We start from the raw sequence: 144052 nt of genomic DNA on the forward strand, positions 1-144052 counted from the left end.
CCCCCTGGAGGACGGCCTCCCCCTTTGGGTCTGGTTAGGGTTAGGGTTCCCTCTGCTGCCCCCTGGAGGACGGGCTCCCCCTTTGGGTCTGGTTAGGTTTAGGGCTTCCTCTGCTGCCCCCTGGAGGACGGCCTCCCCCTTTGGGTCTGGTTAGGGTTAGGGCTTCCTCTGCTGCCCCCTGGAGGATGGGCTCCCCCTTTGGGTCTGGTTAGGGTTAGGGCTTCCTCTGCTGCCCCCTGGAGGACGGCCTCCCCCTTTGGGTCTGGTTAGGGTTAGGGCTTCCTCTGCTGCCCCCTGGAGGATGGGCTCCTTCTTTGGGTCTGGTTCCTCCCAAGGTTTCTTCCTTCTAGGGAGTTTTTCCTTGCCACTGTTGCCTCTGGCTTGCTTACTGGGGGCTTATGTGGGGATGCTGTAAAGCGCTTTGAGACAATGTAACGTTGTGATAACAAACTATATAAATAAAATTGAACTGAATTGAATTGTATGTTCCCCTTGTGTTGTCATGGGGTTTCCTCTGGGTACTCCAGTTTCCCCCTACAGTCCAAAAACATGTCAAAGTTAACTGAAGTTGCCAAATTTCCCACAGGTGGAAATGCTTAGTTTGGGGGATTGTGTGCCCTCTGATGGCTTGGTGGTCCGTCCTGGGTAATTCCCTCGATGGTTTATACATTTTATGGCTCTGTTTCCAGTTGCAATTTCTTTTAAACGTGAGGTTTGAAAACAGGATTGTGATTTGCAGCATGTCAATTAAACCTAATATCCAGGATGAAGCCATATGAGACGTTTCCCGTCACCACATTAAGGGGATACCTCCAAGGATCTCCAAGGACCTCCAAGGATCTCACTAATCCAGCTGAGCAAGTCAGAGATGACCTTTAACCTTATTAACCTCAGGGGATTATATCAGTTGATCCTCAAAACTCATTCAGTATTTTTTTTTACCAGGATTAACAGTAAGGGATGTGTAAGAGGAACCTGAAAAAGGATCTTAATATTAAAATGTATTGAAATATTCCTTAGAAGCATATTAACGTTAACCCATGCAGGTGGAATTGGACTAAATTTATTGCTCACATGCATAGAATTAATCAGCATCTAGCTGGTGCTTAAACTGCATGCTGGGGGTCCGGCTGCCATGTCTATGTACCCAAAGGTACCTGATGTTCCCTACAACTCATCCATAGTAGAAAAAGACAGATTGCTGGGATTGGACATTGTTTGATGAAACATGTGACACACACACACCCTGCCAGGCGCTCAGAGTCAGACGCACAGATCATTGGCTGGTGAGGCAGCCGGCAGCAGATCATTGGCTGGTGAGGCAGCCAGCAGCAGATCATTGGCTGGTGAGGCAGCAGGGCGCCTCCCTGTTGGAGCACGAGGCACGGTGGGGCGGTGATGCGTTCCTGTGTCACCGAGGCTGCTGCTGACACATGTCACAATACAGGAACAATCTGAGGACCCTCTCTGCTATCATGGACGAGAACAGGGATGTTTGCCTCCATGTATCACGTATAAAGTTATTCCCGGTCCGGCCCACGTCTCTCAGAGCTCAGTCATGACGCTAATGCAATCATGCCAAAAATTAAATGGATTACGTGCAAACCACTGGGAAACATGCTTGTTTAATTGACAGCGATGATTTAAAACAGAGTCTGGCAGGGGCCCCGCGTTCAGGAAGCACGCACGTTATTTTGATGGAATACGGGGCCATTCCGTGTCCCCTGGAGGGGCCTGCTTTCGGAGCAGCCAGACGCCTCGCGGGGATGTTTGGAAGGCGGTGCTGGAATCACTGGTTCCCGGGCGTCATCCGAGCGGCCAGGTCCGTCTGAGGTCCCCCTGTCATTCCATATCAGAGCGTATTTCCTGACAGAGACTGTTGGCACCATTTGCCCATTTCGTGATAAACGATAAATGCCATATTTACCATCAGACAGCAGCCAATAACCGGTGTGAACATGTACAAAGGCCGGTCGCTTCGACTGATACACACGCCCCATGTCACCAACCTTGTGGGGTGCAGGTCTGATGTGAGCTGGGAGCTCCGTTAAAAGTCCCGCCAGTTAACAAACTTAATGAAAGACAACACAAGGTGGATGCTTGGATGTGAACACCAGACCCCTGGTGCAGACTGTCAGCCCCACCCCCGCATTGTCCCCCTCCCCCCGTCCCCCCCCCCGGCCTGAGACGGCCTGGTATTCAGACACTGACCTTAACAGTGCACTAATGATTTTGCCCGGCACCTCTTTGCTTCCTGATTAATGTGCTTTGATTAACGGTAGGCACACAAGGAACCTGCATCCCCAATTAACCGAGCCAGCTGACCTGCATCTAATAAATCAAAATGGAACTTCCACTTTGAGTGGAAGTGAACTTTCACCCTTGCTGGGTGAAAGAAATTCAGCCTCAGTATAAAAGATTACGTCTGTTTGATATAAAATATTTATATAGATATAAAATATTTATTCAACCAATCTATTCACTGAAGACTGCTTATCTATATGACACCTTTAATTCATATATTTACCAGTATCAATATAGTTCACGTTTTCATGTGAAAGCATATAATGCATGAATTTAATAACTACTACACTTGATCATTTATTTTTTGTGAATGTATTGAGTCCATGAAACTTTTATTAGACTTACAAAGGTGTACAAACCTACAGTGGCAGCATGGGTCCCCCGAGCCACCCCCCACACCCCTCCTAACCCCCCATCCCCCACCGTGGAGCTCAGCCCCTCTACACAGTGAGCGATACAGTATGACAAAACGAATGTGTCTGACAGGTATGTGTGTCTCCTTAGAACTTAGATCTGGAGGAAGAGTGCTGTTGAGAGGCAAATCTTTTTGTATCTCTCTGTTCATTTGGTCTTAGTAATGCCACGGGTCATTAAAAACTGCTAAAAAAAAATATGTAGCTGAGTCTGTGGTGTGATTTTGTCACTGGCCCATCTGATTTCTGCCAGCTCACCCGGGCTGTCATTTCTGGCTCTGCTATCACTACAAAATCCTAAATATTTAAAGCCTACATCTGGTGAATCCTTTTATTTTGTGTGTCTACAAAGTGTTTCAGTTCCTCCAGAAGAATGAAAAATCATGACGTCCTTCCCTTAAAGGTCTCACAAGGTGATAAGAGTGATTTCCTTCCTTGAGTAGTTCCGTACTACATCATTAAGCTAACTGCCAACATGCTAAGCTTATTTGTGTCTCTGGGTGACATTATCTGCAGTCATGCTATCAGCTTTCGGAGCCTCTGCAGAGTTTTATGAGGTTTGGATGCCATCCACCTAAACATGGCACACCATCAAAGTCATGCCCACAAACTACAGCACACACCTCATGCACCTGCCACTCAAAAAAGACCAATCAGATTATGGCTTTTCTTTCCCACCATCCAGTAATAAAATTGCATTTTATTTTTTCTTCAATGCTAACAATGTAAGGTCTTATATCTGAGATGTATTATCAAAGCCAAATGGATCTGCATCTGTCGGGAGAAAAAAGCAAAGTGGTGAGATAATTATTTGGTTAATTCTCTCTAGCAGAGAACAAATTGTCCAGAATATTCTCTGTGAGAGAAACTCAATGCAGAACTGTAGATTAATGGTACAACCAATGTGGGGAATTTTTTTTTTTAATTCCTAGTCCAATTTTTCTAAAGTGAAGAAATTCACATTTAAAGAGATTGTTTATAAATTAAATCAATCATTTCATAAAAAAATCTTAAACTGGTTGTATGAATATTCTGTGTTCCAAAAAAACAATGCAATATCCTCTATTTGACTACAACAAAAGTTTTTAAATGCCTGTTTGTAAAATTAGGCTGTCTTGAAATAAAACTTGCAATTTTGTTGTGTTAGTTATGTATTCCATTCTTTTTGGCAGAGGGACTTGACAAGAATTTTTTAATGTATTTCTTAGTCAGGATTCAGATAATTACAGAGATAATTAAGATGTACTGGAGATGTTTCCCCCCCCTCACCAGTCACCTCCTCCAGCTCCCCAGGGGAATACAGAGGTCCTCCCAGGCCACCCCCGGGTCTGCCCAGGGCCTCCTCCTGGTTGGACACGCCCAAAACACCTCCCCAGGAAGGCATCCAGGAGGCTTATAGACAGATGCCCAAACCACCTCAGCTGGCTCCTTTCCATGAGGAGGAGCAGCGGCTCCACTTTGAGCTCCTCCCGAATGTCCGAGCTCCTCACTCTATCTCTAAAATTGAGCCCAGACACCCTGCGGAGGAAACTCATTTCTGCTGCTTGTATCTGCCCATCTCATTCTTTCGGTCACTATCCAGCACTCATGTCTATACGTGAGGGTAGGAACGTCGGTTGCCTAGTGAGAGAGAAGTCTGGGCATCTCTGCTTAGACTGCTGTCCCCACAACCCTACCCTGTATAAGCGGCAGAAAATGGATGGATGGATGGATGGATGGTTGGTTGGTTGGATGGATGGATGGATGGTTGGAGATATTTTTTCAATAGCCTACATGTGAGAAGGTATTGGGACTACCTCCTTCTGGTGTCCACACACACTCAAAATAGGAAATATAAAATAAAAAACTCTGAAAGCCAGATGCAGTTATATGTAAGCTATGATTTGTTCCAGGGTAGGTTTTACTGACATGTAAACATAATGAGACCACCACAAACAGGTGCTTCTTTCACTGCATTTTCGCAATAGGCCTAATAATTTATTAATAAGCTTACTGAAAGTATAATTAACAAACTTTTTAACATATGAAGGCGTTCCTTGAACACGCCAGTTAACACGTCAAAGATAATCATATTTTTCACGTGTAAAATGGCAGTTTGTACCAAGCAATATTTGTCCTGCGTTTCAGGCCTAGCTTTGCTTCCCGTACTCATCGGTGGTCCGGCACATTTCAGTTTTGCTAATATCTTTGCAAACTTAGACTAAACCTGAAAGATGAGCAGGCAGAACTGAGTCATGATTCCACCTCAAAGAGAGGGGAACAAGCACTTCTTTATGTTTAAACAGATGCAAGTTTGCTAAGTGCAATTGGCTTCTGTTAAATTGAAAATGCAATCAAATACTGTTTTTGTGCAGACCAGCGCTGCCCTTTTCAAGGACTGTCGCTTAATGGAAACAAAAACGCAGATTTTCTAGTTTTCTTGCATTTAAAATGTTAATCGTCAGCACACAAAATCACTCACGGCTTTCACAGAAATGTAGGGCCCAGGATAACTGGATTCTAGAAGGTTATGTCAAGAGCTGATGAAGGGATGAGAGGGCGCCCTAATGACTGAATCTCACCCTAACGGATGCATCTTTAGACCCGTCCACTTTTCAGTTGCTCCGTCGTCGTGATCCGCACTAACTGTGCCCATATCGATCATTTTAACAAATCATAGCTTACATATAACTATGCGACTGTCAGTGGGTAACGTAACCGTTACGGACAAGCACTTGTTAAGTGCAAATTGAAAGGGCAGATCCTAAGAAGGGACTCGTTATTGCACCTTTAAAAATATTCTTTTTCCAGTCAAATTAAACGATTGGTTGGTTTTAATACAATAATTAGCAAATGAAACAATTATATACAGGCTACAGCAAAAGCAATATCAAAGTCAGCTTAATGTGGTTAAAATAATGATAATAAAATAATAATGTATTCTGGTTACAGGATTTTAAAATACAAATTTAAAGGCATTTTCCTTTAAAAAACTGGTCATTGCCGGCAGAGGCTGCTAAGGACACCGGCTCGTTGAATATCACCCGATTTGCTGTAATGACCCTGCGGCTTCAGCGCGGACATTTCCGCCGTGATGATGCGCAGCCATTCATTAGGGTGGAAGTGGATGCTAAATGTCGAGGGACGGATCACCGGCATGCGAAGCAGGGGGGTCAGTGTGTGACTGCTGCTGAATGCACGTGCACAGCATCAGCCTTTAGAGAGGGATATCCAACGCCCGGATGGGAGTCATCCAGCATCTGAACAATGGTGCGCACTTCATCACTGCCGCTGGAGGACAGTAGTGAATTAATTACATTCCTCTTCAGTTTTAGTCTTCTGTCCTCCAAAAAGTTTATATAACATCTCAAGGGTTAAATGTTCCTTATGCACACGTTTAACTGCAGGATTTGGGTACAGATATATACATGTATGTGTAAACGACGGAATCACGTCAAAGCCACGTCACATTGTAATGTCAAACCGGATGCTTTCACATAAATAATAGTAATAATAATACTTGTGAAAATTTTGCTGTACAGTGAAGTCAGTTTCTGGAGTTTGACTTAAACGCAGACTCAGAAAAGACTGTGCATATGAGTAAGGACTCATTCTCAGTCCAAATCCTAAAACCGAATCTTAACTGACACCCATCACGCAACCCTGAATAAGGGATCCAGGTTGGTACAAGAACAGTGAGCTCAGAGCTCTTCAAATCTGCCAGTGTGATAAACGAAAGTCACCGTCATTTAAAAATAAAGGAGGCTAACACTTATGTATTATTTAAAAACATAGGAAACCAAAATACAGTGGTAGTAGATGTTATTTTAGAAATAAACTGGGTAAATTCTGCAACAGATGCTATTGGGCGTCCCTGATTAGCTGAACTTTTTCCATCGCGCAACACGCAGATCCGCTGGTGATTGGTCAGAGGATGCAGAGGAGCATCACGGGAAGGCAATATGGCCGCGTCCTTTTGAAAAAAGTGCTGTTTACCATTCCTTTAAAAAAGAGTATCTCTATAGTTTCGCTGTTTTCCGTTAAGCTTTATGTTTAACAAGTGTCAGCCAAGAGAGAGACGTCTAATAAATAAGTATATTAATATACAAGGACTCCAAGAGCCAGCCGTCGACCATTTATTAACAGGTTCGTGACACATCACCCGTCTCCGGTCCTTCTGAGGAAGAATATTATATGCAGTAGTAACCAGCTAGTTACACATCACTGACTAGTCTCTACGTGTTCGCTAAATCATAACGCAATAATTAACGTTATTACCTGTGGTGTGACTTTGCTGGTTGTGTCGAGATATGCAGGTAATGTGTTTAACTAAGCAGCTTAGTCATGCTGGAAGTTTTTTTTTTCTCCAAAGGCTTAACTGTATTAAGCTTTAGCTAACTGTTCTGCCATACGGCAAAGTGTATAACAAGCTAGCTAAAAGAAAATTATACTGTCTCTGTTTTGGTTGAACAGGCAATGCATTTGTTACGTGTGGCATTTTTTTGTGGGAAATTTGACAGGCAAGCCCTGGATAAGATTAGAGCCTTTGATTGTCATTTGTGTCAGCTAAACTAGTACAGGTACAGAGGAATTCATTATACACAGGACACAAGGCGGCATAGGCACGGAAAAGCATAGAAATATGTGCAGGATTCCTGCGTGCTACCAAGATATCCAGAGAGAACTTTTTAAAGGTAAAAACAAAACGGCGCTAAGTGCGTCACGTGCACGGGTATACGGAGCGTATTCACAGGGTGAAGTCATTGCTGCGTTTAATGTAAATGATTTCCTTAGATATGGTCTCACATCAAAGATGACTTTTCTGTAATCGTCATGTATACGAATATAAAAATGTCAGATTTCGTGTGATTAGTTTGTTTGAATTCTCAATTACAAATGTCAAATTGAGAAATACTGTTTCAGACATAGATTTGTTTTTCGTTCACATTTGTTTATTGTGGGAGAAAAAAATGGTAGCAGCAGTTTCATATAAGTTTTGGTAACTTTTTGTGGTAACCATGGGCGTCGATATGGCCGATCACTATAGCCCCGAGTATTTTAGCCCCGATGCCAATCTTCCTTCAAAAAAGAAAAATGTCAAGCCCCAGGCAAACTTGACTTACTTCCTGATAACTTCTAGAAACTCTTAGTTTAGTTTGTCAAGGAGATCTTCGTTTGTTTGTTTGTTGTTTATTCTTTCTGTCTGTCATTTGTATATATCCCATTTAATTCTTTAGCTTGACATTTGCTCCATTTTATAATGCTGAGGTATTTTCTACTTCCACAACATGTACTGTATATACCAGTTGATCTAGGTTTACATTTTCCCTTTTTTCCCCACACAGAAATAATGCTGATATCTGGGACTCATGTCGAACGTCTATGAAGAGAGAGCCACAATGATAGCCGCAGGGGAATTGCAGTGGTTTGTTCCGTTTGGCCGTGAGCACTGCAAGAAGCACCCGAATGCCATCAACCTGCAGCTGCGACAGCTTCAGCCAGCCTCAGAGCTGTGGTCTTCGGATGGGGCCGCTGGGCTGGTGGGCTCCCTCCAGGAGGTCACGCTGCAGGAGAGAGAGAGGGTGCGTCACGGCCAGCAAGCTTCTGCCAGACACAGCCCTGTTACCTGGTCACTTCTTAACCTTAGCTGGCCAATACTTAATTTCTATTTAATTTTATTGAAATCCCACCTACTATCAGCTATATAGACCAGCTTGTGTGCTACCTGCAAACCCTAGCAGGTTATATGTACCTCACACCATTTTCAGATTATTTGGATGCTAATGCCACTGTCTGCTATGACTTGCCAAATTTGGTCAGGGGGGAAGTTCTGGTGACCCAGCTCATTGTCTCCTGCTGTTACAGGAATGGTGGCAGCTGAGCAAAGGGGTGGGCGGGGCCACCCATGAAGCCGAGTTTGAGGAGGAGCTGTATGTCGCGGGAAACGTGGTGATTTGGAGCCGTGGCAGCAAAAACCAGGCGTCCTACGTGTATAAGGCCTTTACTGTGGACAGCCCGGTGCAACAGGTTGGTGTAGACGGATGTAGGCAGAGAGAGGCTGCCTATTGGTCAGACCTGCCAGCCTATCGGATTAAATTTTCCGGAATGTAGCATGCACTCTGCTGATTGGTGACCAGTGGCATTCAGACTTTATATCCTTACATACAAGTGTACTATGCTTTATTCCTCTCTTCTTTTTTTTTCCTTCTAGGCTTTGTGGTGTAACTTTACTTTGCCTCAGAAAAAAAAGGATGGTAAGTATCTTATGAAGGGGCTAGAAGACCTGCTCTTCCTTCCTCAGTGTTTAACCAAACCGGCCCCCTGTCTTTCATTTCAGAGAAGGAGATTGTAGAGCAGACCGTCTGCATCGTGCAGAACACCTGCGTCAACGTGCACAGCGTGACTGGGAAAGACTTCATCTCCCCGCTGCCCTTCCAGGTCCGTCTTCTTGTGGATAATTTAACGCGCCTGTCGCCATTAATGCTGAGGGAGCCTCATGCTTCTGTGATTCGATAAACACGGTGTCAACCTCACTGTCCTGTATGACTGTGTGGCACTTGGGAAAGGCTTCCCCTAAGTGTGCGACGATGCTTAAATTTGACCACCCCAGACTGGGGAAATGAGCCTGGTTTGGCGCTGATATTGAAACATTCCCCAGAACCAGTCCATTTAACTTCTAATGGTCCATAATGGGGGAATTGGCACTCAGCCTTCTGAAGGGATGAGGCTGGAGAATTAAACTTACAAGTGACTACATTAAATTAACTAGGGTTAGTAGATGTAGATGATAAGTAATACAACATTTAGACAGATAATCTCTATGTATAAACTTGATCAGGGTTACTCTCCCCCCCCCCCCCCCCCCCAGGTCTCCACCCTGTGGCCCACCAAGTTTGGCCTCCTTTTTGAGCGCAAGAATCCGGCATCCGATGCCCCCATGAGTCCCCCGAGGTGCGTGCCCCCCCCCCCCCTGCGTCGCACTGCTGCCTCGCTGACCTGCTCCATATCAGCATTAGCAGGAAGGCGGTTCGCAGATTCAGGCTCAGCTGCTTTTGCTTTATACGCCGTTTTCCCAGGGAGCCACTGCCCACAGTGTTCAGCATGCTGCACCCCCTGGATGAGATTGCCCCCGTCGTCTGTAGGTCCTCAGGTAAGGCTGGCTCTCAGCATTACATCACCCCCCCCACCCCCACCCCTTCCATCTCCCGCCATGTGGTGTTTTGTGCCCCACCCCTACTGTATGCTTATTGGTGCCTAGGATAGCCGAGCTATGTCTCTGATTGGCTGCTGGTCATACATACAGCCAAGCCGTGACTCTGATTGGTCGCTGTCCCCTCCACCCCCAGCAGGCCTGTTTGAAGCGCCGCGCGTGCAGTACGTGTCGGACAGCACTCTGAGGATCATCTTCTCCAGCTGCGAGCCCTCCATCATCATGACCTACGACACTGTGCAGCACAGCCACACAGTGTGGGCACTGCGCAGGGTCACCACAGAGGTGACTTCTGATGCCCCGAGTTAGTCAGAACTTGTTTGTTCTGAATTTGTGTGCACCATCCTGCCCTCACCCGCCACATCCTGCCCTACCTTCAACAGGAGCGCTCTATGGTTTTGAAATACTCAGACCAGCCGGTCGTCCAGAACTTGATGGCGCCTGGATTCCTGAGCTCCCACCTCCGCACGGTCCCCAAATTGGAGTCTCTAGCCTCCCCTTACCACAGCTGTTCTCTGCACGGCCAGACTCGTGTGACCTCGTCCCCAGGGCTGCACTCTCGTGTCCACTCTCCGAGCATCTCCGGCATGGCAGCCCTCAGGTACCCTTAGTGTTAGCATTACTGTTAGCATTACCCTTAGTGTTAGCCTTACTGTTAGCATTACCCTTAGTGTTAGCCTTACTGTTAGCATTACCCTTAGTGTTAGCCTTACTGTTAGCATTACCCTTAGTGTTAGCCTTACTGTTAGCATTACCCTTAGTGTTAGCCTTACTGTTAGCATTACCCTTAGTGTTAGCCTTACTGTTAGCATTATCCTTAGTGTTAGCCTTACTGTTACTGTTAGCGTTGCCTTTACTTCCACACTTTTTTTTAATCATTCCCCTTAGCGATATCCTCCTTCTTACCCGTAGCATTAGCCTTACTGCTAGCCTTAGCCTTACTGTTACCATTCGCATTAGCCTTACTGTCACACTTAGCCTAATCATTACCCTTAAGGCTAGTTCATACTTCACTTTTCCACATGCACTTTCAGACTGTGGGCTATTGTGTGTTCTGACGCTGTTGTTCATACTGCATTTGTCTGTGGATGCAGATGGTCACGGTCAGTGCATGCACAGAGTAGTTGAACAGTTTTAAAGTTGTTAGTCTAGGCTTAGAGAGTGTTAAAGTAATATGGCGTACCATGGTATTTTTAAAATCCCAAATCCTTCCGACAAAAATAACTTGGAACCCCCGGCCCTTCACCCGCTCGGTGAATTTCAAAATGCCGCAATAGTACTGCTTTTTAAAATGCTGTGTACCTCAGTATAATAGTATAATGTCTGGACAGTGTGAAAAATGAGGTATGCGAGTATCTCCGATAATCCTCCTACACATGCTCACCATAACTACTTCAGCTGTTCTTTTTCTACTCTTTTTGTCGTTGACTGTGAAAGTCCACGCTGCCACCTACTGGAAATATCTAATCGGTTATTTCGCACATGGGCAGTTGGTGCCCATGGATGGGCAAGGTTTCCACTAAAAATCTGGGCTACATGGGCACTGACTGCAGCTCTCTGCTGCCAACCCCCATAAATTACGTCACGTGCCCTTGTCCGCGGCCGAAAGCATCGTAAGCCTTAGCATTAAGCGTAACAGTTTCAATTGGCCAGCTGTGCTCCTTCGTTCTGAGCGCCCAGATCCTCTGTCCGGCTGACTGACATTTCATCTTCTGTTTTAACCGTCCAACAGCCGGGCCCACTCCCCCAGTACGGCGGCGCCCTCGTTCTCCAGTGCCCAGCGCTTCAACATGTCGTGCCACTCCCCACGAACACACAGCCTGCTGTCATCGCCGACCAGCGTGCTGAATGACTCGGGTGTGGCTCCTGAAGCGGAGCCCCTGGTCCCCGAGCTGTGCATCGAGCAGCTGTGGATGGAGACGCCGCCGGGGTGCCGGAGCGACTCGTCGCCCAGGTCTGGCTGTGAAAGCGCCCCTTGCTTCAGATTCAGATGATGTCTTTTGTTACGGCTTCTCGAAAATTGCCAGAAAACGAAGCCAGTGAAGGTTGAGCTGCTCTGCCTGTCGCCCCCCCAGGGAGAAGAGCAGCCAGGCCTCAAAGGTCTTCATCACATCAGACCTGTGCGAGAACAAGTTCCTCTGCTTCCTTGTGGAGTCCAGCCAGCAGCTCAGGTGCGCCCCCCGCTGGCCGCTTCATTCTATCGCCTTTTTTTTTTGCTCTCTCCTTACCTGCTTCCTTCTCATCGTTTCCACCTGATCTCCTTCTTTTCTGCCAAACCCTGTCCCGTTGTTCCTTCACCTTTGCTCACCTGCTGCTTCCCTTCCTCTTCCCCATCCCCTATTCTTTTTCTCTCCGCATTACTCTCACCTCCTCCTCCACCCCCCTTCCCGCTGTCCGTTACCCCGCTTTTGCTCGATTCCGTCAGGCTGGAGGCGCTCATGGCGTCCTTTGCTTTTCTGGCAGGTGTGTGAAGTTCATCGAGAGCAACGACCCCTCCCAGCTGATATTCGTCGCCGCCGCCACAATCCCAGCCAGAGATGCAGCGCCCCTGGAGGTAGGAATGTGACATGTCTTATGATGCTGATGGATGGATGTATTTTCAGCTTGTGCTGTGTGTGGAGCTTAATTTTAGTGGTGATTTTCTCTCTGCTAGAGCATCGATGCCATGTTGGTTCTGGAACCCAGTGGATGCCTGGTCTTGTACACCGGCGTCTCCAGGGTACGTGCCTCGGGCCTCTGGCCTCAAACCTGTATCTGTTGGCATACCTTGCCTGCCCACCTGACACGAGCGCTCACTGACGATATTAATGCCAGCTTAATATCGGCCCCCTGTCCCCTCCTCTAGGTGAGCAAGGTGTTCGTCTCAGGGCTCCTGGCTCCCTCGCTGGGCATGACGGGCACAATGTCCCATCCTGGTACCCCCGTGGAGGGCATCAGCACCCCCGCTAAGGCCACCGGGCGCCACATGAGCTGCCTCGACGAGGTGAGGGTGTGCGTTTGTGCGCCGGGGGGCCGGCGTCAGTGGCACGGTGAACCTGTCAGACGTGCGTTGGAATTCGTGCAAGCTAGGGCTGCACTTCAGGTTTGTTAGGGGCAGGAGGGTGAAGGTTTGGACGTCCTCCTGTCGTCGTCGTTAATATTCTGTCCAATTTTACAGGAAAACATGGATTCCTGTGGTTTGCGTCACTTGCTGAACTCTGACTATTTTTAGGAAGGGCTGACGTCGATTTGGGCGCCTGCGCGGAAAATGATCAAATAATCATCCAATAATCATCCTCAGGTGGCCCTACCATCTCCAGTGTGTGAGCTGCGCGGCTCCACCAAACACCACGAGTCGTCCTGGCCCTGGCTCGATGACTGCACCTTCCAGCAGGTGGCGCCGTATGTCCACGCCCTTCGGGATCCCGTCCACAACAGGGTCACCCTGGTGAGTGACTGCCTGCACCTGCAGAGACACCATTGGAAAATGCTTTTTTCTCTCTTTTTTGTTTTTCTTTCTTACTCTTCCGATGTTTTGTTAAAGTATTTAAGTTTGCCGAGTGATTGCAGGATGCACAGTTGGGCTTCTGACAATGTCTCTGTCTGTTTAGGAGCTGAGTAACGGTATGATGCAGCGCATCGCTATCCCAGAGATCGCCACATCGGAACTGGGTGAGGGCACCGATTCTCTCTTCTGTCCTGATACTGAAATGTGACGTTTATTCCCATGGCAGAGGATGGGAATGGAATGGGGGGAATGACTGCCCCCCTCTCATTCTGAAAGCCCATCCTGGCCTTTTTCATTTTGCCAGTGGGACCCCCTCACGCATCCATTGCTCTCTGCAGCACATCTGTAGGGGCATAAATCGACTGACCCCTTAACCACTCCCTGTGCTGGTGCCTTAGACACCATAATAGCTATGGTCCCACCCCCACCGATGGGGGATGAGGAGGGGGGGGTTGATATGAGAAATGAACAAGCCACCACAGCAAACGCAGATCTGTGTCTGTGTTTGTGTGCGTTTGTTTGCCCAGTTTTTGTTTATTGCATTTAATTCCCACTACATCATAACTCTCGTTGGAGGGAGAGAAAGAGAAGGAGGCCCGTTAGCTGGATCCTGCAGGGGGGGGGACGGCCTGCTGGGCCTGTGGGGGGGGGGGGCATGATGATATTAGAGGCACAGGGCTCCCCCAGATGCGGTGTAATGGCTCGCCGTCTCACTCTGCGGGCCGCATGCCAGCCTCAGCGCGTCTGTTTTGAATCTCGGGATACTACAACATCTAATCAGGGATGGTGTATTCTGGGTTTGGGGCCAGATCTCGCTGTCACTGGCTGGGTAATGCTGGGTGATGCTGGGTGATGCTGGGTGATGCTGGGTGATGCTGGGTGATGCTGGGTAATGCTGGGTGATGCTGGGTAATGCTGGGTGATGCTGGGTAATGCTTTTACTGCACTAACTCTGTCGATGTCTGCCAGTGGGGTCCATGCTTCCATCACGCCTCTGCTATATTTTTCATAAATCAGTGATTTATTAAAGCGTTCGATCAATTCCCCTGGCATTTTTATTCCTGCTCTCTGTTTTTCATGACATTAACATTTTGCAGTGAGTGATGAGGTTGACAGTGTGTGATGTCATTCCCAAATCCCAGGAGCGGTCCTGCTCTTGTTCCTAAAACCTACAGCTATGCAGACGGATAACAAGGGACGTGCTTGACCCAGTGGGATGGTTAGAGATTTAGGAACGATAATTTGTAAAATGTGAAACGGCTGACATCTTTATTTCCTAGAAGCAGGTCCTTAGTTAATGGATCTTTAATTAACTTAAGGAGTTACGTAACCACAGGCGGCTTTCTGAGCCGGAGAAGCACTAGGGGGCGCTCAAGCGAGGCGTCAGATGGGAGAAGTCATTCCAGGAGTTCTCAGTTTCACAGCGAGGTTTCGGAGCTGCTGTCCGCAGTCGACGTGCAGTTTCAGGGTGGGCTTGGGGGGGGAGCGTGGGGGGGAGCCGTTCCATTTTTAACTGATATTCAGCCACCTGTGAGTAAGTTCATCTGGTTAATGGTAAACTGAGAAATACTTGTTAAGCGAGAGCTTCATTATAGTTGCTGCCGGATGTTAGGGATTGGGGGGCCCAAATTACGGTCACTTAATGGTTATATTGAGACTGAACTATGTGGTCAGTTGCATTTGGGGCGGAGTGTGACCCTGTTAGGACCCTGTGCCTGTGATTAGAAGGTTGCTGGTTCCAGTCCCAGGGTCAGCAGTGTGATGTCATGGTTTGGGTCCTTGAGCGAAGCCCTTAACCCCCAGTCCCTCTGGCTACTCACTTTTATGTTTTTTTGGACAAGCTAAATAAAATGTGAGTGTAATGTAAAGGCAGTTCAGAGTTACGGTAAAACACCAGCTTGGCCGTTCCCGCAGAGTAGCGCTGCCCTCGCGTTCTCAGTGCGTCCCCCGAAACCCGGGTCCGTGCCCATTTGGGGTCGGGTTCCTCCGCGTTGGCCGGCCTGAAATCGGTGACACGTGGAGCCGTAAGTTTAACGAGGTGGTATTTAAACATCCCGAGCCCGACCTTTGGCGGATTCACTGCCAGCCGCCATCCCTTCGTCGCCATGGCGACTGCCTGATCACGGCCGGATGCCGGTAATTGTGTCCTCCTGCCTCTGACTCTGTGCCCCCCCCCCCACAGTGAAGAAGTGCCTGCAGGCCGTCAGGTTCATCCTACCCAAGGAGACAGCCATGAAGGTCCTCACCAAGTGGTACAACATCTACAACGCCCCTGGTGGGCCCAGTTCCCACACCGAGTGGAACCTGTTTGTCACCTGCATCATGACGCTCATGGGCTACAGCACCGAGCGCCTATCCTGGACCCGCAACGTTAGTGCCTCCCGGGACCGGGGCTTCTGGGCTTCTGGGTGCTGCACCATGCTGCCCTGCTGTGGCCGAGCCTCACCTTTCCTCCTGTTAGGGGGAATCCTCACGTTATTTCAGTGTAGCACGTTGTAACAGGCAGGTTCATCACTAAGCGTTTGCAGTGAGTTATTGTGATTTTCTCCAGACAGAATCAAAAATAATCTAAAGAATATTTTTAAAATTGGAGGTGAATGGAGTCTGTAGAAGGTGGAGTAGCAGGTGCAGCCACTGTGACTCTGAGCCTGCAGTCTGGGTTCTCCGACACGCTGGGTTCTCCGACACGCTGGGTTCTCCGACACGCTGGGTTCTCCTACACGCTGGGTTCTCCTACACGCTGGGTTCTCCTACACGCTGGGTTCTCCGACACGCTGGGTTCCTCTTACACTCTGGGTTCTCCTACATGCTGGGTTCCTCTTACACTCTGGGTTCTACTACACGCTGGGTTCCTCTTACACTCTGGGTTCTCCTACACACCAGGGTTCACTACACGGCAGGTTTCCCACACGCCGGCGTTATGTGCTCCAGTGATGACTAGGTGCCGCGTGTTTGGTAAACACTGACTTGCCCGCTAGAAGAGATGTTCCTGACCTGAACGGATGCTTTTTCGCAGCTGGATTTTGAGGTTCCCCTCTCGCCTGTCATCGCACCCAAGAAGGCCCGGACCTCAGAGATGGGCTCAGACGAGGTAAGCTCCTCCCCCCCCCCACGCAGGAGGGTGTGGGCATGTCTCCGTTTTAATCACCCTGGGCTGGCTGACCTCTTGGCCCGTGGGAACTGTCTCGCCAGCTCGGTGCAGACGTGCTTGAGTGGGTGTTTCACGACTGCTGCTGTTTTTCTTGTTTCTTTACCCTTTTGCTAATGGGTTTGCCGTCTTTTTTTCCTCTAAACCGGTTTTACCGTCTCGGTTTCGCAGCCTGTAGCAGAGCTCAGTTCCCCGCCATCGCAGGAGGGGCCGGCCTCCTCCCACAGTCGCTGCTGCGTCCTGGGAGCCTTTTGATCCCCTAGCCTCCCCCCCCCCCCCCAAGCTAACACACTCCCAGCTCTGGGTGTCTGGCACTAAGCTGTGTTTGAGGGCCTTTAATCAGACCTCAGCCTGACTTGGGGTTGTGCAGCGTTTGTTTGATTTCCCCCCCCCCCTGAACTGGCCTCTTCTCCCCCAGGACTGGGAGTATCAGCTGGCCTCTGACTACCACTGGCAGGTGGAGTCGCGAAGGTTGGGCGGCGCACTGCACCTGGAGCCCCTGCTGGGGGCGCCGCCGCACACGGGCGAGTCCTCGGCCCCCCCCCGCCTGGATGCCGCCGCCCCGCTCTTTAATCACACCCCCGCTGTCTTCTTCGTGCTGCACCTGGTTTACGAGGACCTGAAGCTGGATGAGCTCATGAGGAAGGGGGCCCACCAGCTGGTGGTGCTGCTGCAGCAGCTTGCCCGGTAAGGGGGGGGGGGGGCGCTTCTGCCGCAACACGGCATGGGGTCAGGGCATGAGGAACCAGACTATATTCAAAATTTATTCTAGTTTCCAACTTTCAAACATGTGGGTCTGGCACCCCCCCCCCCCCCACCCCCGAGAAGCTCTCCTGGGGAAATGAAACAAACCAAAAAGAGGGCTGGGTACAGATGCACATGAATTCAGCCCAGAAACGAAACAATGGCGAAGGGGGCTGATGGGAGGGGAGGGGGTGGCCCTTTTAAACGGTGAAACCCCGAAGTGTCACACAGTCCTTGTGGCGGCCCTGACACCAAACAGGGTCATGCTGTGGATAGGTCCTGTTTTGGGCCTTGAGTCGCCGTTCTGGGGCAGCCGCAGGACCTCTGCCTCCTACCCGGCACTCTGTCGGGGGGGGGGGGGGGGGGGGGGCACACAGACCACGCTCCTCAAGCGGGCCGTCTGGCCCGGCGAGCGCCGATGCACGTATGCAGGCATATCGATCACGGCTGGCAAAGGAAATTGCTAGAGAGTGGGCCGTTAATCTGTCGCTAATTGCTGGAGTGGGGGCCGTTAATCTGTCGCTAATTGCTGGAGTGGGGGCCGTTAACCTGTCGCTAATTGTTTAACCATCTTTAACAGGGATCTACAGTTAGAGGAATACATCGATCTTTACTGGCGAGATTATCCCTCATTCATCAAGACCTTCAAGGAGACGTGCGCCATCGACCCCGGTGAGAGTTCATCAATACCGGCCCAGAGACCAAAGCGGGGTTTCCCTGACGACAGTCGGAATTCCGCTCAGCACCGCGACACCTTTCACTGGCTAGGACGGGGATGGGGGGGGGGTGATCTCTGATGGATGTCCTGGGGTTAGGGTCTCCAAAGTCACCTTTGGGGTCTTTTATTCTTCTTGCAGACTCCTCAGGGTGTGGGGCCTTGGTATTATGGGATGTAAAATCTGGGGCGGGGGGGGTTTGTGAACCACACAGTGCAGGGAATCGCCTTCCTGTAACTGAGAGGGGATTAAAGGACGGGCAAGGTGGCCGTATCACCTCGATGTCACATATCACTGGGTTCAAATGGACTGTATCTGAATGGTTGCTGGTAGTCATGGCGATGCAGTGAATGACAGCTGTCTGCCCCTCCTCCTCCAGCTCAGAAAGACCAGATGAACAAGCCATCTTTCGTCCTGGAGGAGCCGCCCAGCATCTTCGGGTGGCTCAGCAGATGCCTGCGTGGAGATGAAGTGTCACCCTTTCCATACCTGCCCGGCATCTGTGAGAGGACCAAACTACTGGTGCTGGTATGAGCCAAAATTAGCTTCAGAAAACCAGTACCGCCCAGGAAGTGTGTGGTATTTGACCTCGCAGGTCCAGCAGGGTCCACAGAGTGACTGATGTTTTTGGTGATTCTCTTATCAGAAAGAAGAGTTCTGCTTTCTAGTTGTAGATTTCAAGTTGCTAGGTAGATCTTTTGATGTCCGGAGTCTGTCCCCAGCTGAGTAATTAACCACGGCAAAGGTCACCTGCGATGGGGGGGCTCTCTCCCGTGCTGCGTACAGACCAGACACTCAGGGATTTGCATTAATCAGGGTCCCTGTGATTGAGGACCGGACCGGCACGGCCCTCGTTTCCGACAGCGATGGAGACATCCGCCACAGAGCCGTCGATCGGACGGCCGCCGGGTCTCCAATGGCTGCCCCGGTTGGAGGCTTGCGCGCTTCAGGAAATAAGTTTTACTTCCTGCGTTTGTTTGCCGAAGCGCTGGCGTCGTGTAATTAATTAATCTCTGGGGAGCATGGAATCGTGTTTGTGGCCAGGCTGACAAACACCGACCTCCTCATCCCCGCAATCCCGCCCCCTGCCGCCCGTCTGTCATGTGACCGCGCCGCGAACATAGTGTACTTACCGCCGTTGACATTTTCCATGTCCGGTGAAGTTAATTGGCTTCGGATTGAAGTCGGAACCTGCGTGAGATTCGGAAAGGTTTCCAAATTTACGGCGGACATCATTACCGCCCCCCGCCCGCCCCCCCCAGACCAAACGATCCTACCTGCTGATAACAATCAAACAGCCTGTCAGTTCATCCGAGGGCTGATGTTGCAACCCAGAGTTTGAGTGTCACATGTGTCGTGCCCGTGTGCCACGCGTGTCACATGTCACCCTCTCCTTCGCCCCCAGAGCTTTGCCCTCTATGTCATTGGCGATGAAAACTCTGTGACCACGGACGTCTCCAAATACCTGTCGAAGGTCTCCGCAGGTAGGGGGGGGATTGCACCGGCCGCCTTCCTCAACTGACAGCCCTGAATTAGCTTCCTGTAAATGCAGCCACCAGGGGGCATTAGCGTGGGACCCAAGCAGCATTTGCATCAGGGCTGTTGTCTGCCTTTGTAATTCTTGACCAGTATGTATTAAATATGCAGTTTTGTGCTTATTGAGGAGATGTTACCATTGACTGTCAGTCCTTCGCCCTGGATGCTTCAGAAGTTTCATTAATTCTTCATGTTGGCTTGTGATCGTTGTTTGTAAGTCGATGACACTTGTCATATTGTCCTTTTGACAGGCCAGAAGAAAAACCTGAATGAGCAAGCAGGGAAAAGGTAAGCTTTTATCACGTTGTTGTTTGCTGCCACCTGCCCCGGGCGTGTGACAGAAAGGCGTGTGACAGAAAGGCGTGTGATCCCCGCATTCGCCTTTACACATGCCTCTGTGTTTGATACTTACAGTAACTCGTTCCACGAGCACTATTCTGCTTATTCCGCCTGGATGCCTTCCTCAGTTTTCCGTATTGCTCAGTCACGTAGGATTGAAAAAACAAGCCTTCAGACCTCTCTATTATGTGAGAGACCTGAGGATTTAAAAACCCAGTGAGATAAAAGCATTGAATACAAATGTTTCTTGTTCCAGACAAAGTGAAATAAAACCCAGCACGCATTACTGCAGTTTGGCAGAGAAACTGGCTCTCTGGTTAACATCCTCAGGTAATAACATCGCTGGCTTGTGTTGTGTAACTCGCATCTGTCTTCTGGAATGTTCCGGCAGAGTGTGGCCCTCAACTGGGGCGGTAACTTTGCCATCTTGGTCTTGGTGCTGTTTAAACAGCACTGTTCCCTGAAATAAGTCTCAGATCACTGTGTGCCTTGTAATGAGGTTAGTGTGGCAGTCTTTTTCAGATTTAGAAAAATCTCTGAAGTAAATTTTGGGTTTTACTGCTGGTCACAGTTTAAAACTATTTTGATTCTTGTGTTGTTATATTTCAGTGGGTATAATGTGTATTTATTTTCTCCAGAAGTGACATTCCATGAATTTTAGAACGCCACAGTAGTGCTGCAGTCTCTGAGGTCTAAAGGTCGAGGGCTGGATTGAAATCCTCTGTGGTCTGTGTCTGTCCAGGCTTCACGCTGAAGGACCTGGAGTCGGTGCCCTTTGGGGTGGCCCTCCCGATACGTGACGCCATCTACCAATGCCGTGAGCAGCCCTGCTCTGATTGGCCGGAAGACGTCTGCCTGCTGATTGGCCGGCAGGACCTGACGAAGCAGGCACACAGAGTCACGCTGGCCAGGGGCAAACCTGTGAGTCGGCATTGGGTGCTTTGATGTTCTCCATCCTGGTGGCCATCGTTTCCAGGCAACAGGCACCATGGAAACAGTGTATAGCCCATCTGCAGGTTTTAATCGGACAAGAATCATATGACCCTTTGGCCCTTGAGCAGGGCCCATGGCCCCAGCTGTCTGCCCCCCCATCTGCTAAATAAATGTCAATCATCAAGTCAAGTCATGTGACTTCTGCTTTGAAAAAATTCTCACAAGAACCATGTTTTTGGCCCCAAGTTCAGTTTCCTTATATAGATGCTCTTAAACTTTTGATGGCGTTAAGTTCCAATGAACCCATTGTAAGTTGAAAATATCGTCAGTTGTGGAGATATATCTATATATGTATATGTATGTGTGAGATGTATGGCACACTTGGGCATTTAGTAGACATTAGGTTGGGAAAATTTGGCAGAAGAAAACACTACTGTACATCTCACCTGCCTGGAAACAGAACTGAATTCAAAGTTTGATGACCACTGAATGTGGATTGTAAAGTCAAGGTATCTTAAGCTGAACCATTGTAAGGTGAGGAGCAACAGTATTGTCTCTTCTAGTCTTGTTTTCGTCCCTTAAGATTTTGGAAGCAGGAGATTGGTTGTGTTTGTGGGTAGAGTTCCCAGACGCCCCGCCCACTCCTCCCTCTCTGACTGTGTGATTGGCTGGCTAGACGATGGGCTCGGGGCTGTCGCTGGAGGCCCCGGCAGCGGCCGAGGTGGACGAGGAGGAGGACGGCATGGGTGACATCGAGGGCGACGTGACGGCGCTGATCTGGAGCCAGGACCTGCGGGTGCAGGAGGTGCGCCGGCTGCTGCAGAGCTCGCGGCCCGTGCGCGTCAACGTGCCTCACCTGCCCGAGGTCAGCGACCACGAGTACATCGAGGAGAAGGAGAACAAGTGAGTCCAGCCAGACACACATACCTGCCTTGGTCCCCGCGCTTCCTGCAGCACTCAAACCACACTACAGTCACCACAGTAAATATTCAATAACCACAGTTAATAATATTATTCCTTATTCCGCATATGCTGTAGTAGCTTGTTCCCTAGCTCCCATCTTTAGGGCCCCCCCCCGTAACCTTAATCAGGAGGATAGGGGGGTGGATGGATGGATAAACTCCATCATTAGCTCATTATGCCCAGCGAGGAGCTACGGCTGCATGTCTGGCAGCGGCTGATTGGCCAGTGTCCTCCAGATGGAACTAGGAGGTGAGCAGAACAGGGCGGGGTCTCCTCTCGGGATTCTGACGTCAGGGTTTACCTGCCGTCGGGCATGCCGAGAATTTCCCCGCGTGATCTCTGGGAGAAGCACAGGCAGAAAATGTCTGCCGGCCGGCGCTCTGCCGCTGAGTCACTCCCCGGTCGGCACAGTCATTTGCACCCGTCTGAAGCTGATTGTACTTATTAAATCACTCACTCACTGTAGCGGTGTGACTCACCCACGTAGCAATAAGAGGCTCTGATTCCCTCACGCACGGGGGCTGTTGCGTTCCGGGCAGCAGGGAGGTCTGTTTCACGCAATAAACATCCACCTTTTCTTATTTGCCCTCTGTCGGCCCGCACTAACGGCTGATGTTACACTCCCTCCTGATGGGACGGCTTGTCATTTTTGGGGCCCCATTCTAAAACACACCCTACTAGTTACCTGGTTATCAGAATACGCTACGGCAGGCGGTCTCTCCCAAGCGTGCCGCTCCTTGTCTTTGCAGGCTGCTACAGCTGTGCCAGCGGACCATGGCCCTGCCGGTGGGCCGAGGCCTCTTCACACTCTTCTCCTACCTCCCGGTGCCCACAGAGCCGCTTCCGGTCCCCAAGTTAAACCTGACTGGTACGTGCTTCCTCCTCCCTGCTGCCACTGCCATGTGTGTTTTTGCAGTAACTCCCAGTGCCCCAGAAACACATTTCATCTCAATCCGACTTGCTGTCACCTGTGTGTGTGTCTGTGTGTCATGGAGGGTAAAGAGAGAACTTCCCCACGGGGATCAATGAAGTGTCATTGTTATTATGATCATTATTCAATGTGCGGGACTGGTCCCTGGCCTGTGCTGTTGGGGCGTTTCTCCTGTCCACTGGGCCCGTGGGGTCGTGCTGTCAGAGGCCCCGTGTCTGGATCCACTTAACGAGCGTGAGACACGTGTCCAAATGAGTCCAGCTTGTTTTGGGGTGTGTGTTTGGAAGGACACCACAAGAAAGTCGCTCTGTGCCTTTCATTCGCCGGCCGCCCGGCCCCCGGCTCCACGCTCAAGCCTCGTCTACAATTAGGGCTTATTTTTTGCTTCAGGCCTCTTATTTTCTGCTGTTCCCATCAAAAGGAAGAATGTTCTGGTGCCCTGGACTGGTGTTGGGCTGGGATCCAGAGGCTCAGGCCGCCTGCCCCTCTGCTCATGTGCTATAGCCCCCTGACATTAGTGTTAGCGGGGGACGGGACACTCTCTGCTAGCGGGGGACGGGACACTCTCTGCTAGCGGGGGACGGGACACTCTCTGCTAGCGGGGGACGGGACACTCTCTGCTAGCGGGGGACGGGACACTCTCTGCTAGCGGGGGTCGGGACAGTCTCTGCTGGCGGGGGTCGGGACAGTCTCTGCTGGCGGGGGACGGGACAGTCTCTGCTGGCGGGGGACGGGACACTCTCTGCTAGCGGGGGACGGGACACTCTCTGCTAGCGGGGGACGGGACACTCTCTGCTAGCGGGGGTCGGGACAGTCTCTGCTGGCGGGGGACGGGACACTCTCTGCTGGCGGGGGACGGGACAGTCTCTGCTAGCGGGGGTCGGGACACTCTCTGCTGGCGGGGGTCGGGACAGTCTCTGCTGGCGGGGGTCGGGACACTCTCTGCTGGCGGGGGACGGGACAGTCTCTGCTGGCGGGGGACGGGACAGTCTCTGCTGGCGGGGGACGGGACACTCTCTGCTAGCGGGGGTCGGGACACTCTCTGCTGGCGGGGGTCGGGACAGTCTCTGCTAGCGGGGGTCGGGACACTCTCTGCTGGCGGGGGACGGGACACTCTCTGCTGGCGGGGGACGGGACAGTCTCTGCTGGCGGGGGGCGGGACAGTCTCTGCTGGCGGGGGGCGGGACAGTCTCTGCTGGCGGGGGGCGGGACACTCTCTGCTGGCGGGGGGCGGGACACTCTCTGCTGGCGGGGGGCGGGACAGTCTCTGCTGGCGGGGGGCGGGACAGTCTCTGCTGGCGGGGGTCGGGACACTCTCTGCTGGCGGGGGACGGGACACTCTCTGCTGGCGGGGGACGGGACAGTCTCTGCTGGCGGGGGTGTGGCTGATCAACAGCCTGATCACTCGTGAAAATACAAAAAATACTGAATTTAATATTTATTCATGAAGGTTTTCTCATTGTCTCATATCTGCATCGCTCTGCTAGCTGGTATCCACCACTGGGCTTGTTGGTTCAGCTTATTTGGTTTCATGCTCCGCCCCTCAGTCTGACTGTGCATGCTCATTGGATGGCACCCATTCTGTTGTCCCGCCCCTCAGTCTGACTGTGCATGCTCATTGGATGGCACCCATTCTGTTGTCCCGCCCCTGGTCTCACTGTGCCGGCCCCCCTAAATAATATGACCCATAGCTCGTTTCTTGTTCTCGAACCTCAGGCCGGGCGCCGCCCCGAAACACGATGGTGGACCTTAATAGCGGCAACATCGACGTCCCGCCCAACATGACCAGCTGGCCCAGCTTCCACAACGGCGTGGCGGCCGGCTTGAAGATCGCGCCGGCCTCCCGCATCGACTCCGCCTGGATCGCCTACAACAAGCCCAAGAGTGCCGAGCTGGCCAATGAGTACGCTGGCTTCCTGATGGCCCTGGGGCTTAACGGGCACCTCACCAAGCTGGCCACGCTCAACATCCACGACTACCTCACTAAGGTGACGGCCCCATCCCCGAAGCCACTTAGGGAATGTCTTCAAAGTGCCATAATTATTACTCTATTCGGTGATTATCCAAACCTGCCTGTTAAGAGACTGATGTAATTGTAGTTTGGAAGGTGGCCTCTTACTGCGCACTGTTTGGAGAGCAAAGGGTCCACGACAGGAATAAAACTGAGCTGCTGACATCTGTTAAAAACGAGACTAAATATTTACGCTCACCCCCCATGTGCTCTTTGTTTGTCCTTTTTGTCTGACATGGTCTCTCTGCTGAACTGTTTATTGTGGTGAGTTTTAAGGTTTCTGTTTTGTCTGCTGTTCTGGTTAACACGGCTGGATGGTGGCCCATCCACACAGGACACGGCGTTTCCTATCAGCGTGTCTGACTGCTTCTGGATCAGCTCTCTGAGCGAGGCGGCGGCGGGGTGGAAATGGCAGGGCGCCGATGTGCCGCGTTCTGGTCCTGTCATCCTGTTATGTTTCTCACATGAAAGCGGAGGAGGAAACGTGCGGCACTGGGCGCCGTTTCGCTTTGACGTTTTCCATGAGCGTGACGCATGTTAACCCTTATATTTCCAGTTAGACCTGCCTTTGACACTGGGTTGTGGTCACTGGTGATAAGCATCGTGTCTGCGAGTTCGATATCTTCAAAGCGTTCCCCCTCCCCTCCTTCCCTCCCTCCCTCTCTCTCTGTTCTCTTTCTCTCTGTTTGCCGGCTTTTTGGCTCTTTTTTTTTTTTAAATACAGTGCAGGCATTGTTGTTGTTGCTGCTCCGAATGGCCTTTTGTGAGACCCGCCTTCCGCCTGTATTTAGCCGGCCTGCTGTGAACCAAATGTGGTAACGGGAATCGTTTGATCTCACCAGTTGTTTGTCGAACCTCCCAGCAGAGACAAACGGGCGACTCGTTTGAGGGGCAGGTTAACAGTCGGCCCCATGGCGGTGTCTTACGGTAGGGGGGGCGTTGTCGTGGGGGACCGATGCAGAGAAACAGTGGGCCTGCCTTCCACTCGGGGAATTTCAGTCTCAGGCAGCGATGTGGCCTCCTGTCCCCCGGGGGCACTAGTGCTCTTTGGAAGCTTTGGGGTAAAGAAATCTAGTGGGGAGTGGGGTCTTGTGAGCATGAGAGGGCGGGGGAGCAATCGACTCGGGTCCATCGCCCCTCCTGTCGTCTTAGCTGTTAGGTGAACCCCCCCATTTTGTGTCACCCCCCCATTTTGTGCCACCCCCCCAGGGTCATGAGATGACCAGCATCGGGCTCCTGCTGGGTGTGTCGGCCGCCAAGCTGAGCACCATGGACATGTCCATCACGCGTCTGCTCAGCATCCACATCCCTGCCCTGCTGCCGCCCACCTCCACCGAGCTGGACGTGCCCCACAACGTGCAGGTGGCCGCCGTCGTCGGAATCGGCCTCGTCTACCAGGGCACCGGGCACCGGCACAATGCCGAGGTCCTCCTCGCCGAGATCGGTGCGTGCAAGTTCCACCTTTCCCGTCCCGTCCCGAGCCCGCGCCGACCTTCACGCTGCCCCTGGCTGACTGTCCCTCTGCCGTCACAGGGCGCCCCCCAGGGCCAGAGATGGAGTACTGCACCGACCGGGAGTCCTACTCCTTGGCTGCCGGGCTGGCCCTGGGTATGGTCTGCTTGGGGGTGAGTAGGGAACGAGGGGAGAGGCTGAGGGCCCCCTGCTGGTCCTCCTGTGTACTGCTGTCCTACACTTCTACAGTCGTAGACTGAGAGGCTCCTCTAGTCCAGCCCTCAGGGAGCCCCAGACGGTCCACATTTTTGCTCCCTCCAAGCTCCCAGCCGATCAAGAACACCGAATTTCTGGCACAGATGTGTTGGGAGCTTGGAAGAAGCAAAAATGTGGACCGTCTGGGGCTCCCTGAGGGCCGGCTTGCGAAACACTGCTTTCCGCTTGTGAAACCATGACAAACTCCTGAAGTGCGTTTCTAACGACCTGACGCTGAGCATTTCCTTCTAGTGCCACCTACAGCCAAACAGAGATATTCATAAAATGGTCTCTCATCGAGCTGCATGCATGGTTTGACCTGTGTTAACCTTTTTGCCCCCTGCCCCCCCCCAGCATGGCAGTAACCTGATAGGTATGACCGACCTCAACGTCCCTGAGCAGCTATACCAGTACATGGTGGGGGGTCATCGGCGGGCCCATGCGGGGGCCAACCGGGAGAAGCACAAGTCCCCCAGCTACCAGATCAAGGTATGACACACCCTGGATAGCCCCTCCCGTTAGCCCCTCCCATTAGCCCCATTTAGCTTCATTTCCCACAATCCTTTTCTATCGGATCAGGCTGTTTCAGATACGCTGACCCTGTCCTCACCTTTATCTGGAAATCTCCTTCAATACAAATTGATCCTTAACCAGTATGCCCCCTGCTGGCGTGTCTGGCTGCCTCTGAAATCTCGATTTCCAGCTGAAATGTGGCCAGACTTCCTCCTCCTCCATTCGTGTCTGTGCTGAGCTCAGGTCTCTCGTCTCCATAATTTCCATAACTTTTGAATGGCCAGGTCTGAATGCTGGGACCTATTTGCTTTGCCTGTTTATACATTTGTTTTTGACAGGAAGGTGACACCATCAACGTCGATGTCACCTGTCCAGGAGCGACGCTTGCCTTGGCAATGATCTACCTAAAAACAAATAACAGGTAATCCGGGCAAACCAGTTCGGATCAGGCTGCTGTGTCCTGCACGGTTGTTCACCTGCCAGCCTGTTGATCCGTTGCTTAGCGACACGCATTCCTTGCAACCATTCTTTCCCATTGCCGATGCTGCCTGTCCTGCCCCCGCAGGTCCATTGCTGATTGGCTGCGAGCCCCCGACACCATGTTCCTGTTAGACTTCATCAAACCAGAGTTCCTGCTCTTGAGGGTGAGTCCGTGGGAACTTCCTCTTAGGAAACGGCGTGACATGTGACACGGGTCCCGGTCTCCTTACGGTGTTTACCCCCCCCCCCCCCCCCCCGGCAGACTTTGGCTCGCTGCCTCATCATGTGGGACGAGATCCTGCCAGACGTGGAGTGGATCAACAGTAATGTGCCCCAGGTGAGCAGAGCATGTCTCTCCTGGGAGGGGCGGGACCTCAGGAAGCCCCGCCCTCTGGGACTCTCACACAAAGGCTGCTTGGGAACCTTCAAAGTGACCAGCTAGTAGATTAGCATCAGAGACTATAGGAGTTCTTCCTTTTTAGGTGGTGTAGGGGAAGATGATATGGGGCTTTAACAGGACAGCTTTAGTGCCAAGAAAACTGCAACAATTCCTGACTTCACTCTGCATGTTGGTAGGCCCCACTTCCTGTCTTAGTGGCCCCACTTCCTGTCTTAGTGGCCCCCACTTCCTGTCTTAGTGGCCCCACTTCCTGTATCTGTAGCCCCCAACTCCTTTGACCTTGTCGGCGTTCCGGCCTGTCTCTTGCCAGCTACTGCTCCTGTTTGCCTGTTCCCGTTCGGAATGGTCAGCGTGACACAGATATTCTATAATATTCTGCTCTCTGGTAAATTTCTTCCCTTAGATTATCCAGGCACCTCCCTCTGAGGATATGAATATGGAGACTCTGGCGTGAGTATGGTCCATGGGGCCTTTTAATTCACTGCACATATATTTAATTTATTTGCATTTGTATGTTTTGCAGATGCACGTGTTAAGATTGTTTCACTGTGTGGGAGAGATGAGCATTTGAAACCTAGGGGGTGGGGTTATTGTACACTGTCAATTGCACCATTTTTAACTTTCATTGGTTGAATCAAATTGTAGCCCCGCCCCGGTGTTTTTTTGAATGCCCCTCTCTCCCTTTTACGGTGCAGATTTCACTCTGCGGTGTAGCTGAGCCCCTGGTGCTCGATTAAAGCCGTGGTTTCACCTCGTTCTCCCCTCCCTGGTCTGACCATCTTTGTTCATTTCTGGAGAGACTGTCGCAAACTGAGAGCGGTGTGAGTTTCGCCACGGTCCCTAAGCTCACTCTCTGTCCCGTTCCTCTTTTCAATCAGCCAAGCCCACGTCTACATCATAGCTGGAGCCTGCATGGCGGTCGGCTTCCGCTTCGCCGGCTCGGCCAATTCAGACGCCTTCGACTGCCTGGTAAATAAAAATCACGGCGAGACTGCAGACCGAATGTACCAAAGACGCCCTTTAAGCATCCAGTCAGTTCACTTTGTGGAATAAGCACTCAGTGTGCTGCTGTGTTTGGTTGTTTTTTTCCATGTGTGGGATCCTCTGTTATAATTAACATGCTGCCCTAGTCATGTGACTTTGACCTGGAATGCCCAGCTTGCTCTTAAAATAAGATCAAAATTAGGAACAAGCCAAAAGCAGATCTGATACCTGCAATCTGGTTAAATTTAACCTCTTCTCTACCTACCCTCCTTCCCCCCCCCCAGTACAAATTTGCAAGGAACTTCATGCAGTGCCTGACACCCTCATCTGCGACTGTCGTAAGTCCCTCCCCCGTCAAGTAAGCAAATGCTTAACAGCAGCACTTCACAAGTGCTCAGCGCAATCGGCTGAAATGAGTAATTATGGAACCACTTTTTTGGTCAGATATTTCGACGAACCGCTTGATATTTCTGAATTTGCATTTGGTTTATTGTGTTTTGACATGACAAATGCATGCAGCCAGTGTGTTTTACGCCCCAATAGAGAATAGACGACGTCGACCGACTGAACGCACACATGTGGCAGATGGGCCACTACAATGTCCAGACATGCCTGAGCATGGTCCTGCTGTCCATCGCCATGGTGATGGCCGGATCGGGGGACCTGCGCGTGCTGCAGCTCTGCCGCTTCCTGCACCGCCGCACCAGCGGCGAGATGAATTACGGCTTCCACATGGCGCATCACATGGCACTGGGGCTGCTTTTCCTGGGAGGGGGAAGGTGGGTGCCCCTGACCGCACCCCGGCTCCTCGCTGTGACCCCCCCCCCCCCCAGCCACATAACCGCTAGACCCCTTAAACCCGGTGACCTGCACTCGTAGCCTCTAAGTGGGAGAGATGTGTGGCTCAGCGGAGTAGGACCCCATGGTCATGTTGATGTCACAGTGATGTCACTGTTAGGCCCCGCCCTAGGCCTTACGCCCCAGTTGATTCAGGGACTGTGAACGGCGGAGGTAGGGCAGCGCTGAGCTCCTGGCGGGTCGCCGTGTCTTTAAGCGCCGGAGCCCGGAGAGTGTCGGCCCAGCATGTTGGGTTCCTGTGTTTGTGCTGGGACCCGTGATCCTGCACAGAGGGAGGGGTCACTACACCCCCGCTCACCGTCCCTGTCCTCTCGGACATGCGGGCGCAGCTCTCAATGCGCAGCAGCTGTGGGTGGGCTCTCGGTTTGTCTGCGGCCTGGGGAATGCAAGGGGGGGGTGGCGGAATCGCTTTCAGATGTCTCTTGCTGGCGGCACTGCTGGTAGAAACCAGCTGCAGCTGGACGGAACCAGCCCACGCCAAGCGGGCTGAGCCCCCCCCCCCCCCCCAGACACACACCACCCAGGGTCTGGCTCTGGGTCTGGCTTCCTGCCGCGCCCCCCTCCCACCTCCCAGGAATTATGCTGCAGTTGTTTTCTATGACTGAATACGTCATGTCTCTGCACCCCACTCCCACTCTTCCGAGGGACCCCCCCACCTCAGATGGAGCTTGGCTTGCATCCCGTGGACTGCTTGGGGTGTGGTGTGGTGGGGCGGGGGGGGGGGGGTTGTTCCCACGCAAGGAAGGGAGTTGCCGGCTCCCTTGTGTGACTGCGAGAGCCTGGAATTTGGGTCAGGTTCCTCCTCCGCCGTTGGGGGGGTTTGTGGAGTCCGACGCGGCTCGGTCCTGCCCTGTGCTGCTGCTGGAGCTCTTAGTTTAACGTTACATTTTTCAGGGACTTGCAGCCCCAGAGCTCCGATACGAGTATTTGCCGTTCCTAACCCCCCAGGCAGTAGTGTGTCCTGCAGCCCCTCCAGTTGGCGTCCTGTAACATTAACGGAACACTTTCCTAATGTTTTATTTCAGCCTTATGTGTCAGAACAGGAAACTGGGTGTAATCAACCAGCTTTAGTTTGCTTTTAATTACAGAATAAATGAATGTCAGGGTGGGATGTCAGGGTGGGATGTGAGGGTGGGATGTGGTGGACATTCTCTGACCCCCGTATGCACACGCACTTGTGTTCCCCAGGTACACGCTGAGCACCTCCAACTCTGCCATTGCTGCCCTCCTCTGTGCCTTGTACCCCCACTTCCCAGCGCACAGCACAGACAACAGGTATGGTGCCCCCTCTATTCCGTAAAGATGGCTTTTATTACATGGAATTCAGATGTATAATTTTATGGGTAATATCTCTAGAATGTTGATATGTCTCTCAAGGGGCGGGGCATCATGGGGTGATGTGTCTCTCAAGGGGCGGGGCATCATGGGGTGATGTGCCTCAAGGGGCGGGGCATCATGGGGTGATGTGTTTCTCAAGGGGCGGGGCATCATGGGGTGATGTGTTTCTCAAGGGGCGGGGCATCATGGGGTGATGTGTTTCTCAAGGGGCGGGGCATCATGGGGTGATGTGTCTCTCAAGGGGCAGGGCATCATGGGGTGATGTGTCTCTCAAGGGGCAGGGCATCATGGGGTGATGTGTCTCTCAAGGGGCAGGGCATCATGGGGTGATGTGTCTCTCAAGGGGCAGGGCATCATGGGGTGATGTGTCTCTCAAGGGGCAGGGCATCATGGGGTGATGTGTCTCTCAAGGGGCGGGGCATCATGGGGTGATGTGTCTCAAGGGGCGGGGCATCATGGGGTGATGTGTCTCTCAAGGGGCGGGGCATCATGGGGTGATGTGTCTCTCAAGGGGCAGGGCATCATGGGGTGATGTGTCTCTCAAGGGGCGGGGCATCATGGGGTGATGTGTCTCTCAAGGGGCGGTGCTTGTTTGCACTTTAACAGACCGACACTAATTGCAGTTACGAGTGACACTGATGCCTTGGACACACCCCCACCCCCCCACAGGTATCACCTGCAGGCTCTGAGGCACCTGGCAGTCCTGGCGGCTGAGCCCCGCCTCCTCATCCCCGTGGACGTGGACACGTGCAAACCCTGCTACGCCCTGCTGGATGTAACTTATAAGGTGCCCCCCCCCCCCCCCCCCGACGCCTGCTGTGCTCCTGACACCACCGCGTCTTGTTTCAGGTATTAGATGAATACCATTGTTCATGTCATGTGACTCCCTCCCTCGGCGCCTCTGTTTGTCCACCAGGAGACTCCGTGGTACGAAGAGACCACAGTTGAGTTGATGGCCCCCACCATGCTGCCGGAGTTACACCTCCTCAAGCAGGTAGCTGGCGACCCCACCCCCCCATGGCACAGTTTGATGCTCTGCTTACATGCATGTTTATAATAAACCCCGAAGCCTCCACTCAGCATTGTTTTGAACCCTCGACCTGCCCCGGCTTACGGATTTGGTGGGGGGGTGTCTTGCAGGTGAAGGTCAAGGGGCCCCGGTACTGGGGGCTGACCATTGACACCAGCAGGGGGACTCAGCACCTGCAGTGAGTATTCGCTTTGCGAGGGGTGGGAAATTCACTCTCGTGATTCCTGCTCAGTTTGTGTGTCCTGGCTGCCCCCACTGAACCCCATGTCCCCCCCCCCCCCCCACAGGTCCATCCTGTCCTGCGACGGCGTGCTGTACGTGAAGCAGCGTGCTGGACAACTGCCATACAAGGACGACCCCCGCGGCTGGAAGAGCCTGCTGGCCCCCAGCGTCAACAACCACAACCCGGAAGTGCGCACATTCAAGGTAGGAGCCCTTGGAAAATGGACCCAACCCTGGCCGTATCCCCCAGCTAGTGAGGGGTCCAGTTGGGAGCTTCCCATCCCAGACTCGGGCCTTAATGATCCAGCCAGCGTCCTTAGCTTCTTTGTTCACTTCTCTCTTCTGTCCTTCCTCTCAGCCCGAGGCCATTTCCACCTTCACCTCGGACGCGGCGCTGGTCTCCTTCGCCGAATACTTCTGCAAACCCGCCGAGAACATGAAGGAGGTGAGCTTCCCCGCGCTCGGGCGCCGGCCCTCGCTGAGCCTCTGTCCGCTCCCACTGTTCACTTGCTCCTTCTGACCCCGATGTTATTCCTTAGAAACAGGACACGCTGGCTCTGTTCTCCGCCATCCTGTACGAGTGCGTCACCCAGGAGATCCCCGAAATCCTGCCCACCTACATCGCCGTCGATCAGGTGAGGGGCCGAAGTCTCCCGTCTGCGGCGAAAAGGTCGGGCGTCCTGCACGACACGGAATTCTTCAACCCATCTGCCCGCCTGCGCTTTACGTGTGTCTACTTGCAATGCTGCTGTCCTGCAGTGACATTTGATGGTCGCATTACACTGTCAGAAAAAGAGTACCAGTTTGTACCTTTGAGGGTACAATTACTTGTCACTGGGGCTGTACCCTCAAGGGTCTGCCAATTGTACCCTAGCTGTAGGTAAATGTACCTTTCATTCTAATTTAGGGTACAGAAATTGACCATTGGTGGTACATTAATGTTTGTATCTATACCCTTTTTTCTGACTGAGAAAAGGGTACAGATATGCCAGCGATGGCTTCAGGCTGCATCTGGTAATTAAGGGGGCCTTTTACCATGTGGCAGGTAAACCTTCTGTGTCCTGCGTGTGATAAAGACGGCAGCAGTGTTCATCACCATTCAAGTCGCTCAAACTACAGTGGGGGGGGCCAGGGGGAGGTGATTTTCTTTTAGGTGGGCCCCCAGAAATGACAAACCTACCCCTGGATGGAGAATGAGCTGCAAGTCACCCCGCAGCCCCTAGAGGCATGGGGAGGGCGGGCGGGGACTGCGCTGGCCGGTGTGTCTCTGATGTGATGCCCCCGTCCTCCCCCAGGCTGTACAGGGCCTCCGCGGGGGCGATGTGTGCGAGACCTTCACCCTGTGGCAGGTGAAGCTGGTGCTGGAGCTGTGTGACAGCCGAGTGCTGCAGGAGCGCCGCAGCGACCCCCACGACCGGGGGCTGCTCCTCAGCTCCGAGTTCCTGGCCATCATGAAGTGTTCTGCCGACCGGGCCTTGGACAGCTGGCTGTGTGGTGAGACCCCCCCCCCCGACACACACACACCCCGCAGGCCGGGAGGTGAGCATGGCCGCCTGGCAGAGCTCCAGCGTGAAGCTGCGCCCTCAAATGGGCGGCCAGTCCGCCTCCGCCGGCCTGGAGTAGCTGGGTCTTTAGGGTTAACAGCTTATCAATTAAACTGAGAGCGAATGGAAAGTCCCCAGTAAGGCAGATATGCAAAAACGTCTGCGTCTGCGTCTGCGTCTGCGCGGGAGGCGAACCACACAGGAAGTATGTGACACCTCTGCTCCGGCAGACAACAGCGCCATCCTGCAGAGCTACCTGAGGGGCCAGGGCTCTGCCGAGGGCCCCCACTCCGCCGAGGGCCCCCACTCCGCTGCGCTCGCCTGCTACCTGGTCTTCCACTCCATCCCCAGCTTCAGGAAGATGGCCGTCGACGACCTGGAAGGTAGGAGACCCACGAACTGGAGCCACGAACTGGTCTGTCCCCCATGAAGACACCAGACCCGCCATCTTTTTGGGGTTTAGTTTTAATTCCAGGGACACAGGTGGGGGGGAGGGGGTGATGAGTCATATGTAGTTTTATTTTTAAAAAGCGCCGGGTAATGAGGTGTATCTGTGCCCCCTCACCCGTGTCTCTCTCCTTTCCCAGGATGCACCTCTTTCCCGCAGCTGCTGTTGAGGTTCAGCCAGCTGGGGGTCCCTGTACGCGCCCTGCTCCGCCTGGCCCCCCTGCTGCTGGAGGCTGGAGACCCCGTGGGGGGGTGCCCTGTCTTCTAACGCTGCCCCCTGTCTGTCTGGGCTGCACAGACCCAGTAACGTCAAACCTCACTTAAGATCATTTCTTACCAAGTGCTGTACATAAAGTATTTCTTTTTACGTGAAACAATTTTTTGTCTGTGAATCTTAATGAAGGAAATTAAATGAAAAAAATAAATTCTAGGTCCTGTGACCTTTCTGGTCTGCGGGTCAGGAATCCAGTGGAAATCCAGTGGAAATCCAGTGGAAATATATATTGCCTCAGGAACATCTTCATACAGACTTCAGGATTTTACCATAATTTCTCGCTTTGAGAAGATTATTGGGCCAGATCTGGCCATTTTTCTGACTGGACGTTCTAGAATGTTCTCTTAGCTTTCGTCTGAGTGAGCAGAATCCTGTGTGGCAGGCACCTCCAAAAGGCCCAGTGCCGGATATAATTTCCACTTCTTGGGTTAAATTGGAATCCCCTGCATCCAGAATGTACGTTTTTGGCACATCAGAGATGCCAGTGGCCGTGTGGCTCCCAGCAATGGCTGCCGGACCACACAACGCAGCCCCGTGACCCGTAACGCTTCTGCGGAGAGTCTGTCTCCCGTTATGCCGCATGTGCGCCTGCAACAATGTGTGTGTTTACAGGTCTATCTGTTAGGAGATTCCGGTTTGGGTCACAGATGAAGTCACAGAGCTGAAACGGCCGGAGGTTCTGGTGAATTTCAGCTGTTGGTGATTCTTGTGACGCGTCGGGGGGCACAGCCGTCGGGGGGCACAGCCGTCAGTGCCCCTGCGGTTTCATGCCGTCATCCAGGGGAGTCCGTGTGGGGGGGGGGATGCGGAGTAGGAGGCATTGTGGACGACAATCACTACCCCTGACGCCACATGGGACGGGGGGTAAAGTCCCACACTGGGCCCCATTCGCTTTCTGACTGGTTCTCCCCTTTAATCTCCATGGCGACGCCGTTGGCAAACAGCCGTGGGAAGAAGGCCTTGTGGCACCAAGTTTCCTCTCTGATTCTGCAGGTTCTGCGTTACACTTTAAGACCCGACAGCAGATGTGGCGATACAACGTGGCCGCACTCCGGGACATACATCTGTGCCGATGTCGACGGCAGCCTGGATCAAACCAGATCTCTCTTCATTTATGGAGCATGTTACACACCTTAACTTACTGGTGACCCCTCCCCCCAACTCTGGGCAATGTGGGATCCTGAGGAGGGATTTAGGCACTTCTAATGTTTGAGTTTTTACTGTTGGGAATGTAAAACCCTGATTCCCACTCGTGGCGTTTTCGGCTCTGCCGCTGTCTCTGGCACAAGCGATAATCTTCCTGATGCCCTTCATAGGGGGGGGCTCGATGTATCAGGATGTATGCAGATTGCCATTCCGGTCTCTCTGGGCGTCCGTCTTCCTGGGCGATGTCGCGTTAAGCACGTCTTGAGCAGAGCCGGTAACTGCAAACAGTCATTGGGCCCCTTTCGCATCGTCTCCCAGAAATGTCAGAGGAAATGGCCCCACCCCACTGATAATGAGTCCTGAACAACACTGGATGATTCTTAGATTAAATATCATAGGCGAAGTTTCACAGGAGGGGGGGCAGAGTCTCGTGGGAAGTTTCCATCACATCACGGTTTGGGCTCTCTTCCCTTTTCAGAAGTGAACGCATCTTGCGGCCCAGCACGGATTCAGGGCGGGTCTGCAAGCCTGTGGTGGGTGACGTCGGCCCACTGGAATGCCTCTCATCTGCCTCCACGTGGCCGTCTCACACCACGCACAACAAAAGGCCCTTATGCCCCTGCCGAGCGGAAGCACGGTCCAGTTGTGCATCATGAGAGGAATTCCAGCTGCATTTTTTTTTTTTTGTAGAAACTCCAGTGCAAAGCTGGGTTTAGGTCACTGCACTTTATTTCTCAGGGCGTAGAGCCGCAGTTGTTTTCTAGCGAGTTCTGAGAATCACCAGGTATCAAATAGCACTGGCATCTCTACTGGAATGGCGGAGAAATTCCTCCAGAGAGGCATGGTGGTGGTGGCTCTTCCTGTTTGCTTTGGCTCTGTGGCCTGTGGCTCGCAGTAACCCGTGATGTGCTGTGCAGGAAGGGCCAGTCAGTCACACCGAACAGGCTCCGGAAAAGTCTCTCTGACACATTACAGTCCTGACGTCGCATACTGCTTGTCAGTTTGGGGGGGGGGGGCTGTTAAAAATGACAGAACAGCAGGGAGCTTCCTGGGAACATAAATGTGTTCTGGTTCATGGCCGTAACCACTAAGCAAACTTACACAGGGCGTGTATGAGGAAAACAGTCCACACATAAAACAATGCACATTCTCCGTTTTATTTTTATTTGTTGTCCATGTTAATGTTGTCGCCCATTGCCACGGCAGTATAATCTGCGTATTAATAAACCGTGTCTCTGGAGAGGGGTTTTTGAATCTGAGAGACGCTCGACTGTACAGCTGTGTTGGGCCTGTTTGAGCAGCCAGAACACAGCAAATTCCTCTCTCTGAGTAAACACATTCCAGGGTAAGTGCTCTGTGGTGGATGCAGCGTTCAAGGCTGCAGGAATTATTTCATTATCTGAGCTTGTGATCACAGAGCAGAAGTGTGGCTAGTGGCCTGAAGTCATGTGGACGTGAGCTGTTTCAAAAAGTGGGGCTCGGTAAAGATCAGTGTGAATGTCTGGAGAGGGATCCACACATGGCTGCCGTCCTGGGTGCTCTGGGGCATGACGACGGCCACATCTGTCCCTTAGCAGCTATTCAGTGCACAAACACCAAGGCTAAGCCACACTGAGTCTTCCAATATACATTGGTCACATGGAGAATATCAAAATGCTATAATTTACAGCAAACACGTTTACTACATATAAGTCAGTTTAGCTATTGTGATTTATCTAAGAGCTAATGCAATACCACTGCAGTGACATTCTAGAACATTTCATGAGAAGAACTGTATATAGATTGTGTGGATTGTCTGGCCGTATGTTGCTTTGCGGCAGTATCATAGGGGATAGTTCCCTGTATTGCCCTGTGAAAACACTTCCCGCCTGTTATGCCTATCATAAACGCACGAGCTGTCAATTTACGTGACCAGGACATCCAGAACAGGCAGAAAATACATTTTAAAATGTGACCGGAGCTCCTAAATATGGCATGGCACGTAGGATGCCGCAGGCAGGAAAGACTGGGGGCTGAATACACGCTTTTTCCATGGTGGATGGGGAGAGCCGCGAGCGCATGCAACAGCGCGAGCTTCACAGTTTCCTGGCAGCACCGTGCAACTAAGTTTGCTGTGTCTATTAATAAGTTCCCATCTTCAGCCAGTACGCTGCATCAGTTTAATCCGTGTGTGTGTTCGTTTTTGGTATTATATTTATTGTATGGACAGTAAAATATTGTGCAAATTTTTCAATTAGCCCACATAATGACGAATTCTGGCACTTTTTTTTCATTGAAACCGCATTGGGTCTTAGACGATGTCTGCATGAGGCGCGAGCTTCTACACACGTTTCTGTTAATTTCAGTCTGAATGAACACACTTTGCAGGTCTTAAAAAGGGAAAGGGCGAACGTGCTGCGATTTTTTTTTTTTTTGAGTGAAACTTTTTTTGTTGCAGTACAAGAGCCGTTGCTGTTAGATGTCAGTGTACGGGGTGGGTGTGACCGAGCAGAAGGGGAAAGCCACGGTTCAACCGCTGACTTACTTTGAATGGCAGTAGCACTACGAAATCCAGCCTACTGGGTGAATAGCGAGAGGACAAGCCAGTCTGACAGCAAGGGTCATTATATGATTACTGCCATCGGTGGAAGTACATTTGCTAGACAGTCACGCAGATTTCTCATAGTTAAAAAGTGTCCTGCGTCTCCGGTCCCGGACGTTCAAGTTTCCAGCTCCGGAGGGGAGAAGCGACGGTGCGCGGTAAGTAACGGGAAGCTGAGCAGCCCGCGGCCGCGGCGATCTGGCGTGAAGCCGCAGCTCCGGGCGCCCGTTTCAGGACGTGTGCAGCGTCAAAATGCTTATAATAAGCAGGAGTGCTAAAAGTTACAGTTTGGACAACTCACACACACCGACTTTATCTCGTGGGTTTCTCGTTCATTAAATTGAAAGCTGGCAGTTTAAACGTGATGCTCGGTCTCGAAGGTTTTTCCAAAAGATTTTTTTTTAATTCTCGGCAGACCTGCGTGCACATTTGAAAAGGAAAAGGTGGCATGGCACATGCAGCGGTGCGCTGAACGTTATCGACCAGAGAGAGGAAGTCTGTCGGTAGAGACTAGAGATAGTAAGTTAGGCTTCCTGTACCCCCCCCCCGGTCTCTATTTCAAACTCGACGGCTCAAACCTATGGTTAGACTGCAGAGTCATGCAGTTTCATTTTGCTGCGTTGCGTAGCCGCCGGGAGGGGGGTGTGTTCCTGTTGCTAAATGCGGCACCTGCTAAGCTGTATCTGGGGAGAAACGTCCCGGCCCCATGTAGCCGCTCGGCCCCTCGGCGCTGGGCTGCGTCTCATGCACGAGGTCCGTCTCCCCCTCTTTTCGTTTCTCCAAACATATATATCCAGTGAAAAAAGTTTCCGCTTCTTCGCCTTTTTTAGGGAGGGACTGTCCGACGTATTTAATACAATGGAGCTGCCTACGGCCGGTAGGGCGTGTGCCTATGGATCTGGGGGCGGCGGCTCGTTTCCGTTTGCCTCGTTTTATGTATTAGGGTCACGTATCAGAAATGAGTTTGCCTTCATTTCTCACATTGCCACGTGGAAATCAAATAAGTTAACCCTTTAAAACTAGAATCTTCGTGCAATTATTTGTTTCTGTTAGGGTGAGGATGGCAGGAATATAGCACACACTTAGACTCACCTTTATAAATGAACATGTAAGCTTTCTAGTGCAGCTTGTGGCCGAAGTCATTGTTTGTCGGGCGAATGTAGACTGATAGGACATAATTACAATGTCTGAACGCGGGCCGTTGTTTCTTACTGACACAATCAACCTGTTTTCTCAGTATTTCGGTATTACAGTTCTGGGATTTCCCACTGCCGCGTTCATTCATGTGGTTTTCATCTAGCAGAAAGAGCGAGGGTGCGATTCATTTTTTGAATAGAAAGGTGTTTTCCGTTTGTGCAATTCTTAAGCCCAGGGCCTCCACTGCAAACCTTTCCAAGGCGTAGGCTAAATGTAGAAGAAATGCGTGTTTTAAAACAGGGAATCTGTCTAATTTTCAAACAGTGTGTGTATGTATACATAAAACAGGAAAGGACAATTATTCTGAACTACGACCTGCAGCTACAGTTATGCAGAACTAAAGAAAAGGTTTGAGGATGTAAAAGTATTTCAGTGGGGAAACGGGTTATTCACTCCAGTGCTGAGTTTTAAAGGAAGTGTTAGTGTGGGTGTATGTAAATACGGAGAATGGCCTTATCTCTGGGCGGTCACACCGACCTTTTTGCCTGGAGCTTCATGCATGCGCAGACATTCTGTGATAAACCCAATAAGTGTTCGTTTTATTACTTAATTCTACTTCTTACCCCATCAAGAAATCATTAGGTTCACGAGTTTATTTTTTTAAATGATGGATGGATTAATGCATTTGTATTTTCTAGCCTAGGCCTAATATATACATATAATATAAGGTTCATCTATAAAATGCAGTCAGAAGCGTAACTCCCAGTGGATTAAATCAGGCGCCACTGTAAACTGAACCACATGTCAAAGACCCCTAGGTTACGTGGGAACGACGACCGTTCAGTAAAATTGGACTCAAACTTCTATGTAATTAATTGTCAGAGGAAAACTGACAAAGTGTGTATGTGTGTGTGATGATGACGATGACCGCCGAAACTGGACTTGAAAGAACGATCAGTGCATATTATGGGTTTATTTTGGCTGCTTCTCGCAGTTTGGGGACGTTTTTGAGACGAGGCTGGATATTGCAGCAAATATCAAGTGAAGGCGCCACTCGTGACGAAACGAAAAATCATTTTTTTTTCGAGTGGCAGTATGACTAAAATGTGAATGCGACCGCTGTTCTGTAAATGAATAGGATGGTGGTGTGCAGCTTGAAATTGCTGCACGGTGCGCTTCCAGTAAATCCGGCAATCGCTGTATCAGAGAAGAGGAAGTGGTGGTACGGAGGTCATACATCGAGAAAACAGTATTTTAGAAGACGAGGCCATTGAGACAGTTAAAATTGGTGGCAGTTGATTTTGTTTTACAGACTGTTGCACTCTTTCGGAGACGTATACGCCTACATACAATTCATGTGCATGTTACATATTATAATAATTACAATAGGAACTGTTCGTTTTCATTATTTAGGGTTCAAACGCCTTGGCCTCCTGCACACGTTCGCCGCATTGTATACACTTAAAATTCTCTTTCAGTCAAGTAAGACGCATGCATTTTTCCACAAACATTTTGTAAATATAAAACTGTTTCAATGGTCTACAGTCTTGTTAACGATTGTGGATCTAAATTGAAAACAAAAAGCTTGGTGCGTGTTTACAGTATACACACCTCCCAACTCCCACGGTTGTGTGTATAAGCAGCTGATTATTATCACTATATGCGCCTGTCATGGTAGGGCCATATGCATACCTTGACAAAGGCGGATATGCAGCGTATGCCAAAGAACGCCGCTGCATTTGATTTGTGGAGCGTGTGAGCTACGCATTAACATGTACGTTCTGCTTCAGAGGACAACATTCCCGCATGTATGTTGGAGACTTTTGGTGAAAGTGTGATTTGTAGCCTGAAAGGTAAACTTAGTGAGAAATACTTCGTTGCAGGCTCACTGTAAAGTGTGAATGAAAGTGTATGTGATGGTTCCCTTTTCAAAACGGAAGCGCGCGCTCGGAGCGAAAAAGCGCGAGCTAGGAGCCCATGACGCCTGTCATTTTGGCAATTTCGGTGGCAGTGGAGCCAAATCACCGTATGCATATGGGCGGCATAGAAATATGGTCTGTATGTTGTGGAAATACGCCTCAAGTTCGTTTCATAAAGGAGTGTATCCGTTTTTGGAAATACCGAGCTCATGATGCACCAAACGGTGATCCTTACGAGAAACGTGTCTCTCGGTAGCGCTGGTGCGGCTGCGTGAATACGCGTAATGCTTTAATGAATTTCACACTTTGCAGCGAAGCGAATAACTGAACAAGTCGTTTTAGTGTAGCAAGTTCTACGAAATTCAGTTTTGCAATATTACAGTGTTGCTAAAATGTGACACAACTGCTACAGTGACATTATGACCTTTCCAATGTTCTTCTGATCCCTTCTGAGCGAACAAGATGTTTCAGCATATCCTCCTGAGACCCGACCTATTCATTTATGTCCATTGTAGTGGGCATTGTATTTTTGCATTTATTTTTGCACTGATGTTGGGAAACGTATTTATTCTTGTTGTGCACTAAAGAGGACATGCTGTGAAATTAAAATAAGAATAAATTTGAAAAAATCTAAATTGTAAGATGTCTTATTTCCTCCAAAGACAAATAACCTAAAACCGAAGGACACTTTTTTCCTTGGGTCTCAGGAGGAAATGCTTGGTTATGGCGTGCACGTGCTTCCCTCTGCTGGTTGAATAAAGAAAATGCACATTTTTCCCTTTTGCAATGACTGGCCTTGAACTGTTCCGCAAAAGGTTGGCTACCTTTGAAACATGTTTTGTCGCGATAAAGAGAAAACGGACATTGCCTTAAAATACAATAAAATAAATATTGGCAAGCCTGCAGGTTTAACTGTTCGATAATCCACAGGAGTCGGTAAACGAGGTAAGTGTCTTGTTTTAGTTGCATCAGTGCTGACATATTTTCGAGCCCCGGGCACCATTGTCTTAAGGTAAATTTATGGTGCTTTTCCACTGCATAGTACGGCACAGCACGGTTCAGTACAGCTCACCTTGGTTTGGCTCAGTTCGGCTCGGTTTGTGTTTCGACTGCAGTTTAGTGCCGCTTTAGAGTGGGCGGGATTATTCACGTGTCGTTATAGTTGCGCCGCCTCTACTGCCGTGACATCATCGTAAACGCGCCACAAACAAACACACAACAATGGAGCATATCGACGGAATGGTGTTCTTCATTCTCGGCATGTGGATGTTTTTAACAGCAAGACGAAGGAGTTTGTTTCAAAAGAGGCTGATGGTGTGTCCGAACCTTCGCTGGCTGTGCTAAAAATCTAGCGGGTCTGTTGTGTCTCGTGTCGCAAGTTCAGTGACGCAGTAATGACGATTTTCTCCGGCCAATCAGTGACCAGTAGAGTTTACACGTCACGTTTTGGTAACGGTTCGGCGCGCTTGGAACCTCGGCTGAGGTGGTACTAAAAAAAGGACCAGGTACCAGGTACTGTTCCCAGTGGAAAACCCCCCAATAGTGAGCTGAACTGAACCGTGTCGTGCCGTACTATGCAGTGGAAAAGCACCATTAGTGTACGAACCAAACCCTCTTTGGCACGGTTGAATTTACCATTTTAGATTTAGACAAAAAAGCACTTTGCTAGTACCGTAACATCTGATGTCATACGAAACACAAACCCATATATCAACTTGCGGACTAACGTGAAACTAACGCGTTAATATTGATTTTGGCGAAAATCACCAAAATTGTACAGATCCGCACATTACGCAACTTCAAGTATATCGCGTTTAAATCTGGTACCATTTGCGTGTTCTCCATGTTTGGTGTGGGCTTCCACCCCGTATTACAGGGTTTCTCGAACAGTCTACAGTAGCGCGTGTGCTCTTTGACGGACTGGAACCCCGGGCAGGAGGCGTGCTGCCTCACTGGGATGGGCTTCTAAGCTCACGATGACCATGCCTTTGATAAGCGCTCTTTAGATGATGGGTGATTCCTAAATGCTCCACTAGGCGGAGGTATGTCCCCGTGTTTTTATTACCGTATCGGCGTCTCTAAGGGCTTTACAAGTGTGTTACATTTATTGCTATTTTAGCTACGGCCGTTAAACAATCAATGACATCTGGTATAATGCAACATCTGGCTGTTACATGTGAACAAAGAACAGTGCGACAGTTTCATGCTTGTAATGTAAATCATTTTAAATTATATTTTAAAATCAGTTATGAGAGATGGTCCACAAGACACAGGACATGTATCTATAAAGCAGTTGACAGTAAGGATAAGTGTTCATATTTTTTTTTGTAAAATGCTACATCTTTTTTTTTTAAGCTCAAGGTAATCCCGTCACAACTACACATTTAAGGGGAGCACCAATCCAAATGCAGTCATTGTATAAAAACTCTTCAATATTGAAATATTCCACAATTTAAGTTGAGTTAACAAATAGACTGGAATGTTTTGGCATATTGGGAGAGTGAATAGTTGAGTCTTCAGGACCCACCACTGTCATGGCTGGTTAATGTCTCATAAATGGGAGCCAGCTGGACTAGGGTCCGTTTTCGTTAACTGGTTTCAGAGGTAAAGTAGAAATCCTGTGATGCTGTAATGCTCAGGTGGATGCAGAATTGCCTCCTGGACCTCATTGATAGTTTCAGTCAGCCACCATTCCTCACAGACCATGTTTACACAGTCAGTCACAGTGAGTCTCAGGAGACAGTCTGTGCTTAGTGTTCTGGGTCTGTACCTGGTCTTTGTTATGTTAGGGTCAGTACCTGGTCTTGGTTATGTTAGATTCTGTACCAGGTCTTTGTTATGTTAGGGTCTGTACCTGGTCTTGGTTATGTTAGATTCTGTACCAGGTCTTTGTTTTGTTAGGGTCTGTACCAGGTCTTTGTTACAGTATGTTAGGGTCTGTACCAGGTCTTTGTTATGTTAGGGTCTGTACCTGGTCTTTGTTATGTTAGGGTCTGTACCTGTTTTGGTTATGTTAGATCTGTACCTGATCTTTGTTATGTTAGGGTCTGTACCAGGTCTTGATTATATTAGATCATTACCTGGTCTTGGTTATGTTAGGGTCTGTACCTGGTCTTTGTTATGTTAGGGTTTGTACCTGGTCTTGGTTATGTTAGGGTCTGTACCTGGTCTTGGTTATGTTAGGGTCTATACCTGGTCTTGGTTATGTTTAGGTCTCTACCCGGTTTTGGCTATGTCAGGGCTTGTTATTGGTCTTGGTCTTGGTATCATAACCTGTGTATGTTTTGTCATGGTTCATTCCCTGCCTGCCCTCCAGCTCACCAAGACCAGTGGTGGTGTCAAGCTGTGTAAATTGCTTCTGATAAGTCCCAATACCCATCCAATGAGATTTGTCTAGAGAGGTATTAAAACAATAATCCTTTACAGACTCTCTCACACTGAGCAAAATGTAAGATGTTTGCTGTTTTTGAAACAGACAGGATTATATCTGTAGGGTGTGTGTGCATGTTGTAGATTTGGGTGAGGGCGCGCATGGCGTCATTATCCGCAGGTGCTCGGACTGGCACAATGCCCAGGTGTTGTTCACAGCCGCACAGTACCACCTGACCTCCTCCCAGATCGGCGCCCAGGTGCTCAGCCATGGCTGCCGGCGGTTCAGACAGCAGAGTGCTGTCTTGTGGTCGGAACCAGCCTGGCAGGCGGCCGCTCCAAGCCTGAGAGGTGTGGGCTTGCAGGAGCCGTCAGGGGGCCTCTTACTGCGGTGATGTTTGCGGTCGATCCTCCCCGAGGTGTCTCTCATCTCCAGGGCCATACAACCACCTCACGCTGATCTGTCTTCAGTGCGGACTGTGAGAACTCATTCGTGTTGTGCTCTCTAGGACTTACTGGCCTGGAGTGCGGATTCAAGTCATGGGGGGAGGTTACGGACAGTCATTGTGCAGTAGATGCATCAGTAAACTTCCAGCTTTAGAAAGGATGCATCATTTAGGGAGGACACGCCACCTACAGGACACACATGAAAATGCCCTTAATGTCTCCTCCTTCACACTCTGCTAGGGATACCAGAGGATGAACATGAAGTGAGGAGCATAACCTCAGAGTCTTACCGCTCTAAATGACCCTTAACATCAGTCCTTGTTGCGGCATACACCATGAATGCACGCGCAGTCTGGCTGCAGTGAATCACTCAGGAACTGCTCAGCACGGGAAGCAGTCAGGCCGTCCCTTTGTCAAAAGCTTTCTTCACATCTAGACCCTGATGCTCACAGCAAAGAGGCCCCAGCTCCGGAGTTTTTGGGAAGGATGTTGCCGTGACTACAAGGCATAAAAGCATGTCTGTGGCAGACAGGATGTGGACTGGACTCCCGCATGCTTTGGGGGGGGCGACCTTCAGACTCGTATTTTTGATGATGTCACTCGTTGAACAGGGCAGCTTAATGACTCGTCACCCAGTAGGCAGAGGGGATGCCTGGCTGGGGATGTGGATGCATGCATGGATTTAGGACTGGTGTTAGTAACTCCCAGGCCATCGACCCCCAAAATGTGAGGACTGAATACTTCCGCAGGCTTCCATACTCTTGTCCTGAAGGGTCTTGGATATGCATCCTTATGGTTTCTTAAGGATTTGAGGTAACGCTCAATTTTAGGAGACTCCTACTGCTCATAGAGCAGCCATTAAACCTTCAGGAGGTCCTTGTTTCCATCACTTCCTGATGAATGAGTTGTATATGTGAATAGCTTGGAATATTGATTCCCTAATGAATCCCCCCCCCCCACTCACACCACACCACAAAGATGCTGAAAGTTCTCATGCCTTCATTTTGTTTCTTGGTCAAACCTGACAGAGTCTCCACCTCGGACTCTGGGCCTCCCCAGAGAGGGTATAAAATTGCAAGATATTGATTGGCTGTTTTATGTGATCCCCCTCCCCCCCCCCCCCCAAATTGACAAGGCTCATTTGCCGTGGTAACGGCAAGCACTGAGAAAGTGTCTGGGATCGACTTCACACGCGAGATCAGCGGTGCTGTGGGGACGCGTGGGGCTGGGGGGCCAGCTGCTGCCCCCCCTGCAGGTGTCTCCTGCATTAATGGCAGTGTCAAGCTCTGCCCTGTCACAAGCCACCGGCTTGCATGCAAAGCGAGCGGCGGGTGTGTGCGCGCACGTGTGCGAGTGTGTGAGTCAGCGTGTGGCAGTTAGTCCACAGTATTCAGTAGATATTCTCACTAAAAGCTAAAATCAGAGATTAAGCTTAGTCACACTTCACAGATGCATCAAACATCAGGAGAATAGGGAGGCTCTCGCAGATATACTGTAGACAAGCTCGTCTAACCCATTGCATTATGGGTGGGTGGGTGCGTGTCACACATCAGTACACCATGGGCGGGCAGACCTCATAGAAGCGCAGACCACCTCAGCCCTGTCTGTTCTCACGGGCGGACGTAAATGAAGATCCGCAGGACACCTTATCTCGATAATCTCTCAGTTCTCTCTCTCTCCCCCCGACCCCTGCTGCACCTGTGGATCTGATGCTGGCCCGATTGTGAGCGAGGACAGTGACGTTTGCCAAGCCACGTGGCACCTGCGGGCTGTCTGGGTGAGGGGGACAGAGACAGCTGTCTCACGGGGCAGCATTAGCTGGTCATGTCCAGCATCAGTGCGACAAAGTGCCTTGTTCCGTAACGACCAAGACTGCTTTTCTGCTTCACTCTCGGTGTGCTTCCTTCCAGACATATAAACAGTCACATCATCGCAGAAAGAGTATTTTATAGTCTGGTGACAGCTTGAGCAGTGCAGAGTGGCGGTGCTGGAAGCCTCAGGTGGGTTTGCAGAAGACAGCAGAGCGGTCTGGCTGGGCTCTAGGGTCCCTGCTGGTAGCAGCATTCGGTACTGATCACAATCTCAGCCATGATTGTAGATATAAGCCTTGCTACTATATTAGCATGTATGCTAGCAGCTTTTTAGCATACAACAATTCGGTTTTTCTGCTCTGGTCTGTTGCACGTTTTGTGGGATTGTCTGAAAACGTTTGTTTGGAAACGTCAAAGGTGGTGCCAACAGTTTGTGGTCCGTAGTCTGGACTCAGCCACTCTTGTTTTGGGTAAATGGTGACCTCTTTGGAACTTCCACACATAAGACTGGGTGGGCATTATCCCGGGGGGCGTTTGGGGAGCAGTCAGCGCGTTCCTGAAGGAGCTTTGAAATTGCTTGGGGGAAATGGGACTTGTGGAAGGTTTTAGGTTCAAGAGCCAGCGGGGGATCTTCTGTTGTACCTTTTATTTTGACCCAAAGCACAGCAATTTTTTTTCTAAGTCAAATCATGGACACCCATCAGATTCACGAGCAAAACTTGAGATTCCTGAGTTGAGGTTTGAGGGGATTTGTTGGGTGAAGGGTCTTAATTCAAAACGAATGGTGTAACTGGGTAAAACTCCAACATTTTAAGCTGGATAAGTTACCTTTGATAAAAAAATAATAGCTAAGAAATTTGTGAATGAAACCTCAACTCCACCCCTGTTGCGTCCACTTCCAGAAAGACCACATCTGAGCCAGATGTTTAGAAGAATTTCAGCAGCTTCCCATCCAGATGTCCCTCTCACACATGTATCCCATGCAGAATGCGTCCTCTGCGGTCGGATGTGACACATATCTGTCTCCGGACTGGCTGATGGGGGCCACCCACGAGAAACAGAGGCGGGGCCGCAACTAGCCTCATAATGCAGGGCCTGTCCTTCCGGCATGTTCCGGCTGGTTTCGACTCGCTCACACAAGCCGGTGGCTGCATCGAGGGCTGAGTCGGGTCCCCTCTTCCTATTATTTGACTGGTCAGATCCCCCCCCCCCCCTCATGTCAAGATGGGCTTCTGATGTAGTGTAAAAAGGGAAATTATGATAGCGCGAAACAGTTCAGACCTTACGGGTTCAGACGGGCAGGGCCCCTGGGGGATACAGCCTGCACCTGCCTGACAGGACGGCCCGCCCTGGGGGTGTCAGCGGGCTGTTCAGGGTGGGCGCACACATCTTCGGGTAATTTTACTTCCGATAATAAACACAGATTGGTGTTATTTCTGTGTGCATATTAGAGACGCAGGTCACGATTTTCACTCAGAACACTGCAATTAGGACTCTATAGAATTAGCACTCTCAAATTTAAGGTCAAAGGAAAGTATGAATGGTGTGTTAAAATGCATGGGTGAGCACTGCTTCCAGATTATGGTACATTTCCACATGTGTCAGAAACTCTTCTCTCTCTCTGATTCAGTCCGATCGGGGCCACTGTTCCCATTACTCAGATGTAAATATCACATAGCTCACCTAACGGCATCTACAGGCCCACGCCGTAACACACAGCCAGCCAGCCTCATATTTCATTATTCTCAGGTTTTTTTTCCTGTGTGAGACTCTTAAATACTGCAGTATGTTCCTGGGCTGAATATACAGTGTATTTGACTTTTCACCTGAAAGTCGTGTTCCACACCTCACAGTTCAATCTCTTGTTCCTGTTATTAAGGGGATTTACATCCATCTTCCTGTTTTTTTCCCACACACCAGTGTAAACATGTGGGTTGTACAAAAAATTCCTTGCCATTCCTTTCATGGGAAAAGAACTCATATTAACTGAACTGGGGGCTGTCCTGGGACCAGTAGGCCACTCGGATATGGGAAAGTCTTGCTCGGAAGCGTGGGAATGGAATCCTCATGGGGAGGGTCACATGACCGGAGTCTCTTTCTCTCTCTCTCTTTATCCCCCATGGGACCCTTGATGGCCATATGGTCTGTGTGTGTGACGTCGGTGTTCAGGAATCCCCGGGCCTTCAGGATCAGCTGACACCCATCAAAGCCAGAGAAGACATTTTTCAATTAGTCTGGTAATACTTGACAGGCGCAAATATTTAATGGCGCTACTAATATTTAATGACTCAGTTATGACTGAAGTACAAATCATGAACATCTGCTGCTTGAGATTAAAGATGCGTCAATAATGATGAACAAACATGAGATCAGTATTTCACTTGTGTTATTCATTACTTCTTCCTTCAGTAGTTCACAAAGGTTTACGGAATTAACAGATATCAAATATAGTAACTATTTGAGATAAAACATGCGTTACGAACATGAGGTCAGTATGTAACTAAGACTTAGTTAATTAATAAATAAGTAATAGCTTAATATCCAAATTGCTGGCAGAAGTGGGCAGTCTGTGGGCAGTCTGTGGGCAGTCTGTGGGCAGGACGCAGCAGCAGGTAGCCCCACTACATGAACACGGCATCAGAACATAATGATTCATTTCTCGCTCTTAATGGGCCCTGTTTTTCCTTACGAGCAAATATAAGAGGTTCACCTAAACTGACCCTTAAATGTCAAATCGTAATTCTCAAACAGTGATACTGAAGGAAACACCATGCGTAAAAAGGGGCCGGTTTCAAGGCGAAATGAGTCACGGCAGGCCGCCTTACTCATCGCAAAGCGATTCTCTCACATAGCAGGGTACATATAGAGCACACATACCGTAAGAGAGCCGTCTTGTTGACTGCAAGCTCCGGAGAGGAGAAACTGAAAGCACGGCAAACAAAAGCTGTATGTGTTTTTGAAAAGGGCACCTAACGTGACGGTAAAGGACCTGACCGCGGTTAAATGTCTTCAGTTTCCAAACTTATGTACAGAAATCATCAGGGTGCTTCAGATCATAGGCTGACTGCATGGGAGAAGCTGTACTCAGGCCCGAAATGAAAGGGACTCACTGGGAGGGTTACTGGTCAGTGGGGAAATGTTAATAATCATGTTGTTCTTGCTTGGAACTACAACTCAGTCCCTGGCATGATTATGGTTGCATTTTTGTTTGACTTAATGTTTTTGGCCACTGAAATCAGTGGATATCTTTTATGTGAAATACCACCAACCAGATTCAGACCTGGACATCTTGGTGGGGGGGGGGCAGTCCTGCTCTTTGATTGGTGGCTGACGTACACCTGAAAAACCAGCTGCGGTAAGTGGCTAAGTGAACAATGACTGAATTTAACAAGTGCGGAGGCTGAGTGTGGCCTATCAGCAGCTGGCATGGGCCTCCCTGGTGCTACATAAGGAAGACGGCGCCGACCGGAACCAGAATACAGTCTTTGTAAGAAAAGAGTCCCTGATCAGCTCCTAGGGCCTTCAGTCAGCGTTGCAGGAAGGAGGGCAGGCATGTTCTGGGACCTGAGGACTCCTGGTGATTAGTTCTGCCTGTCCATCCCTCTCAGAAAGATTATGGTAACACTTTCTATAAATGCATGTCTATAAAAATCTATGAACACGTTCATAACACATAATAATGCATTATAATGCATATATTAACACATTCATAAAGCAGTATAAACATGGCTATAAATAGTTATAAAGGCGTAACACATTATATCTAGGGTTGGGCGATATGCCCTAAAAATGATATGGCAATACTTTTTCACGATCAGATTTTCACGATATTGATAATTGTCACAGTATTGTAAAATTCATGCATAGAAGACAGTAAAATATGACAGGTGATTTTTGAGTTTTTCTGATTATGATGACCAAATTGTGTTACTGTTAATTATGGAGCATGTGACAGATATAACGAAAAATTACCAGCAACAGACTTAAACCTTGATGGAATTCATGTAAAAACAGTTCATTATTACTGTGAATATACAAGAAAACAAGTCTTTAGGCTGTATCACAATATAATATTCAAATTTATGACAATATGAATGTGCGTAATCACGATAGGATAATTTATCAATATATCATCCAGCCCTAAGTAGAGCCATGTTCAGTATAATGCACTATAGGCACCTTCATAATGCAGTATTACTGTAATCATCCTTAATTCTTATACCAATCATTATAATGCACTATGAAGGTACCTGTAGTTCATTATAGATGAGAGCTTCACTGGAGTTATAATGTAAACCTTATGACTGTCAATATAGCAAAAGATGCTGCAATGCTTTATTAATTCATGTACTGACCATTATAATGCATTAGGATGATATCTATAGTACATTATAGATGACAGCTTCAGGTGAAGTGTTACTAAGATTATTTATGGGCATGTTGTGTTAGTTTCCTGCTGGTTTAGATTCTTGTTGTTCATTTTCTCATTTGCAAAAAGTGTTTTATTTTCTAGTCCATGTAACCTTCACCCTCCCCCCGTCTTACTCTGTAGTGAAGGGCTCTGTCTTTCCCCTAAGCCCGGCGTCATGTGCTCCCATCTCCTGTTCTGATTGGAGGAATATAACGCCCATGTGGTTCTTTAAGTCACCTTCACCCGTACGCCCTGTGTACTGCAACGGCACCAAGACTCATGATGTCAGCCTGCTACACCACGGTATTCCGATTGATATGGCAGCACATGTCATACGGCCTACGGTCCATGTCGGGGCACCTTTTAAATCAGAATGTGATGCTTCTTGTTTCCCATATAGGCCTGAATCATGCCTGGTTGGTTTTGTATCAATATGCAAGAACAACCAAATATGACCACACTACTAATCACTCAGTCCACTGCACTGTTCCTTTGTATAAAAGCAATAATTTAAATGTTTGAATAACAATAAAATAAAAAAAATGTAAAACAGTAAAACCCTGTTTTTTGAAGGCAGAATTATTAAATTTTAATATAATCATTTATTCTGCGATGGGCTGCCCCCCTGTCCAGGGTTGTTCCCTGTCTCGTGCCCATAGCTTCCGGGACGGGCTCCGGACCCCCCGCAACCCAGTAGGATAAGCGGGTTGGGCGATGGATGGATGGATGGATAATCATTTATATAGTTGACCACATAAGATGCATAACCTATGTGAAAGTTGTACACAAGAAACGTTACAACGTGAAATAATGTGAAAATGTATCTTTCCACACTGGAGCTTGGGTTCCCTTGACGAAGTGACGTGTGGATATTTATTTACATGTTAGAAGAGGGTGATTTACCAGAATCTCACTAAGACCGAGCCTTCCATTTATCACAGATTGCCTTCTATAAAGTCACATGTGTGAAACATTTTGCAGTTATCGCAATGATCACCTTTTTCTGTGAGTGGGTGGACATAATACGGTATTGATTCATCATATGAGACATTATTTTGACAACAGATGGAAATGTCTGTATTGTGAAAAGCTTTCTGACAAACAGGAGTCGTCTCTGCAGTTTTGATTTTTTTAATCTTAAATGGTGCCGTAACCGTCATGTTACTTTGACGATTTTTGTTTTTGCTTTGGGAACCTCAGTGCTGAAGTGAAAATGGAACCCCGGCTGATCGCACCCACTGCCGAGTATTGATCTCACACTGTAGCAGCGTTCATCAGCCCAAACCCAAGACTTCATGGCAGCTGAAATTTCAGGCCTGAAAGGGGAAACGCCTTGTCTGTACGGCCTCCGTGTGGCGTCGTTAGCCCTTTGGACTCCGGTAGCCCTGAGCCGGGAATTTATTTAACATACAAAGACAAGCGATTAGTGCTACTTTTTGCAAACCACCGCTGTTTAGTTTTTTGTGACACTTTTCACAAAAGTTTTATGCCTTGACGGCGTTTCCCGCCTTTTTTTCACAGTTCAATGCCATGATGCCGGCGTTGCTTGGTGCTCAGAATCAAGCTGTAGAAACTTTAAAAATTTATCTAGTTGTTGAGGTTGAAGACAATCAGCTGTTAGGTAGCTTATTAAGGAGGACAATGCCTCTGTCGATAGCGTCTCTGGACATCCTGCAGCTTGGCTGCCTGCCTGTCCTGAGGGAGCGGCAGAGTTAGCTCAGCGTGTGGGCCGTGTCCGCCTCTTCTCCCCTTTTCTCAGATCGCACGGCCTGGGAACTTGAGCTCAGGAAATGTTTGTTTGGAAGAATGCATATTTCCCACAGAGTCCCCCCTTGCTGTCTTATTATCGACTCGCATATTCCTGCTTCTGCCGCCCTCGGCCTCTCACTGTCTCGGGGAGCGCTCTGGACGATGAAACCAAAGGCTTAAAGGATGAGGAGAAGTTTGACATCGGCAGATATATAATGCAATAATTAGACTATGGCTCCATCTGATTTCTGTGTTTCACTTACAGGAATGGAGGAGGAATCAGCTTTGCCGACGGCTTCGTCCTCTGGTGAGTTGTGTGAGGGAATCGATATGGTCGACCCATTCAAAGATGACACGGATTTCTACTGGACATCACCCGTACTGGACATTGATTTCAGACTTGATCTCCAACTCCCCCCAGAGATACTCTTCAACTTTTTCTTCAGCAGGGACACTTCAGGGGAAGCTGGACAAAACCAGAGTGGAATAATGGTGCAGGGTGTGATTTGGCTCGGCGGAAATACACTGCGACCTACACGCCCCCCCCCCCCAGAGAAAGCCACCCAGGTGCAAGTAGGGATCGTGAAAACTTGACCAGTCATCAGTGGAGCTGCATAAAGCACGCCCTGGCAGGAAGCCGTGGCTTGATGAGTCAGCACAGCGTGAGTGATTTTCCATCAACCCATAGCCCGTTCTCTGTCTCCGTCACTGTCTTAGTCATTTGGATATTTGTAGTCCTTGAAGGGTAGCGCTGTGTGGGACATCGGAGGTGCGTGGGAAGGTACTGGATTTCCGTTACAGGGCAACAAAATAAGTCGGCTTGTGCTGGTGTCTTCTGTAGCCTCTTTAGTATGTGCTTCAGAGTGGTGGAGAGGATCCGGCACCTGGTAAGCAAATGTCAGGAATGATTTATTTCATATTCTGTTGCTGTCGTCGGTGGCACTGGTCCTGTGGGCACCCGATGACCAACGGCCTTGCTTCTGCATTGGTTCAGTCGATGCCAGAGCAGAGGGTTGTTATTGGGCTCAGTACCTCGTTTTTCTGGCCAGGACCTACATGTTTCCCATCGTCAGAATTTCTGGCCTTTCCAGCACCTTCGCTGGGTCAAAAGACATAAAACACTGTCGAGGTGTTTGATCTGAAACTTAAAGCTCTGTAACAGAGCGACGTGAGAGGACAGAGGTTTGAGAATGAGCTTCACCGTGATCGGACGACAGCGCAGGGATAGGCGGCTCCGAGATCAGGCCTTTTTATTAATTGTCATGTTGCCGTTGCAAATTGGTGCATCTTAAGTGAGGAGGAGAGCTCGTTCAAACTGCAGATATTTATTTTAGCTGTTAAATAAAGGTGGTAAGCATGGATCACCACTGGAAGAAGCTAATATTTGCGTTGTTTGTATTGTAACTGGGTGCCTTTGGGGGTGACACACTCCTGTGAAGTGGCTTAATGATGTCGTTTCATGGGTCTGGACTTAGCCTAAAATGGAAAGTGTTACTCGACAGCGTGACGCTGCTGGTCAGTTTGGGTGGGCGATGACAGCTTGCTCGTTCTCCATTATTAGTGAGCTACAATGTAACCTAGGTAACGTGGGTGGGGGGGGGGGGGGTTTGGCATCGTTGCATTGGGATTCGTCCTGATGAAAAAGCTCTTTGGTTACTTTGTCTTGATATAAATAATGGATTAACTTGCACAGCTGGCTCCTAACATCATGGCACCAACGTTTTTAGCAGTTGTCAGCAGCTAATAACTGGCCTCCTGTCGCCATACAAAGTGGATGAGCTGCCTGGTGTTAGGACCCCCCCCCCCCATGCCGTCCGTCTCTCCGTCTGTCTTTCTGCTCTCTTCATCTACCTCAATGCTGCAGAACCCGTGCTGTCCGCACAGTCAAACTACAATTTGCATTCACGCCAGGAATTATATTTGCCATTTGCCCTGGAAAATAAGTTGCATTGTCGTTTTTAGCGACAGACTTGCAATAAGACAGCGAAGTGTCCCAATGCACAAGCGCACAGTAGCAGACTTAAGGGGGGGGCAGGTCAATGGGAGCATGGCGGGATGTTGGTGTTTCGCTGTTACTTTGAGCCGAATCGCACTGCCATTGACATTAGATGTTGTTGGACCTTCTGTGAATTTAGACTAGAAGTAGGAAGATCACTAACTCGCTTAAACTAGTTTCAGGCACACAGATGCCACCAGACTGACCTACCCAAGCTGGCGTGTACGCAATCTTCTTTATAGTCTCTGATCTTAATCGTAGTCACCAGCTGGGTTCTTGGCACAGAAATTACACTAGATCCGGTGACCTTAGTGATGCAGTCTGGCGTGGCCTCGTTACGTTAAACTGGCGACGGTATTTACAATATGACCCAGCTCGTCTGTGTTGCGCTGGTAGCGAACACTTAAGCGATTCCGAACAGTCAGCAGAAGCTCTCAGAATTGGATGCTAACCGTAGGGTGTCACTGATCATAATAATAATGTGCATAGGAGTTAAATGTAAAGGTTAAAAAAAATTAACAAACAAAAAAAAAACTCACTACCACCATGCAGTAGAGATTTTAACATGAGGAAATTTTTTACTGTACCGTCTTCCACGGACCGTTGACTCAGGTCACCACCGCATACCACACCTGACGTCAGAAGGACAGTATTGCAAGTCACTCAATTCTGGAGTTAAAATGATGCTGTGGAACCAGGCCTGAATTGCAAATAACTTTTGTATTGAGTGTTATGCAGACCTGAAATATTAATACTTTCTAGAAATACATAGGCAGAATATCTGCAGCTTTATGACGGGGATATTAACATCCTGTGTGTGTTTCCCCATCAGCGTTTGCCTGTTTTAGGATGTGTAATAGTTTTATCAAAAAGGTCATTTATCCTGATCCTGGGGCCTATCCCAGACGGCACAGGGGGCCCTGGGGCCTATCCCAGATGGCACAGGGGGCCCCGGGGCCTATCCCAGACGGCACAGGGGGCCCAGGGGCCTATCCCAGACGGCACAGGGGGCCCCGGGGCCTATCCCAGACGGCACAGGGGGCCCCGGGGCCTATCCCAGACGGCACAGGGGGCCCCGGGGCCTATCCCAGACGGCACAGGGGCCCTGGGGCCTATCCCAGACGGCACAGGGCCCTGAGTGAGAGGGGCCCTAGAATATTGGAACGTCCAGTCTGGGGACCCAGTATGACTTTCCTGGGGCCCATTGAGTCCCTAATACCTGCAGGCTTGGCTACATGTTTCCTTATTCTACTGTTAGGGATTCTGTAGAGTGTGATGGGCAAGAGGGCAAACATTTGGCCTATAGGATAAAAGATGGATGGACTCTCTTTGGATTTAACCATGGACATGAATTCTGTTGGACTTTGTTGGTGCATTTGATCGGTGGGACTGGACTTGTTTTTCACGTGCAGTTCAGAAATAATGAACATTTACCCGCTCCAAATAAAAAATCAGCAAGGTGTTGGGTATTTTTTTCCAACCCTCCTTGTTGCTGACGGTTCACATGCCAGGTGGTTGTTGAAGGCTGGTAGATGTGATACTTAACCAAAGGTTTGTATCAGTTTTTAGTACAATCATGTTGAATGTATCCTATGCAAGAAGTGAGCACTGAAGTACACCCTGTCAGTTTTGATATTGAGAAGCCTAGTTATGTTCTGCAGTTTTATAGTTTTAATTGAGAGGTTGTTTATCAGTTCCGGATCTTCTGGGTCACCATTGCGCATATCCTGACATGACGTTTAGGTCCCCCCGTTAAGTGGGATCGCACGCCCCTTGTCCTTCGGCACGTACTGTTGCTCTCCTTTCACTGCTTGCGCGATCAGCAGACTCAACAGGTGTTCAAATCAGGCCGTGGCTGATATGAGGCGTACTTGGGGGCAAGAGGTTTGAGGAAACGTCAATGTGACCCTGCAGTAGATACACGTCACCGTAACGGTGTGACACACAGCCGACGGCTCCTTCTGCACACGGTGACCCGCAGACTAACCCACTTACGGTAAGCACTGGCAGATGGACCAAAGATGGTTTTTGTAACCAAGCTTTTTGTAACTCAGCTGCGTCTCTACCCCCCCACTACACCACCCCCGTGGCGCCGGCCCGCCCGCATTGGCAGCAGCCCGATGTCAGTGACGCCCTCCGCTCTGCGTGGGCACCGTTGACTGAGATGAGTCAGCATTCTGTTGCTAAGTAGAAGAAGACATGAGCCATGAGTCTGTGTTTCACACCAAAGTCACATTGCAGTACCGGGGAAGGGAGGGGGCATCTTCACATGACCACGTGTCATCATGCTGAAGCTCTCCGGTCATATTTTCATGGGTTCTTTCCTTCTGGGGACCAAACGTCTGCGTCGCCATGACAGCCCCTACACAGTGGTCTAGTGTCTGCAATGGTCTGTATGTAAGTACTCAGCAAATAGGCTAAAAAGGTCTTAAAAAAGATAAAACAGGAGGATACATGGATGGACGGCAGACATATAGGGAGTATTTATGAGAGAACCGTGAATTTGCAGACATATATGGAGTATTTATGAGAGAACCGTGCATTTGCAGACATATAGGGAGTATTTATGAGAGAACCGTGCATTTGCAAACATATAGGGAGCATTTATGAGAGAACCGTGCATTTGCAGACATATAGGGAGTATTTATGAGAGAACCGTGAATTTGCAGACATATATGGAGTATTTATGAGAGAACCGTGCATTTGCAGACATATAGGGAGTATTTATGAGAGAACCGTGCATTTGCAGACATATAGGGAGTATTTATGAGAGAACCGTGCATTTGCAAACATATAGGGAGTATTTATGAGAGAACCGTGCATTTGCAGACATATAGGGAGTATTTATGTGAGAACTGTGCATTTGCAGACATATAGGGAGTATTTATGAGAGAACCATGCATTTGCAGACATATAGGGAGTATTTATGAGAGAACCGTGCATTTGCAGACATATAGGGAGTATTAATGAGAGAACCATGCGTTTTCAGACATATAGGAAGTATTTATGTGAGATCTGTGTATTTGCAGACATATAGGGAGTATTTATGAGAGAACCATGCATTTTCAGACATATAGGGAGTATTTATGAGAGAACCGTGCATTTGCAGACATATAGGGAGTATTTATGAGAGAACCGTGCATTTGCATTTGGGTGTAATTAAAGCTTTTAAAGTGCCAGTGGATGGCTTCTTAAAGCATCTCTCTAAGATGGACGCTTTACCTCTCATCTGTGCAGAACTGCTAAGCTTGACGTATATGTCTTGCACTTTGCAAATGAGCAACATTCTAGTTCTTCGTCTGCAATATTCAAGTTGGCACTCTCTGGGTTTCCCCACGCGGCGCCGGAGCCCGGCGAGCCGCAAGCGCTGCAGGCGCATTAACTGGAAGGCGGGCTGTCTGCCCCGCATGCTGAAGGTCCGAGTCCGGGGGGTCGTGCAGCCGGAGCGAACCTGGGAGGCTCCCGTCCCGCAGCATGTGAGTAGAGCGGCTGGCGTGGAAAAGGGGCGGACAGACCGGCAGCTTCCTGACTGCTCGCTTAAAGGCACCGTCTGTGGGTTGTGATTTTTTATTACTGCATGATTGATTTGTAGTCTTTAGTCATTTTACAGTACTAAGATCCCATCAACTGCTTGCGGTTATTTTTTCATTTATTTATTTTTTGGCTGATATGAATGAATAAGGAGCTAATTAAATATTAACAGCAGCTGTTTTAATGGATTGATTCTTAGTTCCCCTCAATTAATCATTCTGACCCCTACAACATTTTTATAATCTTCATAAAACCTATATTTTCAACAATGCAGGAAAAAAACTAAAGTAGTCTATCTATCCATCTGTCCTCCATCCTGGTCAGGGTGATGGGAAGAACTATTCTGGAGATGCTATTAAATATTTAAATATTGTTTTAAGGCTTTTAAGTTCCTTTCAATGCCTAGATTAATGTTTTCAACTAAAGCAATGTAAAGTTATACATTATTGTGTATGTGTGTGTGTGTGTGTGTGTGTGTGTGTATATATATATATATATACACACACACACTGTTTGCGGGGTTTTGGGAGGCGTGGGGTGAGCGTTAAGGCAGTGTTAGGGCAGCGTTAAGGCAGTGTTAAGGAGGTCCCGGGGCAAGGGACAAAGCATGCAAGGATATGCAGACTCAGGATCGTTTGATATTGTTGGTTAATGCTACTTAATATACATTTATCATGGTAATATTACGATGCTTAATTATGCCTACCTGAGACAGACATCGTGTATGTGTGCTCCGTGTTATGACATGCACAGTTACTAATTAACAGTTGAGTGTAAAAGTAATTTACACAGCTTTGTAAACACCGACTTTATTAAGGGTGCCTGACTTTTATATAGATCAGTTCTGCTGTTTTACTCAATAACTCACAGTCAAATGCTCATCAGCTTAAAATTTTAACACGATAAACCAAAATTCTGTTAAACTCTATTTGCCTTTTAAATGAGCTATTTGGCTGTTCTGAATACTTTTCCCCTGCTTAAGCTCTTCATATTAGGTAGCTAACAGTAAAAATTCTGATCAATATTTACGGTATTCATTCGTCAGAATCATCTGCATAACCAGTAAGTATGAGCCATCACTTCCTGCTGAAATCGTTTCGTTAGTAGTTTGTTCGCTAGATAATAACGCAGCAGCACGCTTTTGAAAGTCGTCATTTCATGCGAGTTCACTTCTTAGTTGCTGGCGTAGAAGTCGTCACTTGATTGAAAATGCCAGATTACCGTCTGGGAAAGGGCCATATGTGTTAGTGGCGTGTTTTTGTGTGTTACCTGAGCACGTTGCGATACCTCAGGCTAACGTGGGTTTCACTTTATATTCTTAGATGTACAGTTTCTTAACCCTTTGTACAGTCATTCTAACGCGTCTCCACGTGTAATCGGGTGCATCAGTGGATTCCTGCCGCTTGCAGATGTCAGGCCAGGGAGTGCGATCAACTTGCAAGCTGCTCAGCAGCTGATTGGTCAAACCATGGCGCTAATTTACTAGCAGCCGGTAAAGGGGCGGAGTGAAGTGCTGTATGCGCGCGCTTTCGCTGCATTGGGTGCCTCCTGTACTGCGGTGCCTGAAGCTGGCGCTGTTGTTGCCCTGGCAGTCAGCTGAGAGAGGGGGCCGGCAGACACATGTCTGTGAGCATGGGTGGAGGAACATCCTCTTAGCGCCCACTGCTGGAGTGGCTAGCAACTGCACCTTGGTGTCTGAAAGTTATCCAGAACAAACACTGGGATGCTAGTAGGGTTCTTCAGTGTTACTTTCACAACCCCCCCTCCCCCCATACTATGGACAACAATCGGGGTGTGCCCTTTAACCTTTCTCACCACCACTATTAATTGGGGACGAATACAATGTCTGACTTGCACTCAACAGCTGTGCCAAGCCCTGCCCACCCATAAATCTGATTGGTTGTTATTGATCAGGTCCAGAGCTAATTTCACGGATGAGGTTGTGGCTTTTACTCACATCTTTGTTCAGATTTGGCTGGTGAATGACAGGTACAGGAAAGGAGAACCGTGGGCTGCTTTGGTATCCTGTCTCGTCAGGGTTAAGCTGTGAGTCTCTTGGCATGTAGCGATAGACAAACTTAGAAAAAGCTGTAAATCTCAGTACAGGGCAAAGTGTTCCTGGTCTGTTCAGAGATGTCAGAATTCAGAGGACAGTAGAGGGTGTAGCGTTTGAAGTCTTGCATAAATAAAACCTTACTCGGCGTAGATTCCTCCAGAAAAATAGCCCCACTTTACCATAAGCTGTAAACAGGAAGATAAAGGCACTTACATGTATACAATAAAACATAATCTGAGCACAGCTGAGTATGTAAACACATATTACGAATATGGTTACTTCATCAGGAGGAAATGATGAATGTGTCTTGCCTGCACATTATTAATTTGATTAATTTAGTGAGACTGTCCTTTGTTCTGATTGGCTCGTTGGACGCACCTCATGAGACATCTCGGCGTCTCTGGAGTGGATCTGTGTGGGTTTATACCCACGGACAGCAGCTGGACGGCTGGATGCTGCTGCTGAAAGCTCCTCAGCGATACACCCAAATGCTCACGGCTTTTTGTGCAAAATGACTCTCGTGACGCTCTAGGCGCGGTGCTGCGTCTGACAGAAGTTTTCGTTTAAAGCGTGTTTATGAATCATATTTTAAATGTGCATTATCGTACGATAGACTAAGAGGAGACTTCACAGTTTCACAGTTTTTAATCTATGCAGCGTTACTTTTTCGAGCGTATTTTCAGCTCCATGTAGATTGACAGCCATAACCCTTTGTTGACTAAATATTGTTAAATTACATCATTTTCAACTCAGTTTATATGTAAATGAAAATACGGCATCCATCCATCTTCTCACTGCATATTCTACTCATTAGAAAATATATAAAACTTAAATGTATATTGCATGTGTTTGGAATATGAGGCCCTTCGCTCCTTGAATAGTCTTAATATGTTCTTGCTCTGTTAGATCTTGTCGTGTAGCTCCTGCCCCAGTCCCTCATGCTATTGTACCTGGACATTCCCTGGAAGTTCAGCCTAGCTGCACTTACCCCTAGTCGACTCCTTGACAGTGTGTATGTCTGTAATGGGCAATTTGCCTCACTTGTACATCGCTTTGGACAAAAAAAAATCTGCTAAATAGGCCTATGTAAATGTACATTTAAATGTGATCTGCGCATATTCTGTAAGCGCCCAGGGATCAACTCTATATCAAATTCTGATGGACGTTGTGAAATGCAAATTTGACCACGGCGAGGTATTTCAAAACGTAGTGTAGTTTATTTTTCTTTGACCACGGATACAGGAGAGTCTTGCTACGGGCGTGTTTGTCTGTGTTCCGACAGGTTGGCGATCCATTTCTTACGCTGTTATTTACTATGGCACTTTACTATGTCGGTTAGCCAGAACCATGGACTGTGACGCCCTGCAGAGGACTGACTGAATTATTTAAACAAAAGCAGGGATTTCTGGTAGCCTTTTCGCCCTCCCGCGTACGTGTCGCTGACAGATACGCTGCCAAGTTTTTCACTTATTCTGCTGGAAAGTCGTGTGTGGGCGGGGGATTACCTCCCAGTGATGGAGTCCAGTTCCGTGTGGCGTCCCCACCAACGCAGACGCATTTTCAGCATCCCCAAGGACCGCGCGGGCTGGGGGAAAATGAGAGCGATACTATTATGTCATACCACATATGCCTGCTCTGGGTACCGCTAATGGGTGCCACAATGTAAACATAACGGCAAAGTACGGTGATCATTTATAGGGTTCACTAAAGATGTCTGCATCCAAGTTGAGGCTTGCAAAAAAGTATGTACTGAAGTATGGGAGATTTAACATGGTGCCACATTAAAGATGCCTGTTATTTGTGCTGGTTAGCTCACACTGTGATAGTATTCCTCTACAGTTCTAAGGTGGACATTATCTACATGTGGATGACCTTCGTGTTACTCAGGTTTCTGTTCAGAAAGCAGTAGTGTTTAGACGTCTTCACTGAGGTGTACTTCTTCGTCATCTAATATTCCATGATTACTGATGTATACGATGTACGTTGAACGTTTTCTTGCTTCGCATTTGCAGAACAGCAGTGGCATTAATTTGGATGTTATAACTTTCAAGACTGATTTCAGGATTCTGTGTTTCGTTCTGATTTGTCCAGTTGTAAGGATCGTGTAGTATCTGCTGAGTACTAAACCCCAAGATTAGAATTTAATTACAAATGGCATGTCTCCTGTTTATTACTCTCCTTGGTTATTGATTACTGAACACAAAAGAACAAATATCTGTGTCTAACTGTGTTACCAGTGTCCCTCTTTACAGGTAAAATGAGGCAATTGTTGTCAAAGTACAGCTACAATAAAAAGGCCTATAGACTGTGCTGGGTGGTGTGATTGCTCTAATGGCCAGTAGGTGGCGGTGTTGATAAAGAAATAGTTTGTTGTTTGGGATTTCTGCGAGCAATGAAAAATAGCAGAACGCTTTGTTCCCACAGTTGTGTTTTTAAAAATATTAGTCCGTGTTCATGAAACGATAGATTGGCACGCTTCACCGACGAGAGTGTTGGTTTGGCTGATCTTTCAGGCCCACTCCATTGCATTTCGTATTTATGTCGGTCGAGTCGGTTCAAATGGAGAAAAGCAGTTTGCTGTGCCGCCTACTTCAATGCTCTAGTTTCTCGCCACACCAGAGAACCAGTCTGAAGGAGTTGTGATACCTGAGAAAACCGGTGCTGGTTTCATATTGACCTTATCATCCCTGTTTTCGTTTCAGCAGAAATATGAGGCATTAGTCTACAAATACACCTTATAGACTACTTAAAAAACCAAGCAAATATCAATGCTTCGCGGGAAGTTATTTCCTCTTTAAATTTATTACTCAAGTGAATCATTAAAATCTCTCCTTAATTACTTAAGATTATGGTTACAAATCGTATTTAGGTCTGGTGATCAAGATCTTCAAATAAAGAAAAAAACAATGTATGTATATGTAACACACATCATATGTCAAAGAAGTATTATTTCTGTACTGTTAATTAGATATATTCCTAAAAATATATAAAATCAAAGTACATTTTATAAAAGTCTTAAATTTTACAATCCTAAATGTAATCATATTATTATAAATGGACTCTTATATGGAATCCTTAAAACTGCATATCTAGAAGGAAAACATGCTTTTATTTTCTAAATAGTTGTTCATCGATAATTAGTAAAATGTCTGTTAAAATATATTTATATTTAGTGACTGTTGCCTTATTTATACATATTTCTTTCCTGTATATTTTTAGATAATTGTGACGTATTATCGTTAATAGAAATCGATGTATATGTTTTTGCATTTATCTAGATTTCGATTAATGAGGCCGTTTATCCTGAAACCGACGCGAGTAGTAGAAAGATTACTTCAGATGCAAATACACACAATCATGTCTAAATTATAACAGTTTTGGTGTAAATTGTGTTGTGAAGCCTGGGGTGATTTTAAATTTAGATCAAAGTTAGATTTGTAATTACAGGCTTTAGCGCCGTGCAGTGAGACGGGAATTCAGCCCGTGTGTAACATCGTTAGTCATTTTCGGACTTCTTTTGCTTTTTGTGGTGAAGCGTACCATGAATAACAAAAGGAAACATGCACAATCAGTAACCATATTAGTTTCATTTACTTGATTAAGAAATTCAATGATTCATAATATCATTGTACAACTATAATTATATTTTAATGCACTTATCTTTGGTGTAATATAATTTAAAAAAAATATCTGTTACAATTGCCTTAATCATACGAAAAAGCAAGACTTGAAAAAATTAAAGTAGTAGTAAAGAGTGTGTTAGGCCTAATATGTTAAAAACTTTGATTTACACCAAAGAATTGTACTTTTCCCACGACCGGTAATCGGAGCGGTGTCCGTCGCCGTGTATTCCACCTAAACCAATTTAAACGGACAAATGCACTGGATTGATACCACTGACTTGACACTGACTGTAAGTTAATGTTTTCTCCAAAACCAGGTTTAGGAGACAGATTGAGGTCCGTTTTTTTCCCCATTTTGCCTCGAGATCGGTCGCCATGAAATAAACACTTGCCATAACTTGCAGGCACTGCCAACGTGCACAAATTGCACGCATCTGAAAGTCTGACAGCCTGTTTATTTGTTCTTGTTTCTGAACAAACAGTTAATTAAATGTCACGGTGTATACCGAGGTTTCCTGTGTGATAAGAGGGTAATGATAATACGCTCACGGCTTGTTTCTGAAAATTGTGGATTGGAGAAAGATGTTTTTCGCAGTTGCATGAGTTTGTGCAAAATAATGTCTTCAGAAATGATTGTTGTCACTTTATATTGCTAATTTCTGCATGGTTGTTAAAATCGGAGGTATATAGTGACATTAGCAATATGAGAAGGTTGTGTAATTTTGCTTTGAAGGGGCTTATGCACTGAAAATGTTTTGCCTTGTGTACATGGGGTTTTGCGTGAAAGTGACCCATCACACAGCTCGCGTATTGCTGCGGTGTGACTGCGTTTGCTCGCCTTGACGTGAACCGGCCGCCCACGGGCACCTTCACTCCGAAACTAGGCCACGGAGGGCAGCTTAATGGCGTCGGGGTGACTTGGTCATAACTGGAGAGTGGCTCTAGCTGCGTGTGAAATGTACCCCCCATCGGTGCACAAGTGAACCCAAACTGGGCTTAAGTGCACTGGGGTGACTGCACGGGGTCATACAAGATACATGCAGGATTATACATACAAGATGAACTATGAAAAAGACATTAAAATGGTTGAACATGCGGGGGGAAATCCATTTACGGTGGTAAGGATTTTAGAAAAGGCGTCAATTTGGTCTATGTGTAGGAATTTCAATGTTGAAATGGCTCTAAATGAAACAAGTGGACGGCATTTGGGTAAAAGTGCGGACCAGCTCCCCTCCGCAGCATCCTGCGCCCCACGGTGAGTTCAGGCGCCCGAAGCCCCCGCACCCCCCGGGCACTATCCGCCCGGAGGAAAAACCGTAGATGTCGGTTGTCCCGGCTTCTGCCGTCTGTGTGTGATTCAGCCTTCCACCACAACTCCACGACTTGTGGTTATCGCCAGAAAGATGCTTATCCTTTTCACTTATTTCATTCTTAGTCACTGGAAAATATCGAGCTCGTCGGCGGGGTTAAAAGAGCGGCGGCATCGCGGATGCACTTTAGACATCGGGGACCTGCAGCCGGCGGCTGGATGGAGGCACAGCCGAAGCGGCGAGCGGAGCCGGTAAACGCGCGGACCGTTTTGCCGGGTTCCGACGTTTCCGACGGGGCAGGGCGCCGTTAATACAGACGAGCGGTCTTTTCTCGGTCTGTGGGGTAGACCTTTTCAGGTCACTGTCCGGTTGCTTTTCTGTCGTTTTGCTGGAAGAGCATGTTTATATAAGTGCCGGCAAGATCACTCTTTATTTTTACTGTTTTCCATTGGACGGCGCGTGGTGTCTAGCTTGGTGGTACATGTTGCAAAGATATTTTGGGCTTTGTTAAGAAAGAATTAATCCGGAAACTATAGTGACAGTTTTGCTATTAAAGGACTGCACAATATAATATGTATCAGAAACGTTTCCTTTTGTCTCACTGAAATTACGTATATAAATTAAGCTTTTAATTTCATAATGGGAAAGGGTTGTATTGTCATAAAGTCGACGCCTAATTCGAAACTAGTCACGTTTTGAAATGGAAAATGTGAAATAAACAATTCTGATGACCCAAGATAACATAAAAATGATGATACGGTTTTCAAAACACGCCGTTTAGTTGTGAAATTGTGAGTGATATACAGACGTGCGAGATGTCACTGTCACTGCCTCGGCTTTGGTTTTAGTTTTGCGTTATGAGTCTGTGGCCATGCGTGAGCGCCGCGCGCCAAGCGGAGCTCTGTCAGGACAGGCGCGCGGCGCGGAGGGACCCGGGGCAGCCGGCGGGCTCACGGCAGCTTTCGGAAAGTACGGGAAAACCTTTGCTGATGACGTTGACAGTGGGATAACTGCTTCTGCTTTCTCAACCCAGGAGCGAAATGGTCATTGTCATTGTATTTCAGATAAAAAAAATGTATATATATATATATATATATATATATATATATATAAGCCCCTAATGTGCCTAATACACCTAATACATGCACACAATACATGCAGCTCCATATATACGTGCAGCTCCATATATATATATATATATATATAAGCCCCTAATGTGCCTAATACACCTAATACATGCACACAAACACTATATATATATAAAATATTTCTCTGTAGTAGTAACATAGTTCACTGCCGTTACAGATACTTCTTGATATACAATGATTTTTTTTGGAAAGTGTATAAAACTCTGCACTTCATTAACTATTAACCTAAGACAGCAAGTTCCCCCAGTTCTCATGATGACTAGTTCTGCCCTATTGTGTGACTTGCGTACAGTGACGACGGAGCCAGCTGGGGGTGGGTGATGCCAATATGGTCATTTTAGGCTGAGATTGTGTAAGCAGCTCCATCCGGCGGCATGTGAGGTGACCAGCGCAGCACTGGGGCACATCCTAACTGAGACTGATCGTGAAATCCTAACTGAGACTGATCGTGACATCCTAACTGAGACTGATCGTGACATCATAACTGAGACTGATCGTGACATCATAACTGAGACTGATCGTGTTTCTAAGAAGGTCCAACGCACTGCTTCATGCCGTATGCCGATAGACCAGAGAGATTTGCCAGCGTCCAAGTGTGGCAGAACCACAGCCCAACACCCCCCCAATACATTTGTGACGTAGCATTGAGGTAGAGTGAAACTGCCATTGACTTCATCATTTGGTGTTTTCTTCTTGAACATCTCAGTTTCCTGTCGATCGGCCACTGCCAAGGGACGGATTCTTCAGGCTGCGGCTCAGGGACGCGGTGTGTTGTGAAACGCTGGTGTACAGTGAAACCACGTGAAGCTTGGCTAATCGTCTCGATTTTACATCTCGCAGTCATATAGCAACATCACGGGAATTCATTCATGCTCAGCATTCACATCAGGCCCGGTCTGCCGACACGTGTCTTCATATGTCACATGCAGCCACAAGCAAAACAGCGACGTGCTTCCATCTAAACTCACGCAATCCCGATGCTTCTGTTTGGAGAGTACAGCAGGAGTTTTCAGTCAGTGACCTCTGACCTTTGCATGGTTTGGGATGAAGAGGTCGGCCATCCAGCACCACTCACTCTGGTGAGATGTGTCAGCTTCTCGCTCAATTTTTCACTGTGAAATGGAAACTTACTCTCAGTCACCTTCAGCTTTGCATACAGAAATGTAACTACAGATTTATACAAACTGACAAAGAAGGCAGAGTCTTGACAGAACTATATGACATTTAAAAAAATGAATGATTCTGTCTGTCTCTTATAGGTGATTATGTCATTCTATTACTGTTTAAAATAAGCACCTTCTGTAATATTAAACTGGAAACTGATGACTAGAATCATGCCTGCTTTCTGACAGGAAGTGCGCTATAAAATTTGACCTTGGTGAATAAAACTGACATTAAGCTCGTTTTGTCCCTGTCTTGCTGTGAGGAGACGCCTCTGTAAAGTGTTGATTGTGAGTTTGTAAGGTAGGTCACAGGTTGAAAACAACTCAGATAACAAGAGAGGGAGAGACAGAGCCAAGATTATAGACAGTAAACATCACATGTGCTGAAGTAAAAGGGGCACGTCAGGATCGGCGTGGGCCGCGGCTGAGCGTACAGGTGGCACAAATGGAGTACATAGGGTGTGTAAATGTCAGACTGGCAAACTGGAGAGCTGCTCTTGCATATTGCCTCATGATTCTGCTGTCTCTCTGAAACCCACATGCCTTCTCTCAGTTTTGTTTTCAGGTATATCGAGTTAATTTATAACCTCAGTGTTTATACAAGAAAACTTGAGCATCCTGTCAATTGATTTGTTTGTTTTTTTTTTTTAAATTAAAATTTAAAAATTACATTCTGCATTTTCAGGTATTTCTTTCTCGTGTACATTTTTGTTTTTCCTGTACTTTATTACCATATCCTGTGTTGAAAATCCATATTTGTTTTAAGTAAACAATGTCATACTTTGGCCTGTTTGGTATGTTTATTCAAAAATGTGGAGGCATTTAAATCAGTCCATCTGCTTGTCAGAGCAGCAGATGCAACATTTCTTCTACTAAAACTAAAAACTGTGAAATGTAGTCAGGTTGCATTTGAAAGTAGAAATGTATAATCTTTCAAGTTTATAAAGTGCGGGCAATTTCTTATCTTTATTCAAGGCAGACTGTCTAAGAAGTTAAATATAATTTTGGCCAGTTTTACTCTTATTAAACAGAGATATATTATTATATTTTTATTTTGATTTTAAAAGTTTTTTTAAAACTAGTGAGACTGCTACAAACTGCCACAGTGAACACACCGCATGTCCTTCACAAGGACTTTGTTAATCTTATATGCACTAAGCTATATATTATATTAAAGTGTATAATTATAGTATATAGTGTATGTACTTTGTGAAGTTACACAAGCTTAAAGCAAAATGGAACTGGTTCCCATATGTTTAGAATTGACAAGAATATTTAAAAATGGCTGTGTCAAATGTTTCCCTCTGAAAATGCATGCTTTTGAGGTTAGTCATGTATCTTACCTTCTGAGGAGTTTAGCTGTAGTTGATTGTCTCTGAAGATTTTTTTTTAATAAAAAAACTGATGTGTGTGGATCAGTTTCATAATTTGTCATTTGTGTTTTATGCAGACTGAGTACTGAGTGAGTGGGCCACACAGAGAGCCGACTGCAAAGGCAGAGCAGAACCTTTATATTGTCAGATGGGCGACACTAATTTGTACATGAAATTTATGATAGCATTTATAATTAGAGAGATAATAAATAACAACAACACAGCTTTTTTGGAAATTAAGAAAGTCCCAATTAAATCATTTTGTTCAAGGCAGTTAAAATATGTAAAACACTCTATATTTCACTGCAACTATATATTTAAAATTGTAGGCAAATCTGTAGGTGTTTCTTGGCAAATTAATTAGATCTGTTCATGCATTTTTTGCAGTATTAAAATTTCTGACTTTTACTGTTAAATGCACAAACAAAAATGTGTTTTCCTGTGCAAAAAAATGACACCGTTTTTCAAAGAGGAGATCGCTGCTATATGGCTGATTTTTGTTTACATCAAATGTGCCTGCGGAGGATGAGCTTGGACCTCGCGGGGCGATGTGGTATCCTTCTTTAGTTTTCTTTTTCTTTGCGTGTGAGTTTCAATATTGATATTTGGGTTTAGTTACACGTAGGAGTATATGTCTGAGTGTAATCTAGATTGCCAAATGCCAAGCATCACATTTTATCAGTTTAATTAGTTTTGCATCGAGAGGCTTATTTTAAACAACACAGGGGGGAATGTCCTCTTTTTAAAATGACATTTAAATCTGAGGTATTTTAACAGTTTTTTTGTTGCGGTTGTTTTGGTTTTGTTTACATCCAACATTGCTGCTCAGACAATAGCTTTTATTTTCCCCCGAGTTCAGTGTCAATGAGTTTTACTTATATTTAAATTTTCAGCTATAAACTTGCATTAATGCACCCCAGCTCGACGCTGGGCTTCTCAGAAACGGGGAGTACTAACCAAAGCAGCTTCCCTTTGACTGCCGTGTGCTTATCAGAGGATTATCTCCAACACCGTGACATCTGACTAATTATGACATTGTAGCAAAAAAATGTAGATAAAGGATATATGCATATTTTATGCTTATTTGAGATCTGTCATAATTTCCCATAATTCAGTTCTCTACATTGGTGAAGCTTGTTTTGTTCAATTTACTAAATGGCAAAGCCAATACATTTCTACATTTCTGTAATGTCAGCCTTCCCAAAGTTACATTGGTAATGTGTCACCCTTTGTTTCTTGGTAAATATTACCGATGACCACAGGAAATGGGTCAAGAACCAAAACTCAGTTTGTGATGTAATTGTCAGTATTTTACAGTGCAGCGGTGCCACCCAAGGCTGAATATTTTCACCATGTAGGGATGTCAGTTATAAAATGATGCAGTTAATTAAATGATCAGATTTTTGCTATACTTGTTTAATGGCTGTTTTTCAAATAAATATATACAAAAAGTCATTCTGAAACCTTGATGGCATGGGGTGATAATAATATAGCTGTGGAGGGGAAATTTACCTTATGAAAATGTTCTTTCACAACCCACTCAAGTTTCAGTAGGAAAATCTTTAAATGCTTATGTAAAAAAAAACAAGTTACTTTTTCTCTCTCTCTCTGTCTCTTTCTCTCTCCTTCTTTACAGGTCCTAATTCGGTGTTTCTCTGTTTTATTTTTATAGAAGCACACGCATGTTAGTATGTTGCAGAATTGCTCTCAGGTATTTTTCTTAATTATTTTTTGGAAGCACATGATGTGTGAGTGAGTTTAGCTCACTGTGCAAACATGCGATTTAACTGAGAGAAGATTGTTCTGGGAAGTAAAAGCAGACATATCCACGGTATTTGCTAATTTGCTAGTTGGACATGAACTTTGTAATAGTAGCTGTGTACTTATAATTATATGAGGCTACATGCATATATAAAATTATTCAACTGCAACAAGAGATTGATTCTTCATTCAGTTCCAGGTGATTCTACTCGTGATGCCCAGTCCCAACTGATAAATGTTTGCAACTCAAATGGGATTATTTTTTTCCCCTTTACATACCTATTACTTTGCAATTAAGGTGGGCATTTGTAACACTCTATATGATGTCATTCAGGGCATGAGTGAATCTCAAGCTCTTAGGTCACAGTTGGAATTATGATGTCATGAATGGAAGCTCCTGGGAATGACCAGTACTCTGTATAATAGCTGCTGGTTGCATTTTAACTCAGTGCATCACACACATTCGTGTAGCTCATGTGTCACAGTGAGTCTCAAGGTTTCCCATCAGAATGGAACTGGAGGACCTTTTTGTGCTAGTATATATATATATATTTTTTTTTTTTAAATAAACCAGCACGCTCAATATTAGTTGCTCACTTCCTGTTTGAAGCTGTTTTGTTTACCAAGGTTCTATTTTTAACCATATTTTGCCAGCTCGTCAAGATATGTTTTGCTTTCCTCCGTCTTGCTCTCAGACGCGTATATTAAGGCAGATGATAGGTGTACAATGGCTGTATTAAGTGACCTAAATTTCGGGAAAATGGAAACTTTTCTTTGTCTTCTTAGCCAGAGCCTAAAATGTGCCAAACTTAACGTGCTCTATATGTTTAAAATAATGCTGACTCTCAGTGAGCTGGTGTCAAGTCACTTTAGATGGGTTATTTGCATATTTTGCTAAAAGTTTAGTCTGTCTTGACTGCAGCTAATTCATCGCTGCTCTGCCGGCTCTCTTTTCATGCCATGCTCACTTTAGCACCGTGTGTCTCTGCATACGCGATATCAAGGCAGTAAAATTATTAGACCCAACCAAGATCCGCTTGGACTGAGCAGCATCTTCAGTGGTATCGCCGGCGTTGTTTCGGCCATTAAAATTGGGGTTTGATGTGGTTTTGCTTAACTTTCTGTTTCTGCGTATGACAGCAGAAGTTGTGGAAGATGGACATCACCAAACCTTTTATTGAAATCTGTCTGTCAGCAATAATATGAAATCAAATGTAAATTTATTTTCCCGCAATCATGACCAGGATCTAAACAGATGGGTAGATGATTGAATGGACACATTTAATTTAATGTCAGTTATAATGTGAATTTAAAACTAATATAACTCATCCATATTCAGATATAAAACAGTGGCAGGTACTTATGGGTGCATAACTACAGTTTGACCTTTAACCCCAGTAGTAACAGTCATAGCTGGCCTCTTGTTTTTACAATCTATTACAGGTCTGACTTTTAGGGTCAGAGCTGGGGGTGCAGTTGCAATCACAAATTTGAGGCAACCCTGTTAAAACCACAGTGTATCTGTGATGCTGTCCATGCCAGAGCCCTTGGCCTGCATGACAGGAGATCCTCTCTCACCAACAGTGATTTCTTAAGCGGAGACTCCGCAGTGCCACACCTGTGGATGCAGCCAGCGCGGCTTCGTGTGGCAGATCAGACGCTTTCCGCCCACAGTGTGATGGATGCAGACAGTGATTAAGCCCCAGTCCCAGAGGTCATACGCGTTTTTTCTTTGTCTGGTTACGGCTTCAACAAACAGCAGACATTTACTAATCATCCCCCACAAACCACCAGAATAACGTAACGGAACCAATGTCTGTTGCTGTTTTTTTCTAACCTTAACATATCAATTTCTTAAAGTGGACTCAATCCATTTAATTGGACGGCTGATAAATACTGGCCTTTCCTGCACCTTGGATAGAGTGCAAATTGCCGTGTCCTTTGTACCGTTGCGGCAGTGTCAGGAGCAGACCATACATCTTAAACTCGCTGACAAGGTGTTAAATGATTGTACTGAATTTGACCGAATACCACAATCTGAAGGGTAACATGTATATTAGGGCATGGGGTGTTTTGTGTGTGTGTGTGTGTGTGTGTGTGTATATATATATATATATATATAAATATATCCTAATATAATATAAATTCTCTTTGATAAAACAGTAGGGCTACATTTTATGTGTTTGTGTGTGTGTGTGTATATATATATATATATATATATATAAATATATCCTAATATAATATAAATTCTCTTTGATAAAACAGTAGGGCTACATTTTATGTGTTTGTGTGTGTGTATATATATATATATATATATATATATATATATATATATAAATATATCCTAATATAATATAAATTCTCTTTGATAAAACAGTAGGGCTACATTTTATGTGTTTGTGTGTGTGTGTGTGTGTGTGTGTGTGTGTATATATATATATATATATATATATATATATATATATATATACACACACACACACACACACACACACACTTGTATCTCCAGATTTTATACCAGACTGAACACTTAGTTGAACACTGAATGAATGGGGGATTAGGATTTTTTTGCAACTTACTTAGCACGATAGAATTATAAAATGAATGCTATAAAATATTATTTTAAAAATTATTCCCATAGGCCTATTTCGTAAGTACTCTTTTCAGTGTGGGAAGTCAAGTTGCTGTGAGTAATTTTTGAGGCAAAGCATTAATAATTAAGTCTTTTTAATTTTACCATGGAATAATTCTGAAATTCTAACTCATTTTATTTCACACCTTAAGTAGAGGTAGACGGTCCGTGGTTTGTTGTGATGAATTTTGTGCGTTTCTGCTGATTTTGCTGGAGGCGCGCGCCCCTGCGTGCCCGTCTTAATACCCCTGACGCCACGGCCAAAAACATGAACCTTTGATTAAGTTCCGATTCTAAATATAGTTTATCTACAGGTCATCCCTCAAAGTATTAATCACGGCAATCCAATCTCAAGCTTTTCCTTTCTTTGTTATAATGCCAAATTAAAGTTTATTTTTTTAATCTGCGCTTTTTAAAGACCGCTATGCTTTCAGCTGCATTTATGTATATTAAACATTCAAAAATCGGATTAAATTATTTCCCTCCTTTTCACAAATGTTGCGGAATGGTATTTAATATATATGCCTACTAAGAATTCAACGACAAGACTAAATTATATTAAATACCATCCCGCAACATTTGTGGAAAGGAGGGAAATAATTTAATCAAATTCACGGAATTTGTATGTTATATATATATTTATACTTCAAAAAATCCTAATCCCCCATTCATTCAATGTTCAACGAAGTATATATATATATATATATATATAACATACAAATTCCGTGAATTTGACTATTTTACGTCCTAAAATCATTCTCGTATTACTTACAGACACACATATTAAACATACTGCCAATTTACACTTCTGTCGCGCTTTCTGAACAAAACATTAAACATGTCGCTGCATATAATTGATTATTTGTTTAAAATTGATCAAGTATTGTTGTGTAATTAAAAACTTTGGCACGGAGTGGGGGCATTATCCTCCCCGAACACTAAAGTGATGGGGTCGGTGACGTAACACATAACACATGGTCCTTTCTGGCCCCTGGTGACTGAACGCTCACTTTGATGTAGTGCGTTTGTTATAAATAATTCATGCTGTCTTAACTGTCAGACGAAAATGTGCCCGTAACAGATTGTTTTCCGTGTTTTTAAATAATGTCCCTTTTGTTTTCGGTGTTTATGAAGCCTTTTAACGCATCTCACTGAACTTTTTAATTTCCTTCTACGTGATGACTAATGGCGGTGTTTAAAACAGTTTGCGGTATGTGTTTTTGACTGTTTGTTGGGGGGTAGGAGTTTGCAGTGGTGAGGCTGACATTTTTCATCTTTAAGTAATTTTCATGGTGGGTGTTAATCATTGTTTGCTCATCAGGTCTGCCCAGCAGCGTGGTGAAAGTGTAATTAATATATATAGGCCTTTTATAAGTGATATAGTCTTTGTGGGTCATGGTGTCAGTTTTTAACTCTCGCGTGTTTGTTTACCTTTTCAGATATTTCTTTCTTTATATGCATGGAGTTATTTCAGCATTGTCATTAGATCTCGTCTTTGACGGTGCAGTGAAAGCGACAGCATTCCCAACATAACCCTTAGCAAAGCGTTTTTAAATGCAACTCTCAGATAAGAAGCATATTTCTGTGTCAGTCAGAGACAAATCACTACGATTCAGTACAGTAGTCATTTAAGTCACAAAAACGCGTTGTCGATATTGTTGTACTCATCTGAAGAAAACATAGAAATCTGATTTTGGTTTTATTGATTTTTATCAAAGATGTATCATCCGTAATTTCTCTTAGATTAATATAGTTACCCAATAACCACTTAAGTATGAACGTGGTGTTTTTCAGAAACGTCTTTGGTATTTAAGGTGGTGTAGCTGAAATCACCGCCAATATTTTCATCTCTCCGGTATTTTCCCTTAGATCTTGGTATGATACTCGGTATTTTACACTCCAGTTTTCATGCAGATGTACAAAAATTAACCCCCCTTTTCATTAAATTATTTCATTCTCAAAAATAATCATTTGTTTAGAGATCACTCTAAATCAATGATTATCAGTGAGTGATAAAACGTCCTTATTTGCATGACTATTCCCAAGCTCCAGACCGACGGAGGATGCGCTCGTAGACCGCTGGATGCTGTAGGATTTTCACAGGACAGTGAAAACAGCGGCTCTTACGGACGTCCTCCGCCGAGGAGCCCAGTCGCTGGTCCGGCCGCCGCGTCTCGTTTTGCTTGTTGTATCACGCTTTCTCTTTCCGTTCACACGGCTTCATATAGAAACTCGATCAGACGCCGTTTAGGGAAATTAGCTCAGATGTGAAATGGGTTAGAAATTTGATCTGAAGTCACATTTCTTCATAATAAATCTGCTTTCTCTAAAATATTGTACATCTATATCGGTTTCACAGGAGTACAACCGTCATTTAAAGAATACATTTATACTGACAAAACACACAATTCAATCAAATTATATATTAAAAAAAATACTCAGACGCAGGGATCGTCAACCTGTCAGTCCACGGACAAACGTGTCCGTGGTTAAAAAATAAAAATAACGTAGTGAAATACCTTGTCGTGGTAAAAACCGCATTTTGATCAAAATCCCCATCATAATTCGCCACGGTGCTGAACTCGGCTCTGATAGGCTACACGTTTACGTTGGCAAAATATATATACTGTATAAGAAATATGAGATAAATTATTTCTTATTTCTTTTTCTATTTGAGGATGTGATTTAGAATATTTAATCATAGTGGTGTTCCATTACATATACTACATAATTTTTAGACTAAAATTAAATCAGAAGTCCTAAGTTTTGTTGGATCGTGTCTTATTTTTCTGTTCTGTATCTGAAGGTGTTTCCAATGCATAAAAAATAATGGTTTATGAGTGTTTGGTTAATGTTTACTTGTTAATGTCTACAGCTTAAGTAAGGATATTTTACGTTTAGTTACCATTATTATAATCCTGCAATAGCAGTTGGAGGTGAGTTAATGTGCATTAACATGCATTCGATTCGATTTTGTCTTAGTGCAGTATTTATTTTTGTTGTAATTTATGTATTATGGACTTAGACTATTTTAAAGATCTAGTCTGAATTGATCATATTTGCATCATTCATACCATTACACCCATCAAGTTGTGGTACTTTGTGGTATTTGTTGTTTGTTGGGGGCCTGATTAGGGCCTTAGCTGTCTTTGTCCTGCCTGATACTCTTTAGCACCTCATCTAAGGTTTCTTCACATTACGCAGTCACACTGAGCCTGCATCACAGTCTCCCCCCTGCCTTTTGGGTGAGGGCGCCCCCTCCCTTGCCATCACACTTGGCCAGTGTTGCGAGTGTTGCCAGGGGGATGGACTGCAGGGCTGGCTGGGCCTCACCCTTAAGCGGAAATCAAACACTGACCAGCTTTGTCCCTCGGTGAATCACTGCTGAAGCACAGAGCCGTCACGTATCTGTTCCATATGTGGGACCATCTACCCCCCCCTGCCCCCTGTGGGCCTGACTGGGGAAAGATAATGAAGGATGGGAAAGGGTTGCTCTCCCCCCTGGGAAGTGGCTGGGGGTCCGTGAGGATGGTGGCCCGTCTGGCGGCTCGTCACCTTCGCCTTTTGCAGGTCGATCGAACTCCGCAACCTGACACTTGTTGGCGTCTTTGGTCACTGAAGTGTTTTCAGTATTTTTGTTTGGGATGTGGCCTTGTGACACCATTGATAACTAGTGAACTCTCATAGGCATTAAATATCATTTAGGGCAGCAAGAAATAACCACAATGTCCTGACAAGAGGCTGGAAAAGCCAGACACACAGAGTACTGACATGTAACTGAATCTTTCACTTCCTGTTTTTTTAGTCAACCCAAAGTCAAATAACTGTGTATTTTGTAAGAAAACTTGTATGAAAAAAATTGTGGAGAAGAATGGTATTGTGATCAAAATCGATCAATAATTCCTCCTATGCTCATAATTTCGGAAAGACTTTGTCTGGTGTTGGTGTGTAGAGTGAGTCCAGCTATTTGTGAGTCAAAGTCCACCTTGGCCTTGGTACCGCTAAGTCCGCTTTTGTTGCCAGGTCCGGGGGGGGGGGGGGGGATGGACAGGCATGGGGCAACTTCCTTCCCCTCTGAAGGCGATTCATCCACTGTCATGGACAGGGGCGGGGGGGGGGGGGGTAGCGTCACATACTGATTGGTGTGTCCTTGTACGCAGGTTGCCCCCAAGAGAGCCGTGGGGAGGATGGAGCCAAAATAACACCCATGGAACACTTGGAACATTCTACAGGGTGAACGTCGCAGGGATCAGTCAACAGGAAGTGACTTCAGCAGTAGGAATGGGCGTGGCTTACGTCACCGGTGCTGAGGATTAAGCACTCCTTCACTGTGGGAAGAAGGAGCTGTCAGCACCTACTTATACAATAACAGCAGCGACGGGCCTGATTGTCACTGCTGAATGGGCTCTCGGCTCTGTAAAGAAAGCATCTCTTATTTGTTCTCAGCAATAAAAATTCTGGGACATTCCCATAGAGCTGTTTTCCAGAAGCACAAGGTTAGTGAGATTCTGCAGAAATAACAAAAATTGCCAATAGAATTATTTCAGAGTGAATTTTAATGATTTAAGGCTTTACAGTCTGTAAAGTACAGTAAAGTATAGTCTGTATTTACAATCCATTTCAAAGCAATTTTGATTTAGGATTTTCTTCTTCTTCTTCTTTTTCTTCTTATAATTATTATTATTATTATTATTATTATTATTATTATTGCATTAGTGGAAAACGGCATAACTGATGATCCTAAAGTTACATTTGTTTTTAGTTCAAAACAGATATTAACAATACAGTTCACATATTAATAATACAGTTTAAACCATCTTAAACCATTTCTCTAGCAAAATAAACTAATATTGCCTTTGGCACAACACCCCAGTTATGCTGAACACAGCAAACCTATATTTGCCTCAAAGCTGCTCCCCAGATGTGGCCCATATGATCCGGAAGCTTCCGTGCTCAGGCTGAGGGTACGGGGCAGGAGGAGCACAATGTCATTCAGACTCGCCGTAATTTGCCGCGGTGTTTCATCTGCGCCGTGAGCCGGTTACCTTTATGCAGGTGCCCCCAGGCAGTCTATACCAACCCCCACCCCCAGCGCCCCAGCTTTCTCAGTATCCACCCGTGAATGAAAGAAGATCATTGTTCACCTGCTGCTGGAGGACTCGTGGAGATCTGAGACTCCACCAGGAAACTTTCCCACCAGGCAGAAGTGACTCAGCTAGTGATTCAGCACCTCGCTGCCCCCCTTCCCACCTACCTGAACCTAAAAATAGCCCCCCAGCCCAGGCACACATGCTGCCATTTTTCACTTTATTTTTTATTGTACAGTACTCTGCAGAAGTCTTAAGCAGCCAAAGAAAACAATGTTTGAATGATCTTCCTGTTGGTGTAAAACTATGGTATTATGTCTGTCACTGTGCGTCAGCTTGGACATGTCAAAGCCTAAAAAGCTAAAATCACCCCAGTGCTTGCAGCCATGTGGTTTTTGAATTAACCACTAGCACTTTTTTAAAACTAATAAATTAATTAATTGAGCTGGTGGTGAAATTTAATAAACCCACGGAATGGTGCCCCCGAGGAGGGGTTTGGCTACGGAAGCGGATTTCATCTCGCCATGCAGCAAGGTGTCAGTAAAATTTTGGAGAACAGAAGACATTTTCGCTAGTTCTTATTGTGTTACTCTTAATTTGTGTTTTAAAGCTATTTTGGGTTTTTTGCTCCGACCAAAAGTGCACTTACTACACAGACAAGCAGCTTTAAACGTTGCTTTTTGACTTTTGCACACTTCTGTGTGTTTTCTTACTCTTCTGTGTTACTACATTATTACTGTTGATAACACACTCAGCTGCTGAAGTCCAGCCCCCCTTGTCTTGTACTATCCTGTGTTTTTATACTTTTTGAATGACCATGAATCCTTCATTTTGTCACTCGCGTTCTGTTCACCACACCATGCTTCTGGCAGAATGTTATTTCATGCCACTGTGTTCCTGTATATGGATTGTATGACAATAAAGCCCATTTGACTTAATTTGACTTGAGTTGACTTGGCTTGAGTAGTGGAGTAGTGGAGGGTCAGGCCACCATGTTAATAAACTGTGATCTTTTAGGCAGAACTAGGAGTATATATGAGCTGCAAAGCCTGCACATTGCTGTGTTATTATTACCGTATTGACTCTGTAAAAGTGGGATTAAGGATTTGAAACAGTATGTGGGATTGTGTACATCTCAGGCAATTTCCGCACTTCCAGGCTTTCCAGAGCTGGGCTCAGATGTGGCTTTGAGGTTCTGGAGACTGTAATACTAGATGCACTTCTCTTCAGCTCTGGAACTGAGGATTTCAGAGCATCTGGAGAATGATCCTCCTGCTCTCAGTGACCAGGGGCCTGTATCACAAAGTGAGATTTGTTGGTTAAATAGGATTTAAGGTAGTCTGGGCTATATGTAAATAAACTAAGATAAATTCTGTTAAAGGTGGTGAACCTTAAATCCGACAAGGTAACTAGCTGCACACCCCGGATCTTGCTTCATGATTCAGGCCCCAGCACTCAGCAGAGCATCCCCCTGTCACCAGGAGGTCAGAAGCATGTTGCATGATAGCTCTCTCACACGTCGCACCTCGCCCTGGTCGCTAACCCATGCTGGGAGTGTGGGAGTGTAAAAGGTGTGATTACTCATCTCTAAAGTCCATCTAACCATTCAGTCTAAACCCCATCGGCCATTTAAAGTCATACTTGTTGGACGTCCCACTCAGTGGGCTGCAATGGGGTGGATGAGCGCAGATAACAAGATGCTAGCTAGCATGGGGGGCGGGGGGGGGGGGCTGATGTTCTGGGGGCACCCAGGTTTGCAGCATCATTCCAAAACTTCTCAGGTTTCTACCATAATATAGAGAATGTGGTGTGAGACAGCGCTGGATTTGTGCCGGATCCTGCCAGAGCGCATTCCGGGACCTGGCTGTGGCTGACTGTCTACACCCCGCCACCTATTAGTGTGGATCTGGAAGCTCCCCAGTTATCCAAAAAGAATAACATAAAGAGATAAAATAAGCATGTTATTTACAGACCAATTTTCACGCAATTTCATGTTCTTTATTAGTTTGCGGCTACTTTTAAAAATACATTGCATGCTTTCAGCGCCGTGTTTTTTACACCTTCCAGGACCTGCACCTGTCTCATTATCCCTCTGCTGTCATGTTCCCTTAATCTTCTAGGACCTTCTGATTTACAAATTAAGCCCTGCTCGTAACGCAGGCCTAACCCTTCTAATTGAGCGTGCTAATTACTGCTCTAACTGGCTGACTCGTTAATTTAGAGTGACTTGCTGCTTATAATGAAATGCTGACATTATGTCTCTGTTTGTGTGACTGAGAACTTCTCAAAGCTACTAAATACTAAGCATTTCTAAGTACTGTAAGACTGCATTGAACTCAGCACCACTATTATAAATTTTGTTTTAATCATTTTTCCTTCAGCTGTCTTAACACTCACAGTCAAGGCTCCAGCAGAGACAGCAGCTCTACAGAATGATCTGTGGCTGCTCACATTTTCAGAAGCACTTTAATGAAAAGCGGCACATTTTCACTCTGGCTGAAGAGCCGCTCGCAGGTCGAGGCCCTGATGCTGACCTGCAGCAGGTGTGCGGGCTTTAGTGTTTAGCGCTGATTAACGGGGGACTGTTTGGGTACTTAAGCTCAGGTGTGGCTGTGCTCTGGAAGCGTGTGGGTGGGTCAGTTTGAGGGATGTTTGAGAGCTGAAATGTGTGGCCTATGCACCCTTTACTTAGGATTTGGCAATCTGGCTATTATTATTATTTGTGCATGTGTGTGCGTGGGCCATGTGCTGTGGTTCAGGGCATAGGAAAAGGATTCTTTTACCCCCCACCCTTCCAATTCATGGTCCTTGAATTTAAATTAAGTTTCCACCCCTAATATCAAACTCCATCGCCGCTGACCGCCCTTCATTGTGGAACAGGCCTCTGTGTTTCGCTACAAAGTTTCATTTTTTTGTTTAATCTTCTAAGTATGGGCCCTTTAGAATTTGAATCCAAGCTGAAATGATCCTGTTACTTGCCAGCCTGCATGTGATCCTGAAGCTTCTCTATTAGCTCTGCCTGAAAACCACAGCTTTTGTTTTTTTTTTCTTTCCACGCCATCGTCTGCTTTTTAGGGCACCTTACTTAAAAGGCTTTATACACCCCAGACTGCACACCTGTGGTTGGGAGAGGATGGGCCCCCCAGCCACAGCTACCCCCCACCCCCCCCCCCCCCCCAGCAGCCTTCCGACATACTCCTCGCGCTGTGAGTTGGTAACACGCCCACACCTCCTCGCACGCCCCCCTGCCCCAAATGAGAATTGTCTGTTACAGGCTCTATCAGGTGGGACCATGCTGTGCTCAGGGCGGGGGGGGGGGGTGATGTTGGGTCAGTGGCAGCTGCTAGGTGAAACTCAGGCCACCCCAGTTATCGCTCTGGCCCAGGCAATGGGGGCCTTATCTGTGAGCAGAGTCAAGGATCCCCTCAGGGAACAACTTGCTCTTCTCTCTGGAAAGTGTCCAATCCCCCCCCAGATATTTTTATTTCTGCTTGATTGCAGTAGCATTGTGGCATTTCATAGTCCTGCCTTCTGTGACCAGAACGGGGAGGAGTCACATGGTTTGTGCTCAGCCTGTCGCGGGCAGGCTGGGCCTGGCATCTCGACATAAACAACGAAATGTCACGAAGGGCACCGTCACCTTGTGCGACAGTTGGTGATCGTTTGCCCCACATCACTGTAAAATGGCTGAGTGCATTCTTCACTGCCGTGTCACACTGTAAGAAAACAAGTGACTGTGATCCCTGGTGGAATGAGCCTGTGTCTCACCTGCCGTGCAAAAATGCCAGCGCACCAGGAAATGCTGCTCAGTAACAGGTGTCTCCTGCCCCCCGCCCCCCACCACCATATGAGAAGTGTTTTTAGACGTGTGGGGAAGGTATTTTTGCACAGGAATTAGTGTTAGTGTTAATAAGAGCTTTTGCAACGCATGATGTGGTTCTGGGTCTGATTTACCATAAGTGCCCCTCTTTCTGCAGCCTAACCCTCTCCTGACGCAGGTTTTTGCGCAATATATTGCCTGGTTACGCGGCGCTGTGGTGACATCAGAGATGACTAGTGTCTTTACTCGCGTCAGTAACGAAAAAAAAAATTCTAAAAATATAATTGTTAGGGAGATTGTGCTGGTTTATCATAATGAAAATCCTTCACTCAACTTGTCAAAATGAATTATTTTATGTCATGATTCATTAATAATAATATTATTTATTAATTTGTATTTATTTGTTAAAATATTTTTCATTAAAAAACACATGTACCTATTCACTGTGTAATGCACACCCATTGGGGTCTCCCCAGTTTAAAAATGTGTCCAGTGTAGTGATTTGTAATCATCAGGCAGTTCAGCAGGTGTCTGTTGCTCGGTGACAGAGCGAGTGCTTTGTCATGTACCCACACAATATACTAACTGTTGTGCCAGTCCTGGGGGAAGGTAGGGCATGTCTGGGCTGGTTGCCGCATTACTGCCCCCTGCAGGATTCCCGCGGTCAGTGCTCCCAGGTACCCCAGGCGGTGCTTCCAGCCGTAAAAAATCATGGCACTCCATTCCAGACTCCTGGGAAAGCATGATACATTTTTATTTGTCCAAGAGTGCCGCACATATATCTGTTTGTGGAGAAAGCAGGTCCAACAGCCCTTAGAGCAACTGAGGATCAGGGGCCCTATGAAGAAGCTACTTTTGCAGACCTTGGGATTTGAACCAGCAACCTTCCAGTCACAGACACAGCATCCTGACCCACTAAGGCACATACCAGTCTTTGAGGCTGGGGTCGGCCCACTCTGCTCACTGACGCTCCATGACCGCTGTACTCACTTATTAAACGCTGGCAATGAGGAATCACCGAGCCAGAAGCAGAAATAGGCTCTTTATCCCCATGTATGCGGTGCGGTTGGAACACGGTTGGAACACCTGGAGCCGGGGGCTGGATGGGGGGAGCTTCTTCAAGACCCCGGAACCAAAAGCCCCTGTGAGTCACCGGATCCGAACGGCAGCTCCGGCTTTAACCTCCTCGCCGAAATTCCCCAGATTTCCCCACACTGGCAGCAGCCTGCAGGAGCCGCTTTGTTTCTCCCCCCCCCCCCCCCCGGGAGCCTGTTGTGAGCTGACACACGTGCCGCCAGTTTCGCTGTCGGCTTTACCTCTCCACATTCTCACCCAGGAAGCAGGGATCTGTCATCAGTCTCGTGGTTCCTGAGTAACCATCTATATTCCCACGTCTTTCATTACTGTCACACGTCATTGTTTATTGTGCAGAATTAATTAATTAATGCAGTAATTGTCATGATGCTGACTTGGAAAAAAGGAGGAGCTCAAAGAAGCTGACAGCAATTAGCATTAATTTATTATTCATCTATTTATTGTTCATTTTTAGCCCCCACATGTTTAACCCAGTCCGTTACGCGGCCGCTGCCCTCCCCCTTATTTACATACACGCACTGCACTGTGTATATGAGGCTTTGTACATAAACCTTGTGTCCATCCCCCCCGCTTCACACTGTCCTGTGTTTTGCACTGTAAGTCCTGTGAAACCCCCCCCCCCTGTCACTCACTGTCTGTATGCCACGCCGCGGTCCTGGGGGCCTTATTCCATGCCATTGAACGGCATGACAATAAAACCCCCCTGACTTGACTTGAACATTCAGGGGTTGGAATGGTGGGGGGGGGGGGTTTGTGGGTCAGTCTCTCCCCAAACTCCTTAACAAGTCGCCAAGGTGGAAGGGGGGGTGAATCGGTCCGAAACTCGAATCTCCTGGCATTGCTTTGCCTGGCCGAGCCTGACTGGTTAATTAAGTCACATGTCTCATCCAGTAACGTGCTCCAGACATCCCACATCTCATCGATGGTGTCACGTCCAAACTGGACCCCCCCCCCCCCACTGCCCCTCTGCCTTTTCCGCAGGTGCTGCCCATCTGTTTGTGTTGGTGTGGCTGCTGCTGGTGTCCTTCGCTGACAGGAGCCCAGTCAGTGTAGTATCCTCTGTGGGAGGGGGGGCGTTTTAGCTGCCGGTGATATTAATGGTTCTCTGTCTTCCGTTAAATTGGCTGCTCTCACCTCATGCGCTGCTATGTGTCGGTGTCGGTTTGCTCCGCTGAACACGACGACAGTTTAAGCCCCGCCCTTTCTTCTGCTGGCCACCCCCCCGCCGTGTTCTTATTCATAGGCGATGAAGTCATCGCTCGTGGGGCCAGACATCTGCCTTCACTCCTACTGCTCATGCCATGCGTGTGTGTGTGTGTGTGTGTGTGTGTGTGCGTGTGTGCGTGCGCTAGTGCCTCACAGCCACTGGGGACACGCCCGGGCATGCTCTCGCCTGGGGCTCGGTCCCGCTCCCCACAACCATAGCCTTGAACCGGCATCTTCTCTGACTCATTAAGTGCATATTAGCCACTGCAGCTGTTTCTGATGAGGTGTTTATAGATTAAAAATCCCCGAGTCTGTTCTTTAAAAACTGATATGAAAAGTTAACACTGAAGCTGCTCTGGAGAGTGTCTCGCTCTGCCTGCTGATCTGACTGTCGCTCTGCCTCCCGTTCGGCCTCCCGCTCTGCCTGCTGATCTGACTGTCGCTCTGCCTGCTGATCTGACTGTCGCTCTGCCTCCTGTTCGGCCTCCCGCTCTGCCTGCCGCTCTGCCTCCCGCTCTGCCTCCTGTTTGACCTGCCGCTCTGCCTGCTGCTCTGCCTCCCGCGCTGCCTCCCGCTCTGCCTCCCGTTCGGCCTCCCGCTCTGTCTGCCGCTCTGCCTGCCGCTCTGCCTCCCGCTCTGCCTCCCGTTTGACCTGCCGCTCTGCCTGTCGCTCTGCCTCCCGTTCGGCCTCCCGCTCTGCCTCCCGCTCTGCCTGCCGCTCTGCCTCCCGTTCGGCCTCCCGCTCTGCCTCCCGCTCTGCCTCCCGTTTGACCTGCCGCTCTGCCTGCCACTCTGCCTCCTGCTCTGCCACGCTTTTCCTTCCCGTGGCATTTTCGGGATGCCAGCGCTGCTCTTGGGCCCTGTGTTGATGTGTTGACATTCAGGATGGCTGAATGGACTCTCTATGGGGGCTGTCAGCTCTGCCAATGTGGGTCCTGGGCCTCGAGCAATGGAAACCATCTGTCTGGAACTTGTCAGGAGTCTCCTGAACCCAGGAAGGTCCCTTGCTGTACAAACTGCCCTGTGGATCCAGGTTCCGGCCTGGCGTGTGGAGGAATAAGGCACGGCGCTATTTTAGATCAGCCCATTTTTTTTATAAACACAGGTTCCCTCATTGCAGGGGCCTCTCACATGTGTAAAGTCAATTATATTTTAAGAATAGTGACATTTGTGAAAAAAACCCTCTGGGTAACCCCTCCCCCTCACTTGACCTTTGGCTTTTGATAAGAAAAGGAACTGAGAAACTGGTCGGTGGTGAATCGGCAGCAGTGCTGCGAGACGCTTTCTGACTCCTCTCATCCAATGACCTTTGAACTGTGTTGCTCCTGTGATATCAGCCTGCTCCTGTCTAAAATAAGGTAGGAGATACAATGATCTCACTGCTGTCTATCAGTGAGGTGGGATGGACTGTAAATACTCTAAATATTTACTTTAATTTCCTGCTGCAGCAGACATGAATCAAGGCTTTATGATATTAATTGCCCTTTACCAAATAAAATGAATTTTAAAATGATCATGATTGAAAATGTCAGCATGTTGTGTTTTCAGTTCCATCACCCGTTAAACCTTGAAATATCTGGCCTGGGTTTGGTCACAATAAAAAAGAAAAACACCATAATGAAAGAGAGTCCAAGTCGGAAAGCGAAATTGGGGAACTCCGTGAGAGGGTTAGGGTCATGTGACACCCTTCACAGAACCGAGTCACACATCCAGCCACAAAAAAATACCATAGAGGACAGATGACGGGAATCAGTCCTGCCCGCTTTTCAGAAGCGGTGACTGGGTTCTCGGACCCGAGTTAAATAAAGGCCCCCTGGTGGAGGGGCCAGGCTCCAGAGGCCATAGAGCCCAGCACTGCATTGGACCCAGTTGTGTGGTGGGTAAACTCCACATGCCCATGGGTGCCAGCCATTAAAAAATGGTGGATAAACTACCTATCTATCCCTGGGCCAACATGCTGATATTTGGACATGGATGCTTATGGATGGGGGCACATGCTGTTTTACGGGGAGATGGAGCTGTTCTATGGCTCCGTTTAAATGCTCTCATGTAGGCTGACATGCTGTGTGATCCACCAGGAACCTTTCATGATGCCCTCATAGCACCACTCAGTCTCCAGCCCCTCCCATCTCCAGCCCCTCCCATCTCCAGCCCCTCCCATCTCCAGCCCCTCCCATCTCCAGCTCCTCCCATCTCCAGCCCCTCCCATCTCCAGCCCCTCCCATCTCCAACTCCTCCCATCTCCAGCTCCTCCCATCTCCAGCCCCTCCCATCTCCAGCTCCTCCCATCTGCAGCTCCTCCCATCTCCAGCCCCTCCCATCTCCAGCTCCTCCCATCTCCAGCCCCTCCCATCTCCAACTCCTCCTCTCTCCAGTCCCTCCTGTCTCCATCACCTTCCGTCTCCTTCTCCTCCCATCTCCAGTCCCTCCTCCAGTCTCCAGCTCCTCCTGTGTCCCTGTTTGTTTGCTTCATTCTCTGTACAGGAAGTGCATTCAGAGTGGAAATGGATAAGTGCATGACTGGCTGGCACAAACGGGAACACATTTACACTGCTTCAATAAACAGCTGCCTATTTATTTTTATGTCTATTAACCAATAAACTTCATTGCAAATAACATCAATCTGCGGGCTACAGTAGCCATTGTTAACTTATTAACTGAAAAATAAAGAATCACTCGGCTTGTTTACCATTTTACCCTCCATCCGTGGCTTTTTGTGATTCCTGCGAAATGCTGTCTGATGTCCATTGCTCTGCATGCACACTGCAGGACCTGTCATTGATTTGTTTGCTTGTAAGCACTGACTGCGTTGTTGAGGAATGAAGCAGGAAGGGGGAGAGGGAGGGGGAAAAGGGGCAAGGGACGGGGAGAGGGAAGTCAAAGGTGAGAGGGGGGCAGGGAGGGAGAAGGGGAAAGGAGGTGAGGGAGGGGGAGAGTGAGAGTGAGGGAGGGGGAGAGGGAGGGAGAAGGGGAAAGGAGGTGAGGGAGGGGGAGAGTGAGAGTGAGGGAGGGGGAGAGGGAGGGAGAAGGGGAAAGGAGGTGAGGGAGGGGGAGAGGGAGGGAGAAGGGGAAAGGAGGTGAGGGAGGGGGAGAGGGAGGGAGAAGGGGAAAGGAGGTGAGGGAGGGGAAGAGGGAGAGTGAGGGAGGGGGAGAGGGAGGGAGAAGGGGAAAGGAGGTGAGGGAGGGGGAGAGTGAGGGAGGGGGAGAGAGAGGGAGGGACGTGTGCCAGTTTGTTGAAAGGGTCAGTGTGGTGTGTTGTAGGCTAACGCAGTGAACGATGTGATAAATGATGGTAAAAAGGTACTTAAACACTGTCTTAAACAGCATTTACACGCATTTACCCTCCACTACACCCCTGCTTTGTTCCCCTACTCTGGGCTCCGCAGTGGCGCCCGGGGTCACACCAAAAGCGGGCCTCAGCACCCGGGTCACACGCCACGTGCTGCGGGAGCACTGTACGCCGCCTCGGAGAAGTTTCCAGACTGAGCCGCACCTCCCCAGTTGAGTTTTATACTCTCCTAAAAAAAAACTGACTCGTGACACACAACTGGCCTGACGAGTTATGTGACGTGGGCTGGGGTGGCGCCGGTGGCTCTGACTGCGATACATCAGCCCACGTGTTGATTCCTACCAGCTCCGAGTCCTGAAAGAAGATCCCGCACGTCTCTGCACATTTCGAGGCGACGCTCGGCCTGTGATAGCCAAGTGCCCCAGGCTGTGTTTGTATCTCTTAGCTCCTCTTTGGAATAAGAACAGCAGAGACAGTCGTGCACAGCCGGGTCTCTGTAGCTCTGTGCTCCTGACACCTTTTGCTTTCCAGAGCAGGTTACTCACTGCTGTCACACCCAGTAACCTGCCTATAAAGGTTTGGGACTTTTGCTACTTGGCACTGAAAGGGTTAAGAGCACTGTGTCGCTGACTCACAATCAGGAAAGTACCTGTAACATGCTGTCACCCCTCAGGGTCGTGGGGGGGAGCCTACACGGTTCAGGTGAAGATGCAGGGAGCTGGCCCCGCCTTCCCCGCCTGACCCCGCCTTCCCCCGAGGCCAGATTGGCGTGATTGTCTGTCCCCACCTGTCGGACTTTGTCAACAGGACCGGAAGAACAAGGAAGTCTTTCGTTGTGCTGCTTGTGTCTTCACGGTCACTGCGGGTGTGGCCCAGACGTCTGTCTCATTACACCGCTCGCTCAGATAGTAATTACAGAGCGAAGTTCAATAATCCACGCACGCTGTAATGTTTTCAGCTGTTATCGCAGACACGTGAGCCCACCAATCACATCGTCTGCCGTCACAGCAGATATTATTCTCTGATTAAATCATATTCAAATAAAATAACAAAATTGTGTCCTATTTTAGCTCCGAGAGCCCTGTCATTTCACTGGTGACATCTCCATTTCTTTTAAGGAAGCAGATGTCTGCAAATTCAGGCTTGTTTATATATTCTCTTGTTCACCGAGCAGACAGTACAAATGATACTCATTGCATAGAGGAGATTCAAGAGAATCCAGAGACTAGAGCTGAAGTCCTTCCTGGAAACAGGCGAAAAACAGAGAATGCCCTCTCTCTCACACACATGCGTGCACACACAAACACACAAACAAGGACAGCAATAAAACCAGAAGCCTAGTGTTCGGGGGGGGGGGGGTTACTAAGCGTGTGGTTTGTTTATCCCTCATTCCTGTCGCCGCATCTAAACGCCACTCTGGCTGAGTCACCGATCTCGCCGATGAGCGGCAGCGAGTCTCCAGCACGCCACTCGCCAGCTCACGCTTGTCCAGAAATGACGTGCATGTTTACAGCCGGAGATTGTTTACAGAATTCATTCGGTATCTCACTGAAGGGCGCAGCCCAGCGGCACTCTGGCTGGGGAGGGGGGCAGTAGGACTTCAGGTTTCAGGAGCAGGTCGTGACTCAGCTCCATGCTCCCTACACCACTCGTGGTGCATTGTGGGATGGTCGTTTTGGGGCGGCAACAAATTGCCCCTCAGTCAATCACTAAATAGGAGTTACAGTGGCAGTTTTGAGTGGCAGATCAAAGGTTTCACTCAACAAAGCCTCAGCACGGAGCGGGAGGGAGGGAGGGAGGCCTCTGTGAAAATGAGGAGCTCAAGCATAAACGGACACAGCAAATAAATAAAACGCACAGGTCGAAGACCTGGAGAAGCCCCCCACCCTCGCTCCCTGAGCTCTTCCAACACCCCCCATCCCAAACCCCACAAATGACACTTTAAATTACCCTACAAAGTGTATTTATTTAGCCAATGCTTATGTCCAAAGTAACATCAATTTACTGAGAAAGCAGGAAACAGTCGAGGTTAAGGGCCTCGCCAAGGGCCCGGCGGTGACATCACACTGCCAGTTCTGGGGCACGGCATCCAAACCCACTGACCCCACAGCGCCCCCCTCAGCTGACTATTGTTACTCTGTAGCAGTGAGCTGTGGTCACTCATAGCTGCAGATCACCCCACCAGTTTCCGTGCCAGTGCCCGGGGGGCATTTTCGTTGCTTTACTCAGCTAATAAAGAGCCCAGCGACCGGCTGGTTACTTGAGGCAGGTGACTCATTGAGTCAGGGTGAGTCCCAGGCAGGTCCGTGCTGTTTACACTGAGCGCCGGGAATCCTGCCAGACAGTAACTTCAGCGTTCACGGGTTCGTCGCCCAGGTCTCAAAAACGGCCACCAGCGGGCAGGGCTCGTCCGGCGAGAGCGTCCGCCACCTGAACAATGCGTGTCACCATTGAAGCAGGAAGCCTTTTTGAGTCACCGTGCTGCCAGTTACCCAATATTAAGCCTTTGTAGTGACATTTTTCTTGGAAAGAAGACGCCGCTTATCACTTCCTCTTATTTTGAATGTTTGTAGTCATTACGAGATAATCAGACAACTTTTCCCTTGTGCGATGTGTCTGGTTAGGTGGCCTTCGGAGCGTCGCTGGGAAATCGTACAAGAAGTACCTCTTTTTGCCTCAGGTGAATTTCTTTTTTTTTTCGGCATTGGGGGTGCCAGACGCCTCTGGCAGTGCCGGCAGAGGCACGCTACCTGGAGGAAGTGTGTAGGTGAACCAAGTTTCACAGGAGAGGCACAGAAAAGCTGTGAGACAGTGAGTCTAGGAAGAACCAGAGCACCTTCTGTGCTACTAAGAGAGGGGGACGAATGGAAAGGTGTGAAGCCCCTGATTTCACGTGGCTGGGGGCAGGAGATGCTCATCTCTGTGTGTTTCTGACAGAACCACCATAGCGCCCCCGAGAAGGGGGTGGGTTTTGATGAGCTTCTTCAAAACCTGCTGCAGCTGAATGGAAAATATGACTGTTGCTTTTTCTGCTAGATGAGAAGGGATCCAAGTTAAACAAAACCTGAAGATGGGAGGCAGGTCGCACCCCCGTCCCGAAGGTCTATTCATTCTTCTGTCTGAACCTTCCTTGCATGTTACCATCGACGGCAGAGCGAACAGAATGTTCTAGATGGAGGTCTTGGCTCCTCCCCATTTGACCTTGGCTGCAGTGAACGCAGCACTATCCGCTCAATGCCAGGCTCAGATCCCCGGGGGTAATGGATGCTAATATCACTGTCCACTGCAGAAGACAGGGGTCGGGGGAAAGTAGTGACACGGTAGAAAGGAAAGTGTTGGCCACCGAAACGCTCAGCGGAAGCCGGTTTTGACTCATTCTCCACCCACGTAGCGCAGCGCCATCGGCGCAGAACCACTGCCAGTCCACTGCAGGCCACCGTACCCCACTTGTTTAGCCGACCAGGCCAGTGACCGGTCCCAGACTACAATTCCCAGCTGACTTTGCACTATGTCTGCCATTATTGTCATGGCAGCTGGAATGAAAATACGGTGATGGGACTTGGAGTCCTATGAAAGCCAACACACCCCAGTCACTCGTTAAAGGGATTCCTTTTTAATGAATCTTGTTTACATAAACGGTAGCATTCTCGGATCGGCAGACAGTTGCAGAATGTTTTTTTGGTCCAAGAAGAAAAGACGCGGCCGGCTTTTAAGCCGTAGTGACTGTTTTGTTTTTGAAGTCAGACCTCTGCGGTCAGCTGTTCCACTAACCGCAGCAGTTACTATCTGGAGTTAATGAGCTGCTTTTTCATGTCACACCAAGTTTACTGCCATCTCCCTATACATACTTACCATACATACCATAGGCTGCAGCTTCACATTATCTGGGGTGTGTTAAACCACGCAGCGGTAATTTCTGGCTAAATCACTAACAGACTGCTGCAACCATAAATGAGTGCTTGATAATATTGTCTAATCCGACTAGGTTGCTGTGCCATCGATGTGATCGGCTCGGGGTCGCATTGTCTGTAAGATCTCGTGCTTTATTCTGTCTGTTTTCATTTCTCGCAGCGTGTCGCCGTTGTTTGACGTGTGGTGGTAACTTTTTTTTTTGGGGGGGGGGGGGGCATTGTAGATGCCCTCCCTTGGCCCCATGATGTGTTTACAAGCTGTAAAACGGTTGTGATACAGTCCAGCTGACAGGGGGAGGGTCCCCCCAGCGCCCGCTCCACACCCCCTCCGCACCCCCTCCACACCCTCGCTTCGGCCCAGGATTGGAAGGTCACATTCTGGTCGCGTTGATGCAAACATGATGCAATGTCAGCAAGCTGGCATCTGGACCATCCTCACAAAGTGAACGACTGGAGGGAACGAATGGCGTCCATGATATCCTACTGCCCCTCCGATGAACCGCATCCACCCTCCCCCCACCAAACCAAGGAGAAAAAAAACTTCATTTTTTTGGATGCAATTTTCAAACCAAGCGCCAGGCGCCGCATGCAGACAAAGCCCATCTACACTGGACACTGTCATGTACAGAAAAAATGTATAAAGTAATTTTATAAAGTAAGAACCTCTTGAAAAGGGATCTTTCAGGGCCCTTTGGAGTAACAAATTTAGATTGGCGACTTTCTGAGCTTGAGAGAGAGAGAATTCAGAATCAGCTGCCAAAGCTGGAAGCCATATTAATTACATAAACAGGACTTTGGAGGCTCTCAGCGCCTCAGCTAACGACAGCAGAGAAGAGCTGCCGGCTGTCTGCTCCTCCGCCGCCTAAAAGTGCCCATGATCCCTAAGGGGTCCTTTTCGTCCTAAAATTTAATTCCACTCTATTTTTATTGACCGTTAAACAAAATCTATATACTTTAGTAACTGTGTAATCTAAATCGAGGTCGAAAATGGCGAATAACAAGCAAAATGTCCCAGGTGGGATATGAATACACAATGAAGACAATAAAGTCTCATGTGCGGGGAGATGCATTTGGCAACATAACCAAGAATTGCTTATTCATTATGAAAAATACTTCATGGCGTCATCAAGTCCCGTCGTCTCTTATTAACGTGATATTTACTATGTGAATAGTTACCATGTCAGCTCCCTTCAGTCACTCTCTGTTTATGTATCTTGGTTTTTATGTGTTAGACCTGTTTTGGTGACCTTTAGAGGGACAGAGAAGCTATAATAATGAATGACATGCTTCCGGTTCACAATTAGAATCACTTTATATCCCCGTTTCTGAGGCGTTGCTCTGGTGCTTGGCCACACGACATGTAACCCATGAAAACAGACTTTTTAATATATATAATATATATATATATATATATATATAAAATATGACAGAATACACATATTCCCAATGCACGTAAATATCAGACCAAGAGTATGCAACACAAGAGTGTGCAAATTGTGCAAAATATTCTAATCATCATCATCATCTTCATCATCATCATCATCATCATCATCATAACAGCCCATCATGGCTTCTCCATCCTCCTGTCTCCTGATGTTTCTACCTTCCGGATCGTTTTCCTATGGGGCCGCATCTCCGGCTCATATACGGGGCTTGTGTACGCAGCGGAGAGAGCAATGGTCTTGAAGGCCCCTCTGATGGTGCAGCTGGTCTGCTGGGGGGGGGAGGACCGGCCCTGCCTAGTGTCATGTGACTGCCCCCCCCCCAGCAGGAAATAACAGTGGATACGGACCTCGAGGAAACGCGTAAGCTATGGTTATGCCTGTTGGTCACCGTCTCGGGTGGGGTCTATCACCACAGCATCCTGAACGTCCCTCCTCGGGCCCAGAGCCCCGGTGTGGTAATCACGGAACCGCAAGATAAGAGTGTGTTGAGCATCCTGAGCCGGGAAGCGCGGTGTCCATGCGGTGAGGACGTGGCGAGGAAACACGATGCCGCTCACGTCGCCTGCCGCTTGCTATGGAGACGTCTTAGGAGCAATTCAAGGCGGGACCTGATAACCCAGGAACCGCCACATCCGCTCTGTGTGCTTTTAAAAAACTGAACTGACTTCCTTTAAATAATACTGAGGTTGGTCTGTGATGAATTTGGGGCCTTAAATTTGTGAGACGGGGAAATGGGTTAAAAAAAGAATCAGTAATCGGTAATTAGCGTCATTCTGAACATAAATCAAACAATTAATCAAAGAGCCATTTGTTACAGTAATGCTCCTTTATTTTTGCCAAACAAGGAAAATAACAACAGTGCATGTTTGGTGCCCCCAAACGCTTTCTGAGGAAGTGCTTCCCGTTTGTTGTGACTGCCTCCTTTCGGGATCGGAGCCACAGGGACTGCCAATTCCTAGCATCGGCGGGACAACGTCAGGCAGGAAGACCCCTGCGAGATGTAGCTGGGCCGACATTCTTCCCGAATGAGCTCTGGGCGGGGGGGGGGAGGGAGGTGAAACCCAGAGAAAATCCCACTCAGCATATGGTCATTAAATGGTTTTCTTCTGAGTCCCTTGTGGTAAACCTCCAGCATCTCGTCCTGATTTTGGACACACCCTGGGTGGCCTGGACGATTGAGATACTCTGTGAGCTGTGCTAGGCCTAGTCATCACCCCCCCCCCCCCCCCAGGCCCGTCTCTGGTCGCCCACAGGTTTGAAAATTTGCCCTTTGTCTGACTATAAAGGCTGGCTGGAAACCAAGTATGTGGGCAGTGAAACAGGGGGGCTGTGTAACTGGGAGGATGGGACCAACGACGAGCCTAACAAAGAAGCAAGCTAAGTAGCTAAAGAAGTAACTAGCAAAGGGGCTAATAAAGAGGCTAATGAAGGCGCTAACAAAGAAGCTAATGAAGGGTCTAACGAAGGAGCCAGTAAAGGAACTAACAAAGGGGTTAACAAAGAATGTAATGCAGGCACGAACGAAGGAGCTAGCGAAGGGGCTAACAAAGAAGCTAACAAAGGAGCTAGCGAAGGGGCTAACAAAGAAGCTAACGAAGGAGCTAGCGAAGGGGCTAACAAAGAAGCTAACGAAGGAGCTAGCGAAGGGGCTAACAAAGAAGCTAACGAAGGAGCTAGCGAAGGGGCTAACAAAGAAGCTAACGAAGGAGCTAGCGAAGGGGCTAACAAAGAAGCCAATGAAGGCACTGTTGACGGAGTTAGCAAAGGGGCTAAGAAAGAGGTTAATGAATGCCACAGAGGACACTGTACACAATCTGAAATCATGTTGAATATTTAGCTTATCTCCTTCACATGTCTATTCTCGGCAGGGGTAACGTCATGGCTTGTGGACTTCAAATGATTTATTTACTGTTTTTTTTTTCTTTCCCGTGGTTTGGATCAGTTGGCTTTGTGCCTCGTAACGCATGCTGCTTGGACGATGCAGAGGGGGCCAGGGGGGCGTTATTACTGAGGCAGAAGGGGGGTGAAGGAGGTGCTGGCATGTCGGAAGGCAGAGCTGCCGTCCCGTCACCCTGTCTGTAGTCATCACTGTCCGAGGGCTGGGGAGGGGGGGGGATACACACACACTCATCCTGTGTCATAATTTTTGGTTACATGTATGGTTAGATGTTAGTGTAGTTGGAACTGAAGCCTGTAAATCCTGTCATGGTTGATTTTCAGGAACTAGTTAACTGTTTATCGGGGCCAGAACGGGATAGAGATTCAGTGCAGCTGTGCTGTCCACGTGAACGCCTGCAGTTATCATGCGTACGAGCGCCTCCCGTTGTGTTAGTTTTTGAGTAAAACTAATGAAAGGAAAAGCGAAAATACCTTCAGCAGAGTCCAGAAGGCACCAGAGTGTTCAAACCTCATGTGTTCTGGAATTTACCCTGCACCGGCAGAGAAAAACAGCAGCGTGTACTCGTACATCTGCCAGGTCACCTTGATAAGCAGCGAGCAGAGACCGGAGCGATGAGTAATATGTCATAATCTGGTGATGTTTGCACCCAGGTCTGGAATGCCCCGGATTTCACATGCTCCACACGGGCTCGCACAAGCTGATGAAAGGACGGAATATTTGCAACGGGGATGCACCATTGCTGGCGAAGACCGGCCAGTCCAAAGCTTAGACACTGACACCGTGCAGACGAATGCACTACCCCGGCCGGTCCTGAGCTTAGACGCTGACACCGTGCAGACGAATGCACTACCCCGGCCGGTCCTGAGCTTAGACGCTGACACCGTGCAGACGAATGCACTACCCCGGCCGGTCCTGAGCTTAGACGCTGACACCGTGCAGACGAATGCACTACCCCGGCCGGTCCTGAGCTTAGACGCTGACACCGTGCAGACGAATGCACTACCCCGGCCGGTCCTGAGCTTAGACGCTGACACCGTGCAGACGAATGCACTACCCCGGCCGGTCCTGAGCTTAGACGCTGACACCGTGCAGACGAATGCACTACCCCGGCCGGTCCTGAGCTTAGACGCTGACACCGTGCAGACGAATGCACTACCCCGGCCGGTCCTGAGCTTAGACGCTGACACCGTGCAGACGAATGCACTACCCCGGCCGGTCCTGAGCTTAGACGCTGACACCGTGCAGACGAATGCACTACCCCGGCCGGTCCTGAGCTTAGACGCTGACACCGTGCAGACGAATGCACTACCCCGGCCGGTCCTGAGCTTAGACGCTGACACCGTGCAGACGAATGCACTACCCCGGCCGGTCCTGAGCTTAGACGCTGACACCGTGCAGACGAATGCACTACCCCGGCCGGTCCTGAGCTTAGACGCTGACACCGTGCAGACGAATGCACTACCCCGGCCGGTCCTGAGCTTAGACGCTGACACCGTGCAGACGAATGCACTACCCCAGCCAGTTCCTTGGCTCAGCCACTTCATGGATATTTATTAGAGGGAGGGTCTAAAACTAATTTTATTATTGTTATTGGCAATGATTCATCAGTTTTTACCGGAAAAACACACCACAGCTCAGATCCTGCCTGTAATCTCAAGTTCTCTCAGGTAATACAAGACAACTGCTTTAGTTTCTTTAGATTTTATTTTTAGTAGAACATACAAAATCAAATGCAGGTATTTACAGCAGTATTGCACTATTCTTACTTTAGTTTCAGTGCAAAATAAAAAACATGATAAAAAAGTTCTTGCTACAGTTGTACTGGGTCCTGTAAAGTGGTATAACATCAGCATTTTGCTATTGAGCAGTAATCAATGCGTGTGTGTCCTGGGCCTGCGTGTGTGTTGTGGTCCTGCTCGCCGCCAAGCTGGGGGGGGGGGGGGGGCACGTCGGCATGAGGTAATCGATGTCTTACCCTTCGATAACATATTACCATACAAACCAATGTGATGGCCTGCCTGTCATAAGAGATGAGGTGCCATGAAATTGGCCCCAATCCAACGGCTGTCTGTGATTTTTTCCATAAGATGCCCATTAGAAATGTGTATTTGAGGCAGCAAAATGCCGCTGCATTATTTCTTTCTGTTTCCATCAATCACAAGATTATAAGCACATTTCGGAAACCCGAGAGGAGGGACCAGTGTCCCAAGCCCTGCTGCGCTCCTTAAAAGTAAGCGGGTCCCAATATCACAGCGATGCCACGAGGCCTGATAGACTAGAGGCATCGGCAGTTTCCCAGCTAGCTAATACTTTGTATGTGTCTTTGGAAGGTGCCCCCATTAGTGTGTTGCTGGGGGTCACTCCTAAAACCTGAGAAGATTCCTTGACGGTCAGACGGATGGGTCTTAGGTGCCCATGGTTGTCATTCGGAGCGATGAGCCTGGGTCGCACGATTGTTACAGTCATCTGCTAATGTTAAAATTCATCAACAAAACCATATTAAAACCACATTAAAACCATGCTGACAACCATATCTGCAAGTAACAGCTAACAATCTGCCAGTAAACCTTTAATCTGAACGGGAGGATCCGCAGGGTAACCACGGTAACAGGGAAGAAGCATTAGCTAGCCGCATATCACGATACTCCAAAACAGAGGGCTGGACCGGATCTCGGCATGGCGTGGGGGCGCGAGCCGCAGACTTAACTTCACACTAATTCCTCCCGTTATTGTAATTAATTATCAACACCGAAATGTAACACTGTTATACTGAAGAGGATTCACATGCCATCCAGTCGATGTCTGAGTGATTTTACCACGCCTGGGGCATCTGTACTCCGCACCCAGGTACTGCGGCACGCACAGGGATGGGTGAGACTTCCCTCTGAAGGGCAAGCCTGTTCTTAGAACAGCCGTCATCCACCACATCAAGGGGTAAACGCACACTTTTGCACGGTTTTCTCATGGAGGGAGAAATATTAAAAACAACAACAAAACACTGAGCATCTCTTGAAAACCAAAGTGACAGATCTGACTTATTCAGAGGTAGATGGTGGATTTGTGGATGTGTACCCTGGAGCAGCATCTAAAACGTGAAATGTAGCCCCTGAGCTGAGTAGAAGGTCTTGGCTCCATCTTCTAAGTACCTTCTGCACGTTGGACTGGGAACCGAGGCACTTGGAACCAGAACAGTCTCAGGGACGACCAGGTCAATAACGACCACGAGGTTAAATTTTTGCATGCGACTGGGATCCTACATTAATGTCTTTGTGTGAATAGGACACAGCCTGGCAGAGATGTGTATGGTAATCTCCATGTACGAAAATGTCGGACTTATCGCGACGGCAAGGATTGGTTTGATTCTGGGCAGCAAAACAGTATTTGTAGATGGCTGATTGATTGACTTACTGATAGATACCACTTTAAACAAAAGAAAAAAAACACATTTAGAGTACATAAACGAGAACATTAAATACAAAACAAAAAATAAATAGATGGAAGGAAAGAAATGAAGGAAGGCGACGCTGGAAAGATAGTGGGAACAGAGGAGAGGCCTTTAACAAAACGGAGGCTTATTTACAGAAAAGGCCGGGGGGGGGTTGCCATATCCCAGGGAAAGCCCTCAGTCCAACAGCAGCCCTGGTTTCCTTGGTGACAGTTTCCTGTCCTGGCAGAGCTGTCAGGCCAGAGAGGTGGGCCTCCTTTGCTGTATAAAAGTATTCCTACAGCTGCATCCATCCAAGCAGTTTGAAATAGTACAATTGTCCTTGGTCTCCAAGAAAAAACGGACTCAGTCCAGGTAACGACGAAGCATAATAGGAAGAAATTCAGGTGTCCTCCTCAAAAATGGATCTTCGTATTTACGTATTTACAGAGTACAGGAATGCTACGTGTCTGCTGGGTTCTGGGTGGGTAAGTGGGGAGGCAGTCAGCAATCCTCCAATCATCTTTGCCTCAGGAACTGTAGCAGCCGTTCCAGCAGATTGGCAATCCACAGGACGAAGACATGCATGTGTTGGATTCGCCGAGGGGCTGCCCAGAGGTTCCCGTCCCCGGCCCTCTGTGAAAGCAAGAAGAGAGAGGAGGCGGAGTTAGAGGCTGCTGTGGATGCTGCACTCTGTGAGAGGCAGCGGGGTTAGAGGCTGCTGCAGGTGCTGTACTCTGTGAGAGGCGGCGGGGTTAGAGGTTAGCGGCTGCTGCGGGTGCTGCATTCTGTGAGAGGAGACGGGATTAGAGGTTAGCGGCTGCTGCGGGTGCTGCATTCTGTGAGAGAGGAGACGGGATTAGAGGTTAGCGGCTGCTGCGGGTGCTGCACTCTGTGAGAGAGGAGGCGGGATTAGAGGTTAGAGGCTGCTGCACTCTGTGAGAGAGGAGGCGGGATTAGAGGTTAGAGGCTGCTGCGGGTGCTGCACTCTGTGAGAGAGGAGGCGGGATTAGAGGTTAGAGGCTGCTGTGGGTGCTGCCATTTGAATAACATGCTTCAAGGAAGAGAAAGAAATGTGTTATCACACTGTTATAATACCAAAATAAGAAAGAAAATGTTGCTACCAGAAAAGGCCTCAAATGATATAATCACTGGCCTGGGGGGGTGTCGACAGGTATAATGATGTGGGGCTTGGGGATAATTAGGGGGATAATTAGGTTCACACCCCCACCCCTGCTGAATTCAAGGTCTCCCCAAAGACGCCGAAGATTTACGGGAAGACCAGCATGAGTCACTCTCATCACTGCTTCATTACAGTGATTCTTGGAAGCCAGAGAAGAGAGCCAATCGTCACCTTGGTGCCTCTTCTGGAGGGAGGCAGGACTGGGGGGTGGGGGGCAAGTTCTGACACAGCGCCATGAGTAAACCTTAACTCACAGCTATCACAACGTGGGAAAACTGTGCCCCCCCCACAAACCCTGCAGTTACCCATCGACAGCAGCTCAGGCTGTACCGAGAACCTGACGTACCCATCTGGATCTCAATTGATATTTTTACTGTCGGACACACTCCATTTTCTCTGAAGCATCGATTTCAGGACATCTACCATTAATCTCCTGGTTTGTGGCTGACACACATCAGAAAAATCCCCCTAAAAGCTTTTAAAATAACAGCCTATTCAATAGGCATCGCTAGGAACCCGGTAACCTGGCGTGCTAATTGCTTCAAACAATAGACAGGGTTTTCGATCTCCGAGAGGAAGCGATATGTTAATAAAAGGCACTTTAATAACCGTAAACTGCATCCTGTTTCTTTGGCCCACTGTTAGGGTGAGCATTTCAAGCCAAAGGCCAGCCGTTTAAAGCAAAACCTGCTGATTTATATATAAACTTCCATTAATGAATCGCCGGAGTCGGCCACCCATCAAAGGAGCCGCTCAGCTTTAGATCGAACACAAATAAAATTCTCCGGCTGGAAAAATACTCGGCCGAGTTTTTCAGCGCCTTTGTGAAGCAGCGTCTGGGGCACTGGAGGTAGACAGGAAGGTGCCGCCAAGGGGCTGCCATGCCCCCCCCCCCCGCAGCCTGACTCATCGGCCATTGGCCCAGAGCCGTCCATGCTGTGGGCCCGTCCTGAGAACAAATGTCGGAAGCTAAGGCCTATTTCCCCCCCCCATTCTCCAGGTGTTCCCAGTGGTAGTTGCTTTGGGCTGATATTCCAATTTGGGGGGCCGGACTAACAGGTGGTCTGTCTGAAACTGCATGAGTAACTGAGGTCGAGTAACCCACGTGAGCGGGAGCAGCGTGGGATCGAACGACGACCGGGGCTTCCTCCAATCACACGTCTCCTCCAGGTCACATGGGTGGCCAGCGCCCAGCCCCTTTTCGCCACCGATGGGCGTCGGACCTTTCTGCCTCCATCAGAGGCCAAACAGCGAGGCCCCTGAGAGCAGCCATTGTTCTTGCCCCCCAACACAATGACAGACCTACGGATGAGGAAGTGGAACTGAGGGGGAGTCGAGACAGCGGGGAGAGGCGCGGGGGGGGGGGGCAGAATGAGCCACTCTGAAACGGCCCGGCCCTGTTCTCCTTGTGTCAGAGGTGTCGCTCAGTCAGTACTTAGACCCTCGACTGTGTTTACCAGACCTGGACGACAGACGTTCCAGGAAGGGAAACTTGTATCCTTGAGCGAAGAACCTGAACAGCTACAAATGGTCTCATCCACTCGGCACTGAGCTGTTTACAGACTTCCTGAAGAGAGTGAAGGTGTGCCCGGAATGCGGATCCCTGGCACCAGCCACCGAGATAAGCCTTACCCCTTCCCTCTGGCCGGGGACGACGACGACGACAGCGACACAACAAAGCAAAAACAGACCAGCTTGCATTCACAGACGTTCACAGACACTCTGTGATTCCCTCGTCTCCTGGTTTCAGACGAGCAGTTCAGGTCCCACATTCTTATCTCCTGGACTACGCTTGGGACCCTGTGATCTGTGCGTGTGTTATTCTGGGGGGTCACCCCAGGGGAAGGGGGCTCTCTGCGGTAAATAAACAGGTGATGAAGCGATGTAGTCTGCACGCTGCACCCAGCTCTCCGAAGCCCAGGACAGCGTCACTGATTGAAAAAAGCATGTTTTGCTGAACTCTCTCTGGGGGGCACAGAGAACAGAGGAACCAGGATGCGTGTTTTCAGAGCAGAGAGTTGCTGCCAGTCCTTCATTGTGTGCCCGGCAGTGGGGGGGGCCAGGGCACCTCCCAGGGGGGACAGCTGGCCCAGCCCCCGCCGACGGGCTGCGAGGCAGCTGCTCCTGCCGCCTCTGTCAGTCGGGGGAGGGGGGGAATGTGATGCCCCTCCCCCAACACCCTCCAGCCACGGCCAATCAGGAGTGGGTCGGTGGCGGACGACTTTGCGGTTTCCATCTCACTGAAACCCCCCCCCCCCAGGTAAAAAATCAGCTACCAGGCTATACTCCAGTAGGTTCCTCCTTTCCAGCTCCCCCCCAGCCCCCTGAGCTGTCTGGGCTATGTAACCCCAAATGAGAGGGGTGCACGTGGATGGGCACTGGGCTGGGGGGGTCTATCTGCTGTCCTCTTCATGCTCTCTGCGTGACCTCACAGGTTAAGTGTTAAACGCGACCCTCATCCAATCAAAAGTCCCAACGTGAACACCAAAACAAAAACAGGCTTGCTACCTATGCAGAACTGCATTATGGGCATTTCATGTAACTCAAAATGACAGGGGAACTGTCCTGTTAATTAGGCGTGATTTGTGTGTACGTGCCTGTTATTGACATTCAGGGAAAAGTCTTCAAAAGACGGCTATTTTCTCTGCAACTCAAAGTGATTGTTCTGACAGTAAAGACGGTTAAGTACGGCCAGCGGGGAAAGCGGCCTTCACCGGCCTCCATTCGGCGAGGGAAGTCCAGCAAATCCAAAACAAAAGCCACATCTTGGAGCTCACAGGGGTCAAATCTCAGCCGTCTGGATGTTAAAACACTTAACGCTGGCATTTGCGGAGAAAACCATTTCACACTGACTAGACGACCAAAACGCCGGCCAAAAGCTTGGTACGTCCACCGGATAATCCACAGCACCGCATGCGAGCTACAGCCGTAACCGAGGCCAGGACACTGTGGAAAAGGAAGACTGTAAATACAGGACAAATAAAATAGCTATAAAATCTATAATTAGATTTAAGTATAAATAGGAAAAACGCATCCCGGACCGAGGGCACCTCAGATATTCACATGCAACGCTGTCCACACGGCATATTGCGACACGGACCCCAAGCGGGCTGTCGGGCAGCAGTAAAACATGCGATGGCGTCGCAGAAGCAGACAGAGCCGTGCGGCTGATGCAGGGAGCTCTGAGCCTGGCTGGGCCCACGGCCACCAGCCCCGGCAGCTCCTGGGGGGGCAGCGTCTGTTCCCAAGGGCGGACATCTGCTTCCCATTGGCAGTTCTGCACCCCGCCAGGGTCCCTGCGATGGCGCCATTTCACACCCATCCCGCCCCCCCCCCGTTTCTGTCCCCCTGGGCGGAGCGGGGGCCCCTAGGGTCAGGCAGACAGGCAGGGTTAATGGCAAATGAGAGGTGACCCTGTGATGATACGTCTGTTTTGCTGCATCGGTTTTGGGGGTGGGGTGCACACTGAGGTACTAAAAAAGTGGCCTGTTACCCAGTAATGGTTGGGGGGGGGGGCATATGCCTCTAGGGGCAGGAGACCTCCTGGCCCCCACCAACAAAGACTGATTCACAGTTTCTGTCTCTGGTTGGGGGGTAAAAAACAAGTAGAGAGGAGACAGGAAGTAGTTGTGTGTGAGATTATAGTTTACTGCAGGGCGGGGCTCCCAAACCCAGTGACCTCGTTCGTGACACAGACAGCTGCCCCCCCCCTCGACGCCGGCGTTTGGCGGCTGGAGGTCAGCTGCCCTGAGTGGATGACGGACAAGCAAAACATCCCTTCCTTTTTTTCCTGATCCAGCGCCAATCGCCTCTCAGTCACACTCCTCTGATTTCACTAGTCTGCCGCTCTCAGCACGACGTGACGTCGGCACCATTCCTTTCCGGGAGCGATTCCTCTTTTTTTCACGCGTCACCTGACTTGCCGGGAGAGAGCGTGTGGGGCACGTGAGAGCGGCCCCACCCAAAAACCACAATGAAAAACACACCTTGAAGCAGCCGGCTGGTGCTGGAGGGCTGCCCCCCCCCCATCTCTCCCGGGAGACGCACTTCCGCTCAGTCGCGGCATAACCCCCCCCCAATTATGATTTCGCCATGGTCAGGCAAGGGGTCTCAAATGGGTCAGAGAGCAGTCTAGTCTAACCCTCTCCTGCAGGCCTCTGAGATGGGATGGAAGAACAGTACCAACCCAGGGTGTGACACGAGGGGACGGGCCCCCCCCCCACTGAAGATCGCCTCCCACAGGTCGCGCTGCTCAGCGCCTCTCCGTCCCGTGGGCTCGTCTGCACACGTCTGCTGCCCGATGTTTCACTCGCTTTCCTGCCTGGAACTGCCCGTTACTGAAAAAAGCACGTCCGCAACTATCCCCCCTCCTCCCCCCTCCCCACGCCGCTTTAAAGGGGCGGGGAGGGACGAGGATGCCAGCTGGTGGGGGGGGGGTGGGGGGGGGAGTTACCCGCATGTGCACCCTAAGGTGCTGCTTCAAAGCCCGCCAGCCCACGGAAGTAAGCGTGTGTTTACTACGGTGGATGAAATGAGACAGAAAGAGCGAGAGAGGAAAGTCCAGACTGAAAAAAGAGGAAGAAAGGAGACTCAGAAAACAGCTACTAGGGAAAAGAAAATATTTTAACTGTTATTGCAGCCATTGTAGGTGTATGGTCAAACAAGGGAGAGCAGAAAATGTATAGAAAATGAAACAAAAGAAAAGATAATACTCCTATTAAATGGATATTCAAGGCATTACAAGATAATGGTGATAAAAGTTATTATCAGTCATTATTGACCTTAGAAAAAGCTGAGCCATTGCATCAGTGTGCAAGACACCTGTGAGTAAAAAACAGAAACATTTATCTGACATTTTTGTCCGAAGTGACTTACAGAGAGAAGGGTCACCATTTATGTGAGCTCGCTGGGATTTTAACTCATGACCTTTGCATTGTTGGCACAGTATTCTTTCTGCTGAGTTAGTGGGGAACCTGGTTCACTCACGTAGCTCTTATTTACAAGCTGTTCTGCGTGTGGTATTTGCATGTCCCCGGCCTGGGTGCCTCTCATGGGACGGCCCTCAGGTGGGTGTGTCCTTTACAGGGATTGGCGGCTGCTGCCTCAGGTCGGCACGGCGATGTGGAACGCCCAGCGAATCAACTTCTGCTTTTTTTTTTTATTATTGTTCTCAGAACACCCCTTCGACCCAAAACCTGAAGAACTGGGAGGCGGCCGACGGGGCAATCTAATCATACAATGGCGCCACCCCCGGCTGAAATGCCCTGAGCGTGCTTCGCATGAAGAACCACGCGACTGAGAACCTTAACTACGTGAAGACCTCAGATGCGCCCAGACACACACATATCTTGGGCTGAACCTGAGCTGCTCTTTGATGTCCTCAAGATCTGTCATTGCAATATTTTTCCATGCTGAGCCCGGTGACCTCAAAAAATAGGTCAGCCTGGGCTATATTCGGACGTTCCAGACATGCCACCTTCATCCAATATACGTCACGCTGACACCGAGGTCCTGCCTGGGCCTTCGTGCCCAAAGGCGTCCTCACCGGCCGGGCTCGGCCAGTAGACTGGAACAGCACAATAACAGAGCTGGACACGTGCCAGGAAGAGCGTCCACAGAGAGGTCACTCCGTCTCCACGGCGCACAGATCAATGTCAGAGCGCTGGCTCATCGGCGCAGATTAAGCTGACTGACATTACTCAACCCAGCAATAAAATTGCAGGTTTCACTGAGCGAAAAAGTCACACTCCGGCGATACGGACTGACTCATCAGCTTTCCTACACTCAATTCCTACAGTCAATTCAGATCATATATTTTTTTTTTAAAAAAAGCCACAAAACAGCTACATGCAGTCAAGTAATATGGTACAGCTGCACACTTTGGGGGTCAAAAATCACAATATTTTAGGAACATTATTAGAAGGGTCTAACCTTCACTCTCAGGCCGCGTGAAAACCTGGATAAATTGTTTGTTTTATTTATATATTTCATTCATTTTATTGGTTCTGTTCTCAATTTGGGAGCTTTGAAGCTAACAGGCTAAAGCGTGAAGGTAAGGACAGCTTTCGGACAGATGGTAATAAATGTTTTATAGCATATTGTTGTTATGCCACACATAAAAAAAAAAAATCTGTTTAAGGGACTTAACCCCTGAGAGGAGAGAGAGGAAGGGAAGGATGAACGGAGTGTGTACATCGGGTCATGAACGAGTAGGCATGAATGACGCAACCGGTGAACCGCTTCACGGCTATGTGGCTTCGACGCCAGCTTCCAAACAACGTGAGAAATGCTGTTTCTCGTTCTGAGTGCGCGCGTTTCAGAATTTCCTGTCCCAATTACCGACGCTGTGTTGCTTTCCTAATTGATCTGCTTGCTTATACTTGCAATATGCAGTTCTGGGATTAAAAAAATTTGGTAGAACCATTCATCCGACCAACTTTCAAGCACTCGCCTGAGGTTTTCGATAATGTTAGCATGTTGCTCTTTAGCTACGAGACACCAACAGCCCTTAAAAATAGGCCAGGCTAATAATGTATGATCATAAAAATGAGAATCCTCGTTTAGACTTGGCCATAAATAAGACGTGTTTTGGTTTGATGACAGTGGCATGACTCATGATGCCAGGATATTTCAGCTAAGGCCTCTTTCCCCATTTAGGCTTCAGTGCCAGAATTTAATCAAGCTGGCAGTGATGAATTACGAGCCGCACGGACATAAATTAAATTGTATATTTAAGTGCAGAAAAAGACGCAAATGTGACCAAAACCCGAAACACCATGTGCTCCACAGGACAAGGCGCCTACTGCATTTTCTCGGCCCTTTATATTTCACCTAGATTCAGCTTTTCTTTGTTCTTTTAGGGTGATGCAATCATAAGGACTGAAGGAACCGCAAACAGCCCCTGACGCCTTCCATCGCACTACAGAATCTGACTGCCCTTCTCTGCCTCTCCTAAAGGAAACACTTGATTTTAATCGCAGACTTTTCTCTTCTGCTAAATAAATAGAAAATCCATCGTTCCAAAATATTGAGAAATGGCTGAAAAATATCACGCAAGGCCAATGAATGCCGTAGAATCCTCCACAAAAACGTAACATGTCCAACATGTCCAAACCTGTCCAGGGTTGACTTTCTTCCAGTATGTTTTTCATACTATTTCCTGTTGCTCCACTTCCCCCATTCTAACATGGAGCCAGGAAGATCTGGATCTTAGGGGTGACTCTTTGTTCTTGTTGTCCCCAGGGTAAGGAGTCAGTGTTGCCCCTTGGCCCATAGCAGTTGGCCGAAGAGGACAGTGAGGACAGAGTAGGATACTCACCCCATTTATGTAGATATCATTGAACTTGTCACCGATGCGCCGCAGCTCTCGTGCGACCAGCATCTCTGGCCGCATGTCCGGCAGCATCGACAGCGTCCGCGTTCTAAAGAAGGGGACAGGGGCTCGTCGCGTGTCTGGGACAAACGAAATGCACGCAGAAACATCAGACGGCTGGACCTCACCTGCGGGGAGCAGCTGCTCATACTACAACTTGGGGCTTCCAGATCACCTGGGGAGGCCCAGGAGAGTCACAATTATGCTTTTTCATGCTACCGTTAAATCAGGAATGGATTTTTGGGGGGAGGCATTCCCACCCCCACCCTAATTAGTAAGTTTTACTGCTAGAACCCTGTGCTTTGATTGGCATATTCTTGATGTTCCATTGATTTTAATTCACTCATTTCTGTTCTGGCTAAAAAAAAAATAGCTCAAATGGCCCCTTTAGGGCCCCCGCACCCATGTCAGTGTAAGGCCCCAAAGGCAACTATACCTTATGTTACACTAAGTCTGGGATTCAACCAAATCTACTTCTGCCCCTGAATTATTTCACGTTTTAATGATTTTTCTCAGGATTGGGAAGCCATTACTAACGGTGGAGAAAGGTTTTCAAACTCATACATTACTGATCAAATTCACGGCTCCTGAGTTACTTCAAAGTTTCCCACTAGGTTAAACGAGCCTGTGACAGGAATCCCGCCCACGGCGTTTCCAGAGCCCTCATTTCCCCCATCGCCCATTTATAACCACAAAAACGGACAGCCAGGGTTTAACGTGCAAGCCCAGTCTCTGACCAGGCTTGGTGCACACTGCCCCAAGAAGGCTATTCCTGATTGGACACATTGGACAAGGAGAAGCCCATCAAACAGACCACACTGACGAAATCAGCATAATTAATCCTTTGATCTCACAGATGCCTTACTTGACCTGTGTGTACAGTACAGAAATGTACTCACATACCAAAGACACTCCGGTTTCTAGAAAGAGTTACAATGATCTGAAAGGCACAGAAACTCTTGAGGTTGGAGCTTAATGCTGCATGTTATCCTGCGTGACTCGCTGACATGCAGCCCTTCTGATCTACCAGTATGAGTCATGTGAGAACCAAATTTGCCGTTAGGTCTTTTCATCCACATACCCAGAATGTACAAGAATCTGTACATTCTGCCGCCTTACTATTCATGCGGCAAATGGCTTTTATTGCCTCCATTTCCACGGTGCGAAATCACGCTGTGCAGTTCAGGAAATGAATATGGTGGCTGACATTACACCTGGGCACATGCTCTGAGAAAGGCTTGGTTAGGCACTGCCAGACTACAGCAAGCATGAGGTGGCGATAGCCAGAGGGCGTCGGGTCAATCACAATAGCAGCTGAATCGAAAATTCCTTCTCCACCAGCTCAAGGCTTGTGTAACAGGCGTGTGGAAGTCTGTGATTTTGAAATGACTCCGACAGCCAATGTTACACAGATAGACCATCCCAAATGATATTTATCAAATGGTTCCTAAGCCAACAGCCCAGATATGTAAACTTAGCCCCTGTCACTGCCCTTTATGTTGAAAATGTGAAAAATTTATGACATTTTTTTTTATCGTTTTCACATCATCTATGTTTTAGTTCAAGACATAACACATAACTCATCTCAGTCTCAAATGTAGAATGATGTCATTATATCTAATAGATGTTTAAGCTAGTGGAAGAAGGTTTTTAAAGAAAGATTCTTACCTCGTTTTCTGACGCTTCAACTGGGCCTCAAAGTTTTGACACCATTAATCAGCAAATGCCCCATCTAAGCTGTCCTTGATAACAAACTTTCAGCACTAGCATCAAGGAACTTGGTGGGTTGAGATCTGCTTTTGAATAAGAGATGCACAACATCCCCCTCCCCCCCACCACCAACCTCAGCTCGTACTTCTAAAGGATTAAAAGAAGTGTGCCGAAAGTCTCCAGCGTGTCACTTATCAGTGCCACTCATCTAGCAGGCAGCCTATAGGAAGCTCAGCCTGATATCACCCTCCTGCTCACAAAGAAAACACATGTGGCTCTATTTTGACTGAGAAAAAAGCTTCCACTCTGAATCACTTACTGTGACCTTTGCAGCACTGAGCTCAAATAAATGCAAACAAGATGATCTGCCGGCTCAATTAGATCCATTATAAGGGAATAGCTAAACATCCGCTGTTGCGTATCCTCTGCTTGTTCACTTGGGGCCACATCACTTATGACAAGACGTTGTAACATTTAAACACACCCCTACCCTACCTGTAATTGTATTTTAGATAACCAGAATCCTATTTTTACTAGTCATTTCTAATTTCTGTTCTTACTATCAAAAGTGGTGTTTGAAGATATCTGTAACTCCCCTAGTGAAATGTACATCTTCAAATTTCTAACAAATTTAAGTGGCCGATTTAATATTAAATAAGTAAGCGGATGGTCATTTTTGATATATGCATTGCAATTTTTACTAGTACAAACTGGCATTTCATATATCTCTAATTCAATACTTACGAGTACAAATGAGCATTTCAGACATCTGTAATTGTCTTCTTACTAGTAGATATTACGTCACTTTCCCCGTTCATCTGCATTGTGGATTTCATTCGAGAGGGTAACAATTCCACTTTAGGTATCTCAAATGGGAATTCTACATATATGAAATTACATTCTTACCGGCAACAATTAATTTTTTATTCTTTTATTACTAGCTACAATGTCTGTTGTAGCTCCAAAACGCTCCTACCGCCTATTCCGGGGGGGGTTGTCAACGTCTAGAGAACTGGGCCAGTAAGTCTAAGCTTCAACATTGTCTCCAGTAGAGTTTAGTAAACAGCCTGCAGAGAAACACTTCGGGAGCGGCTGCCGCGAATCCCCGCCAGAACGTCAGATTCGCCCTTATTTGACAGGCAGCAGACGCAGGTTGAGACACTGGGAGCCAGGAATCAGCATACGGACAAAACTTGCTAACTGAAGAAACCGCTCTGTCACCATTAAGCCGTAAACAATCTCTTAGCCATTTTCTTCTTGTCATCACTATTAAGGACAACTTAAAGAGAACATTTAACGGTGCTGCGCTCACCTAAGTACTGTTAACGACGTTTTTTTTCTTACGCTCGTTAGCTTTGTCATGCTGGTTGTTGTTTTATTAAAGGACATGACTTCCTTTATCTACTCCAGTTAAAATCCAAAATAGGCCTACGTGATTATAATTTACTCTGTTTCAAGAGAAACCACCGTTCCACTCCAGCAGGTCCCACAGGCGGTGGCTGATCGTCAGCCTACGGCGATAGACTGGGACGTGTGGCGCACTATACATACTGCAGGTCCCAAGGTGCCTTAATGTTAATGGAAGAGCTTTCGCGCGGCGTGTTTCAGAACGAGGTGGGTTCACTTCCTCAACAACAAAAAAAGGCGAGAGACGAACGCGCACGCAGAGCCGGTGACCAGTGCCGTCGGACTTTGTACGGTCATATCAAAGGGCAACGCTGGGTAAAGGAGGGGAGGCTTTGCGGGTAGCCTGCTGAAATGTAGACGATTAAAACTCAGCCCGTAAAGCGGGAAGTGCGAAAAGACACAAAACATTATGAAAGAACTGATGTGCTGACTGTCTGCGCTTCACACGCACGGTCTCCCATGCTCCACAGTCAGTGGGAATCCTTAACTTCGGGGACACTATATCGATGGTGCCTCTGTATTACCAAACAGTTGTTGCATAACTGTTTGGGCTTTACACAGAGGCTGGCGCGGCTTAACCCGAGCACAGGGGTCCTCAAACGCACCGCCAGACCGACCGATCTCACACCACACAGAGCCACTCACGCCGCAACCGGCGTGAGTTCCAGACCCGGAGACTGCTTACCATAATCTCGCAGGTTCTGCTGCCCCAGGGAAATTCGCTGTTGTGCATGGGCAATTACTTGACTAGACGGACTGGGGGTCTGTGTCGACTTGTTATGAGTCATAAAGGGAGAGTTTGGAAGGGAAATGTCGAGTGAATGATATCCGCTTGACGATGCGGACAGCGTACTAAATCGCGGGGTCGCTTGCAGTTGACCAGGGACCCTATTTGTCGTTACAATCCCTCCCAACATTTGGTCCCCTTCGCCGGCTTGGCGGTTCTCGGACCGGCTTGGATCGGAGTCTGTTCCGCCACTGGGTTGCGACTCTCCGCCTTCCCCTTGCTCAGTTATGGTGGTCGAGCCATTCGTGTGATTTTGTCCTCTGCAGAACAGACAGAGCAGGGGATCGTTAATAGAATTTGTCCCATGTAGTTTGTTTTATCTAACCGATATGACTGTCAAGTCGCTTAAAAATGCATAGTCTAATTCATATTGCAAAAACTAAAAATCAAACAAAAACAAAATCGCATAGGAAGGGGAAAATGTTTGAAACGAAAAAGAAAATGTAGAACTGTACTGCGCTACTCGTAACGTTACTCTCCGTCCGTAATATTGCTGCCGCAACTATATACCTCCCACTCAATCCCAGCTCCCATTGTTCACCGCAAACTGCTGATTGTAGCAGTTTCTAAAAGCGAAGCAAACGCTGGCAGAGGGTGCAAGTTGTAACTGCGTCACACACACACGCACTGCACCGAGAGCCAAGTATGGGATAAATATTTCCCGTTTTCTGTAAACACTGCGCTCAAGAATGGGTGCGCGTTAAAATCAAAAATAACACAGCACGACCAGTCTAGCGGTCTGTCGGCAGTCTGTCATTCAGCAAAAGCAACGCAAACAGAAATTCGGCAGACGTCCCGAAAAAATAAAAGTAACTGTCTGCACTTAATGTTTTTTTGTAAATGAAACAGCAGAATAGTGATCCAATTATTTTCTCACAAGTTTTCTTTTTAATTTTCATACTTTTTAAAAATAATTCCGACCCCACCGCGCCTGTTCATACTTACGTTTTACATACAAGCGGAATGTCAAAGATAGTCCCGTAAGATTAATGCACGACGATGCGCAAACGTCCGGCAGGTAGTGATCATCGTACGCGGGGCAAGGCGACGTGCCCGGCGCTTTCTTGTCGGCGCTGCTGTATTATAAAAACTTATCCGCAGCTCCCGGAGCTTTAAAACTCTGCTGAATCGCTGAGGCATCTGATTGACAGATGACTGGCCAAATGAGCGAAAAGAGGTCTATGTATATTTCTTGCACATTAGCACCACCTAGGGGCCACTTATTACGTGGAGGAGTTGGAACGCTGGAAAGGCAGGACTCTGCTGCATGCCGCGGTGCCCGTAAATGAACCGACATAACGATCAGCGCTTATCGCGGAGATCTATTCTGATACAGTACATCCGTATAATTCTGGAGAATGCCATTTACGCAAGAAAATAAATACAATTAACTTTCGAATACCATAAAGAAAACATTGTATCCTACCGAAATAAAAAATAAAGTTGCTACGAGGGAAAAAATAAGTCAATGCCGTTTCAAAAATGTATAATACATTTCTCGCTATAGGCTATTAGTAGGAGTAATGCAGTCGTTTTACAAAACGCTACAGCACTTTTTGTCGAAAGCCGCAATCCGGCTTGGCGTGGCATTACGCTTTATACCGAAACGAGAAAACGGGATGAGCTCGTAATCTTTATTTCCCGTATTAATTAAATCAGCCCAGACTTCTGATTCTAGATGAAGATATAAATATGGATGGATTGCAGGCACTGCTTGCCGAGACATATAAGACACATGCGGATATATTTTTAATGCGATCGGAGTAGATAGTCTACTGTGAGTATAAGCTGTGTACGACGCTGTCCGCCGACTCAAGGCAGCGCTCAGTGTCGACAAGTTACAGTGTAATGTACCCACGGATATTATTTGACAGAAGTGTGATCAAATGAATAAAAACGACAAGCGCATGCAATGCGTTCGCACTTACCTTTGGGACATTTCTCGTCTTCAAAACTTTCTTGGAAAAAAAAAAAAAAAAACGGAATAAAGAAAAAAAAAATAATGCAAACGCCGCTGCTGTGCGAGTCGACTCGACTCTGTCTGCCAGAAAGCGTAAAGTGTGGGCTAGGTGTTCTCGTGAAAGCCCACGATTCTTATTTTCGAATCGAAATGTCAAAGAGTTATTTTACGGTTTTAGAAGAAGCGTGTTTCGGTTTGGTGTGCCCGGCGAAGAGAGATGCCCTTTGATCGACAAGCCAACAACAAAAAAAAACCTGCCCGTGTAGCAGCAGGTCACTAGATGATACTTCCTACTTCGCCTTCTGCCACGATTTGAGCGAAACTGGTGCGCTGTAGTGTAGATGAAGAAGTGACTGCTGACGACCCGCCTACCGGCTGGACCTCGACGCGCACCTTTTCATAGCGATGGATGTGATCGCAGGCTCGCCGATAGTCCATTAACTATTGCGAGAGACCTGCCATTGCCCACTTATTACAATATCAGAAGGCTACTTTTGGGGGGACCCTATCCCCGAGTAGCCTGATAAACTCGATTACGCTACCAGCTCTTAAATAACAATATGCGCAACATTCCTGTTTTGGCGATATAAATCGCAAAGTTTCCAAAGACAAGCAAGCTATATTTCCGCTTTAGAAAACAAACCACGGTCATCACGCAAGTATTCCATTCTATCAAGTATTCAGGCTATTAATGCGTTGGTAAAGCGAAAATATCTGGCCATTTATTTATTTGTCCGGGTGATTTTTTTTTTGTTGTTGTTGGTACAGTCGGGGGAACCATAATCACGAAGTGATATAATTTTTATGTTAAAACCTTTGATGGACAGATAGCCTAGATAATTGATTGAGAAAAGTCGCGATGAACTTAATATAATAAATGTGCACGAGGGGAAGCGATTGCAGGTGTGTTATTGAAATGTAATCACCATGTCATGACAAGCGAGCAATATTTATATTTTGATATCTGAAAAACAAGTAATGTTTCACCCAAATAGTTCTATGACACATAGTTTGCATTTAGGTAGCCTAATTGAAATGTATTTTGTGGTTTTCGGCTTATACTGTGTACTATTGTGGGAAAACGTTTTTCTTGAAACCGAAATATTAATGTCAAGAAATAGATTTGAACCAGTACAATAACAATCGATCTGTCCTTTTCGCTTTAGACCGTGGTCTCAAAAGCTTCTGTTCCCGAAGTGTGTGGAGGAAACATCTCCGCTAAAACAAATTATTCACTTTAACGCGCTTTCAATACGAACTCCACATGAAAACCCTACTTGAAGAAGCTGGGGGTTCAAAAACATCAAAGTGTTACGAGACCTTTGCTTTACAACCACTCGGTTGATAAACATCACATTTTAAAAAAATTGACATTTGAAGAAGATGGTTCTCTGCACATTATACCGTAGGCTGTACCTATAGTCTATTAGCATGACTTAAAAATAAATTCTGAGATGGGAATTTCACTGCCTCAGACGAGACATTGAAAACCATAATTAATAATGAAACAATGTTTAACCAAATAAAATAGTAACAGTTAAGATTACTGAAGCCTATCAAGGAACAGCGTTCATTATGAATAGGAATGGTATTCAGTTATCTATAGCTACATTTAAACGTAAATAGAAACTATGAGAAAATCAGGTAATCGCAAAAGAAACAATGAAATCTTTGTTTCAAGCAGTATAAAATATATTGGGAACAACAATTAAAACTTAAAGAAATAATTTGTTAATGCGACGTAATTTACATGAAAAACTCAACTCCTCAAAGCTTAAGATTAGATCTTTATTTATAGTGAACAATTTCAACAAGCAGTGCTTACTTTTCTCACGTAGCCTACTCAATTTACGTAATTGTCGTGTGAATATGGATTCACAACTTCCACTTATACGAGCGTTCAACAAAACCACGACTGAAGGATTTACGAATTAAACTAGATGGTTGGAAATCACGTTATGAACATTTTCACTCATTATTTCTTGTATTGATAGTTTGACAGTTTAGGCTCAAAAGGCAAGTAAAGCATATGAACAGCCAGCTGCCCGAGGGGTTCCGCGCATAGCAGGGCGCGAAGGCCTGGCGCAAAGCGGACTGCTGTGCATCGCGCAGTGTAATTTACTTTTGATGAAGACAGCGATTGGACTTTTTTGTTAAGGTTTATTTGTCTTCGTTTGCGCCTTCTAGCCACTAAAGCAGCATGTAACTGCAGCGCATAGTGTGGATTTGGCGTCTGCATCAGTTTCACTGATGTATTTGCTTTGCTTGCTTAGTATCTATGTGCGTCGACTCCTCAAAGCCTACACACTCGCCCAATTATAGACTGACTCGTGAGACCTTTAGCAGTCATATTTCGGCTGCAACCATCTGGACTTTTGCTTAAGTAGTTTTGCTTTCCAGATTTGCATGCAAATAAAAGTCATTAATGTGATTTAACTGTTTCACTGTAATTAGGAAATGTGCAAATATCACATTATTGGTTATGGAAAGTTAGTGGGCGGATGTCTTTTTCAAAAATACATATTGCATGGTTTTTGTTGTATTGTATATTTGCAAATAGGCCTACACATGTGTACTAATATCTCATCATCAACTCGGGAGGTGCAGATGTTTTGGAAATCAACATTTTCAGCATGAAAACAGTCGGCTTGCGACAAAAAAGAAAAGAAAAAATAAAACCCAACAATAAAAGTGTGTCGTTCCTGACACGTTTGTGGTCACGCTGGGGAAAATACCCGAATGCATTAAGACTCTTTGTGTTGGAGGAACGTGAAAGGTCGGCGAAGATTTATTGACAGTTTTGTTTAACTTGCACCTTCACCTGGAAAGCTTTGCATAGTGTAGAATACTTGATGTCCGGATATTTACATTTGAGTATCTTTAAAAAAAAAAGGGTACTGATTGATCAGTAGGCTGGACATTGAATGTCTCGCCCCATGATTACAGGTGAAGTAGCATATCTATAATTCTTGGCCCTGGTTCTACTCAGTCTTTGGCCTAAAGGATGTTAGAGATGTTTACAGTATTGTCTAGGTGCCCAAATGGGATTCATCAGTCAGATCTCTTCTTTTCTTTCACATAACTCCCTTGAAGATCTTCCGCTGACTAAAAGTTAAGAGGAGGTCCACATGGAAGCGTGTTCTGGAGCTGGGTGGAAAAGGGGGGGCGTAGGGAGGTGTCCCTGCCAGGTCCAGCTCCAGCGCTGTTTGCGGACGGTACCTGTGCGGTGTGACCCTCACGGCAGTATCAGGAGTGACACTACAAAGTGTCAAGACCTCAAGGCTGAGTTAAGTCTTGTGACGTTAATGGAGACCACAACTTCCTCCTACGTTTCAGACCAACAAAAAAAGAAAATAGGCGATGGGTGGGGTGGGGGTTAAAGGCAGGAAACTCCAGATGGGTTAAGGGCTTTACCACAAAAACAATAAGCAAAATAAAATAAAGCCAAGAGATTTTTTTTGCAGATTTCTGCAATGGTTTAGGCTTTTCCTTTGTAGGCTTTAGGCCGATCCCTGGGCTCTTTGCCGCTGGTGCAGACACTGTCCTCCTCTCGCAGTCGACGGCAAGCCCTCAATGTGCCACTAGAAGTTCTTCCCTTTTTTGTCTCCCGAAGCTCGTCCACAGACGTCCACATGTGAAGCGGGTTCATTCCTCTTTGGTAGACAGGGTTACATGCTGTCAGGCAGCTGGCGAAGCTAATACCTTCTTCAAATCTCCACCATGTGGCATCGCTAGGCTGGAAGGTGATTCGCTCTGGCCCGGAAACGTCACGCAAACACAGGGAGGCAGAGCACGCCCCAGTTGGTAGCTAGTAGGCGTGCGGCGTGACTGTCTGTAAACACGTGTGATGCAGGAGCACAAGGCCCTGGGCTAGTTTATCCTCCCTCTCTGTCCTTTTGTTTCTCTGTCGGCGCTGAATTGTTCATCTCGCCGTTTCCATCCTCGTCGCATTGTGAGCGGCAAGGGTTAGTGTAACCTCATAGCAGTTGCTGAGAGCACCCCCCACTGGTCAGTTTATCACAGAACTTGATTTTGGGAGGGGGTGGGAATGGAGAAGGAGCCCTGACTACACCGCTATGGCTGAGTCAGCTGGGGGGGGGGGGGGGGGGGGGATATGCCTGGGAGGTGATGAAAGTGTACAGCATCCAGACATGCTTCCTTCTGTGTGAGACCAATGAGGGGGGGTTACAGTGACATAAGCCCCGGATGACTCAGCCCTGAGCTATGCGCCGCAGCGTCGCCGCATGGATTGATGGCGCAATAGCGCCTCCCATAAGGGCCTCAAAATGGAGCCCCGCTGGAATATGCGGGCTGGCATCATGGCCGCCGTGACCTGCCAGGTGACTTGCCTTTTACAGAAACCCCACCCCCTCCGTGACTAGAAGGAAGGAGAAGCAGGACGTCACACGGCGTCGCATCGGCTCTCGCCATCTACTGCCGCGTCTCTCCTTACACATTCAAATCGTGCTTCTGCAAATTCTCCCGTGAGCTCGGCCGGATAAAGGGCCCGGCACCATTCTTGGAGACTCCGGCGAGGAAGTGGGTCAGACTGGCGTCAGGCAGCCCCCGGGACGTCCTGCACACCGTGCCGTCCTCGTTCTCCGGGGTCTGATGTGAAGGCGCCGGTTCTTTTTTTGGTCAGCGAGTTTTAAAAGATCCTCCCAGAAAATGTAGCTGCTGTTTCTCGCTGTAGATCACTGGAGGTCACGAAAACACAAAACTGTTCAAAACACAACTAGCTAATTCTGCCAGTAGATGGTTAGTTATTTGACCTTGCGCTCCTGTCCACGCTGCAGCAGAGGAATGGCATCCCGCTTTGTGGCTCTTTCAGTGGATGTTTATTTTCATGTATCGGCTGCACACACGGTGACATCATGTTTCTTAGCCAGAGCCAGAGACGACAGCCCTACGCAGAAGATGATTAGGGGATTAGAACAACCTGAAAGAATGAGGGGACCGGGGCCTCTTTGGGGTCATCGGGGGGTCATAACAATCAAGCGACATGCATCAGTTGCCATAAATGGCATTTTGGGTCAGTTTGTAATAATCTGTTGTTGGCTATGCCTTCGGTTAAAAGGGAGTGTTGTGAATTTAATATCGATCGTTTACGATTGTCACTTAACAAATCGACAGCTGACGGTGTTATGATCTGACAACAAATCGCTTAACACCTCAAAATATGAAGCACACACCAATCATGCATCCAATTGTAAATCACGTTTAATGTATGCAAATTGAGGTGAGGACACTGCTAATCACGGGATGCAAGGGTAGGTTGTTGTTCATAGTTAAAGAATCTCCTCCATAGTTAAAGATTCTACAGAGAATCTCCTTTCTTTGTGCATTTAACTTAAATTAAGGAGGTTCTGATGAAATTCTGAATAGTAATGAATTCCGCTACGTTGTTTTTTTTCTGAAAACACACAGCAGTGCCATCTTGTGGTTTCAGATAGAAAATGTCTTTGAGAGGGTTTCACAGATTCTTAAACTTCACCTCTTATTACGCACCTCCTGACAGATATATACAGTAAGAGCGCGTTATTTGTAAGCTTTTTATGCCATCGTGGCCCAGTGTACTGTGATTTATTCGTCGTCATTCCTGAAGTGTGGCCTGCTTTTAAAAGCCAAGGCGTGATGAGTCACCGGCTCTCCCAGGTGCTGTGGCTGAATCCAGACGCGGGGGACGCCAGCCCGTCCTTTGTGAGAGATGACATCAGTGGCGTCCCAGAGACATGGTGAGATGATACACCACCCCCCTCCCCAATTAGCTTTGGGGAGTTCCACTTTCTTGGTCAGTTTAGCCATGTGGTGGTAACTCAGGTTAACATAGTCGATCCCACCCAATGTGTTTCTGGGTTAGAGGAGGTCACCAGGACCATAACCATAATAGCATGTCACTGTCACCTAAGCTTGTGTTCGTTGTGGCTGTGTTGCTGCATGACTGAGTGTTCACCCCAGTGGCTGCGTGTGGGGTGTGTGTCTGTGTGTGTGTGCGTGTGTGTGGCCAGAGGAACTGTCCAGCTCTGGAATGGTGCTGAACTCCCTGACGGAGACCCTACAAAGAGTCTCTCCACCTACACCTGATGCCAAGTTCCCAAACGTGGTGACACTCTCTCGGAGGGACAGGTACACTACGTGACTTTGTCCGCCGATTTTGAAGCAATGTGTTCTTTAAATTAAGTTAAGGTCACGCATTAACATGAGTCCGGTGTGTGTGAGACAGCCGGGGGAGGATTTGGTGGGGCTGGACATCCTCGGGGGATGTGAAGCTGGGCTCACGTTTCCAGTCTCTCATTATAGGCCATTATGGGTCATCGTAAACATTCAGGATCTGCTTCAGTATACTCACACCCCGAAGCGTAACCTCAGCCATTTTTATTCTTCTCTGTAGCCCAGGGTCTGATTCCTGGTCTCTTCTTCCATACCCAGCCATGCAACGTCTTATTCACTTCCGTCTTGTTCCCCTGCCGATTCCGAGCCAATCTCAGCCCCAAAATAAAATCCCTGTTCCTTCTTCCTGTCCTCAATTCACATGGTCCAGTTTGCCATTGTGCACGGAGGGATTCTTACACTATGTGTTCTCAGCTGAATTTTCCGGAAGGCGTTTTGCGGCTAGTGTGCAGGGATTTCGGATGGGCGTGTTGGGTCGCTGTGACCGGTTCAGGCCTGCGGGCGGTTGCTATGGCGTGCAGTCCCACTGGTTTTGCGTTCCGAGCGGAACAGCGCTCACATATCAGCGCCACAATCCCTTTGCTGCACATTGCCCCACAGAGAGATCCCGGCTGTCAAACCGTCCTCCTGATGTTCCAGAATGTTCTCCGCCTGACCCCCCCCCCCCGCCCCCTGTGTTCTTTCGGTTCCTCTTTCTTATCCTCGGGCCCAGTGGCAATGTTGTCCAAGCGGCACATAAAAGTCTCTCTGCCCCCCCCCCAGCTTATGCAAACACGAATGAGGAGGAAAGGTCATGAGGCAGGGGGGCGGAGTCTTGGCTCTCTCTCTTGAGGAGCCACTGCTATAGGCTATTACAGCCTGCATTCCTGGACGATCCATCGGGTTTGGGTATTTGTGATGGGGGGGGGGCGGGGGCAGAATACATCATGACTCCCCAAACACCCCCCCACACCTCCACAGCACATACCCCCTCGGTTCCCATGAAGTGAGCCCCCTGTCTGCATCCCAGTATTGACCAGTTTAATGGGAGAGTTCGGTCCACAAAAGCATCCCGACCCCCCCCACTTGGAGAGGGGCTGAGAAAATTCGCACCCATATGTCAAAGCCTTTGTCCCTCACCTGGGGGGGGAGAGGGGGTTTGACCCCCTGGGGACCTGCTCTCGTTGCGGTCCAGGCCCCAGGGGAAGAGTGACATGTGTGTGTGTGTGTGTGTGTGTGTGGGGGGGGGGGGGGGGGGGGGCTGCCAGGTCTATTAATCCGGCCCCCGGGACTGCAGTGTTCTTCTGTCCTGTTGAGATGGGCTCTATTGCCGCAGGTCTCCTGAGGAAACGCCCTCCCCCGCCCCCCCCCCTGTCTGGCACATGACGCACATGCCGGGGGTAGGAGCACCAAAGCCGCCAATGCCACTCTTTCCTAGTGCCAGTGAAAGGCCCGCATTCTTGAAGGAGAATACGGCCGCGTTACGCTGGGCGGCCGCTGCCATCGCTGGGCTTCCCATTTGCATGGCTGGATTTAGACCGGGAACGCCGGGATAACAAGGAACGCCGGGCGCCTTATCGGAGCCGCGTGCGTTTGCCCGCGTCGCCCAGCCTGGCATGCAGCCAGCCCCTCGCTCGATTGATTATAAGCGTTTTAAATATTAAACCCAGGATATTCAGTAAAATTATTTCGTGAAAAGTGTGTCAGTGGCTTTACAGCCTGTGTGCATCTTCACTTCAGAGTTACATATACGATTCAAGAGCAGGCGTCTAAAAACAAGCCTGTCTGAAAATCACAGAGCGCCATTTCTGAAGGTCCTCTGTCTTTAGAGTGATTATAAAGCTGAAGCTTAGACTGATGAACTAACTAGTAATTCGCCTGAGTACAGTTAGCTGTGTGTGTGCGTGGGGTGGGGGGGGGGTAGTGGTTGCTGGGAGCCCTAACTGGTCCATGAGACGGACTGGGTGCAGTCACGCTACCTGGATGGAACAGAAAACAAGCAAACCATCCCCAGCACCTGCTGGCTGGATCAAGACCAAGTTCTGTCGAAGCTTTGCTCCTGTCCCCCCCCCCCCACGCCGAACCCACACCCTGCTGTAAATAACTGCAAAGCTGTGACTTGGCTGAGGGGCCCATTCGCAGTGGAGGAGGATATTTTTAGTATGATTAGTAATAAGGTAAACTGGGCTCATGTTCCAGTCACCATCCACCTGCTTGAAAAGCAAGGCGGACAGATGGGGGGGGGGGAGTTTGGTGTGGGGCAGCAGACCGGAAAAGCCCGGAATGGGAGACGCCAGGCGAGTGTCTGTGTGAGCCGCGGCGGGGGCAAATGGGGGCGGCCAGGAAAAGGAGGCCTTGTACAATCTGGATCTCCTAAAATTGGCAACAAATGTTCAGGGGGGGGGTCACGGGGGTACGAAAATAGCCCAGCCGTTAGAGTAAACTGGAAGCGGTGGAGTATAATGCAGGGTATTGTGTGGGTCTGAGTGTGTTTCTGTCTCTGTCAGCAGGACACATGCGCAGATGTTCCGACCCTGACATAAATGCAGTGCATTGTGGGTACCTTCAGACACACTGTCGCACCAAATGCGCGGCACACACATGCGGTGGAGCCACGGCTTTGAGATCCGATTGGCTCCCTTGGCTCTGTTTGTGACTTTTTTTTGCAGTCAATTGATATTAACAAGCAAAAAAAAAAATGCGAAATAGTGAAGCTGAGAATGGGAAACAGGCCTCGCTTGTGGATTCTAGCACTTTCCGCCTTGATTTATTGAGTTAGAGCTGCAGCTGATATACATCTGATGTCTTTTTTCCAGATGAGGCAGTAGTATGTAAATCAGCCACTCAGGCAGCCTGCTCTTTAAAATCTACTATTTATTCTGTTTTTATAGCCACTATAAGACTGACTGAATGTCAGGTGACCTAACCGCCAAACTGTAGAACAAGGGGTGTTCACCTTACTTGGGTAGAAACAGAATTTAGGAAGTCACTTATGTTCAAAAAAGGATTAGCTGCTTAATATATTTAGTATGGCTTTGCTGCATTTTTAAATTCCCGAATCACAGGTGCCACTTGGAGCAGGGAGGAGTCAGATTAACATCCCAGTTTTGTGGTGCAGATCACTGCAGGTTATCAGCTCACCGAGACTCAGGCGGAGGCTGCCTGACAACATCTGAAGCTGAGAACATGCTGGTTAGGGGATGGGCCCCAGATTATGGGGGATTTCGGAGTGAACACAGGAGATGGAAAATAGCGAGTGTCCAGCCACAGTCAGACACGCTTGTCTGCCGGGGGGGGATTCTTGTCAGAAAGCCCCAGCCCAGATCAAAGGCCACATCACACAGGCGAATGGAAAAAGGGAGCAATAAACAAGCCACAGGGCTCTCCGGAGCACCAGCACCGTGGGCCTCATCCCTCACACACCCCCAACCCTGCTAGGATCGAATCCCCGGCCACCATGTGCTCAGATCCGCCCCAACGTCACCGACGGCCCTGGGAGGGCTGGGATCTCACCTCCTCCTGTAATTATCCGTACATTGCCGGCTGCAGACCTCATAAATTCTGAGCGGTGGTGCTAGGAAAGGGTAGGGGGAGGGCCGGCAGCACCAGGAAGCTGTGCTGGGGGGGCCAGGAGGATGCCGGGGGCCTGGGAAGGGGGGGGGGCCACAAGTCAGTCCTTCCTTTGTGCTACCGCTACTCTTCCTCCTATGCAAAGCCTGTCACCTGGGCACAAACAAAAGCCAAACAGAGACTGTTATCTCACAGCCATTAAGCCACTTATCAGCTGCTGTCCTGCCTGCACGGTGCGTGCCCAGCCAGGGCCGGTGGGGGGGGGGGGGCATCTTGGCTTATCTGATCTGGGAGGGAAGCTGCATTTAAGGCGCTAGGGGTCGCTGTTTTCCCATCACACCTTCCCAGCCCATCCACCTCACAGATTCGTTGCCTTTTTATTTAATTACTGATTAAATAATAATTATATTATATAGACACATTTATTATACAGAGACATTCCCAGATTTTGCATAAGCCTAAATGCATGAGAATGCATGCAAGTCTCTGCGCATGCGTGTGTGTCTGTTATTCGTGTGCCTTCCCATGCAGAAAAGAGTGTGTGTGGTGCATTCAAGTTCATGTCTTCTTTGCATGCAAAAGTCCCTATTGACCGCCCCCCTCTGCCCTGACAGTGGATATTGGGGGGAAGCACTGCAGAGGGCTAAATACTGACAGAGAGCTGGGGTGGAACTTTCCATTGCCCACCAGGAGGCCAGCTGTCACATTCTCACCCTGACAGTTTTCCACTCTTGCTGCAGTCTTGACCACTGGGCCCTAATGACGACGTACGCGGCCGCTAAGCACCATTGTTCCGTGCGCACTAACGCTCAAAGGCACTTGCCCTCCCTCACGACTGCCCCTTAAGCCCTTGTCTGTGTTGTATTTATGTATCCCAGCATGCTCTTTGCTACGTGCCCTGCATTCTTCTGAAGGTCCCTGGCTGATCAGTGTTTATCGGAGAACCAGGACTTAAAAACCCTCCACTGAGTGTTATTTATTGTGAGCTGTCAATCACCGAAAGCAGCCAATGGGAGGTCAGGGTTCCACCTGCCAAGGATGGACAGTTTGTGATGGTCCCACCCAACCTGAGTTTCAAAGCTCCCTGACGACTCTCTGATACCTGGCCACACCTGCTGTTCTTTTAAAGGGGCACCAGCATAGAAGCTTCGTGGCAAAGCCTGCCACTCCAGCGCAGCGTTTAGTCCTTAGCACCCTTTCTGTGTTCGTTTAAGGCTGGTGGATTGGCAGTTCCTTTCAGTCAGCCTTTAGAGGGCTACGTCAACCGCTGCCCCCTTTGTGTGAGAAGTAGCCTTGCTTTGGGTTTTGTCATTTTAAAAAAAAAAAGAAAGAAATACAATTCTCTGTAATCTGCCCTGTGGAGACCTTGTACATATACACTGTAATATGAAACCCTCACCATTCCAAATAATAAAAATGCAACACAGTTAACGGCAACAGAAAATAATGTGCAAATCAAAAAGCAGTTTGAAGAAAATCCAAAGTTCATACTCTAATCACACAATCAAAACACTGGCTTTCATTATAAATCGGAATAAGTAAGTGAAAGTCAAGGCCCAGGGGTGTTTTCAATATCTCTTAATGAGTGGCAGATGGTGCAGATGATCGGATGGCTGTGCATATGACTCTTTGCTATTTGAAACATACCCTGCCCCCAAAGACCAAGCAGCAGATATTATCCGTAAATGTCAAGCATTCTGTCTCAATATCGTTCTTTTTTTTGTGGCGAAGAATATGACACTTTGTTTGTTTCAGTCCCTTTTATCTGCAGGCACACTCAGAGATGGAAGGAAGGCGTCGGGGAGCCGGAGTGGTACACCTCCCTCAACACGGAGGGTTTTCCCCTGATCTGTGCATTTAAACACGTTCAGTCTTATGCTCGTTTTCCTCAGCATTTTGGACCCAAGCACGGTCTAATCCTGGCTCTTCCCCTCCTCTTATATGTTCAGCTACCTGTGTGCCTTACATTTCTTTTCCCTGGTGTAATTTAACTGCTTTTTGGCTGATTGTCATGCCACTGACTGGCCATTAGGGGGCGCCACGTGGGGGTCACAGTTCAGCTTCTGTATGTAGTTTTATCCCTCTGCCTAGCACCTTACCCAAGGGAGCTACTGGCCAATCTATTTTTCTCAAAATGAAATCCGTGACTATTTGGAAGGGAATTCCAAAATCACCACCATACTGGCTGACTACAGGACAGCTGTAACACCATGATGTGCAGTGCAAGGGGAGCAAGGGTGTGTACATACTGTACAGCTGGGAAGTCGAGGCTTTAATGATGTGTTATACCATGAAAGCTGTAGATTATGGATCTTGCAATCCCTATAGAGGGTGGTTGCCATGTTTATAACTGCCTTGTTGGTGGCAGAACCATAAGTGTTAAGTCCGATCATTCGGGGTTATAGCCCTGAGTATTTTAAGCCTAGCCCCGAGTATTTTAAGTCTAGCCCAAGTATTTTAAGCCTAGCCCCGAGTATTTTAAGCCTAGCCCTGAGTATTTTAAGCCTAGCCCGATTATTTTAAGCCTAGCCCGAGTATTTTAAGCCTAGCTCGAGTATTTTAAGCCTAGCCCAAGTATTTTAAGCCTAGCCCCAAGTATTTTAAGCCTAGCCCGAGTATTTTAAGCCTAGTCCTGAGTATTTTAGCCTTGATGCCAGTGTTCCTTCAAACAAAAAGTCAAGCCCCAGCTGATCTTTTCAATACCTAGAAACACCTCTGGTCAGAACGCTGGCTCTCCTTGAAGAGGACTTCTGGATCAGCAGGTGGCCCTGAGTGACACGTATGACCCTGCCAGCCTGTGAGCGATGGACACGCCTTGGAAACTAGAAGCAAAGAGTGCAGCCTCTCATTTCATTTTTTTGTTCCACTATTGTCCATCTTTTATTTCCATCTGTGGTCACGGTGCTGTCGCTGTACACAGGTGTCACTTAGACATGAGTGATGCAGCGGAAAACGGGTTCAGTCCAGTCACCCTTGCAGGGAAACCGCTTGCACTGGCAGCGAGTTCCCTAAAAGGTGCATCCGGTCGAGTCGACCCTGCTGACCCCTCAGAATAAGTGTGTCCTGAAACATCCCTGCAGTGTTACTCTCATTAAAAGCAACTTTTTGTGGATCTGACTGCAGATGTTACCAAAAGCATCAGGCTGCGCTTTTTAGACATCATAGCTTCTGTCATCCCTGCCAAGCCCCATAAAAATGAAGAGGGCTTTTCGCTGGTGTTTTAAAAGACTGCCTTTCCTCCGTGTGACTTACGGGCTGCATGTAAGTCGGCTCTGAGAAAACATACTTTTAACCAGTTTGACTGCTATGTGGTAATTTAACCCTTCCCGGGCTGAATGTTTCCACTAACCACACTGTTGTAACAGCTGACACGATCTCAACCCGCCCGCCCCGGACTCGTGCGCCTTTCCAGAGCGTAAACAACAGCGTGAGGAAACGTTTTCGGCAGCCAGCGCGAGCAGACACGCGCACGCGCGAACCCACTGAACAGCGCGAAGTTTGGCGACGCGCCATTTCCCCCCGAAACGGAACCGAGCGCCAAAATTTTGGCAAGCTGTCTGGTTTTGTACAACCTCCGACTTCCTTTCGGCTGGGCGTTATCGATATCCACGTCATGTTATGCAGATGAGGTTTTTTTCGGGTTGCGGTTTTTTTCGGGAAGCGCGTCTTCTGCCGGTGCTGGCACGATGACGCCGCGAGTCTTCGCCGGTTACCGGCGCTGGTGGGCGGGCGCAGCAGAAACTCTCCAGCGGTGCCTGACTGGCAGGGGAGCCAGAATCCACAGTCAGCTAGGCGGGACGCGAACCGCGGAGATGTGGGTGTGTGTGTGTGGGGGGGGTGCTTACTCACTTTATACGGATTGTTATCTGACATTAATTCTTCTCTTAACCATTTCATTTCACTGTGTAATGATTCATTTAATGACTGGTACAAATATTGTTTTATAACTTGTTATATTATTAAAGCCTCTGGGTTGTCACACTTGAGTAGTTCTGCTGTTAGCATGAAATTGTGGTTTTGCTCAAGAGAGGGAACTGGTTTCATCCCAGTTCAAAGCGATCCCACCCCCATCTGCTTTGCTGTCATGTGAGTGGGGACGTGGTGCACCAGGGACAGCACCCCATGATAGCCCTGCAGTTGTGCGTGAAATCCCACGAGACAGTACTGGGGGGTTCTGTGACCTGGGCCATACCCAGGTTGTCTCTGCAACATTGTTTCAGTGGCTGTGGCTTTAGTACCCAAAATCTTGCTGAGAAGTTTGCAGGTTGGCATCTCCAGGTGTGGTACCCCAGAGGAACGGCAAGAGGCTGGCAGGAGCACAGTGCTGGATCAGCAGACAGGAAAAATCCCCGTTGCCAGTTCTAGACTAGCAGTACTAATGCACCGTCCTGCTCAACCACAGCGAGCGTTAGCCACGTGACCGTGTCCATGGTTTCCTCAAATCGCCGTCTCCTCTCGTGAGTGGTCATGTGGCCGCTACTGCACCTGGAAGGAAATGGTACTTATATGCCCAGATCGTCTCTGTACCCATCTAAAGCTCTCAGCCCCGGCATCCCCCACCCAGAGACTTGAACCTAAAATATCACAAGTCTAGTATTACTCAATCATGACACGTGGCCATCCTGTGCTCTAAACCGAGATATCCCGAAAGAGAGGCTCACATCTGGCACACGTGCAACCCAGACACCCTGTACTGGGCGCAAGTAGAATAGTTTCCGGCATGGAGGCAAAAGGGCATCTGAAAGGACATGGTCAAAAAGGGGGGGAGCGAATCTCAGATGCCACAGCTAAGAAAAATGCAGGATATAAATGGGAGGAGGTCCTGCAGGAGGGAGGCTTGATGCTCCTTAGGAGCTTCATAGCTGCTGATCAGAAGGATGGAAAATGTCCGTCAGCGTCATCTTCCCACGATCTGCCTGGAAAAGGGACCAGGGGTGGATCCTGCCATCTTTCTTCTCAAAGGTGCACACCTGGGCCAGTCGGATCGAGATGAGAACGGTGTTTGCAACCCTAACACCACATAACACTGAGACCTGCATCGGGTCAGTTTGCCAGGTGGAAGGGTCACTCACAGGCTGGACCCATGGCAGGGGACGGGTCTTTTGAAGGACTGTTTGTCTGCTCGTGTTTTTCAGTACTTTCCAAGAATGAAGCTGATGACTCTGAGTGGGTGGTGTGTGTGTTTTTTTTTTTCCACCTCCCTCTGGGTCCCCCCCAGCTCCACGCAAGCCCCAAACAACGTTCAGACTGACACTCAAGAATGGTGGAAAAAAGTGGTTTCACACTTTTTTTTTTTCAATGTAGTGGGGTGGGGGGGAAGTTTGGGAGGGGGGTCAGTTTGAATACTGCAGTTGTATCAGAGTCGCTGCTTTTTGGGGCCGTCGTGGAAACACACCTCATTGCATCGTGTGTCAAGACCGTCGCATTATTTTCCACTTCTCTGACCAACACAACAAAAATAACCACTAAAAACAGCCGCTCTTAATTAAGACTCATGAGGCTGTATGCGGTGGCTCGATGACAGAAGAAAGCGGCCCCAACCTCAGCTAGGATGGTCCTCTTGATGCTGCTCCATGTCCTCACAAAGGAAATCATGCCAGCAAACGCCTAATTCAGGGGTGGCCAATCTTATCCGCAAAGGGCCGGTGTGTATGCAGGTTTTTGGGATAACCTGTAGGTCAGCTGTTCAAACCCAGGTGTGAGGACTCTTCAGCCAATCAGTCCTCTAATTAGTAATCTAATTAGGGGGTTGCAGTGAAAACCTGCATACACACTGGCCCTTTGCGGATAAGATTGGCCACCCCTGGCCTAATTCCTCTGAGCCAGGACAGAATGACAGCAGAGCTGAGTACGCACTGACTACTCACTGAGTACTCACTGAGTATCTGCTGAATGAAAGTGGAGGTTTGAGGGGCATTGGGCTGAGAGAATGAAAATGTCTAGTGCAGAGCTTGCATCTGGGGATTATGGGTAAAAGCAAGCCATCGTGTTAAGTTGTGGGGGGGGAGGGGGGGATACTGACCCCTTTCCTTATTTTTTAAGTTTTAGTCCATGGCCTTGGGCCTTTTTGATGCTCCCTTCAGACTGAAGCCATAAGCGTTGTGAGGACAGAAAGGACCAGAAGAGTTTCCTGTCCTACGGCAAGGCTCCGCAATCAAGGCTTTCGTAGAAGTCAAAGAAGTTACGCTCTTATCTTTATAAATCTGTTTGGCACCATTCTCTTTCATGCTAACAATTCAAAAACATTTCTGCAGAAAGCAGGCCTGATGTATTAAAGCGGCATGTGTCCCTATGCGTGTACATGCAAACAGAGATTCTGTGTAGTCATGCATCACTTCCTCAAACAATTCAGAGTTATTCTGTGGTTCATATTCCCAGCATCAGGGTATTTTCAGTCCCGCAGAAAAATGCAGAAAGACTGTTTAACTATTTAGGGACTGAGCATAGTCACTCCGAATGGACAAAGAGCTGCTTACTTGTTTGTATTTGTTTATAGATGAATAAAAACAATAAAACACCAAAATAAAGTAAAATCAAGTATTGGATCAAGTTTCACGATGCAAGCTGACGTGGATGCTGCCACCAAAATCAAAAAAAGTAATTATAATTGTTAATTATAAACAAATTATTGACACAGCTGAGAAAAGTCCCTAAAATTCATAAAATTAGGCTCTGTGTGCTCTGTGATCTGGAGGTTGGAGGAACCTGTTGGACATGAGAGTTAAAGAGGACCTCTATCGTTTGTGGTTTCCAGGCTTGGCTGGTGATGAGTAGTTGTGTGCACTGTGGTGAGTGAGGGAGACCCCTAGTGTAAGAGTTACAAAATGGCATACATCTGGCGTTCATTGCGTGGGGCTCTGTGGTCTGCGTGGCCTGGGATTTCCGTAACTGAGGTGGCAAACCGTTCCATCGGCTTCTCCTGCAGTGATTTGAGAGGAGGGCCTCCTCGCATTCCTAAGGGCCGGCTGAATTCCTTACTCACACAGGCCAGAAAAGCATCAGATCGAGGGTGTGTGTTTCGCTGAGCACGCATACGCAGTTCATGCCTGTCGCTCACCTTACCCGAGGAGAGAATCTCCAGGCAAATGGGTTCAATTTTGCCAGACCCCCCTTTCTCTCACGGAGGAACCAACACAGAGTTCTTAGTTTCGCAATAAATACTTCTGAGCATCAGAATTACCCAGCTTGATTGGTTTTCAGCCCTCGCTACGGGAAGTCCCAGATTTTTCACATGTTCTCCCGTGCCACAAAGCAGCACACGTGAGATACGTGATAGTGCAGCATGGTGCATATTCAAATGCTTGTATCAGCTTTGCTGCTACTCAGACCTTGCAACAGCTATGGGTTACAGAGGAGAGCTTTAGGAGGTGCCAGTCAGTGCAGCACATGAGTGGCAGTTCCTCTGGGTATATTTTGCTGATTGCGATCAACTGGTTGGCCACAAGTTAAATAAAATGTTTTTCATTAATCATCTCGCATGAACCTGGAAACATCAACAGTTTGGGCACTCCTGGTGTAGTGAGTAAAGGTCAGTGCGGACAGAATCTTCCCAGATCAGCTCTTGGGGATAGACATCTATTCCTTAAAAACACAGTTTTCTATGGAGAGTATGAACCTTTGACCAATGACCGAGTTAAAATGAACAAGCCCTGGAAGGGGGTATCTTAGACTAAAGTGGTCATTTTGAATTTGAAATTCTAATTTTCCACCTTTATATAGTAATGGCCAATGTGACAAATAAGAACTAAATGTCAAAAATGTCAGTCTCGTGCCCGGGTTGGACATCACTAAACAGCACAGGGCCAGACAGCTGGAAAGTTTGTCTAACCCACTGAACTCGCTAAATGGATCAGAGCTTTGTTTTGGATTCTTCGGTGATTCCCTTCCCAGTGGTGAACTGGAAACTGTGGGAAGGGGGATAACAATAGGACGTAAAAAATGAGAGAAACTCACACAGAGAATGAAATTTATATTCATATTTATTTACTGCCAAACTATATCAGTGGTTTATTTTCCCCTGAATCAAAACCATCCATATCAGCCGTGGTGAAGCATAAGTTTGATTCAGGGCTGAAAGCTAATTTTGTTCTGCTAACAGCAGATGCCATCCTCCGAGCCAGAAGGCATGCTTTTCTTACACCAGCAAAGGTAAAGAGACATTTTTAGGAACACTGACCCAAAAGAAAATGAAAAAGGATACAGCGGACATGTGGGTCACTGGGAAGAGCGACACGCGTTTCACTCTTCTGGGGAGAGAGTGTGATGTGAACAAATGAAACCTTTGACAAGTTCTGGCCTTGTTTTGCCCAGTGGGTCTGTTCTGTTAAGTCTCAGGGAAAGACTGTAAAGAAGAACCAACTTGTATGATATAAGAAGTGGCAACGGGACTATCGACCATTCCTACTTATTTGTTCCTTTGCAATACTTACAATATTTGCACCATATCTTTGCCATGTAAACATTGCACTGTTACATATACATATACTTGTATTTCTGTTTTTTGTTACTGAAGCACCTTAATTTGTATTTGCATTTTATTTGTGTTTACTGGTGACTGGAAGAACATGCAGAGTAAGACTTTCATTGTATAGGGTAATCGATTGTTTACTGTGCTTATGAAAATGAGCTCTTGAATCTTGAATCAGGTTCTGGCGACTGAAAAATAGAACCCAAACTGGTCTTTTATCTCCAGACTTATCGGCTCTCTACACCCTGCCCTGAGTCACCAACATCCCTCCTCACATCGTCCCCAAATGCAGTGGAATTCCTCCGGCTCCATCCGGACGTCTTGTTTTGTTTTGTAGCGTTTGATCTCGAGCGGGCATAAAGAATGCCCAGTGAAACATTACCGGTTTGCAAACGGTGAAACGTTGTCAATTCAAAGAGCGAGCTGATTAGTAAACAAAGAAGCTCTTCGTTGATTTAAAGGGTAAGAATTCAGAGAGAAAGGGACTCAGATGTTAATATCAGCTGCAGACTGATTCCTATCTAGTGAAGATTAACCAAAACGGATGCTTTAAACATTGACTAGCTTATCTTTAACGGTTGCTTGTGAAGGACCTCAGCAGGCTTTGAGATGTGTTTCCAGGTTTTTCCAGTTCCTAAAAAAAGCACTTTTTTCTTGAACATATTTATTCTTCTGTGGGCTATATACTAGGCTCCCATAGAATCTCTTAGTCCTTGGACTTCCATTGTCTGTCATGAGTCATGTGACCCGATGACTGCCATGTGATGGATGGTGAAATGAGGTCAGTCGCGACACGGAACCCCATACACCCTTTTCCTGTGCTCCACACCCAATGTTACACCTTTTTGGAACCAGCTGAAATGTCAGGCTAGGTAACACAACACGTGGCAACCCCAAGCAAAACAAAACCCTTATCGTTTCAGAAATTACTCGCTCCGGCTGCCCAGGGATCAAGTAAAATAGCAACCCTGCCACGAAAAAAAAACAAAAAAAATAATCAGGTGTTGTATGTGTTTCAAGTTTCAAGACACTTTAAAGCAATGACCACTCTGTCCCAGACCAGTGACTCACGTGCTCAGCCTCTGATGATCCAGCGGTAAACATGTAATAACAGATTTTGCACAAGCAGGAGATTAACTGGAAACCAGTTCAGCGAGTGAGGCTAGCAGAGCCAACGCCAGTGAAAAGCAGCTGTACTCCCTGACTCTTTCATTCCCCTTTCCAGGCAGTTTAAAAGTCCCGTAACAAATTGGCTTCCAAAACGAAGATGACGAGAGAGACCGGTGCGTGTCACAGGCTGTGTGCTGCCGCTGCCTTTCACATTTACAGCTGGCTGTTAATTCCCTCTTGTGACAGGTGACATGCCGTCCGGGAAATCGCCACAGCCTTCCAAGCTCAATCGAAAGTCTGCGGGTTTCTCTCTGATGTGCTTTAAGTAAGTAGCTGACCAGGCCCCCGCATGACCACAGTCAGATATAAAACCGCACTTCCAGAATTAGACGCCCTCTCTTTGAATCAGCCATCAGGCGCCACAGGCCGTAATCGATGGGGCGACACTGAGGGTACGCATGAGGAATAAACTGCCTCCGTCCCCGTCATGTCCCACTCCGCCGGATCCGAGGACGGCTCGCTGGGGAAGGAGGCCACATTCAGGCATGTTTCCTCAGCTGACTGGTAACACAGGACTAGAACAGCAATCAATAGCTGCCTTTGACTAAAAGGGCAGTGTTTGATTTAACCATTAAAATGCCATTAACTTTCTAATGCACACAATAGTCTGTTAGTTTGTTTTTGATTCTTGCTCCTCAGCATGTAGTTGGTTTCACTTTGTTTCATCTTAGGTACATCTGGGCTTTAGTGTTCAAAGGCGAAGCCTGAAGCCAAAGCACCTACCACCACCCCCCCACCCCCCCAACGCAAATGTGGGAATTTTAGCAAATTCACAGTCTATTTCTGTTTCTGAATTTGAATACAGGAGAGGTTCACAGCTCCACCACGGTCCCCAGACAGGCCTAACCTAAAGAGTTTACACAAACCCTGAGTCTAAAGAGCTGTCCGTTTTTATTGATGCTACTTTGTGACCTCTTATCCAGGATACACAAAAATACTTACCAGTACTACTGGTGGGGGGGGGGGGTAGGTGCTTCGGCTTCAGGCTCGCCTTTGAACACTTAAGCCCAGATGTACCTGTGGAAACTGGGGGAGTTCTTTATCTCTAATGTCAAAGCACCAATCTATCAAGTCAATTGGCAGTTATCCGATAAAAGGCAGAGTATTTTTACTGCTCTTTTTTTGTCAACATGAATTTAAACGATGAAAAATCAAATGTCACATCCGTCTGCATCCCTATAAATATAATTGTTGATCTAGTAACTGAGGAGCACCTGGGAATTAAAGTTGGGGTTTTGGGGGGGGTGGCGGGGTCTAATCTGCGGTGGTGGCGCTTTATCGGGCGTGACGTGATGCTCAATTTAGGCGGATTAGCGTCTGAAAGAGCGACAGAGCAGGAGGTGAAGGTGCCAGGAGAGGAGACGTGGCAGACAAAGAGGGTCGGGCCAGTCTGAGGGCCAAGGCTGCCCAAGTCCGCCTCTAAACAGCACCATTTCCTAAGGCAGTTTTAATGAGCCTGCCCCCTACTGGCACACTCAAGCACGCACCTTGTCTCTCTCCGCTTCAGTGGATTTGTCACATGGTGACATCGTCCCCTTAAAAGGTCACAGAGACCTCAGAGACTAACTTCTGTGCCTGTGTGTGTTTCGCCTTCGTCGAACCTTCCCCAAACCCCCCCCCCCCCAAAAAAAAAGTCCCATCTCCAGACCCGCCAGCAGTGACTCGAACCTTGAGCATTCAGTCTGGTAATTATCCATTATGGCATTTTCCCCACAATGCACCAGCGGCTAAGGAAAATGGCTGGAAGCTTGGATGGATGGCATTTTGAGTCAGAAAAGTCAAAAAATGCAGCCGAAAGCTGACATGTGGAATGAGAAAAAGAAGAGAAGAGGCGTAAAAAAGAGAACGAGAAGAGAAGCAGTATGGGGGCCGCACTCCCTCTCACACGTGCACGGCCGCCCCGTTGGCATGGTGGGAAGCCTCTGGGAGGGGTTGACATTAAGAGCCGGGGTGCCAGGGCGCCTGCTTGTGGTTTTAGCTTCCTACACACTCCCCCCCCCCCGAAGAGGTGGCAAGGAGGCAAAGCGCATCCTGCCCCCGCCACCAGCGCTGTGCGGCCTACAGCCCTGGGATGGGAAGAGCCTCGGCAGGCAGGCACAGACTCACCGGACGGTTCACGCCACACCCCCAGTAATCCCCGGTGTGCCGCCACTCTCCCTCCCGGCCCTCTGGCTGCTTTCATCGTTACTCAGCAAGCAAGTGCTGAAGCTACAATCCCAAAAGGCCGACCTGTGGCTCACAGGGGTGCGACAGGGACATTTTAACAGGAAGAGGAAGTAAAAAGAGTAACAGCTGAATCCTAGGCCTGGGGGAGAGCTCACACACACACACACAGTGGGGGAACAAGTGTACACTGGGACCATGCCCCCTCCCCCTTCCAAATTCACAACTAGGGCCTGCCTATGGCAGCTGCAGCAGCTGCAGATGATGCAATTTAAGTAGCCTCCAGATATCATACCCATCATGCACTGCAGTAATTAGCAAATTCCACAAACATGCTTTTTTAGTTAGATACACATAATTTCAGGCATTAGCACAGGAGAACACAGGCGAAGTGCAGACCTATTTCAGGGATTAGCACAGGAGAACACAGGTGAAGTGCAGACCTGTTTCAGGCATTAGCACAGGAGAACACAGGCGAAGTGCAGACCTCTTTCAGGGATTAGCACAGGAGAACACAGGCGAAGTGCAGACCTGTTTCAGGCATTAGCACAGGAGAACACAGGCGAAGTGCAGACCTGTTTCAGGGATTAGCACAGGAGAACACAGGCGAAGTGCAGACCTGTTTCAGGCATTAGCACAGGAGAACACAGGCGAAGTGCAGACCTGTTTCAGGGATTAGCACAGGAGAACACAGGCGAAGTGCAGACCTGTTTCAGGGATTAGCACAGGAGAACACAGGTGAAGTGCAGACCTATTTCAGGGATTAGCACAGGAGAACACAGGCGAAGTGCAGACCTGTTTCAGGGATTAGCACAGAGTATGCAAATGTGAATTTGCACCTAGACTCGTCTACATAAAAAAAGAGCATTTTGTACTAACTGACCCAATGTAAAATTGTCAACAAACAGTAGTATGTGTAGTAAAAACTGTCCAACTTTAAAAAGCAACCTTCTCGTGACAATATTAATCAGCATTTTTGCTGAGCAGCATGGATGATGCACTTGGGTGACAGCGAGACAACTGTAAACAAAAACACTCATGCCAGGCATCGCAGCTGCTAGGAAGTGAGCAGCAGTTCCCAGAAATTGTGGCAGCTTGCTGTTTTCCTGCTGTATATCAGGTACTAACGTCAAAGACATTGCTCTCTGTGGTCGGCTGCTTGACATTACAAAGGCGACTCACTCAATCTGAAAGCAGAAGCTGCATGAAATGACACGCGTGCTATTTTTGGGGTCAGGCTACATTTGCAACTTCAAAGAATTTCAGTTAATCACTTACATGATTCGGCACAACAGCCAGTGCCCCCCCCCCCTCCCCCCACCATTCCTGCTGCATTTTTAACAATAATTTTACAATCGTGTTCTTTTTTTTGGTGTATTTACTATCCAAACATGACCAGAGGAAGTTACGTCAAGTATATTTAGGAAACAGTTTCATTGGGAGTCCAGTTCCTGAGTCATAGTCATACATGCTGATTGCACAGGGTTCGAGCCATGTGCCCGAGGGCAGCGCTGGGCCATGTGGGCGTCAGTACTGCCCTCTGTGTGTCATTAGATAGTGGCAGCCCTCTATTTACACCGATTGGGCTTGTTAGAACCCTCAATAGACCCCAGAACCCACGCTAGAACCCTGCGGAACATTCACCTGCTGCTGTTTACTTAAGCATGTATTATTGAAATGCTGCCCAAACGCTCCAGTCTAATTCTACCCGAGAAACGGGGAGGAAATCCCAATCCAGATGCTGGGTTAGGGGGGGCTTTGCCACTGCAGCTGCTGGCATTAACAAATGTCAAACTCTGACAGCTTAAAAAATCACTTATTGCCTCATTTATTCAAATCTAGATTTGTTTTTGGACAAAAACACCTGCTAGGTTTGTCAATGCAGGTTAGTGAACTGGAAACCATAGATTTGTTTGTGATGGTATTCTTCCTGCACGCATGTGTTTAGAGAAATAATGGCACCATCTGGTGGCCACAGATAGAAGCGCTGACGCTGGGGATCCTTCTTTTCAACAAAGCAGGCACATTGCCTTTCATGTGACCCGTTCATATCACTGCACTGGTCTTTTCTGCTTCCCTGTGTTCCAGTAACACCAGAAAGTCATGTTCACCTGATTTAGATGGGTTGCGATTCTACAAGGCTGACCCTGAAGGTGGTACCTACACAGTGAACGGCACAGTATGTAGCACGCAAAACGTCATCTGTCAGTGCAGCTACTGCACTGGCTGTTCTTAAGAACGCCTGACCCCGCCCCCCCACTCCCACCATCGTTTTTTCCAAAGCAATTTTAAAGCTGTAACTCCTGATCTGTGGATCTGTCTGCACACTTATTTAATTCATTGACCGAGTCATTATTTAATGCTGCTTGGACTGATCTTCTGCTGGTAACAAAACTTAAAAATGTGTAATTGTAGGCACTTAGCATTACAATATAGTCAATTATAATCAATTATTTTATGAAGTCTGCTTGAATGATTAGGTATCTGTATGATTTCACCTGAATGAATCTGAACTGCTTCTTGCCCACAAATGGAAAAAAAGATCTTTCCACTTTTGCACTTTTTACAAACTTTGATATTCTTTAACAATCCAAATGAATATTTTGTAACCTAGATCTATGCCCCCCCCCCCCAAAAAAAATAAATAAATCTATGATCAGAATCAGTGGGTAAAGAGACGCTGGGAAACACATTTTATCTGCTTTGGATATTTTGTTCCTGCTCGTCCCCCCTCTGTAGCCCAATATTTTCTCTAAGACTGAGACCATAATATTTGCTGCATGTCAGATCATTGGAGCTGCCTCACGTTGTGAGTGATTTTCTTCCTTTTTAGTGGTCGTACTGAAAACCGGAAGGTTTTTAACGAGACCTTAGATCTTCTGAGAAGCAGGTGGGTTAGATGCATGTAGCTTTTCCTTTAATCTGCCTCTCAGCATAATTTTTCTCAGAATGCGAAAATCAAGCTCGCAGGTTTTGCTGTGGTTGATGTGCCATGTGTCAGGCGAAGGAAACTACCTCGAGAAGGGGGGGTGCGATGCTCTACTGTTATTAGTAAACCATCAGTTGCTACAATGATGTCCCGCCCCTCCACCGCAACTTCCAGAAAATCTCCAAGACAGCGTGGCCAGGCTGGTTGTCATCTTGTGTGAGATTGTGAAGCACTGACACAACTGAGCCAGGTCTCCTCGTCACGGACGGACCAACTTGTGCAAACTGCCCACATCTGAATAAGAAACTTGATATCAAATGCGCCATTCACCATGCAATTGTTTGATGTTTCATTCATTAATAAGAAATGTTCTGCAGTCTTAGACCATTGTCTATGAACCCAACAAGCAATTAACCCAACCAGCAGAAAAAGCTGTTGGCCAGTTGTGGCCTTCAAAGATGTCATTTTAAATCCAGCAACCAGGAGGCCGAAGGAGTCCGTTTGTATGAAATGACTCTGGGCTGAAGGCCCGCACTGAGGTATCACGAAGGCCTGCCAATGTGCTTCACTCACTGGCTTTTCTTTTATTTTCCTTTTGATGCTCTACGGTTGGGGTACAAATCTGGCCTCAGTTCCTTTATCTTCGCATTGTTTTTTTGCAATTCCACTCCCACAATGTAAATATGTGACATTCGAGGTAGTCTGTAAGTTTAAACTTGCCATATGTCAGAGGCATTTTTACAGCTTAATTTTCATGCAATCATTGCCTATCCTTCATTTTTTGTGGTTTTTGGTTTGTGGGTTCTCAGTTACGCAAGCGCTTGTGTGTAACTGTAGCGTACCGTGGATTAGTGTTTCATGGGTTAATCAGCTTGCGTGGTATGCTATGCTAAGCTGTGCTAAGCTATGCTAAGCTGTGCTAAGCTTTGCTAGCCTCTGCTAGGCTAAACTAAGCCAGTGACTGAATAGAGATGGAGTCACAGCAGGCAGTGTATCCAGTGAGCCTGTAACATACGTCATATGGGTGCTGGCCTCCATCCCCAGGTCACACCAAGGCCTTAAGCCCCTCCACATGCTGCCATGGCCTCCATATTATTCTCTGAAGGAACTGGAACTGCACCAAATACTTATACCTAGAGGTTATAAATATCTGAGCGCAAGACATTCAGCCCCTCCTGTTACTGTCGGTGCCCTTCGCATGACTGCCCACCGATGAGGGTGCCAGCATGCTGTCAGTCTCTCCTTTGGGCTCCCTATCTGGGTTCCATGTCTCTCAGGTGACTTGTCTTATCCAATCAGCATCCATGACCTGCTTCGGAGGCGGAGCTGCAGGTGGTCACACTAACTCACCTTCCTGATATCAAGCCATAGATAAAACATAGATTTCTTAAATATATTAGGCAAAAGCTATCCAGAAGCCAAAAAAAGCACAAATGCTTATGAGTCTAATTACAGTCATTCAAGCCCTTTAACATCTCCTGTGCTTCCAGGAAGAGGTTCCAGGCTCATTGTGATCAGGCTGTAGATAAGCAGTTATGGAAGATAAAGGAAAGGATGGATGGAAACCAACAAAATGACAGCTGAGGTAGCTGTGCTATTCATCATCTGCCTGCGGAGCTGCATATCAGCAGAGTGTATTATGCAACTCTTCTGTTCAAGGACGTTGCTTACGGACTGGAAAGGCTGATAGTTTTCATGATGAATTTCGAAAAGGGACGTATTTCCTCAGCCCTCACACACCAAAACACATGAAAGCTTTGTGGAGATTTTCATAATGATTTCTAACATCATTTCAAAATAACCCATTACTCGTGACTCAAAAGACACAAAATGAACAGCTATGGCTCTGGGTCCTGTGTTTCTGAATCGGTCACAGTTGATGTTTCAGTACCATGGCCTGATATCACCCCTCATGCCTCAGAGCTGTTGGGTCCACTGGGACCGTTTATTAAGCGTATATGCAAATACGATGCTGAAACCTTGCTTTTGTAGTTGACGTAGGCTTGCTAAATGCCCATGCCAATACTAAATGATGATATTACAATGTCACCACATGACTTGCTTCTACTGAAGGCTTTACCCTGTATGATTTCCAGTTTATTTGTTGTATCAAATTCATTTTTCCTTTTCCGGCAATCAGGTTGGGGTGACTTTGCAAAGCAAAGCGATTGGCTAAATCCGAAACAGGCTTGAAGTTGTCACACTGATGTGATTGGGTATCACACCTCTTCTGTGACCCTAAAGGTTGATTTATACTTCTGTGCCGAGCTTATGCCGTGACCTACGCAAAGCATTTGTACTGGTGCGCTGGTGTGTCTGTCATTCAGCAGCTACGCTGCCCGACTGAGTGCAGTGGGCTTAAGTTTTGCTAAAATATTTTTACTCTGCTATAGGAAACAAAACTGAGCAAGCTTTGCAGTTTTAATGATTGTTCCTTTTCAAAATTATCAGTATACGTTTAAAAATCAAAGTTTACCGCCACTGCTCTGCATGAAATCTCAGAGACATTCATGATCATTTTCATCCTTGCTCTTTAAATTATTCATAGATGGGTTTGTGAGAAATTTATTTATTATTGACTTTTTTGCTTTATGAATATCGCAATATTAAAAAAAAAATGCAATATCTGAAATTCTCCAGTATCGTGCAGCCCTATTGTGAACGGCTGCGACCGTGGCAAACAGCAGGCTAGCAGCCGTCTGAACACGACTTGTGCGGCACTAAAATCATATCAGCTGGAAATGAACAACAACAAAACATTTGTTTAGGAGGAAGTGTGAAGCTACCAAGCAGACCAATGAAACTTGTTGCGGTCTTCATCGCCGCGACGTGGAGCGGTCTACATCACCGCGACGTGGAGCGGTCTACATCACCGCGACGTGGAGCGGTCTACATCACCGCGACGTGGAGCGGTCTTCATCGCCGCGACGTGTAGTTACATTTCTTGGGTGGTGTGCATCAGGTTACACTGTGGGCCACGACGCATGTGGCCGTAGCGTATAAATCAGCCTTGTGCTTTTCGTGCTTGTTTGTGGCCTCTTCTTCCGTATCAGTTTTATGGTTCGCTAGAAAACCAGAAACGACCCTTGTTTCCCGCATATGAAGATGAGTTAATGAGCAGTATGTTGTTATAGTAACATTCCAGCCATTTGGAAAATTGCTTCAGTATCTTTGGGGTGGTGCTGTGTGGCTCAACGGGTTAGAGGCCCGTGGCCCAGATCAAAGTCATAAGCTTAAATGGCAGCGTTGCCAGACTGATGTCACCCTTGGGTCCCCCTGCACGGCCCTCAGGCCCCCGGCTGCTCCAAGGATGCTTCCCCTGGATAAAAGCATCTACTACATAAACAAAATATTTAAAAATTGTATAAGACATTAATAATAATATGGTAATGGTAACAGGAGGGGTACAAAATAGAGTAATAATGTCAACAGCAATAGCAGTCTGCTCCTGCCTTGTTGATGGTTAACACAACTCAGCAGTGTGAGGTCAAGGGGGAATCAGGCCAGGGGGAAGCGGAAGGGTGCTGAGGCCCTGGGAGTGTCAGGAAGCCGCAGAGATGCCTCCTGCACATGATGGACTCCCACCGTGCGAGCGGCCCAACACACAGCCTTCAGATGGCTGTCAGATATCGAGAGTGACGTTGTCATTCCTCCAGGCCTAGATGTTGGGGGGGGGGGGGGCAGTAATAATCTGATGGTCTTTAATGAAAAGCCTAAAGCTACAGAGCATTGAGATAATTAATGACCGATGGGGGGCTTTGAAGAGAACATTCGGACAGCATTAAATGTTTCTTCACCTCTTCTGAGGCTGTGGAAGGATCTGAAAGTGCAGTATGAAGGGGAGGGGGGTGTTGTTTGGCACGGTGCTGACTGTGCTGGGCTGCCGCTGAGAACTGAACACGATTGTGTTGAGACCCGGGCCTCTCTGAGACTGGTGGCGCGTGCCTGTGCATGCGCGAGTAGCAGAGCTGAGTTTACGCTCTGAAACACCTGCAGTCACCCACCGACCCCCCCCCCCCCCACCCCGGTACACCACAGTGCTTATCTCCCATCTGACACTTTGCAGGTGCCTGTACAGACAGCCCAGAATGGCCGCTTCGACCCCCCAACACCCCAAAGCAGTGTTCTAACCGTAAAATGTACAACTTGCTGGATGTTGATAGTACCAGAAGCCAATCTCTTGGGTTGAGAGAGGGTCTATAAGTACCTCAATGAGCGGAGAAGCTTACTTCCTGCCTTAGAGGGGAAGGAAACCCCTCTAAAGGCATTCAGTACCTTAACTACTCAGCGAGACCCACCTCCAGCTTAACAGGGCACCGTCTGCACCATCCCCACCCCCCCGCTTTTGAATCAGGCCGGGGATCTAATCGCTGGTCACTTTTGCTCAAAGGAGCCTCCACTGCGGCCTGGTTCTACACCCACCTGCACCAAATATATGCATTTATCTGGGTTATTTGATGGCAAGATCAGCCAGGCCTGTGTGCAGATCCACCCAACATGGGCGGCCACTTTGGACGCCATCTTCTGAGCAGATGGCGGTTTATAGCGAACTGCCCCGGGTCCTGCCGACTCTGCCCCCACCTACAGATGTACGTGAGCAGACATATAGAATAATCCACTCAGCTTAGCCTTGGTAGACTGACCCTTTGTGGAATCAGAGGATGAAGGAGACGCTGGTTATTTCTCACAAAGACGGCCCAACCGAAGCAGACCCTGGGAGTCCTGATGATCACAAAGCCAAGCCGCAATCCAGGGGCGGTGGATTCCGGAAGCGGGGGCGGGGTGTCAGGGGCGGCTCGGGGTGTTCGGTGGAACACCTGACACCACAGACGCGGCATCACCTAACAGGAAGTGTATCCTCCTCGTGCAAATGCTGCACGCTTGTTCTCCATCTCAGTCATCTCTTTCTCTCTCTCTCTCTCTCTCTCCTCTCCGTACGCTCTGCCCCTGGGGATTCTGGGGATCCCAGCCGCAGACACAAACCTCCTCCTACGTAAACCACCTCGACCCTCGCCATGGAAACTTCACCAATGTGCATGCAAACCAACAATGTGTGGGTGAACAGAAACACAACAATAAGCATGGAAAATCAAGTGAACCTCCCCCCCCCCACAGACACATAAGCCCCCCAACCTCTTTAGCTAAAGACAGAAAATCAGAGAGGACACGATGTTCTTGAGGTTGTCGTCGGCCTCAGCTGTCCAAGCGTACGTCTCCCTGCTGACCATACTGCATACCCTCCGTCAGCTAGAGGCCAGCATGCATAGTGACTTTCCGTAGCATAATTGCAGCTTTCAGCAATATTTAAGGGCAATTGCTCTTTATGCAGGAAGTCCCCATAACCATAGCTATTTTTGTATAGCTCTTAGCTTAGGGTGACATTTTCTTTATTGCAAAAAAACAATGGACTTTTCAAATGAACCATAAATGATCCTTACTCTCTCTTCTAACCAATCAGGTAAATTGACCCAGGTACTTGGTGTACATTTCCATATGGCCCCATATTCCTTATTTACCGTAGCATATGTAGTACATGCCTCTGGCAGTGATGTATGTTTAGGGAGATGTTGTATGTTTAGGGAGATGTTGTATGTTTAGGGAGATGAAAAAAATGCTCACAAAGGCATCTGCTAAATCAGCCACGCTTAACATTCCCATTACCTGCAGCTGAAACTGGTTCCCAGGCATGGTGGAAGTGGCTACCAATCACCCACCCCCCCGTCACCCCCTTCCCAAGCTCCATCTTCGCTAGCTTTACCTCAGCCTCCAAAATTAGATGTAGAGCTACCCCAGCCTCGCTGCTGACACCTACCGTGATAAATCATACCAGCGCCATCACTATAATCATGCCTGGGGGCCATTTCAGTGAATGTGTCACATCCCCCCCCCCCCCCCCCCCGCTGGATTAGATCATTTGTTAAGCATTTGATTTGTTGAGCTGTATTGCTGTCTGGGGGAGTTTTGCGGGTCAGTGTGCGGCCCAACGGGTTTGGGCTATGTGCCAGTGATGTGAAGGTGCAGTGATTTCACTTTTGGGTCCTTCAGAAAGGCCCCTAACCCCGATGGCTCCAGGGACAGTCTGATCCGCCCTTCTTAAAAACAGATAAAAGCATGCCCTAAATCAATGTAATGAGCGTTCACTGGAAAAATCGGGTAAATAAAATGTAGAAATTGAATAAAAGTCCCATAGAAGAGTGACATCGTAGATGTGATTTATGAACTGTAACATGGTGAGTACAGAATTCATTCTGTCACCTTAAACAGGACAGTGTGGAGAACAGGCTCATCGATGCACTTTGGCTTTGACCTTAACCACAGTTTACAACCTTGCAA

At 47.8% G+C, this 144052-nt stretch overlaps 2 protein-coding genes and 1 long non-coding RNA gene across 5 annotated transcripts; 2 read left to right on the forward strand and 1 right to left on the reverse strand.

Annotated features, from left to right (window-relative positions):
- Positions 1-6633: 6633 nt before the first annotated feature.
- anapc1 (anaphase promoting complex subunit 1) lies at positions 6634-34662 on the forward strand. 3 transcript variants are annotated; one of them, XM_023828203.2, is made up of 49 exons: positions 6634-6842; positions 7263-7390; positions 8042-8278; positions 8562-8723; positions 8908-8950; positions 9034-9134; positions 9565-9647; positions 9773-9846; positions 10043-10191; positions 10290-10507; positions 11639-11860; positions 11982-12077; positions 12370-12460; positions 12560-12625; positions 12752-12889; positions 13187-13333; positions 13497-13557; positions 15576-15763; positions 16410-16484; positions 16960-17228; positions 17866-17957; positions 18381-18529; positions 19407-19485; positions 19789-19825; positions 20133-20206; positions 20619-20797; positions 21486-21712; positions 22522-22640; positions 24420-24691; positions 25924-26158; positions 26248-26339; positions 26776-26910; positions 27273-27355; positions 27500-27578; positions 27677-27751; positions 28218-28264; positions 28693-28783; positions 29083-29136; positions 29342-29577; positions 30845-30931; positions 31664-31781; positions 31911-31988; positions 32135-32202; positions 32312-32450; positions 32605-32691; positions 32786-32881; positions 33542-33740; positions 34021-34173; positions 34378-34662. In XM_023828203.2, the coding sequence occupies exons 3-49, from the start codon at positions 8066-8068 to the stop codon at positions 34503-34505; spliced, it is 5904 nt and encodes a 1967-aa protein (XP_023683971.2). In that variant the 5' UTR covers positions 6634-6842; positions 7263-7390; positions 8042-8065; the 3' UTR covers positions 34506-34662. The 3 variants fall into 3 exon arrangements, with proteins under 3 accessions (XP_023683971.2, XP_023683970.2, XP_023683972.2); XM_023828202.2 differs by lacking the exon at positions 7263-7390; XM_023828204.2 differs by lacking the exon at positions 7263-7390 and having other exon boundaries at positions 10046-10191.
- A 3412-nt stretch (positions 34663-38074) lies between these two features.
- LOC111852348 (uncharacterized) lies at positions 38075-79699 on the forward strand. The gene is made up of 4 exons (XR_002840212.2): positions 38075-38396; positions 53347-53388; positions 53528-53743; positions 77835-79699. It is a non-coding gene; the product is annotated as an uncharacterized lncRNA (long non-coding RNA).
- Positions 79700-97112: 17413 nt separating this feature from the next.
- bcl2l11 (BCL2 like 11) lies at positions 97113-113569 on the reverse strand. Its single transcript, XM_023828105.2, has 4 exons — positions 113239-113569; positions 111209-111570; positions 107353-107486; positions 97113-99487 (listed from the first exon to the last, which is right to left on the reverse strand). The coding sequence occupies exons 1-4, from the start codon at positions 113247-113249 to the stop codon at positions 99371-99373; spliced, it is 624 nt and encodes a 207-aa protein (XP_023683873.1). The 5' UTR covers positions 113250-113569; the 3' UTR covers positions 97113-99370.
- Positions 113570-144052: the final 30483 nt, after the last annotated feature.

Source organism: Paramormyrops kingsleyae, chromosome 3 (assembly GCF_048594095.1).
Source record: "Paramormyrops kingsleyae isolate MSU_618 chromosome 3, PKINGS_0.4, whole genome shotgun sequence".
Lineage (NCBI taxonomy): Eukaryota > Metazoa > Chordata > Actinopteri > Osteoglossiformes > Mormyridae > Paramormyrops > Paramormyrops kingsleyae.

What these genes read in the sequence shown, in the direction of transcription:
- anapc1 (XM_023828203.2), top strand. Translation starts at nt 8,066, where the DNA reads ATGTCGAACGTCTATGAAGAGAGAGCCACAATGATAGCCGCAGGGGAA. An exon ending in TCCACAACAGGGTCACCCTG is followed by an intron (nt 13,334 to 13,496) that starts GTGAGTGACTGC and finishes CTGTCTGTTTAG; the next exon opens with GAGCTGAGTAACGGTATGAT. An exon ending in GATCGCCACATCGGAACTGG is followed by an intron (nt 13,558 to 15,575) that starts GTGAGGGCACCG and finishes CCCCCCCCACAG; the next exon opens with TGAAGAAGTGCCTGCAGGCC.
- bcl2l11 (XM_023828105.2), bottom strand. An exon ending in GCAGAACCTGCGAGATTATG is followed by an intron (nt 107,487 to 111,208) that starts GTAAGCAGTCTC and finishes CGTTTGTCCCAG; the next exon opens with ACACGCGACGAGCCCCTGTC. An exon ending in ATGATATCTACATAAATGGG is followed by an intron (nt 99,488 to 107,352) that starts GTGAGTATCCTA and finishes TTGCTTTCACAG; the next exon opens with AGGGCCGGGGACGGGAACCT.